This window comes from Euleptes europaea, chromosome 20 (genome assembly GCF_029931775.1).
Source record: "Euleptes europaea isolate rEulEur1 chromosome 20, rEulEur1.hap1, whole genome shotgun sequence".
In the NCBI taxonomy this organism is placed as follows: domain Eukaryota; kingdom Metazoa; phylum Chordata; class Lepidosauria; order Squamata; family Sphaerodactylidae; genus Euleptes; species Euleptes europaea.
The window spans coordinates 7,387,475-7,528,157 of record NC_079331.1 but is presented as its reverse complement, the minus strand read 5'-3'; the positions used below and the strand labels follow the sequence as shown (position 1 = coordinate 7,528,157).

The 140,683-nt window shown below is 47.5% G+C and overlaps 6 protein-coding genes across 6 annotated transcripts; 2 read left to right on the top strand and 4 right to left on the bottom strand.

The window, feature by feature from the left end:
- The first annotated feature begins 6,746 nt into the window (after window positions 1-6,746).
- Window positions 6,747-14,545, top strand: SORD (sorbitol dehydrogenase). Its single transcript, XM_056865869.1, has 7 exons — window positions 6,747-6,906; window positions 7,750-7,909; window positions 9,366-9,484; window positions 10,157-10,222; window positions 11,835-12,010; window positions 12,732-12,853; window positions 14,347-14,545. The coding sequence occupies exons 1-7, from the start codon at window positions 6,756-6,758 to the stop codon at window positions 14,510-14,512; spliced, it is 960 nt and encodes a 319-aa protein (XP_056721847.1). The 5' UTR covers window positions 6,747-6,755; the 3' UTR covers window positions 14,513-14,545.
- Window positions 14,546-25,138: 10,593 nt separating this feature from the next.
- DUOX2 (dual oxidase 2) lies at window positions 25,139-70,641 on the bottom strand. The gene is made up of 34 exons (XM_056866067.1): window positions 70,510-70,641; window positions 64,416-64,518; window positions 63,437-63,520; window positions 61,805-61,969; window positions 58,148-58,335; window positions 56,455-56,656; window positions 53,634-53,800; window positions 52,299-52,359; window positions 51,067-51,163; window positions 50,823-50,913; window positions 50,396-50,498; window positions 49,635-49,807; window positions 48,411-48,577; window positions 47,241-47,359; window positions 45,818-45,952; window positions 45,018-45,131; window positions 43,993-44,195; window positions 42,344-42,529; window positions 40,637-40,862; window positions 39,238-39,331; window positions 38,727-38,902; window positions 37,881-37,943; window positions 37,155-37,177; window positions 33,550-33,712; window positions 32,300-32,530; window positions 31,770-31,869; window positions 30,752-30,801; window positions 30,518-30,645; window positions 29,328-29,481; window positions 28,716-28,948; window positions 26,560-26,718; window positions 26,104-26,259; window positions 25,724-25,852; window positions 25,139-25,272 (listed from the first exon to the last, which is right to left on the bottom strand). The coding sequence occupies exons 1-34, from the start codon at window positions 70,639-70,641 to the stop codon at window positions 25,150-25,152; spliced, it is 4,698 nt and encodes a 1,565-aa protein (XP_056722045.1). The 3' UTR covers window positions 25,139-25,149.
- Window positions 70,642-73,755: 3,114 nt separating this feature from the next.
- DUOXA2 (dual oxidase maturation factor 2) lies at window positions 73,756-85,294 on the top strand. Its single transcript, XM_056866066.1, has 6 exons — window positions 73,756-73,902; window positions 79,245-79,302; window positions 80,612-80,746; window positions 81,593-81,806; window positions 82,486-82,700; window positions 85,092-85,294. Exons 1-6 carry the CDS (start codon window positions 73,756-73,758, stop codon window positions 85,292-85,294), a joined length of 972 nt encoding a protein of 323 aa, XP_056722044.1.
- Window positions 85,295-88,540: 3,246 nt separating this feature from the next.
- Window positions 88,541-94,923, bottom strand: NMB (neuromedin B). The gene is made up of 3 exons (XM_056866065.1): window positions 94,785-94,923; window positions 91,551-91,768; window positions 88,541-88,619 (listed from the first exon to the last, which is right to left on the bottom strand). The coding sequence occupies exons 1-3, from the start codon at window positions 94,921-94,923 to the stop codon at window positions 88,578-88,580; spliced, it is 399 nt and encodes a 132-aa protein (XP_056722043.1). The 3' UTR covers window positions 88,541-88,577.
- A 7,990-nt stretch (window positions 94,924-102,913) lies between these two features.
- SEC11A (SEC11 homolog A, signal peptidase complex subunit) lies at window positions 102,914-109,514 on the bottom strand. The gene is made up of 6 exons (XM_056865782.1): window positions 109,398-109,514; window positions 107,350-107,459; window positions 105,204-105,353; window positions 104,315-104,434; window positions 103,652-103,709; window positions 102,914-103,190 (listed from the first exon to the last, which is right to left on the bottom strand). Exons 1-6 carry the CDS (start codon window positions 109,446-109,448, stop codon window positions 103,140-103,142), a joined length of 540 nt encoding a protein of 179 aa, XP_056721760.1. The 5' UTR covers window positions 109,449-109,514; the 3' UTR covers window positions 102,914-103,139.
- A 7,115-nt stretch (window positions 109,515-116,629) lies between these two features.
- Window positions 116,630-137,463, bottom strand: ZNF592 (zinc finger protein 592). The gene is made up of 8 exons (XM_056865952.1): window positions 135,090-137,463; window positions 126,255-126,433; window positions 125,171-125,347; window positions 123,297-123,456; window positions 119,802-120,065; window positions 119,025-119,137; window positions 117,923-118,058; window positions 116,630-117,160 (listed from the first exon to the last, which is right to left on the bottom strand). The coding sequence occupies exons 1-8, from the start codon at window positions 137,460-137,462 to the stop codon at window positions 116,639-116,641; spliced, it is 3,924 nt and encodes a 1,307-aa protein (XP_056721930.1). The 5' UTR covers window position 137,463; the 3' UTR covers window positions 116,630-116,638.
- Between the last annotated feature and the right edge of the window lie 3,220 nt (window positions 137,464-140,683).

Here is a 140,683-nt window from a genome sequence, read left to right as displayed (position 1 = left end):
TTTTGAGAATTTGGATTTGGGGGGGGGGAATGTGCGCCTAGAGAGGGGCAAACCCCAAGGCAAAAAACCTCCCAGGCATAAATGGCCACGGTGTGTGTTTATATGGGGCTGTTTATGCACGGGAGGTTTTGCCTTGGGTTTGCTGCTCTCTAGATGCACATTCCCCCCCCCCCCATCCAAATTTTCAAAACTGCATGGGGGGGCTTATTGTTTGAGTTCTGAGAATTTGGATGGGGAAAGTTTGCATCTAGAAAGGGGCAGATCCAAGGCAAAACCTCCTGTACATAAATGGCCACGGTGTGTATTTATATGGGGCGGGAGGGAAGGCTCCCTTGGCTGTTTATGCACGGGAGGTTTTGCCTTGGATCTGCCCCTCTCTAAATGCACGTCCCCCCCCCCGTCCAAATTCTCAAACCTCTGCATGGGGGGCTTATTGTTTGAGCTTTGAGAATTTGGATGGGAAAAATGTGCATCTAGAGAGGGGCAAATCCAAGGCAAAACCTCCCGTGCATAAATGGCCAAGGTGTGTGTTTATATGGGGCTTGGGAGAAGGCTCGCTTCACCTTCATGCCTTGAAAGGGGGCTGCTGCTTCATAGGGTTACCAGCTACCGGGTTTGGGGGGATTCCTGGAGATTTAGCGGGGCAGAGTCTGTTGGGGGAGGGATATACAGGGCTGGGTTAACCATTAAGCAAAATAAGCTCGTGTCAAGGGGGCCTGGAGGGCACCGCAGAAACTTTCCATTGCCGGATTTACTGTGCACTATATGGTGCAAGGCTGTCAAAGAGAGGACGTTTTGGAGGACATTGATTCATAGGGTCACTATGATTCGGAAGCGACTTGACCGCACTTAACAAACAGAGACCATTTATGCAGGGTAGGTTTTGCCTTGGATTTGCCACTCTAAATACACCTTTTACCCATCTGAATTGTCTGCATGGGGGCCTTATTGTTAAGTTTTGAGAATTTGGATGGGGAAAGTTTGCATCTAGAGAGCAGCAAATCCAAGGCAAAACCTCCCATGCATAAATGGCGGGTGTGTGTTTATATGCCCCCCCTCGCGTCACCTTCATGTAGCGCTGCCAACCTCCAGGTACTAGCTGGAGATCTGCTATTACAACTGATCTCCAGGAAACGGAGATCAGTTCCCCTGGAGAAAATGGCCACTTGGGCCATTGGACTCTATGGCATTGAAGTCCCTCCCCAAACCCCGCCCTCCTCAGGCTCTGCCCCAGAAACCTCCTGCTGGTAGTGAAGAGGGACCTGGCAACCCTACCTTCATGCCTTGAAATGGGGCTGCTGCTTTATAAGGTTGCCAACTACCGGGTTGGGGGGGATTGCTGGAGATTTAGGGGGGCAGAGTCTGGTGGGGGGGAATACAGGGCTGGGTTAACCATTAAGCAAAATAAGCTCGTGTCTAGGGGGCATCGAGGGAAGGGGGGGCACCCCAGAAACTTTCCATTGCTGGATTTACTGTGGACATATGGTGCAAGGCTGTCAAAGATAAGACGTGTTGGAGGACTGATTCATAGGGTCGCCATGAATCAAAAGCGACTTGACGGCACTTAACACACAGACCATTTATGCATGGGAGGTTTTGCCTTGGATTTGCCACTCTCTAGATGCACATTTCCCCCATCCGAATTCTCAAAACTCTGCATTGTTGAGTTTTGAGAATTTGGATGGGGAAAGTTTGCATCTAGAGAGCGGCAGATCCAGGGCAAAACCTCCCATGCATAAATGGCCGGTGTGTGTTTATATGGGGGTGGGGGAGACTCGCTTCACCTTCATGCCTTCAAATGGGGCTGCTTCTTTATCGGGTTGCCAGCTACCGGGTTGGGGGGATTCCTGGAGATTTAGGGGGGTAGAGTCTGGTAGGGGGGATATACAGGGCTGGGTTAACCATTAAGCAAAATAAGCTCGTGTCTAGGGGGTATCAAGAGGGGGGCACCCCAGAAACTTTCCATTGCAGGATTTACAAATGGTCCCACTGAACCAGGGTCCACAATAATATTTCACCAGTAGGAGAAAAAGATGCTTCGGGCCTCTGAAGATCTTAGTCCGGCCATGGGGGGAGGATAGATCAGTGTTGATGTGAAGATTGCTAGATCTGGAATGGGAAATCCCTGGAGATTTGTGGGCCCTCCCTGGGAAGGGCCTTTTTGTTTCTCCTAGAGACTATGGTATACCATAGAGTCTGGGGAACTGATCTCTGTTGTCTAGAGGTCAGTTATTAATTCTGGGAGATGTCCAGGAGAATCCCACCTGGAGGTTGGCAACCCTAGAGTCCAGCCTCCAAAACATCCATTCCCCCCCCCCCAGGGAACTGATCTCTGTCGTCTGGAGATCAGTTGTGATTCCAGGGGTTCTCCAGGCCACACCTGGAGGTTGGCAACCCCAAAAAGGAGGGTGGGAAGGCAGCCTGGGTTGCTAGCCTCTCCCTTCCCCAATAATGCATTTCCTTTTGCTGTGGAAAGTTCCACCTGCTGATATAAGTTTCAGGGTGGGTAGCAGGTAGAAGAAAAATTCAGCCCAGTAGTACGTGAGAGACAAACAGTTTTCCCCCGGGGTATAATAAGCTTTAATGAGTCAAGGCTCACTCAAATCTGACAAAGTAAGCATTGACTCACGAAAGCTCGTCCCTTGGAAAAGTTGGTGATTTAAGCCGCTTTTAAAGACCTATAAAGACGCCAGGTGGGTTGGCGGTGGGGGGAGTTCTGTCAAGTTGGCAAACCTGCGGGCAGCCAGTAGTCATGTTTCATAGGAAAAAAGCATGGTCCGAACAGAGCTCATGCCCCCTTTTTTTTACATTTCATATGCAAACACTGGCTGCAATTCTAGACATGCTTCCTTGGGCCCAAGGATGGTCTTCAGAAGTTGCAGTGCTAAAGATGCTTTCCTGGGGTCCTCGTCCCTTTGAATAACATGGGGCTTGCTTGGCATAGACCTGTAGCTTCTAAAGCTTTATTTTTTTTCCGTAAAAAAAAATTAAATATTTTTAGTTTAAATGCGAAAAGATCGTGATCTTGTGGATTATGGTTCACACACACAAACAAAGACTCTGAACATGTAGCTTTCTTTTAGTAAACAAATGTTTACTATATTATAGGGAGGGTAAACTTGGGATACAAAATAACAACTGTCATGTCACTCATAACTTGAGGAAGAAGTGTTTATACATAGCAAGTCTCTCTCAACTACAAAACTAACAACAAGCTCTTACAGCCAGCAGCGTGCTTACCAAAGCTTTTGAAACATTCTCTTAACATGTAACAGGACACTTGCTTTTCAATATCTGTGCAACTGTTTTTCTCCTGCAGGATGAGGATTGCTAAACAGAGTGTGCTTTTTGTGAAGTTTTTGAATTTGGAAATTGTTTGGAGAGGATTCAGAAGTAAATTGCAATTATGACAGAGGTCAGAGTGAATCATTTGACTGAATTTGCTAACGGCATTGTTTGCTTCTGGCTTTGTCGAAATGGGATTCCCCCCCACCCTCTTACTAAAGTAGGTGCACAGTCAAAGGATCGTTCTGAGAACCCCGGGCCCCTTTCTACTCATGTTATGAACTTTACCCTGTGTCCTAATTCAGAGAGGAGACTTTCATAATTTAAGGTTTCATTCTTGTAGGCTTGTATGAATGCAGATTTAAATGGAGCTCGTGTCAGGTTGTACCCCTGGCTTCCTGGGAGCAAGAAGTGACAAATGGGATCCTTCCATTGGAAACACAAAGGCCGACAATAATCCCTACGCAAGCTGAATCAGTGTCCCTTCTCTTTCCTTACAGGAAAACCGACCGGTACCTGAGCCAGGTCCCAATGGTAGGTTTGTGTGGATTAGTTGGTATTTCCGCTTGTGGATCCTTTGAATGCATTTTATGCTTATGGTTACATGATTCATCGCTAAGATGGTTACGAAAAGTAGGCAGGTTCCCAAATCGTTCAGATTCTCTTTGTACCCAGTCTGCTTATCCAAAAACTCCATTTACTGTCCCACCAGCACAGTTGGTTCAATGAAAGGCATATGTGAATAATTTCAGCTCTTGAGTTTTCCATTCCCTCTCTGAGGCCCCGAGTTTTGAAATCTGTCATATTCTTCAAGAGAAACATCTTCTCTCTGTAAGAGACAGTGCTGGTGTGGCATTCTGAAAGGTTTTATGTTTTTCTACATCTGCATTAATGCCATGAGGTCCCATAAAATCTCACAGAGACTGCCTCCACTTATAGGGTTGCCAACCTCCAGGTTGGGCCTGGAGCTCTCCCAGAATTACAACTGATCTCCAGACTACAGAGATCTGTTTCGTTGGAGGAAATGGCAGCTTCATAGTGTGGACTCTATTGAGTTCCATCTTTGCTGACTTCCTTCCCCTCCCCAAACACCACCCTTCCCAGCTACCTTACTCCATGACCAAATAAACCATATCTTATGGTTTTTATAAGCACAGAAGGTAGTCACTGCAATCTTCCGTACCTCCCCACTTTGGACATTGCATTGTTTATACAAGTAGACCATAGAATTATAGAGTTGGAAGGGATCACCAGGATCATCTAGTCCAACCCCCTGCACAATGCAGGACATTCACAGCTACCTACCCCCCACCACCCAGGGACCCATACTCCATGCCCAGAAGATGGCCAAGGTTCCCTTCCTCTCCTGATCTGCCTAAGCTCATAAAATCAGCATCCTGACAGATGGCCATCTAGCCTCTTCTTAAAAACCTCCAGGGAAGGAGCGCTTACCACCTCCCGAGGAAGCCTGTTCCACCGTGGAACCACTCTGTTAGTAAATTCTTCCTAATGTCTAGACGGAAACTTTTTTGATTTAATTTTAACCGGTTTGGTTCTGGTCCGACCTTCTGGAGCAACAGAAAACAACTCGGCACCCTCCTCTCTATGACAGCCCTTCAAGTACTTGAAGATGGTTATTATATCCCCTCTCAGTCTTCTCTTCAGGCTAAACCACTCTCATGGTACCATTTGCATGGCATCTTCAGTGACCGAATGAGCAGTGAGCTATAAGTTATATATAAATTTGACAAACGGGGGAACAATAGCGGTTTATGACGGGGCAAGGGTGGTTCAGAATTACTTGCTTCCCTTATCGTTGATGAGGTTCAAAAGCCAGTGAATCTGCAGAGAGCAGAGGAAGAGGGAGCCTGGCGTGATAAGCATCAGAAGTCAACAGGGATGGGTTGAGGCAGAGGGCAGGAGGGGAGGCAAGGTGATCAGTGGAAGTAAAAGAGTTACAAGTTGGATTGCCACATGCGGAAGCGAGAGAGAGAAAGTTAAAGAGAGAGAAAGTACAATGTCCTCTTGTTTTAAGATGGCCAAATTCGAGTCCTGGACAATGAAGAAAGCTGACAAGAAGAAAGTAGATTCCTTTTGAAATGTGGTGTTGGAAGAGGGTGTTATGGATACTACGGACCGCCAAACAAAACAAAAAATAAGTGGGTTCTGGATCTAATCAAGGCAGAACTTCCCTAGAAGCTAAAATGACTAAACTGAGGCTGTCATACTTTGGTCACATCATGAGAAGACAAGACTCAATGGAAAAGAAAATAATGCTAGGAGAAGTTGATGGCAGCAGGAAAAGAGGAAGATCCAACATGGGATGGATTGACTATAAAGGAAGCCTCAGTTTGCAAGACCTGAGCAAGGCTGTTAACAATAGGATGTTCTGGAGGACATTTATTCATAGGGTCGCCATGAGCTGGAAGAGACTTGATGGCACTTAACACACACACTCACCGATTTAAGTCCCGTTGCACCTTAGAAACCAACAAGATTTTCAGGGTATAAGCTTTCAAGAGTCAAAACTCCCTTCGTCTTTTGACTTTGACTCTCAAAAGGTTATACCCCAAAAATCTTGTTGGTCTCTCAGGTACCACTAGACTCGAATCTAGCTGTTCCACCACAGACCAACCTGGCTGCCCTTTGAAGCTACTTATTTTAAGATTAAAGGTGACCAACAAGAATGAAGAAGCCACTTTGTTAGCCTTGCAAATGCTGTGCTCCCAGAAAGGTCTCTCTCTTGTTCATGTATTTATTTCATTTATAGTCCACCTTTCTATCTGAGACTCAATGCAGATTATGCAGTTTAAAATAATGCAGTAAGAACAGTAGAACACGTTCAACGAAAAATGCACTAAGCTGGGTTACAAAACAAGAGAACAATGCAATAAATGAGTAGGATATATACAGTGACCAAATCAAGGAACTCATGAGGTGTGCAATGTGCAGATGACCTGTGTGAGCATTAAAGGCCTATAAGTGTTGTGTTGCATAGGACAAAACGTAAGGCCTTCTAGTTCAATCCCCCTGCTCAATGCAGCCTAAAGCATCCCTGACAAGTGTCTGTCCTGCCGCAGCTTGAAGGGAGCAAGTGAGGGGGAGCCCACAACCTCCCTAGGCAGCCGATGAAAAAGAAGAGTTGGTTTTTATATGCTGACTTTCTCTACCACTTAAGGGAGACCCAAACCGCCTTCCCTTCCCCTCCCCACAACAGACCCCGTGTTGTGGGCTGAGAGAGCATGACTGGCCCACGGTCTCCCAGCTGGCTTCATGTGTAGGAGTTGGGAAACAAATCCAGTGCACCAGATTAGCATTCGCCACTCGTGTGGAGGAGTGGGGAATCAAACCTCCAGATCAGACTCCACCACTCCAAACCACCACTCTTAACCACTACACCATGCTGGCTCTTCCGCTGCTTAGGGATAATTTTCTGCTCTGTTTTCCCCCCGCCAGAGGTGCTTCTGAAGATGCATTCTGTTGGAATCTGCGGATCTGATGTCCACTACTGGCAGCGTGGGCGGATCGGGGACTTCGTGGTGAACCACCCGATGGTGTTGGGCCACGAGGCATCGGGGACTGTGGTCAAAGTGGGCTCTTCTGTCACCACGCTGAAGAAAGGTGAGTCGAGGGCAGGAGTGGACGGGGACGCTAAAGCCGCCCCGCAGCTAGCTGACCTACGTGGCCCTTGCAACAGGAGAGCCGGTGCATGCTGTCATCATAGCTGCAACCCAGGTCTGAGCTGAGTGGACCCAGATGAGCTGCCAGGATCACAGGTTGTTCCTGGGCCCCAGGGAAGCAGCTTGCTAGGAACTTTAGAAGACCAGGCAAGAGATCTGGTGGAGGCCATCCTGTGATCACAAACATTTGCAGTGGTGGAAAGGCAGGTTTCTAAGACATATTTAGTGGGCAAGTGCGCTTCAGTTAAATGACAGTCATCTCCCCCAAGAAGGCCCTGCGTCAGAAATCTGCCTGATAATCCCAATTTGACTGTTCTGGAGCTTCTTTTCCTTAAAACCAACTGGAGCTCACTTTCCCATTCCAACAGTTGTGTTAGAAGAAAAAGAAGAATTGAATTTTAAATGCCGACTTTCTCTACCACTTAAGGGAGACTCAAACCGGCTTACAATCACCTTCCCTTCCCCTCCCCACAACAGACACCCTATGAGGTAGGTGGGGCTGAGAGAGCCCTAAGAGAGCTGTGACTGGCCCAAGGTCACCCCGCTGGCCTCGTGTGGAGGAGTGGGGAAACCAACCTACTCAGAATGGAGTTAAATGGTCTTAAATGGTCATTTTTAATTGTATTCCCCTGAGATCTGTTTGCCTGGGGTGCATGTTGTCCTATGGTTGCTGGCCTCAGCTTCCTGATCCCTCACCTTCCTTAGAATTGCACACAAGTGCTTTTTACATCACAGTTTGCCTAGCCTTTGATCTTGCTGCATCCGTGATCTTTTTTTCTTCCAGGTGACCGAGTAGCCATAGAGCCCGGGGTTCCCCGAGAAACAGACGAATTCTGCAAAACTGGGCGGTACAACCTGTCTCCAACCATCTTCTTCTGCGCAACTCCCCCTGACGACGGGAACCTGTGCCGTTACTACACGCACAGTGCCAACTTTTGCTACAAGTGAGTTGCAGGAGTGTGTTGGCGAGTGCTTTTGTGCGGAGAGGAGCTAGCTGGCGTGAATTCTTCCTCGGGTTTTTTTGGGGGAGCAGTTAGGGTAGCAATTATTACTATCATGAATCTGCAGTGCAGGATCTCAGCTGCGTTGTGCAGGGGGTTGGACTAGATCAAAGCTTCTTAAACTGGGTCGCGACCCCATATGGGGTCACGTAACTGAATGTGGGGTCACGAAAAAATTGGCAACAGTAAAAGGTTTCTGAACCTTTTATCAGTAAATGTTTGATTTGTATACCTATTTTATATACCTATATACCCGGGGTCGTGTAAAATATTTCTCGGGCGAAAAGGGGTCGCGAGTGGAAAAAGTTTAAAAAGCCTTGGACTAGATGACCCTTGAGGTCCCTTCCAGCTCTGTTTCTATATATCTGAGAAGTGGTCTCTAGTCCACAAAAGCTGATACTACAATAAGTTTAACTTCAAGGTTCCCCAATATTCTTCTTTTTTTGGGGGGGGGGATTCCCTTAAAATCCTAGTTCTTTCAGTGTCGAACACAGAAAGATGTCAAAAGAGGCAGACAGATCTCCGTATGAGATTATTTGCAAGTTTCGAACCAAATTTCCTTACTGCAGCCAATTAGCTGGTGGAACTAACTGTGGCAGATGGTTCCGAAGAGTAACCGTTTAGAAAGGATTAGGCAACTGGGTATGGCGGTTATCCTCATTCACAAGGTGTCACTGAACCTCTAATTGCTGGGAATGAATGACAGGACTGTGAATCATTGCCTAGCGGTTTTCTCATCTGGTCACTGAGCAATACCCAGCATTAGTTAATGTGGAAAGGATGCTCCCTCTAAAAAGAAGGCTTAGTCGAATCCTTCAGCCAACATGTAGACTACAGTGGCTAATGGTTAACAAGGTACATAGCCATCAAGTTGCGTTGTTTTTAATTTACATTAAGAAATCTTCCCTGCTCTCTTAGACATATAGTCTTTACATTTCAATAGTTTGATGACTTCTTGGTTTTAAGATTAATCAGCCCCAGTCTGTGTTAAATGAAGTGTATATGTGGGGCCTCATTTCAGTGCAGAGGTTGCAGTTTTGACCAAATCTATATGGAAGGGAGGGTAATAAATACTTAGCTGTCTGCCTGGCCAGGGGTGTTCATTCAAAAGGCACAATTAGAACTAATTTGTTCATTCAAAAGGCACAATTAGAACTAAAAAAAATGGTCTGAGATAAATCTTCCAGGATTGCAATGGTTAAAAGGTGCTACTCAGATTTACATTTCTGTTCACTCCTTGTGATTTGAGGGGGGCGGAATTAACTATGTCAATCTGGAATTATTTGACATCTGATGGTTGAAGAAGTCATGCTGTTCTGTATTGGAGTGTACCTGTTCCTGAGGACGACCATCATGCCGATGTGTTGACTTTGCTCTGTGTTCTCGTTCCTCACTGCAGGCTTCCGGATAATGTCACCTTTGAGGAGGGCGCCCTAATTGAGCCCCTGTCCGTGGGAATCCATGCCTGCAGAAGGGCCGGTGTGACCCTTGGAAGCCAGGTCTTCATTTGTGGTGCTGGTATGAAGTGATTACTTAGTATAATTTTGCTTTCCCCCCCAAGCCAGATGTCTGCCCCTCAGCTCAAGGGCTGGTTGCAATATGTTGCCCTAGAGATGTCACAAGAAAGCTGTTTCTGGCATCAGGTGTTTCCTGTCCTGCACATTTGCTTCTCATGAGGGTCACTGCAACCATGCTCCACCCCACCACCCAGGTTCTGAGGGGCATAGAAGCGCATGGTGGCAGTAATCCTTGTGCTGTGCAATACAAAACTGTTTAGCTGGAACAGCAATCGCTCGTGATGTAAATTTGGTGGTATACCTGTTCTTAGTATAATGCTTGCAAGAGACCCCCATAGGAAATTACGTTGCCATAGGTAACTGCTTTATGGCCCATGCCTGCCTAGTGTGATGCTTGGGTTTACCTCCCCAATCGTTGTTCCCAAGTGATCTCACATTTGCCACTGCAGCAGGATCCTTCCTTGGTGGGCTAAAATTTACCTCCATTCCCCTTTTCCCTCACTTTTTGGCTTCCTGCCTCTTCATACACCACAGATGACCTTCCAGGGAAGTGGTTCTCAACCTGGGGCCATACGGCACCCCGGGGGGCTCTAGGATATTCCAAGGGGGGGGCCACAGGTGAAAATTGCTGTGTTCATTTTGTGTGGGTATCGTTTTTCTTCTTTTCTTTCAGGGCCAATTGGACTCGTGACTTTGCTTATCGCTAAAGTCATGGGAGCTTCACGAGTGGTGATCAGTGGTAAGTTGGACTTCCGGTTCTTCAGTCCCTTGGGTCTGACTACCTGCGCTTCTGTTCCACAGGTTTATATGGGGCGAAGTGCTTGTGTTCTCGGAGCATTTGAGAAGCTGCTGCAGCACATGGGGGAAGTAAACGTGCCAAACGATCGCTGTAGCGTGTTCCTTTGGAAAAGGGAGTAGAGGTTGAGGAAGAAACACCGGGGGTGCTCCAAGAATGCCCCTGTATGCGAATGACTGGAATAAGGCATATTGGCCCAGCCTGGCTGTGCATGCCAAGTTTCCTCCCAGGAGATTAATTTACAAACTATATATCAGATGATGGGTTTTCATTTCTCTCCAGGTTTGCTCTGGGTCACTAGTTTTGTGTTAGTTCTAGTATTAAGCCCTGGTCACGCTTGGTGGCAGACCAAGTACTTTAGTCTCTCGCCCTTTAAATTTGAGGGCAGGAAGCTCACCGAATCAGTCTTTGTTGAAACTTAGGAGAAGAAGAGTTGGTTTTTATATGCCAACTTTCTCTACCACTTAAGGGAGACTCAGACCGGCTTACAATCACCTTCCCTTCCCCACCCCACAACAGACACCCTGTGAGGTAGGTGGGGCTGAGAGAGCTCTTAATAGAACTGTAACTTACCCAAGGTCACCCAGCTGACTTTGTGTGTAGGAGCGGGGAAACAAATCCAGTTCACCAGATTAGCCTCTGCCGCTTATGTGGAGGAGAGGGGAATCAAACCCGGTTCTCCAGATCAGAGTCTGCCGCTCTTAACCACTACACCACGCTGGCTCTCTTAAACAACAGAGCTGTGGCCTGCTCTGTCTGGTGCATTAAGTGTGACAGCTAGGCTAGAACTTGTCTCCTTAAAAAATATAGTTTTCTATGCAGAGGATATTTTGGGTTCCGAGAGACATTCGGTCATGTGAGCCTCACCTTCAGTAAAAAGTGGTAAAATCCAGAAATGGGATTTATCACCCTCAGACATAATGTGCGTGATGAGAAAGTAGTATTTTGGATGGGGAAATTGGGGTTGTGGCATCCTTCCTTGTGGAACTCACTGCCACAAGATGTGGTTGTGGCCACTGATTAGGATGGATTTAAGACAGGATGGGTCAGATTGGAGGACAGTTCAATTGTTGGGAGGGGCTGGGGCTCAGAGCCTCTGGGAGGGGCTGGGGCTCAGAGCCTCTGCTTGGCATGCAGAAGGTCCCAGGTTCAATCCCCGGCATCTCCAGTTAAAGGGACTAGGCGAGTAGGTGATGTGAAAGACCTCTGCCTGAGACCCTGGAGAGCCATGGAGAGGGGCCCTGGCTCAGTGGTAGAGAATCTGCTTGGCATGCAGAATGTCCCAGGTTCAATCCCCGGCATCTCCAGTTAAAGGGACCAGGCAAGTAGGGTGTGTGAAAGACCTCTGCCTGAGACCCTGGAGAGCCGCTGCCAGTCTGAGTAGACAGTACTGGCTTTGATGGACCAAGGGTCTGGTTCAGTAGAAGGCAGCTTCGTGTGCACATGGGGTCACCATACATTCCTGTGAAAGATGTTAGCAGAAAGCCCTGGTGGCATTATCAGTTCTGTTCTAATCGGTTTCTACAGTGTTTGACACTTCTATCTTCTGTCACAGATTTATCTGCTTCCCGCCTGGAAAAGGCTAAGGAACTCGGGGCCGACTTCACGGTCGAGATTAAGAAGGAGAGCCCTCAAGAGCTGGCAGACAGGGTGAAAAACATGCTCGGCTGCATGCCGGAGATTACTATGGAGTGCAGCGGGGCTGAAGCCTCCATTCAGGCTGCGACATACGTGAGTCTCTCTCAACTCCTGGGTAAACCCGGGCTGATCATTAAAATCTCTTTGGCAAGATATATTGCTCTCAACAGAAACTGAGAGAAAATTGCCCTCTCAGAAAAAATGTTTTGTGCGTTTCTTTAACTTGTGTGGCACAGTAGTTAACATTACAAGCAGAAGAGAATGAAGGAGATTCTTACCTCCTGAAAGCTCAACTTTTGGAGTTTTGCGGGGGCGGGGGGGCAGCACTACCTGCAGATCCCGTGGCTCACACATTCCATAAAGACCTTCACAGACACCTCTTGCTGACATACTGGTCAGTTGAGTATTGTTGCCTCTTACTTTTCTGTCTCTTCAAAAGATTGCTTTCTTCAACAAAAGCTCTCTGGAAGGGACTGTGACTCTGGTAGAGCATCTGCTTGGCATGCAGAAGGTCCCAGGTTCAATCCCTGGCATCTCCAGGTAAAGGGACTAGGCAAGTAGGTGATGTGAAAGACCTCTGCCTGAGACCCTGGACAGCCGCTGCAGGTTTGAGTAGACAATACTGACGTTGATGGACTAAAGGTCTGATTCAGTATAAGGCAGCTTCATGTGTTCATGTGGTTTCTTTATGTTAACATTTGTCTTGGTCTGCAGGTCTAGGCGGTCTAGATACCTCTTACATTACTCCCTGTTTGTTTGTTTGTTCTTGGTAGGAGATGTGCCATTTGGTTTGTCTCTTTCATTTCCTTTTCAGGCAACCCGTTCCGGAGGGACAGTGGTGTTGATTGGGATGGGCCCCGAAATGGTCACTTTGCCCTTGGTGAGTGCAGCTGCCCGGGAGGTGGACATCAAAGGGATATTCCGATACTGCAACACGTGAGTATTGGCCGGGTGATCCAGATATGCAAACGGTGCCCTGTTGTTAAGTTGCACACCAAGAGGAAGAAAAACGGAAGGCCTGCATTAAAAAAAAAAAGCTTTCAATGCAGAGCTTCCCATAAGGAAGCCCCTTAAAATAATCTTAAAGCAGGGCTTCTTGAGAGTGTGCGCACAGTCAGTGGTACAAGTTCATCTCTAGCAATATGATAGAGAGGCTCCTCTTGTGTTATTTTTATTGATCTGTTTCAGAATTTCCTTGGGGGGGGGTCATAGACCCCACCCTCCTTGGGAATTATGGTCTCCTAAAAGGTTTCCCATGGCCGGCTTTTGTGCTAGCCAGCTTTGTGCCACAGCCTCCTTTGATTCCAAACCACGGGCAGTCAGCAGTGGGGTCTCTGCACCCTGACATGCTGTACAGATGCCCCTTTAGCTTGTAGGGTTAGATTTCACCAGTCCATCCTATTAAAGTGTATTTCTTTTGAAGAAGTTTGAATTAATTTGAAACGCTGACTCTATATGTGCTTTAACAACCATCCCCTGAGGACTCTTTAAGAACATAAGAACAGCTATGCTGGATCAGACCAAGGCCCCTAAAGTCCAGCAGTCTGTTCACACAGTGGCCAACCAGGTGCCTCTAGGAAGCCCACAAGCAAGACGACTGCGGCAGCATTGTTCTGCCTGGGTTCCACAGCACCTAATATAATAGGCATGCTCCTCTGATCCTGGAGAGAATAGGTATGCATCATGACTAGTAGCCATTTTGATAAGTAGCCATGGATAGACCACTCCTCCATAAGAACATAAGAAAAGCCCTGCTGGATCAGACCAAGGTCCATCAAGTCCAGCAGTCTGTTCACACAGTGGCCAACCAGGTGCCTCTAGGAAGCCCACAAACAAGACGACTGCGGCAGCATTGTCCTTCCTGGGTTCCACAGCACCTAATATAATAAGCATGATTCTCTGATCCTGGATGTCCCGTTCTAAGGAGCATACTGGGTATTGTCCAGTAGCACCTTAGAGACCAACAAGATTTTTGGGGTATAAACTTTTGAGAATCAGAGCTCCCTTTGTCAGATGCTAGTAGTTGTATCTGTTGAAGGGAACTTCAGCTCTTGAAAGCTTATACTCCGAAAATCTTGCTGGTCTCTAAGGTGCTACTGTACTCGAATCTAACTGTTCTACTGTAGAACAACATGGCTACCTTCTGATCCTAGGTCTTGTGCATCCCACCTCCTTTGGGATACCCCTTAATTTTAATCAAACCATTCTTAATATATCAATGCAATATTAAAAGCTATAATTAAGCAAATAAAATGGAAGCAAAAAAATGGTCAGTGCAGGAAGTGCTAGAATGGTATTTTACATTCAGATAATGATTGTACAGCCGATTTATTCCGCTGACTGTGGCAGTCCTGTCTCTCCGTGTTTATCAGAAGAAGCTATTCAGAACGCTGGACTTCTGCAAACCCTTATTTCAATTTTCTTGGCAGGTGGCCCATGGCGATCGCTATGCTTGCATCTAAGAAAGTGAATGTCCAGCCATTGGTGACTCATCGTTTTCCTTTGGAAAAGGCTCTGGAAGCTTTTGAGACAACCAGAAAGTGCATAGGGATAAAAGTCATGCTGAAGTGCGACCCCAGTGACCAGAATCCTTGAAAAATCAGAAGGCTGCGCTGCAATGCCTCTCTCTTGTTACGAGGACGGAGCGTACTGAAGCTGAAAGCTAATTGTTTAAGTGCTTTTCCCAGGCCTAAAATTGCAGAAATGTGGAAAATCAATCGTAACTTTCAGGGCAAAAATGCACGGTCGCTTTATCCTCCTTTAATCCCTGTTTCAGCCAGGATTCAGCCAGGATCGAACACATGCGTTTCACTTAATGTGCGTTCGCTCCTGGCTAAAACAGGGATTAAAGGAGGATAAAGCGACCATGCGTTTTCGCCCTCAGACTCTTTAGCCGAGAACAGATGTTGAAATTGGCTGTGTTACCATTGTAGAGCAGAAATACATACATCAAAGAATCACATGACGCAACGCTTGCTGGGTTGTACTACTTCAGGTGGTGGTGGGGGGAAGCAACCTGTGTGAGCGTTCCCCCAAATAACGAAACACCCTGGGATGTACCAGACAAATATGTTAGGTATTCATGTGGTCTGGACTGGATTAACATTAGGGAGGCAGTTTCTGGATGAGCCATGTAGTTAGTTTTGTACATACAAAGTATGTACAAGGTATTCTTGTTATTTTAACGTGGGAGTACTAAAATATGTTACCCCTACTTGCAGTTTGAAATGGTTCGCCCAATAAAAGCTGTGACTTGTGCTCAATTTTGTGGTTAGATGCACCCATATTCTGCGCTCAGATAACTCTGTACCTTCCCAGCTAATGCAGTAGATGTTTCCTGTGCAGAAAACCCTTCTGCGTAGGGACCAAGCATGAAAGCAACCTCCCCTATGAAAGGGCTGGTTTGGATCCAACGGCCAACCATGTGTTCAGTGTTATGCGAACGAGCCTTGGGCTAGTGTGGTTTTTCCATGCCCCCTCCACTGCCGTGCGCATTTCAACTCCCCTCTCTCCCATCCTGTTTCGTGGCAAACTATAACTTTGCTGCTGCATCACTGTTTGTTTTTTTAATGGGGGGGGGTACAGAAAAGAAAAAAGGGAAGGGCAAGATTAAGATAAAAACACATCATTCTCCGAGCTGCCACGTGATTTAAATTTAAAAGATAAAGAATGCTACCTAGCGTTGTATCATTCAGAACATTACTCCGTCTCAAGATTATCTAAAATAAATAAAAATATGTTTAAACCGCTTCAACTAAACTTAAAATCTTAGTTCATATCTTCTATTAAACGTCTAATACATCTTATACATGTTTATTTCTTAAAGGCCTCTGTTTATTCTCTTTTAAATCACCCTTATAAAGTAGTTTATTTGCCAATAATGTAATTGTAGAAGGGCTGCCATCTCAACTGAAATTAATCTATTGATTTCATATTGACCAGTTGCGTTAGTTTAGCCACCAGAGCAAAATCAGAAAGTTTGTCGTTCCGCTCTTTGATATCAGGAATTATGTTAGATTTCCAGTATTTAGCATATACAAATTCTAGCAGCTGAAGTTGCGTACAGATAAGGCTCTTTGTAGGTTTGATCATGATGTCCATTTCTAGTTTGGAAGGCAAGCCATGTTTTTTCCTGGCCCTGACATAATTGTAATCAGATCAGAAAACAGAACCTTTATTGGCATTTATATAATTGTAATCTTTGGTAGGACCCCAAAAGCTGGTTACTTTTAGCATAAAAGGGGGGCAGGATTGGCAGCAGAGGCGGAAGAGGATGAGCATGAAAGCCTGAGGTTCACTCATATACTGCCCAACCATGGGGTCAGGAAACAAGCCAAAGGATCATGAATGTGTATTTTACCGCATGTGCCTATATATTATCCCAGTACCTTTGAGTTTTCTTACTATTCTTGCTGTAAAAGAAATGCCTAAAATGTGAAGGGCGGTGCGTGTATGGAGGGTACTACCATGATGGACTGATAATGGTACATTACATTCTAAAAGTGCAAAAACTTTTGCTTCCGAAGGAAGGCTTTGCATGATGTATCACTATATTCATAAATAGCACCCATGTCCCTAATCCTGTGCTGGCAAACTCTTGCAATACCATCATGGATGTATTTACCTCCTGATGAATCTCAAGACCTTCAGCCACTCATTATTGCTAATGAATATTAAAATGCTAGTTTTTTATAATGCTAAGGCTATACCATGCTAGGGCTATAACACGCTGGCCCAAGCTGCTTTTATGTACCAAACCTGCCCAGGGGGGTTGTTTTGGTGGTGCTTCTCCTGTGTACAAATCCCTTTGAGTACAAAACTTGAACACTGTGCTGTGGAAACATAAGAGGAATGAACCCAAACCCTTCCCTTTATTTAAGAAGTCCTGTTGGATCAGTGCTGTGACGAGAGCCATTTCCTCATAACGTTGTAGCCCTGAAGAAGGGGCCATGGCTCAGTGGTAGAGCCTCTGCTTGGCATGCAGAAGGTCCCAGGTTCAATCCCCGGCATCTCCAGTCAAAGGGACTAGGCAAGTAGGTGACGTGAAAGACCTCTGCCTGAGACCCTGGAGAGCCATGGAGTGGGGCTGTGGCTCAGTGGTAGAGCATCTGCCTGGCTTGCAGAAGGTCCCAGGTTCAATCCCCGGCATCTCCAGTTAAAGGGAATAGGCAAGTAGGTGATGTGAAAGACCTCCGCCTGAGACTGGAGAACCATGGAATGGGGCTGTGGCTCAGTGGTGGAGCCTCTGGTTGGCATGCAGAAGGTCTCAGGTTCAATCCCCGGCATCTCCAGTTTAAGGGACTAGGCAAGTAAGTGATGTCAGAGACCCTGAAGAGCCGCTGCCAGTCTGAGTAGACAACATTGACCATGATGGACCAAGAGTCTGATTCAGTATAAGGCAGCTTCATGTGTTCAAGAAGAGGTGGGCACACTTCAACAAGTGGACAGAGTAATGGCTAGGCTGTAGTTTTAAAAGGGTTAACGAGAAAGTCCACCTAATGGTATAAGATCTCAAATTCCAGTGGGCCTAAGGCAGAAACCAATAAAGATACTTCACTCTCTAGGGTCTCTTAGGAAGAGCCAAAGGTCCCACATGGCAAATGCTCTTGCGTGTAATTTTTGTTTTAAAACTCAGGGTAACATGGAAAGAAATTAGCATCGAATAAACTTTTGCACCCGAACGGCTCTCCTGCTTTTGCTGAGTAGAAAGTAGAAGCGGGCGGGGGCTTTGTGGTAGCAGTTGCTTTCATTGAGAGCTGCACTTTCAGTTCTATGCAAGCTCTTTTCCCCGAGACGGGGGCACGTTGGGCACCAATTTTCTTCCATCCCTTTGTTGCGTGTTTTCGCTACTGTTAATTTTTTGTTCTAAAGATCTGTTCGCCGCTTTAAGGGTGACCCTAATCAGGTGGAAAGGGAGCATAATTTTTTAAAAATAATAAACATTATGCAGACATTGCCTTGTTCTGCTTGTACTGTGTTGTGCATCTTGTCTCAACTTCCTCCTTTCTTCTGACCACTTCCTCCCCTCCAAAAATCTATAATTCCTCTTTAAACAGGTACGAGTGACCGGTGGCTCGTCAGAACCGAAACATAAATTCACCTCTGGTTAGACAGTCATACGTGCCACGAAGGAGGAGAAAAACGTTCTTTGCTTCGCAAGCATCCACAGAGCGACGTGTCCCCTGCGGCCCACTCTAAAGGCAACGCTTACAGGTGTTTTTCACAATTCATTTTTTTTTAATCTCAGTTCCCATCTGCCTTGATTTGTTTTGCAGCCTTGCATTTCGTTGCAGCCTGCAATATATTTCCCCGAGGCAGCTGGAGTAAAGGAAGCTTTGGATATTAGGTTTTGCGGTTAGAGAGACGGTGTGACGGTTGGTGTCCTCTGTACACAGGTTGATATGGTGGTTGGCATTTAAAGAATATCTGCAATGCTGTTCTCAAAGGGGTTTCTTTTTAGTGAAGCGGTCACCCTATTTGGGGTGAGAAGTAAGGAGGAAAGTGGAAGATTTGCCTCCACCACCTCCCCCAGCCAGAGAACCCCTATTTCCCTGAGCTCAGAGCCCTCAGGGCCACTGTGTGAACAGACTGCTGGGCTTGATGGGCCTTGGTCTGATCCAGCAGGGTCTTTCTTATTTTCTTATGTCTCTAGCTGCAGCTGGGTGAACGCTGCTCAGGTTTCGCAGGGTCTTAGAAATCTGGAATATCCCTGTGATTGACGAGACAGGGATTTACTCCGGACCTTGACTTTCCCCTTCAGTCAAGATTTCTTTGTTTGAATTCCCTTGATTTTCCTTGTTTGAATCACCAAGAGTGATTTGCATATTCTCAAACTGCTATCACGCAACTGAAACTAATATACACAAACGTAAGATCATAAAAATGGATTTACCGCTATATAAATGTGATTTTCCTTGTTTGAATCATCAAGAGTGATTTGCATATTCTCAAACTGCTATCACGCAACTGAAACTAATATACACAAACGTAAGATCATAAAAATGGATTTACCGCTATATGAATGTAATTACCTATGAAGCACTTGTCATATTACTGACAGTCAACAAAAGACAATAAATATGCAAACTAAACCCATCCCTAAAGTCACAAATAAATTAGACTTTGGATATCGGCAACTCATTCATGCTGCTTTATATTGTTGGCAGAGTCAACAAAGTACAATAAATATACAAACCAAACTCTTCCCTAAAATCACAAATACATTGGACTTCTGATATCGACAACTCATTCGTTCTGTTTTATATTGTTGGCAGAGTCAACTAAGTACAATAAACATACAAACCGAACCGTTCCCTAAAATAACAAATAAATAAATAAATTAGACTTCCAATGTCTACAGCTCATTTGTGCTGTTTGAATTAACATAATGTACATTTAGCTGTTGTTGGCCACAGGACATCTAAGCACAGTGATCTTTTACACAGTTCAGGTTTGGAAATGGCTTTTCATATACGTAACAACACACTGGTTTATGCGGTCAAACCATGTAGAATTCAGATCGGGGCAGAAGGTTTGTTCTTAGGGGTGCCAACCTCGAGGTGGTGGTTGGAGGTCTTCTGGGATTACAGCTAATCTCCAAATGACAGAGATCAGTTCACCTGAAGAAAATGGCTGCTTGGGAAGGTGGACTCTGTGGCATTATACCCCATTGAAGTCCCTCCCCTCCCCAAACCCCACCCTCCTCAGGCTCCACTCCCACAATCTCCCAAGTATTTCCCAACCTGGAGCTGGCCGCCCTATTTGTGCTTAGTTCTGCCTGCTATAGAATTCTAAATCTAGAGCTGCATTTTATGTTTATTCTTAATTGCTGGGGTGTGTGTGTGTGTTTGTATGATACTTCTGTGCCTTTGATGACTGCGTAGCAGCTTGAAATTCAATGGGTGCAGCATCCCTGGTTTGAAGATGCAGTGACAGGAGAAGCTACACCAGCTGGATTTCTACGTATGGCACTGACATTAATGCATAGGAGCTTCGCCAGTGAAAAAGATGGCACCCCTATTCCTAACACACCTTTGGGAACCCCAGCAATATATCTAGATCGTAGCTTTACAAAGAAGAGGACACATTCAGCAATGACATAAACATTTGACATATTTATGGCTGCTGATAAATTCCAGTGAGATTGGGCTGGTGCTTAAAAAAACAAAACCAGACTTGTGCAGCTTTTTTCTGGATCTGGGGTAATTCTGCCTGTCTGCTTCGAAGCAATGGAAGGAAACAGGTGTGACTATTAAATAAATGTTAGCAAAAGAATTCTGTGTATTTCACACTTCCATCCTAAACAGTGTTACACCCTTCTAAATCAATGGGCTTAAAAAGGTGTGATTCGTCTTAGGATGGCACTGTTCGTGCCATCTGCCCTGCTCCTCCTTGACAACTCAGGGTGGGTACTAATAACATTTAGTGTGGTTTTTACTGTTGTTTTAAACACGCCCCAAAACAATTGATCAGCCCTGAGTCTTTCTGTGAGAAAGACAGGTTAAGTAAGTAAGTAGGAAAGCCAGTGATAGTAATGCTGCAAAGTTTGGTTGGTTGATCAGCTCTATCATTAAAATGTACTCCAATTTTAAACGGTCAATCAGACAGTGGATTGAAAATGTTAATTTAAAAAATGTGAACGCATCCAAATCCTTGGGAGAAAGATTCCTTTCCTCCTTAGATGTGTTAGTATATTAGTTTTGGTTTTTTGCTAAGTTGCAGCAGACATGGCAGCCCCGTAGGGTTTTTCAAGGCAAGAAGCATTCAGAAGTGGTTTGCCATTGCCTGCCTCTGCGTAGCAACCCTGGTTTTCCATACAAATACTGACCAAGCCCTACGAGGAAAGGCTCGTAGGGAATGTTTAGTCTCGAGAAGAGGAGGTTGAGGGGGGGACACAATTGCTCTCTTTAAGTATCTGAAGGGCTGTCACTTAGAGGAGGGCGGGGAGCTGTTCCCGTTGGTAGCAGAGGATAGGGCTTGCAATAATGGGTTTAAATTGCTGGTGGAAAGGTACCAGCTGGATATTAGGAAAAATTCTCAAGCACGTTAGGGAGAGAGAGTGGGTGAAAACATATTTCAAACAAAAGAATCTGAGACTTTAGGGAAAGACCAGGAATCTCTGCATGGGGGAAGATGGTTGTGGGGTGCAGAGAGTATTTATTTTCTAAAACAGTGGGTGCAGGGGCTTAAGGTTGCGGGAAAGTCCACAGCGGGAAGCCCTTTTCATTCAAATGCATGGGTGGAGGTTGTGCCTCCTGGCCAGGGACAGGCACTCTGCACATGTTCAGAAGTTTCCTCTTTTTTGCTGAATTTAGCTCCAGAAGCAAAGTATGCAACCCAAGCCATGCCTTCTGAGGCTGAGCATTGGTGAGGGGGGTTGGGGGGGCATGAAATCCGAGCTCCTCTGATGCAAGCCGATGGCAGGATGACATCAAGGGATTTCCTTGTACACAGTCCAGCCATGCAAGAATGGAGTTAGCAGCCCCGAGGGCAGATCTTTCTCTTTGCAGAGCTGAACTAGGAGCCACCCAAGGTATACAAGCTCAAAAGTTGCCCAGACCTCAAAGAGCGCTTGCAAAGCCTTCACTTCCGTGTTTACTTTCCTCACGAGTCCAGCAAGCATCGAGTTGCCAAGAGGAAGGAGGGCTGTAAAAATGCCAGTGGGGAATTCTGTTACTCGTAAGGTTGGGCAACGAGGGGCAATAATTGACGACCCCACTTCACCTTGTAAGTGGCTGCCAGGAACCCTCACTTCATCTTTTATAACTTTCCTTTCTGTCATCATTTATAAACATGGCACAGGGCCACCCTGTATAGTGAACCCGTTGAGAAAAACGTTCAGAGGTCAGGCCCCTAAATTAGAACATTTGTGGTCTCGGTGTGCGTGCAAAAAAGGGAGACGCCAATTTGCCTAGATGGGTACACGTCATCTGTAGCCTACGTACATTGTACCATAACATTTTTAAAAGTAACAGGCAGGGGGTACGGTTGCCAGGTTCCCCCTAGCCACCGACAGGTTATGGGGGGTAGGGTTGTCGAATCCAGATTGGGAAACTCCTGGAGAATTGGGGACAGAACCTGGGGAGGACAGGGACTTCAGTGGTTTGCCATGACATAAGAGTCCACCCTCCAAAGTATCCATTTTCTCCAGGGGGAACTGATCTCTGTAGTCCGGAGTTGAGCTGTAATTCAGTATCCCTAGAAAGCTACACAGCAAACTGTCAGTCTTCTTGATCATAGTCATTGACTAGCATTACAAACAATAGAGATTTCAATCCAGTTACACAAAACCTTAATTTATGAAAATAAAATGTGGCCTTTTAAAAACCATTTAAAATCTGCCGCAACTCTAATTTCCCGGGTCCTACTTATCAAAATGCAAAATCTAGTTACTTGGCGTGATGTCTGAGAGTTGAACACATGAAGCTGCCTTATACTGAACCAGACCCTTGGTCCATCAAAGTCAGTACTGTCTACTCAGACCGGCAGCAGCTCTCCAGGATCTCAGGCAGAGGTCTTTCACTTCACCTATTTGCCTAGTCCCTTTAAGTGGAGATGCCGGAGACTGAACCTGGGGCCTTCTGCATGCCAAGCAGATGCTCTGCCACTGAGCCGCAACCCCTCCCCATCTGATAACAAATGGTCCAATTTAATTTTGTCAGTTTCATCAGAAATCCTATCTAACCATGGATTATTAATTTTTAGTCAGCTCTATGATAAGGACATCTCAAGATCATATGTTCCATTGTTTCTATCTCACATAACGGGCATAAACACAACCTTTCTAGGTACGGAATCTTCCTGAATTTCCTTCAAGCACCATGGAGGGAAGTGCCGCACACCTGGCAAAGGTACACAAGAAACTGTTCATCAGCACAAGCAACATCTCACCTCTATTTTCTAAGTAGAAACGAGAGGTCTGTTGTGCAAATGAACAGTCTGCCTGTGTAGCTTTTGCTAACTGGAGCAGAACCCCTTTAAGCCTCACTCGAGAAAATATCCTACATCTGAGTGTTTCATTCTCACCCAGCCTTCTCAATCCATTTTAGTCCGAGGGATTGGAGGAGATTATGATGCTGTTTCTGGTTTCCCCCCCGGATAGCTCACTATATGTAACTGGTAAACCCCTTAGCAGCTGGGAACCAAGAGGAATGCTCCATGCTGCAACATGCCCTTCCGGCCTGTTTTTAGCCCATAATTATAGCCCTGCCAGCCTGGGGAAGAGTCCTGGATCTTACTAATGTGGCTTCAGCCTAAACTGAGATGCATTCCAATCAAATCCCCATAAGCCAGTAGCTGTCCCTGGCCAGGGCCTTCAGGAAGGGCTTGGCGTAAAGACCTGCTGGGATCTTTAGAGAGGAGGATGACAAAGACAGGAGCTCTGGTTGGGAGGGAGGGGTACAGGACACATTTTGGAGCCTATCTTCTTCGACGCATCTTTACAGTTCTTGTGCATGAAGGATGTGCTGTTCAGTGAGCCAACCTCAATCCAGGAACAATTGCAGAGGCTAAGTCTTGCATGCTGGGGGCACAAACGTGTGTGTGTAAAGTGCCGTCAAGTCACAGCTGACTTATGGCGACCCAGTAGGGTTGCTAACCTGGTGGTGGCTGGAGATCTCCTGCTATTACAACTGATCTCCTGCCGATAGAGATCAGTTCACCTGGAGAAAATGGCCGCTTTGGCAATTGGACTCTATGGCATTGAATTCCCTCCCCTCCCCAAATCCTGGTGGCGAAGAGAGACTTGGCAACCCTATTCCTCTGCAGAGTCTTCCTTGGTGGTCTCCTTTCCAAGTACCAACCCTGCTTCTCTTCCACGACCTAACAAGATTGGTTTATGCCATGCCACCTTCCCTCCTACCTGTGTGCCACCAAAGCCTCAGCTTTTTGAGGATCCTTAAGGCAGGATATAGTGTGTCTTATGCATGAAATTATTTACAAAAGCTCTCAACACCGTTAAAAGGAAAGGCCAGTTTAATGGGTTCTTTCAATCCATCTACAGTAGATGAAAACAAAAAAAAAAAAAGTTCAAAACTCAGCAGTATTGTGGAAGATCTATATTTGAAAGATATACTGACACTTAGCTTAGAACAGCAAGTTTCAGTTTTCTGACATTCTTATCGCTAGAAGCAAAACCCGTAGGTTTGTAAGGCCAACGAACTGCTGACTTTGGCTATGAAACTGGCAGGAAGAAGTCACCCATCAAATTCAACACAGACAAGAGAAGCCAGTAAATCTTTGCCCCCGCGCTGCACTTAACTGCTGTATGTGTGTGCAAATTCTGACCAGAGTTATAGCTGCTTCACTTAATTATAAAACTAGCTCTTAGGCCTATATATTCCCAAGTTTGCTAGACTTCCCCATACTGCCCAAGGCATAATTCTAGCTAGCAGACATGACCACACCACAAAGGTGAACCAGTCAAAGCCGTTCAACTATCCTAGCTACCAACTTACGAACCCTGGCAGTTGTAGGTTGTAGGAAGGGCCTTAGTGGATTGCTCTTAAGACACTGCCAATGCTTTCACAACACTGGTAATCACCAGCATTCTTTGAAACCAGTTTCAAACTGGTTTACGTTTGTAACATTGATGCTCTATGAGTCTCTTGGACATCAAATCTCTTGAAATTGCCACAGGCTAACAAGACTGTTCTAGGTTTTGTAGTGCAAGGAAACTGCATTTACCCCAGAGGAAGATGACCTAAGATCTATGACAAACCCCTTTAAAACCTATGTACAAGTTTTTTTAAACTACTATATGTAATTGTAACTTGTATGTGGATTTAAGATGGGTCCCTCTTTTTCTTGATACACGTAGGGGAGAAAAACTAGTCTCACTTTCAGGTAAATAGGGTGTTTATTTAAAACGATGTCTACCAAAGGTTTCTGGGGAAACTTCCGTATCATTGGTTAAAACAGTCAGAGCTTGGGAGCCATTTGAGTGATTTCCAAGAGTGGTTCTGGGGCTAATTTTCCCAATCGGTAAAATGTCTGGCCAAACACCACAAGCTTCTTAGGCACTGAAATTCTTGGTAGAGACAGAAGCTGCTTTGTCCTCAAGGCAGATAAAGTATGAATATCACCCCCCTACCATGAAACCCCTCTTGCTGGAAAGGGGGCAGGCTGTGTTTGTTACAAACATAACTATGGCGGTGTGTGTGTGTGTTTTTTTTACAACAAACAGTTGCATGCCAGCCACCCCACAAGGATATGGGGCAATGTCAGTCAAATGCCTAAAAATTCTCATAATGATGCACGAAATAGGTCTGGTCCCGCTTGTTGATCTTCTTGCAGGCTTTCTCCACATTCTTGGTCATGCCCGGAGGGCCACAACTGAACACCCCGATCTTCTTAACCTGCAAGCAAGGAAAAGAACTTATTTACTTATGTATTTATTGGCTTATTTAATTAATGTATTTAAGGCTTCAAACTTGGCTGAGCAGAAGGGTAGGACATATGTGTGTTATGTGCCGTTAAGTCACTTCCGATTCCTGGCAGCCCTATGAATCAGTGTCTCCAAAATATCCTATCTTTGACAACCTTGCTCAGATCTTGCAAATTGAGGGCTGTGGCTTCCTTTATGGAGCCAATCCATCTCTTGTTGGGTCTTCCTCTTTTCCTGCTGCCCTCAACTTTTCCTAGCATGACTGTCTTTTCCAGTGACTCTTGTCTTCTCACAATGTGACCAAAATACGATCCAGTTATGGTCCTTGCAAAATCCCTTACAAAGACACTTCCTCTTTGCCTGCTCTCACCCTCAGTGAACCGGCTGCTCTTGGGATGCTTCTGTCCTTGGTTGCCACTCACCTCAGGATGGACCTCTTGCAAGGAGCAGAAGAAAGGGATAAAGGGTGGCCGTCCAAAGTGGGTGATGGACCGCAAGCCTGTGAACAAGCTCCGGTTCAGAACCTTCTGAAAGTGCCTCTCACAGATGTACTAAAAAGAGAAGAGAGAACAGTCAGAGCATAAAGAACGACACCCTCTTTCTCCCTGGGATCTGCTACCACAACCATCTCTGTGAAGTTATAGGAACCAGAATGGAATTAGGCCTTGCCAGGATGAAAGCCAGCTTCCTGTGGCCTCTGCCAGAGGGCGTGAGATGCATGCCACCTTTGGCCATCCCTGGAGCAACATCCAGGGCCCCTGTGTGTTGTGGGCTCTCAAGATTTTGGCCTGCAAGGACTCACCAGCATAGTAGTGCGCATGTCGAATTTCTCCGCTAGTTGAGTGATGTAGATATGGACGGACACCAGCTCGCGCTGGTCTTTCTCTTCCAGCTCGCGGATTATGTCAGCCATCCACTCGAACTGCCGCTGCGTTCGTGTCACCCAGATGAAATAGATCTGGGAAGGAGGAGAAGACAGACACGGTGATCGCCGGAGCCCTCAAAAAAACCAATACCACAAACCTTCTGATCTGTGCCTACTGTATCCAAACGCTCAAGGAGTCTATGCTGACTCCCTCCAGTACCAGAGGTAGCATATATGTACTGATAAGCTACACCTATAAGTGTTTTGATGGGTGGTTCCCATCTACTAGTAACTGATTGTCCTTCCTTTTGGGAGGCGCATCACATTCTCTGACATCTGTCCCAGTACCTTAACATTTGTCAACAAGAGCATCTCCCGTCCTTTCAGCCTCACCTTCTTACATGGGATCTTGGAGCCGACCAACGACTTGAAGACCAGATCTTTGAGGATGGAGGCAAAGGGGGTCACCCCAATGCCCCCTCCCACCAGCACAGAGACTTCGAACTTGTTCCACTCCTGGTGCCCTTCTCCGAACGGCCCATCTAAGTAGAGCTGCAAAGAGGCAGAGGTGAAGAAGAAGCCTCGACTTGTTCCTCGTTTGGACAACACCTGGGTTCACTGGCTCAGCATTTTGTAATCTGCTTTGGCATCAGAATCAATTAACACCAGGGGCAATGCGCCACGCAAGACTGCCACTAAGGGTTGTGTGTGCATGAGTGTGTGTGTGTGGGGTTACATCTTGAATTGTGATAGGTCTTTGGGGAGTTGGGGGAACATTACAAGAGCGGTAACCCTACACTTTACTTTCTGGCTGAGTCGGTTTCTCACAGGCAGAGAGAAGCTGACACATGTGTTTCCCTTCCTTAGTGGCTGAGTGGAGATTTGAACTCCATTCTCTCAGCTCCTGCTCTAATAGTTTCACCAGCGTGGTGAAGTAGTTAATAGCAGTGTTTTGGAGGGGTGGACTCTGATCTAGAGAACCAGGTTCGATTCCCCACTCCTCCACATGAGCAGCAGAGGCTAATCTGGTGAACTGGATTTGTTTTCCCACTCCTACACATGAAGCCAGCTTGGGCTAATCACACTCTCTCCCCTACCTCACAGGGTGTCTGTTGTGGGGAGGGGAAGGGAAGCTGTTTGTAAGCCAATTTGATTCTTCCTTAAGTGGTAGAGAAAGTCGGCATATAAAAACTAACTCTTCTTCTTCTCCTATCATTATACCACACTGGCTCCTAAATAGAATTTGGGCCTTGGGATGGGGGAGAATTGGAGAGGGGAGATGCCTCTCTTGGGTCTTGCCTCAAACCCCCCCCCCAAAAAAAAAAATTAAGTAGGAGGTTTGGGGCAAGTCTTTCTCAGATTTTTAAATGGAAGAAAATAATAAACTTTTGGGATAGCTTGTCAAGGCTAAGGAGAGGCCCCCCTGACTGTACCACCAATCAAAGAAGCTTGTCTGGTGGGCACACAAGAGAGGGCCTTTTTGGTGGCAGCCCCAAAATGATGGATCAACCTACCCAGGCAGGTGTACCTCACCCCTCACTGTCAATTTTCAGGAGGCAGTTGAAGACAGTTTTATTTAGGGCTCCATTAGACTGATTTAGTTATTATTTATTGGCCGTCCTAATGGCAGTTCAAATTTTATTAATATAGTCAATAGTAAAAGGTAAAGGTCCCCTGTGCAAGCACCGGGTCATTCCTGACCCATGGTGTGAAGCCACATCCCGACTTTTAATAGGCAGACTTTGTTTATGGGGTGGTTTGCCAGTGCCTTCCCCAGTCATCTTCCCTTTACCCCCAGCAAACTGGGTCCTCATTTGACCGACCTCGGAAGGAAGGAAGGCTGAGTCAACGTTGAGCCAGCTACCTGAAACCAACGTCCGTCAGGACTGAACTCAGGTTGTGAGCAGAGCTTGGACTGCCGTACTGCAGCTTTACCACTCTGCGCCAAGGGGCTCCTTATATGGTCAATGACCAGTTAGAAAAATATAACATATAACTTAAACCTAAAAATTTATAAATTACAGTATATGAATGGAGTTTATATAAACATCACATAACTTGACATAACCCCCTTAATATTTTAAAATAGTAGAGTCTTATCCTAACAGGGTATGGAATATTTTGATAGCAGCTGCACAAAATTTGTCGGTCAGAAGTGAAAACTGTGGTATTTCATCAGTTAGGAACATCTTGGCCAAAAACATGTCAGGTTGGCCAGGTAAATTGTTAAGCAGAGGAGAAATAAACTTTGTGCAGACTTCCTGATAGAACAAACAGCAGATCAAAATTGCAAATTATAAAATTATGGGATTTTAGAATTGTTTTATTGTGTTTTTGTAGTGTTTTATTTATATTGTGAGCCCCATTGAGTTCCACAAAAGCAGTGTACTTTAAATAAATTAAACAAACAAATAAGGCAAACAGCATGTTTCTGTTTAGAACATTCAGGTACCACTTTTCTCTTCATTAAACTCTACATTCAGGTACCACTTTTCTCTTCATTAAACCCTAGGCAGAGGGAGGACAAAAAGAAAAATGCCCAGCCTTACCTTGGGATACCTGCCGATTTCCGCTACGCTTTCTGGGGAGTAGAGCTCTCGAAGCCGGGTCGTCCAGGGTCCGGCTGCTCGGATGTGCAAGCTCAGCGTGTCCTCATGGGGCGCAGAGGTCAGAGTGAAGGGGTGGTACTCGTTGGTGCCCAGAGACAGGCAGGCGATCCGCACCCACTGCCCGGACCGGTAGTCAAAGTCTTCAGGCCTCTGGAACTGGAGGTGAGTGACTCCTGCACCAGAGTAGGGAGTAGGGTTGCCAACCTCCAGGTACTACCTGGAGATCTCCTGCTATTACAGCTGATCTCCAGCAGACAGAGATCAGTTCGCCTGGAGAAAATGGCTGCTTTGGCAATTGGACTCTATGGCACTGAAGACCCTCCCCTCCCCAAACCCCGCCCTCCTCAGGCTCTGCCCTGAAAACCTCCCACCAGTAGCAAGGGATGAAGAAGTCACAGAAACAGCAAATGCAGCTTAGGGGAACAGGCACCGGGAACATGCCAATCCGTCTGGTGCGAGGAAAACCATAGGCACAAAGATCCCAGTAGCTCTCTCGCCAGGAACCCAACCCCTGTGGAAGTTCAATAGGAATAGCCAACGGTCCCACGCTACCTGAAGGGAGGAGCTCAGCCTTCACCACGCTGATTTCCACCTTCTTCCTGCTCAGGCTGATGAGCTTGTCTGCGCCGTAGATGAGAGCCGGGACGATGAAATAAATGTGGAAACGGGGCTGCTGGATTAGAGCAAAGCTGCCGTGGATGATCACCTGGGGAAAGGGACACATCAACCAACACAGCGGTCATTGAACTCATCGTGTTGTTGGAATATGCAAGCAACCCAGCTAGAGGTATTTTATATCACCTGCCACCTGAGCCTTTTTTAAGCTGGAGATGCCGGGTATTAGACCCCAATGCAAAGGAGGTCTGCCATTGAGCCATAGCCCCGCCCAATAGTTCGACTTGATATAAGGGAATTTTGTACGTTCATATAACACATGAACACATACTGAATCAGACCCTTGGTCTATCAAAGTCAGTATTGTCTACTCAGACCGGCAGCGGCTCTCCAGGGACTCAGGCAGAGGTCTTTCACATCATCTACTTGCCCAGTCTCTTTAACTGGAGATGCCGGGGACTGAACCTGGGACCTTCTGCATGCCAACCAGAGGCTCCACCACTGAGCCACAGCCCCTCCCACGGTGTACATGGTTGTACTATCCCTCCATATACCTGTGGTCCCTTCAGTGTTCCCTGAACTGCAGTCTTCCATTCTCTTTCCCAACACCTGATAAAAAGGTACCTGTCGAATTTTATAAACCATCCACCCCCAACCCACACTTTGCAACTGAGACAAGTTGAAACAGCTAGGCCAAGCAGATTCATCTGCCTAAATTATTAGAGGAGGGCAGGGAGCTGTTCCTGTTGGCAGCAGAGGATAAGACTCGCAATAATGGGTTTAAATTGCAGGCAGAAACATACCGGCTGGATATTAGGAAAACTTTTTTTACAGTAAGAGTTCGAGGGTGGGATTGGCTGCCTAGGGAAGTTGTGAGCTCCCCCTCACTGGCAGTCTTTAAGCAGAGGCTGGACAAGCACTTGTCAGGGATGCTCTAGGCTGATCCTGCATTAAGCAGGGGGTTGGACTAGATGGCCTGTATGGCCCCTTCCAACTCTATGATTGCAGTTAGAGAGCATTAGCTTTCTCTTGGCAGAATCTGCAGATGGTTAGTGGACAGCTTTTCACACGTCGTTCATACACCTGCAGTTCTAACGGGGGGCAGACGAGGCTCAGAAGAGACTTACCAAGATATAGAGAACCACGTAAAGGTGATGAGTGATCCAGAAACCCTGGAAACTGATGCGCCGGAAGTAGTGAGTGGCAAAGACGTACATGACTGCAAGAATGACCAGCAGCAGCACCCCAGTCATGCCTGAGAGAGAGAGAGTGAGATGTGAATCACAGGATGAGGTTTAATGGACTAGTGTGGTCCATCTCTGCCAGTATTGCATACCGAGCTACCTTCATCACTATCTTACCTGGGACTGTCTCAAAAAACCACCAATAGTACTTAGGGGGAATCTGGGACCTGGAAAGAAGAAGAGGAAAGACACAATGTATTTTTTGATCGGCACTAACAATGCAGAACAGAGCTGGCATCAGAACAAAGGTGCTACGGACCTTTGCCTAACAGTGCATTCCTAAGGAGAGTTACTCCAGTCTAAGCCCATTGAAATGAATGGGCTTAGACTGGAGTAACTCTCCTTAGGAATGCACTGTAAGAGCTGCAAATGGTGGTTTACACAACAAAAGCTACCATAATACAAAGAATTTTGATCCCCTGATGGGGATCCAAAGCAGATTACAGTTTCTCCTCCATCTTATCCACACAACAACCCTATGAGGTACTTTAGCTGTGTGACTGGCCCATGGTCACCTCGCAAGCTTCCAAGACAGCATTTCAGCATTCGTTTAAAAATAAGGAACAAGCATTATATCAGCACAGAAATGGATCTTCAGCCATGATTGTATTATAAAAAAGAAAAAGAACGATGCAGCGAATAATCCTGAAAATGGGAAAGGCGGATAAAAATGTAGTATGTCCAAACCCAAATACCAATGAAGATCTTCAAAACATTCCCCAGAGGCAAAATGGAGTAAGCAGCAGAAGATAAAGTGACAGACAGAGATTTACAGTCAATAAAAAAAAAAAACAACATAATCCTAAAAAGAATTACACCCTTCTAAATCCATTGAAGTCATTGGGCTCAGGAGAGTGTAACTCTGCTCACTTAGGGTTGCCAAATCTCCATATCGGCCCTGGAATTATAACTGTTCTCCAAACTACAGAGAAAATGGCAGCTTCAGAGAGTGGACATTGTACCCTGCTGAGGTCTCTCCCCTCCCCAAACCCCACCCTCTCCAAACTCCACCCCCAAATCTCCAGGAATTTCCCAGTCCAGAGCTGGCAATCCTACTGTTTAGGAGGCCATAGTCAGAATATCTCCTTGAGGAACCCAAAGACTCTTCCTTATGAAATGCCCGCTGGTTACTCACCCATCATCTGTAAAGACTTTGGAGAAGAGGCACGACAGGACACTGAGTGGGGTAACAGAGAAGATATAGACGTTGACGACGTGCCCTAATGTATGAAGAACTACAGGATGCCAAGAAACAGAGAAGAAGAGTTGGTTTTTATATGCCGATTTTCTCTACCACTTAAGGGAGACTCAAACCTGCTTACAATCACCTTCCCTTCCCCTCCCCACAACAGACACCCTGTGAGGTAGGGGGGCAGAGAGAGCTCTAACAGAGCTGTAACTTGCCCAAGGTCACCCAGCTGGCTTCGTGTGGAGGAGTGGGGAAACAAATCCAGTTCACCAGATTAGCCTCCGCCGCTCATGGGGAGCAGTGGGGAATCAAACCTGGTTCACCAGATCAGACTCCGCTGCTCCAAGCCACCGCTCTTAACCACTACGCCACCCTGGCTCTCAGTTCCCGGGCTCCTTTGGGGGAAGCAATGATTGCCTACAGAGCATGGCTCCTGGTCAACCCCCAGGGAGTGTGCCGGTCTTCCAAAGTCTTACTTGAAAAGATCAGGGCCCCTGTAGCAATCCAACGGTGGAAGTCCACGGCAGAGTCGAAGGGGATGTAGCGATTGAAAAACGTCTCCCGCAGGAAGGTGATGAGGTTCCGACACATGGTGAGCAGGATGAACGAGTACATGAACGAGATGCTGGCGCCTCCTCCCCTAGAGATGAGGATGCCCACAAACGTCGTATCGGCAATTCCGGTGGGCGGGGATGCAAATCCATAGTCTGGGGACACAGCAAAGCCAGTTAGAGGCAGAATCCAGAATGCCAAGAGGCGTGCTTTACATGCTTCCACCTAGGGTTGCCAGCTTCGGGTTGGGAATAGGGTTGCCAGCTCCCTCTTCACCATCGGCGAGAGGTTTTCGGGACGGAGACTGAGGAGGGCAGGGTTTGGAAAGGGGAGGGACTTCAATGCCATAGAGTCCAATTGCCAAAGTGTCCATTTTCTCCAGGTGAACTGACCTCTATTGGCTGGAGATCAGTTGTAATAGCAGGAGAACTCCAGCTAGTACCTGGAGGTTGGCAACCCTAGTTGGGAAATTCCTGGAGATCTGAGGATGAAGCCTGGTAAGGGTGGGGTATAATGTCATAGAGACTTCCAAAGACATTTTCTCCAGATCTCTGTAATCTGGAGATCAGTTGGGAGTTCTGGGAGATATCCAGGCCCCACCTGGAGTCTGGCAACCCTACGTTCTGCCCTCTCTCTGCATGCTCGGGCCACAAAAACGTTCCACACCTTATTTACCTTTGCTACCATCTCATTTATACACTGCGGTGCAAAACTATGGTCAAGGGTTTGAAGCAGCTATAAATGGCGAGCTGCTGGACAGGGTGGGGTTTGGGTTACAGCGGAGGCGGCGAGTCCCCTTATCCCACTTTTACCGCAACAGCATTTGGACTGAGAACTATTCTAGCCCGACGAAGCCAGTCTCTACAGCCCCCAGTCACAAAAACAGCCACTACAGAGCAGAACCGGGAAGTTTGGTCGACCAAACTTCCCTCGTTACCCGTTAATAAAGCTCTATTATTGCAGGCAGGTCTCGGTTCTACTTCGGCATTAGTCTGTGCCGCCAGCAGATACGTACGTGGCACTCTTTGGCTTAGCTGCCATAGTCTGCCTCCCGTGGAGACAGGCATCCCTCCTTCCTCACAGAATGAGGATGTGGAGTTCGAGCCCTGGCCGGCCGCTCTCGGTCTTGGGCCGAGTAGCTGGCTCTGTGCCGGTAGGTCGTCTGGCAACTCACAGTAAGCCCTCTCTGCAAAGACGCCAGCCGTGATGGCTGAGAAAATCACCACGCAAATGATATGGCGGCGGTAGTTCTCGATGAAGCGCTTGAACTGCTGGATCTTCCGGTAGACTAGGCTCTTCCGGTACTTTTCCCTCCGTGCCTCAGTGTAGAGATGCGGCTGAATTAAAGAGGATCTGGATGAGGGGAATGAACATTTTTTTTAATGAGATAAAATGAGAATAAATGGGGTGCAAAGACATGAATCTGACCTGGATGGCCCAGGCTAGCCCGATCTCGTCGGATATTAGAAGAAGAAGACTTGGTTTTTATATGCCGACTTTCTCTACCACTTAAGGGAAACTCAAACCAGCTTACAATCCCCTTCCCCTCCCACAACAGACACCCTGCGAGGTCGGTGGGGTTGAGAGAGCTCTAACAGAGCTGTGACTTGCCCAAGGTCACCCAGCTGGCTTCGTGTGTCAGAGTGGGGAAACCAACCTGGTTCACCAGATATGCCTCCGCCGCTCATTTGGAGGAGTGGGGAATCAAACCCTGTTCTCCAGATCAGACTCCACCACTCCAAACCACGGCTCTTAACCACTACACTAGTACCCACCAGGGGCCCTCTGAGGCCACCATACAGGACGAATGTCACAAAATAAACCAACATAGTGGGAGCCATTGAGATGCCACTTCCTTAAGCCTCCTCAGGGCCCCAGAAAAGCTTGAAATCTGCTGCTTCCTTGCCTACTGACAAGGGTCTGTGCACTGCTTCAGATGTCACTGTATCAGTAGGGTGGCCAGGTCCCTCTTCGCAACCGGCGGGAGGTTTTTGGGGCAGAGCCTGAGAAGGGCGGGGTTTGGGGAGGGGAGGGACTTCAATGCCATAGAGTCCAATGGCCAATGCGGCCATTTTCTCCAGGCGAACTGATCTCTATTGGCTGGAGATCAGTTGTAATAGCAGGAGATCTCCAGCTACCACCGGGAGGTTGGCAACCCTACTGGGTCACCATAAGTCAGCTGTGACTTGACGGCACTTTACACACACACGTTTGGGCCCCCAGCATGCAGGACATAACCTCTGCGATTGTTCCCAGATTGAGGTTCCTCACTGACCAGCACATCCTTCATGCACAAGAACTTTAAAGATGCGTTCTCTCTAACTACCTGGTAATTGGCAGCCCTCCTGTATCAGAGTCTTGCAAGTGGTTCAGCTAGAAAGCTTCCTCTTCCCTAACACGCTTTATTGCTATGGGGAAAGCGGAATACACAGACGCTCACTGTCGATCTGCCCTGCTGTGGCTAAGGGACTGATCCCAAGCCAAACAGTTACAGACACCAGCCGACTGTCACCGTGTTAACACTGCGAGTGAAGTCTTTGTCTGCCAGTGAGTCAGATAGAAACAGATAACAGCCCTTGGAAGACTGCCGAACCACCGGCAGTGTGAGTTAGTTCTGAAGGCAGGGCAATAGGGAAATGCTGCAAAAAGCATGCCAAGGGTAAATCAGAAAATGCAAATCAGCCCTGGGGCTATTTGCTTGTGCACAGCCCCGTGGCTTGTTTCCTTTCTGGGCTGCAGCGGACGTAAGCGGCTTCAGGCACCAGGCTGTGCATACACGGTCTCCACACGCAAGGGTGAAGGGCCCGGGTTCGATTCCTGGCATCTCCCATTACAGAATCTCCGGTATTGGCAAAGACCCGGCCCTGCCTGAGAGCCATCAGTGTATGTGAGAGATCCAAACTCCACATAAGGCAGCTCTGTACATGCTAGGGTTGCCAACCTCCAGGTACTAAGACAAAACAAGGCACTTTTGGCAAAAAAATTCCAAAGTATACTCAGAAGGTAATGAACACCAATATATTCCAAAGTATGTACAATACACAATTTCAATACAGTAACAACGGAAACAAATTCCTGTTGAACAAAGTAAAGTCCAAGGATGCCAAGAGTAAGAGTAAAATAGGTTTCCGGTAGTAAGTCCTATTTCGCTCCAGTTTATTCAATTCCAGCAATCCCGTGACGATCTACGTATATGCTTCAGAACATATGTTCTAAGACCAAGGCATGTAGCAAGTGGATGGCGATTCTGCCATCAAGAATGGGTAAGAGCCAGTCGGGTTTGTGAGAATGCTCGATGGAACATAGTGTACAGCAGCAGGGCGGTTCACAAAAGTGGGGCAGGGATTCGTGACCCGTGGCCCTGGTCATTCCCACTTCCTAGTTCCAACTCTTGTGTGTCCACACAGTACTTAAGGGGCCTTCAATTATGTCTCAGCCTCTGACAGCTGGGGTTGCCAACCTCTAGGTACTAGCTGGAGACCTCCTGCTATTACAACTGATCTTCGGCCAATAGAGATCAGCTCCCCTGGAGAAAATGGCCGCTTTGGCAGTTGGAGATCAGTTCACATGACGGCACAGTGAGATTTCAAGTATTTCCGCTGACAAAAAGAAGTTGCTTGGTCTCCTTCCTACAGGACTGTCTATATTGCATGTTGAGTTCTTTGGACTCTGGACTTTGATTGTGAGGGTTTGCTTGATATCTGTTCTGGTAGTTTTGTATGTTATCCTTGTATGCATTCTGTACTTTTTGTATGTGCTGTGTGGCTGTTTGTTGTGTTTATGTATTCATGGATCTCCATCCTGTTTTGTATAGCCTTTATTGTCACGAATATAAATAGTATTTGCATTAATTCTTTAATTCTTTGAGCCTGGTACTGTTCGTTTTTGCCCAGGTACCAGCTGGAGATCTCCCGCTATTCCAACTGATCTCCAGCCGATAGAGATCAGCTCCCCTGGAGAAAATGGCCGCTTTGGCAGTTGGACTCTACGGCATTGAAGTCCCTCCCCTCCCCAAATCCTGCCCTCCTCAGGCTCCACCCCCAAAAACCTCCTGCTGGTGGTGAAGAGGTACCTGGCAATCCTAGTACATGTTCACCGCACATGCTTCAGACAAATCCTAGGCTTAGTACAGACAGATACCTGCCAACTCTGGATCTATTGAAGAACGCTGTCAATATCTGTGAAAATAAACTTACTTCTTGCCTGGCCGCTTCCGCAGTTCTGGCCCTGGGCACTCCGTAGGTGGCACCCTTTGGCCCGGATGAGAGGAGATTTCCTGGTTTTGGTAGAAGCTGCAAATGGAGAAGGTCATTACAGTCCAAAGGAGAAAGTCCTCTATAAATGACAGCCTCTGACTCTCAGTGCTCTCTACAGAGTAAGAAGCGCTCCAGAAAAGGGTGACTCTATTGCATCAGAAAAGGGCCAAGGATTCCCCTCTGCAAGCAATGTCCCCGGTCCTCCGGGAAAGCTGCTTCTCATCTTATCCGGGCTCCCTCAGTTTCTAGCAGAGCTCCATTTCACGAGAACCCTCTCCCATGGGCTATATTTGGGGAGGCAGTGGAGAAAGTGGCTAGAGACAACTTTCCCTCTGTTTCACGTAATGCTTGGAAAAGCCGTGGGGGGAGGGGCTGTTGCTCAGTGGCAGAGCATCTGCTTGGCATGCAGAAGGGTCCTAGGTTCAATCCCTGGCATCTCCAGTTAAAGGGACCAGGCAAGCGGGTGATGTGAAAGACCCCTGCCTGAGACCCTGGAGAGCCTGTCTGAGTAGACAATACTGACTGATGGACCAAGGTTCTGATTTAGTATAAGGCAGCTTCATGTGTTCAAGCAGGGGCACGCAACGAAACTGGTGGACGGTTGACTCAAGTCAGAAAAAAGAAAGCTCTTCTTTCACACCACCCATCACTTTGCCTGTGGAACTCACTGTCACGGGATGTAGTAATGGCCACTGGCTTGGGTAGCTTTAAAAGGGGACTTGATAAATTCATGGAAAATCGATTGAGCAGATGGTAGCCAAGTAGAACCTTCACGTTCAGGCAGTGTACCTCTTAATGCCAGTTGCTGGGTGGCAACAACAGGAGGGCAGTTTTAGGTGTCTATGCTCTGTTTGTAGGCCACTCAGAAGCACCTGACTTAAGAGAACAGGATGCCTGGAAGCATCCTAAGAGTAATTGATAAAACATCTGCAGCAGCATCTGGTGCTTGCAGGCCTCTCAGGATCTGACCCAGGAAAACGGAATGTCTGGAAGCAGCCTATGGGTAATGCCTGTGTACACTAATAAAGCATTGGCAAAGTGCATTGGAGTTCACTGCACAACACCAAAGCGCGGTGAACAACCCTGTGCAAATCTTTCATTTCAGTTATAAGCTGGTGAAATGATAGTTTCATTTAATTCTACTGCAAGGGATACTCTAAGTAAGGGCCTGAAAACAACAGTAAGATGCAAGTTGAATATTTTAGGGACACCAGCAGCTCGGTGGTCGGGCAGATCACTTACTTGGTATCTTTGTCCTTGTTTATGAAAGAGACCCGGTTGCTCATGTTTTGTCTGAATCTGTCAGGAACGCCTTTGGGAGACAGAAAAAGAAGTTTAGACTATCATCAAGAATGTCTCTTGGGTTGGGAATGGAGAAGAAAAAGATTGGTTTGACTTCTTTGGCTGGTTTTTCAGAGTGCCATGTAATCTGTTGTGATAACAATTAATAGGGAACGATTCAAAACACCCCCCCAAAGGCGGAAAACATGTGTACCCCATTCCATATGCCTCTTCCCACGGCTAGTTTTAACTTACCATTATTAATTGGATCTCAGTTAGGGTTGCCAGGTCCCTCTTTGCAACTGGCGGGAGGTTTTTGGGGTGGAGCCTGAGAAGGATGGAGTTTGGAGAGGGGAGGGCCTTCAATGCCATAGAGTCCAATGGCCTAAGTGGCCATTTTCTCCAGGTGAACTGATCTCTGTCGGCTGAGGATAAGTTGAAATAGCAGGAGATCTCCAGCTAGTACCTGGAGTTTGGCGACCCTAATCTCACCCCATGGGTTTGGGGTATACTCAAGTGGCAAGTGGCTTATCTATTCTGTCACATTGGGATGTGATTTGAAGTACTGTTGCAGACTGGCAGCTATTGGCTTAGATGCCATGATGTCAGAGCAGCCTTGGGCTATGTTCGGGGTGGGGAAAACTTACAACTGGAATTCCAAGGTCCTGTCCCCCAGCAAATGTGTTTCCCCAAAACAAAGAGGCATTTGGGACCATGTCTAACTAACACCAGCTACTGCAGCACAGCATTACTGAGCGCAGACTCCCACCCCACACCCACCCAAGGCTTAGCAGGGGTTCCCTACTTTGCTGACCTTTAACACAGAGCTGGGTGAAGCGGAGCTCATTGTCATGGTCCCGCAGCATGTAGTGAAAATCCTCGCACGTCAGCTCCGTCTTATCTTGGAATCCCGACTCTCTGAACATTGACTCGATCACCTGCTCGGTCTGATCTCGCGTGAGACAGTTGTTGGAGATCTCGATGAAGGACCTAGAGCGGAGGGAGATGGCATGATATCATCTCAGAACAGGTTCAGAGGAGCGTCAGGAACCAGCGTGGTGGAATGTTAAGCAGGAGCGGCTCATGAGGTGGGGCCGTGGCTCAGTGGCAGAGCATCTGCTTGGCCTGCAGAAGGTCCCAGGTTCAATCCCCGGCATCTCCAGTTGAAAGGAACAGGCAGTAGGTGATAGAAAGACCTTGATCTGAGACCCTGGTTCAGCGGTAGCCCATCAGCATTTCCTGCAGCATCACAAACAGGGTGGGTCACCTGTGACATAGCAGCATGCGTAATTTTAATGCCTGAGGTAGTTGACAAGAGGAAGTACCTCAGCATCCGGTAGAACTCTTCTTTGGAAAGGAACCCATTTCCATCTATGTCATACATGGTGAACATCTGTTTGGACTTCTCTTGTGGAGATCCTGGGAGAGATGAAGGGAGAACAAAACCCCATCAGGATAAACACAGCTCAACGTGGAACACCAGTTACCCAGAGGAGGCCTCTGAACCCAATTCTCCTCTCTCAGTGCTCATTTCAGACGGGAAGAGAAAGCTCAGCTTTTCCTTCGTTCTCCAAAGGGTTATTCTGGGAAGGAAACTGGGCTCCATTTCCTCTTGCTCCGTCTAAACTACCTCACAGGGTTGTCGCAGGGATAAAATGGAGGTGAGGACCAGCCATGTGTTGTACCCCAAGCTCCTTGGGAAGAAGAACAGAATAAAATATGATGGAGAGATTCTCCTGAGGCTTCAGAGAAGCATTCATATACAACTTTGCTCTGGGGGATGGTGTAAGGATCTTTGAAAGGAATGGCCTCTATATTAGAATCCAACAAGTGTTGGATTAAGACCGGGGGAGACCTGGGTTCAAATCCCCACTTGCAATGTGACCTTGGGTGGATTACTCTCTTAGCTTAACCTACCTCAGAGAGTTGCTGAGAGGGTAAAATGGAGAAGAGAAGAGATCCACGCACATTGCCCTGGGCTCAGTGGAGGAACACCAGGCTAAGAATTCACTTATATTAAAACCTCTGGTTCTCTCTAACTTTAAAACCCCTCGCTGTGGTTGCCATAAATCAGTTGTGACTCCGTGGCACATACGTATGTATCTGCAGTAGTTCTCTTCTATTGCTTACTTGGCCAGTTGGTAGGTGGACAGATAGAAAAATAAATTTTGCTTCCTGCACTTTGTTGTATGTATGTATATTTAAAGACCAAATAATACAAAATTGTAAATCAGGCTCCATGTGATTCTTTCCCACAAAATGTGCTACTAGCGGAGCATCCCTAGTTTTGTTCCTGGTTTTGGAGCTATGTTCCACAGTGCTAGTTTTAATAGATCTGGTATTGCAACAATATTTCAGCGAAGCTTGCTTTTTTTGCCCTTTTGGTGTTTGGACTTTAAGTACTTCAATGAAGCATGCCTTATTGTAATTGGACTTTACCTTACTGGAAGTTGATTAATGTATACTACATGGATGTTTAACAGTTGTTTTGTATGCTTTGCAGTTCATTGGTAGTAGTCCTATGGTATAGCTAAATATACTACAGTGAGTATTCTATGTGTGATTGACAATTGGTACTTATCGTAGTTTTGGCCACATGCTGTGATTTTTCTCTCTTGGTTCTGGTAACAAGCATTTCAAATGCTTTTCTAGTAAGGGGTTCCGGATGTCCCGACTACGGGCCACTCCCACCCTGTCCTTCCAGTCGTCATTACAAAATGTCACCTTTCATGAAGACCACAAGGATGTCCAGGAACTCCCTGAAGGAGATATATCCATTGCCGTCTTTGTCCGCCAGAGAGAACATGGAGTCCACAAAGACGGATTGGGGCTTCAGCCCCAAAGCGTCTGCGAACTCTGCCCGGCTCAGCTCACACTTCAGGGCTTCTTTGACTTTCTGAGATGTTTCCAAGCTGAGTTCCCCGGCATCCAATCTGTCAATGTCTAAGACCTAAAAGGGCAAACATAATTATTAAGTTCTGGGAACCATTCCACATTCCTACAACAGAGACAAGGAAATCTACACAAAACTCTTCACTCTTCTTAGTGCCTTGCCGAGCCCTGCAAATATTGGTTGGAAAATCACTGATTCATCAAGGGCTCCTTTTATTTCACAGTGGTGGAGAACACTGACGGGATTATTCACATAGAGACAGTTCTGCAACCTCTGTTTGATATTTCAGAACATGCGTACTTCCTTAGTCTTCAACAAACAACAGCGGTAATATTGATTCCCCACAATGGGAGGTGGAAGGAATTGCTTGTCGAAGATCGGGCTCTTTTCACGCTATGTTTGAGCAACATCCATAACCCATTTGGGCTTTGTAACGTTTATGCTCGCGGCCCATTTACATTGTTTTTTTCCGGTAGCTGCAAGGCAGACCTCTGCATATGTGAGGCGGGCTATTTTTTAAAAATGACGCCAGATTTGCATATGGCCTTTTTGTGCAATCCCAGGCAAAAATGAACAAATACATTAAAATTTAAACAATTAAAGCAGAGGTGTCAAATATGGCCCATGGGCCGGATCCGGCCCCTCAAGAGCTGTTATCTGGCCCGTGAGCAAGCCGAGGCAGCCACCCCCCCCCCAAGTCCTGAGGTGTCAATTATCAGAGACGGTTAAATAAAATAAAAGAAGAGTGTTATTATTTTTAAGCTGGTTTGTATTTTGAGTAAAAAATAGAGTAAAAAATAATATTATTAATTGGCTTTGCCTGTGTCCTCTATAAAGTTTGTATCTTCGGTACCTAGCATCAAATTTTATGGTACACATGGCCCAACCAAGTGACATATCTGGTCCTCGTAAGAAATGAATTAAAGGCTAGGAAGGAAACACGAAAAATACATCTCTGGGGAATAAAGGACCTGGCACATAGCAGAAAAGAGATCTAGTGAATATTGGTGAATAGGGAAAATATGCAGAGATTTAAAAAAAACAAGACAGAAATCTTAATGAAAATGGAGGGCATGGACCGGGAAACAGTTGAAAATATTTGCCTGGGTAACAGTTGCTAACACCAAGGCCTTTTTTGGTACATGTATGAAACATCTCCTTGCTAAAGAACTTGTACAGACCTTGATCTTGAAACTGCAGAGATCAGTTCCCCTGGAGAAACTGGCTGCTTTGGAGGGTTGTGGCATTATAACCCCCCTACCCAAACCCCACCTTCCCCGGGCTCCCCCCCACACACAAATCTCCAGGAATTTCCCAAACTAGACTTGGCAACCCTATGGCTGGGGCAGACCCAGAAACAGCGCAACATGCAGTTATGTCTTTTGTAGGGTACTGATTTTTGCCCCAGAAAGAAGAGACTATTTAAAGGCTGCGCATAGCTGGTTTGCACAGAACACTCTGTAGCTGCAGCGCTAAATGCTCTTACTGTCCTTGCGTTGTTGTTTTAAAGGAGGAAAACGTCTTGCTTCTGTGCATACCTGGGAGAATAAATGCCGGAAAAAAATCTCCAGGATATTCTTCCTCTGCTCCTTGGTCACTGCCTTCTTCAGCAACTGCTGCTCCTTCATCTCGAACGCACGCAGAGTCAGCCGGCTTCTCTCCAGGTAGGCTTTGAGGTGCACGAGGAAGTCCCTGCGATCTACCTCACTGCTGAACTGCAACACCTAAGGAGACAGGGTGATTGAGTGGTTCTCAGCGCAGGTGGAGCTCCACAGCAGACTAGAAACCCACAGGAAGGCTTTTTAGATGCTTCATAAATATTATCTCCACTTAGTTTTGCAGATTGAAACTGGGATTCCTGCTTTGCTATTTGGATTTTGAAGGGGAAAAGAGAACATGTTTTTAAAAGGTACATATCCCCCCTTTAAAATTCTGATAGCAGCACGGGAACTGGTTTCAATCAGTTAGGGGAGGGAGCTGGTTTCAATTAGGGAAGGGGCTGTGGCTCAGTGGTAGAGCATCTGCTTGGCATGCCAAAGGTCCCAGGTTCAGTCCCCAGCATCTCCAGTTAAAGGGACTAGGTAAGTAGGTGATGTGAAAGACCTCTGCCTGAGACCCTGGAGAGCTGCTGCCGGCTTGAGTAGTCAATACTGACTTTCATGGAACAAGGGTCTGATTCAGTATAAGGCAGCTTCATGTGTGTTCAATCAGAGAAGCTCATTTGGTGAGTACAATAGAGAGGGCCTTTTTAGTGGCAGCCCCACAATTATGGAACAACTTTGCCAGGGAGGTGTGCCTTACCCCCTCACTTTAGGAATCTGTTGGAGACAGTTTAAGTTAGGACTGCATTTGATTAATTTACTAGCAGTCCTAAATTGTGATTTTAGTTTTATCTATTTTTTTTTTGTGTGTACTCTGTTTCATGCATTTTATTTACATTGTAAGCCACCTTGAGTTCCGTAGGGATTCCCCATAGATCTTTCCTCCTCTACTTCAAATCATCCTTCCCAGAATCATCAACTTTTTATTATTTTATTTTATTATTTTAACCTAACTTTGGTTTTTATTCAGAGCCGATATTGTATCAAAATAAAACTTGATTGATCGATTGAGTTCCGTAGGGAAGAAAAGTGGCTAATAAATGTTTTAAATAAAATAAAGTTAAATAAATTAGTATATGTTTTGTGAAACAAATAATAATAATAATAATAATAATAATAATAAATGCTAATGGTAGAGCGAGGGAGCTGGTTTCAGTTATCGAAACCGAACAGGGACCGAGAGGTTAAGAACATAAGAACATAAGGAAAGGCCATGCTGGATCAGACCAAGGCACATCAAGTCCAGCAGTCTGTTCACACAGTGGCCAACCAGGTGCCTCCAGGAAGCCCCCAAACAAGACGACTGCAGCGGCACCATCCTGCCTGTGTTCCACAGCACCTAAGATAATAGGCCTGCTCCTCAGATCCTGGAGAAAATAGGTATGCAGTTAAACCTCCTTTCTTTCCCACACAGCTCCAAGGCAAATTGAGGCAGCATGAGGCTGCCGTTTGCATTTCCTATACCTACGGAGATGCAGGATCTTTGCCAAGTCTGAGTTCTGAGCAAAGGCCTTTGCAGCTTCTGGGTGGGCCATCCTTCCATCCCACTTTGGGAACTGCTGCCCTGCATGACATAAGCTGCCTACCAGGTCGTATTCCTTGGGGATCTTCAGGAGCAAGGTCTTGCTGCCTTTGTTGTTGGACAAGATGGTTTCCACCCGCTGCTGGTTTCTCAGACTGATGCTTCTGACCACCGCCAGCTTGCCGTCCAGCACTTTGATCACCTTGTCTTCGTGCAGCTGAAGGTAGACGTGGGAGGTGGCGGTCTTCGGACCTTGCCATTCAAAAGCTGGGGGGAAGGAAGCGCGTTAAGCTCAGATCTCCTGCACAAGAGCCCTTGGGGGACCTGCGTCTCAAGTAGGGCCCTGCCCCGACCTGCATGCATTCACTGAAGGTCAGAAGAAAGACTGTGAGCCACGCGCCCAAGAGCCATTGTGGTAGCGGTTAGAGCATCAGACTAGGATCTGGGAGACCCAGGTTCGAATCCCCGCTCAGCCATGGAAGCTCAGTGAGTGACCTCTGGATAAAACAGAGGAAAAGTTAGCAATGTAAACGGCTTTGGGTCTTCACTAGGGTATAAATGAAATAAATAGTAATAAATAATGTAGGGCTCTCTCCACGCTATTGAGAACCTTGAAAAACCAGGGTTCCTGATTTCACCGTTAGAAAATCCTATCAAGTCTTCTAGAGATACACGTGCATGTAAAATGCTGCAAGTCGGCTGTGACTTGACCACAGAAGGTTTCCAAGAGACGTTCAGAGGTGGTTTGCCAATGTCTGCCTCTGCGTAGCAGTCCTGGACTTCCTTGGTGGTCTCCCATCCAAGTACTAACCAGGGCTGATCCTGCTTAGCTTCCAAGATCTGATGAGATTGGGCTAGCCTGGGCAACTGAGAGATGAAGGGACAAAATTCAAGGGATCCTGGTCACTCAGAGCCCTGAGCACGGTGCTGCTGGCATGCAGTCAGCGGCCTCTTTATTGAGGGGAAGAGGGGAGCATGTCACAATATTCTGAGGAAGGACTGTTTGGCCAGCTGGCATTGACTGGTAAGGAAGGAAAGAAGCCCTGCTCATCCCCTTTGCCTGGGCCAGGGCTTTGGGCAGTGCCTCACCTGATATCCCCCCTGGAAATGCTTCAGACCGCTCGCTGGGGCTTTGCTGCTTCTGCAGCTTTTTGAAGTCTCTCCTCCGGGCGAAGGCGACGATCCAAGCAATGATCAAACTCACTGGGGAGACAGGAATACCACAAGTGAAGCCACAAGAGCTAGGGTTGGGCACTCCTTAAGGAGGGCATGCTTCCACCTTTGTATTTAACAAGGGTATTTTTTCCTTTGTATTTAACAGATCGCCCCCAAAGAGTGCTTGTTAATGTTTCCTCATCCACTTGAAGAGGAGTGTCTAGTGGAGTGCCTCAGGGATCTGTCCTGGGCCCTGTGTTATTCAACATCTCTACAAATGATTTGGATGAAGGAACAGAGGGGATGCTTATTAAATTTGCAGACGATACTAAATTGGGAGGGATAGCAAATACGGGAGGGGTAGCAAATTTGCAGTTGATACTAAATTGGGAGGGGTAGCAAATACGGGAGGGGTAGCAAATATGGTACAGAGCCAGGATACAGGATGATCTTGACAGGCCGGAGAACTGGGCTAAAACTAATAAAAATGCATTGCAGCAGAGACAAATGTAAAGTTCTGCATTTAGGTAGGAAAAACCAAATGCGTAATTATAGGATTGGGGAGACTTGTCTTAGCAGTCGTGTGGGAGGGCGAGCTTACACAACTGCCCCTGCCCAGGTAGCACCACAACGGTGGAACTCATATAGAGAGCATTGCACCTGTTAGGGAAAGGCCACAGCTCTGGGGTAGGCACCTGCTTTGCGGGGAAGTGAAAACCTGGGCGGGAACATACCTAAAGGTAAACAGCAGAGTGCAACGATGAGAATCACAAACCCAGCCACACTCCCTTCGAAGTAATCCAGCGTGGTTAGGGGCACACAAGGCGGCAGCTGTTGCGCAGCTAACTGCTGGGACTGAGGGCACACATCTGGGAAGAAAGACGGGATGGAAGCAGTGTAAACCTCCTAATCTCGTCTCATGCCTCTCCCGAGAGATTCCCCTAAAAGGTTGGAAGGTTGCATTCAAACTAGCAGATATCTGTCCTCTTCCCCCTCTGTCCCGATATTGTAATTTGTTGGAACTGAAGGACTTTGCACTCTTAGCTTCTAGAGGACAACTATACAGCATCAGGACCTTGGATAGTAGGGCCGCCCGGCCCGAGCCATCCGCCTCGGGAGTGGAGCGCGGCTGGAAGGGAGCCGCCTCTCGCCCGTAGCCCACCACACATTCGTGGGGAACCCGGTGCTAAATCATTCGTAGACAACCTGATTCTGGGTCGGGGTTTCATGCGTAGCAAGCAGCTCCCTCGCTGCTATCTATTGAAAGTCAGCCCTCAACATTTGTTTGTTTGTTTTTTAAAAGGGAGGGGCCGTGGCTCAGTGGTAGAGCATCTGCTTGGCATGCAGAAGGTCCCAGGTTCAATCCCCAGCATCTCCAGTTAAAGGGACCAGGCAGGTAGGTGATGTGAAAGACCTCTGCCTGAGACCCTGGAGAGCCACTGTGGGTCAGAGTAGACAATATTGACTTTGATGGACCGAGAGTCTGATTCAGTATAAGGCAGGTTCATGTGTTCATGACCTGTTCATCCTTTCTATTTCTCTGATGCTGTCCCCTTGATGTGTAGATTGCTACTCTTAAGAAATCTTCCTTTCTTCCTGGGTGCTGAAAAGCCACCTGGAACCTTTGCCATCCTTTTGCCACCCCCACCCCCCTCTCTGCAGAAGGTAGATCTGCATCTCAGAGGATCTGGATTTACAGGTATGGGTAAGCAAAGGCAATGCTGTGTTGTAATTCTGGAAATTACTGCAATTACTCATGAGATTTTGGCATTTTATACCAAAAATCAATAAACCTCTCTGGCCCCAAGAAGGAATGAGCACCATAAAAAAAAGAATGGTTCCCAAAGCAAACATCTCAGGGCAGAGTGCGGGGAATAACTGGCACAGAAACGACGGCAGATTTTGCTGTCCGCGTCTTCCAACCAGACTCCGCCACAAGCCTTTTGAGAAAGGAATTACTCACTCTTCCTATTCAAAAGGCTCAGAGCAGTGAAGGTAAAAGCAGAAACCTTTCAGCCCTGAAGCATAAAAAAACTCAATAGCATCATTCAAGTTCCCAAAAGGTTCTCAGACAACTTAACCCTAACCTGGGAAACCAGTCCAAATAAAGAAATCCAATGCAAATTGTCCAACGCACTGCAAAGAATAAATACCCACCACTGTTCAAGCGGAACACATCTGTTTGGATTTTGATTGAATTCCCATAGGTGACAGCAGTGAGAATATCATGGAAAGAGGTGTTTTTAATGGCCTCAATCTCTTCAGGAGAGAATAACCTGAGGGAAGGAGCCAAGGAAAGGCACTGGTGAAATCCCAACCTGAGGTCTCCTCCTTTCCTTATTAGGTAGTCTATCAATGAACCTCTCAAATTCAGTGACTGTGTTTGCAGCTGTTGGGACTAGAACCAGGAATCTTCAGATCTGTAGGATGCAGCTCTATGTGGCAAGCCACCAAAGTAGCTGGGCTTTCAGGATGGCGAAAGGGCAAAAGCTTACAGGTCAGGCTGGAACTGTGTTTGGGCAAGAGGAATATTAACTGGATCCATTTATCTGTCTGCCATATTTTCATCCTGCCTCACCTTCAAGATCTTTCTTGCCTTCTTCACTCCCAGCTTTGGCTCAGCCACCCTTCGGGGTCCCCGATCCTTTAAAAACAACACTACTCCAGGGACTGGGATTTTAGTTCCTGGTATCATTTCAACAGTCAACGCTCCCCAATTTTGCCTGCCCACAAGAGGAAGACCCAACATGAGATGGATTGACTCAATAAAGGAAGCCACGGCCCTCAGTTTGCAAGACCTGAGCAAGGCTGTTAATTATAGGACTTCTTGGAGGTCATTCATTCATAGGGCCACCCTACGTCAGAAGCAACTTGAGGGCGCGTAACACACACAAACACCCTCCAAACAAACAAACAAACAAGAAGAAGTCCGTAGCTGTCGGTAGGGTTGCCAGGTCCCTCTTTGCCACTGGTGGGAGGTTTTTTGGGAGGAGCCTGAGGAGGGCAGGGTTTGTAGAGGGGAGGGACTTCAACGCCATAGAGTCCAATGGCCAAAGCAGCCATTTTCTCCAGTTAAACTGGTCTCTATTGGCTGGAGATCAGTTGTAATAGCAGGAGGTCTCCAGCTAGTACCTGGAGGTTGGCAACCCCAGCTGTCGGAGGCTGAGACATAATTGAAGGCCCCTTAAGTACCGTGTGGACACACAAGAGTTGGAACTGGGAAGTGGGAATGACCAGGGCCACGGGTCACGAATCCCTGCCCCACTTTTGTGAACCGCCCTGCTGCTGTACACTATGTTCCATCGAGCAAACCCGACTGGCTCTTACCCATTCTTGGTGTTTTCAAACCAGAACCGGTCTCCGTCTCTCAGGCGCACAAACTGGTCCTCCACGATAGCACGGAAAAGGGTTCGGTTCGCTTCCAGCAAAGCCCCGGGCAGCAGCTCTAGGCTGTCCGTATCATTTCCGTACAGGGCCACGAGTCCCTCAAGCAGCTAAAAACAAAACCATAAAGGGTCAGTCGGACTATCAGAGCCGGGTTACTGGGAAGGGGGTCTCACAGTATGTTTCGTGACAGACAAAAGGAAGCACATCTTCACTCGACAAGTAGTTCAGTTGTAGAATTGGCTGTCAGCGGATGCAGTGATAGCCACTGGTGTAGACAGCTTTCAAAGCAAATAAGACATATTCCTGGAGGAGTGGTCCATCAATGGCTACCAGTCAAGAGGGTCTGTGGCTCAGTTTGTAGAGCATCTGCTTGGCACACAGAAGGTCCCAGGTACAATCGGCAGCAACTCCAATTAAAAGGACAAAGCAAGTCGGGGAGGTGAAAGACCTCTGCCTGAGACCCTGGTGAACCATGGGAAAGGGCCGTGGCCCAGTGGTAGAGCATCTGCTTGGCATGCAGAAGGTGCCAGGTTCAATCCCCGGCATCTCCAGTTAAAGGGACTAAGCAAGTAGGTGAGGTGAAAGACCTCTGCCTGAGACCCTGGTGAACCATGGAAAAGGGCCGTGGCCCAGTGGTAGAGCGTCTGCTTGGCATGCAGAAGGTCCCAGGTTCAATCCCTGGCATCTCCAGTTAAAGGGACTGGGCAAGTAGGTGATGCGAAAGACCTCTGCCTGAGACCCTGGAGAGCGGCTGCTGGTCTGAGTAGACAATACTGACTTTGATGGACCAAGGGTCTGATTCAGTATAAGGCAGCTTCATGTGTTTAAGATGACTAAAGGGGACCTCCACATGCAGAGGCAGTCAGCCTCAAATACTAGTGCTAGGAGGCAACATCAAAAGAAGGTCTTGGCCTCTACACCCTGTTTGCTGGCCCTGCAAGGAGGCTGGTTGTCCAGCTAGAAGCCTCTCTAGGGATCCATAGCTTCTCGTTTTAGCCCTCCTCAGGCTCTGCCCAAAACACCTCCCACCGATGGCGAAGAAGGACCTGGCAACCCTAGAGCAGCTGTCCTTGACAAAAACCTCCATCCTCAGGTGTTGCTTTCGGGAGACTCTCTTACTGCCTGGCACCAGCCCCCTTTTCTCCCAGAGCACTAGCTCAGTACCGTCTGGTTCTTCTGAAAGATTTCGGCATTGCTCTTCTGCCAGTCAACAGCAGGGTTGGACTGGAAGAACTTCCTGGCTTTGTTATAGGAGGGTAAACCAAGGTCCCGCCCACGCTGGAACCAACTGGCCACGAAGTCGGTGCGGGAGTACTTCACAGTCCCATACCAGTAATCTGCGGAAGAAGGACAACCCTGGTGAGCATTGTTACAAGAAGACAGAAAAATTATTAAATGATTATTAATAAATGTGTTAGTTATTAAAGCAGTTTCAAGATGGCAGGGAAAGAAGAAGAAGAGGAGGAGGAGGAGTTGGTTTTTTATAAGCTGACTTTCTCTACCACTTAAGGCAGAATCAAACTAGCTTTCAATCACCTTCTCTTCCCCTCCCCACAACAGGCACCCTGTGAGATAGGTGGGGCAGAGAGAGCTCTAAGAGAACTGTGACTAGCCAAGGAGAGGGGAAACAAGTTCACCAGATTAGCCTCCGCCACTCATGTGGAGGAGTGGGAAATCAAACCCAGTTCTCCCGATCAGAGTCCACCACTCCAAATCACCGCTCTTAACCACTACACCACGCTGGCTCTTTGGGTGAATCGTTCGAAGAAACGACAGCATTCTACCCCTTTAAGATTTTGGCGACTGACTGACATTCTCACATTCTCAGCATGCAGTGAGGTAGATCTTACCCCCTGAAACTGTCAAAAAGAGACACACACACCCCACTCTGTGAAATGCTAGTTCAGAAGGAAGAAAAACTCTACCTCTGAGATCTTCAACCACAATATTGTCTTCCCGTTCAGCGATTTGGCAACTCATCCCCAGCAACAAATCACTGACATCCTCTGCTGTTTGGAGATTGGGATTCTAAGCAAAACATAAAGATGTAGCATAAAACATCATTGCATTTGCAAATGACCCCCAGTGCCAGCATCAGCATTGGAGGGAGCCTGTCCATTCAGATCTTTGTAGCATTGGCCCAATAGACCAAACCCCCTGATGATAGACATCTGCACAATCCTACTGAACAATCCTACTGGGCCTTGCTAGAATCATGTGGCCACCAACGCTGGAAGTAACTTGCTCCACGCATTTGTCTGTTTCTAAGACTGGATACTGGGATGTGAGCCTTTCGTTCAAAACATGTGCTTTCGTTGCTCTCCAATAGCCCTGCAAGAAAGAAGCACCCACCTCTCGGCTCCAGTAAGAGTTGCAAAGCCGGAGGGCTGGAAAGGATTTGCCGTCTTTGGTTGTCACATCTCGGAAGCCACAAGATGAGTTCCTAATAGGGGAAAAACAGCCGCAAAAGAGATGAGAAGGCCAAGACTGGATAAGATAATGGAAACAGACATCTTGAAGAGTTTAATAACGGTTTCTGACTAAAATATCGGCCAAGGCGCAAGATGGCCCAACAGAAGCCACGTTTTCTGCTCACCTCATGTAGACTCCGGAAGGGACCATGGTGCCCAGGAAGAGGGCAGAAGCCGCCAGGAATTCAGGAGAGACTCTGGAATCTATATGCTGCTTGTAACCTGCAACAAACAGAGACACACCTGTTGCTCACATCTGGCTCTCAAGTAGGGTTGCCAACCTCCAGGTACTAGCTGGAGATCTCCTGCTATTACAACTGATCTCCAGGCGATAAGAGATCAGTTCACCTGGAGAAAATGACTGCTTTGGCAACTGGACTCAGTGGCATTGAAGTCCCTCCCCTCCCCAAACCCCGCCCTCCTCAGGCTCTGCCCCAAAAACCTCCTGCCAATGGAGAAGAGGGACATGGTAACCCTACTCTCAAGGGGTGGCACTGCCACAGTTGGGATGGGACCAATGAGGTATAGCACTCCACTTCGAATTCAGCTTTACTCCCACCTAAGATATTTTGAAAGTTAAAAGAGAAAGTGCCAAAGCAGGACTACAGCTGAACATCCAGAAGACAAAAGTAATGACTACAGGAGAATTGCACAACTTTAAGGTTGACAATGAGAAAATTGAAATTGTTGAAGACTTTCTATTCCTTGGCTCCATCATCAACCAAAAGGGAGACTGCAGCCAAGAAATTAGAAGGAGATGGAGAGTGGGAAGGGCAGCCATGAAGGAGCTAGAAAACATTCTGAAGTGTAAGGATGTGTCCCTGGCCACCAAGATCAGGTTAATTCATGCCATCGTATTCCCTATTACTATGTATGGGTGTGAAAGCTGGACAATGAAGAAAGCTGACAGGAAGAAAGTAGACTCCTTTGAAATGTGGTGTTGGAGGAGAATGTTACAGATACCATGGACTGCCAAAAAAACAAATCAGTGGGTTATAGATCAAATCAAGCCTGAACTGACCCTAGAAGCTAAAATGACTAAACTGAGGCGATCATATTTTGGTCACATTATGAGAAGACAAGAGTCGCTGGAAAAGAGTCATGCTAGGAAACGTTGAGGGCAGCAGGAAAAGAGGAAGACCCAACAAGAGATGGATTGACTCAATAAAAGAAGCCACGGCCCTCAATTTGCAAGACCTGAACAAGACTGTCAAAAATAGGACATTTCAGCAAGACGATAAGCGCAAGGAAATTACAAAATCAGTCGTCTGCACGGTGAAATCTTGACTCTAAAGCACCAGAGGCCCCCAATGTCAAAATACGGCACTCGATACCATGGCATCGGTCCCATCCTTACCTTTATATTCTGCAATGCTGTTTCCCAGAAAGATCGGCAGCCATTCATACAGCACAATTTTCTATAAAGGCAAGAAGGAAGCCTTGGGAAGGGCACAAACACAGAATCATAGAAACATAGAGTTGGAAGGGACCAGCAGGGTCATCTAGTCCAACCCTCTGCACAATGCAGAAAATTCACAACTCCCTCCCCCACAACCCCAGTGACCCCCGGCTCCATGCCCAGAAGATGGTCAAGATGCCCTCCCTCTCATGATCTGCCCAAGGTCATAGAATCAGCATTGCTGACAGATGGCCATCTAGCCTCTGCTTAAAATCCTCCAGGGAAGGAGAGCTCACCACCTCCCGAGGAAGCCTGTTCCACTGAGGAACCACTCTAACTGTTAGAAAACTCTTCCTAATGTCTAGACGGAAACTCTTTTGATCTAATTTCAACCCGTTGGTTCTGGTCCGACCTTCTGGGGCAACAGAAAACAACTCGGCACCATTCTCCATATGACTGCCCTTCAAGTACTTGAAGATGGTTATCATATCCCCTCTCAGTCTTCTCCTAGAGGAGAGCCTAGAAGAGCCAATTCTGTGTATCCATTTTTATCCCACTCTCCTCCAAAGAGCTCAGGACAAAATCCATGATTTCTATGCCAATAATGGTTTGGAAGATGAAAATTCATGATTTTCCTAGTTTTTTTCTCACAACAGCCCTTTGAGAAAGGCTGACAGAGCGACTGACTAGCTCAAGGTCACTCGGTAAGCTTTGCAGTGGTGTGAATTTCACCACGGTCATGAAATTGGATGGCCTAAAGTAAGCCTTTCTCTCTCTCATTCTCTCTCTGCCCTCTCACCAAGTCGCAACCGACTTACAGCAACCCCAGCAAGGGGCTTACAAGGCAAGTGAGAAGCAGAGGTGGTTTGCCGTTGCCTTCCTCTGCAGAGTCTTCCTTGGTGGTACCGACCCTGCTTAGCTTCCTAGATTTGAGGAGATCGGGCTCTACCATGCCTCATTTCCTCCAACCTCACCAATTTAGGAATAATAATATTTGCTTACTTACCCAGAGTTGGTGTTGCAGAGTAGCTAAGAGAACTATTGTGTATGTGTGAAGAGAGGGGGCGGTCATTGATTCAAGTCTCAGCCAATAACTCAGTAGGTGGCTTTAAACAGGCAACCACCTCTCCGTTTCACCCTCCCATACAGGCAATTATGCTTGCCTACTTTGCAGGGTGGTTGCAGGCTTGCAACAGCGGCATTGGCACTCGGAACCCACAAGTAGGCTGTACATACGGCTAGGTATTATCAGTGTAGATGGAGGGGGGGCCCTCTCTCCTTTCCGTGCCTCACCTGGTAAGTGGCCACGACCCACTTGCGCACATGTTGGAACAGATCTTCATCGGACCAGGTGGGGTTCTGCCTGGCAAGCTCCCGCGCCTGGTAGTTGTGGTAGCGGAACCAGACGATGCTCATGGATTGCAGGAATGGGTTTTCGTTCCCTCTGGCACTTCCGAAGTCTAGAAAAAGGAACCCACGAGAGGATTTTAAAAAGTCAGGCATCTCTGCAGGAATATATCCGGGCGGAACGGATGTCTTTTGGGGCTCAGCAAGAGATCAGGGTGGCTGAGTCAGAACCCAGAGCTAGAATGATGCTCTACAAAAGCCGAATGGCAAATTCAGAAATCCCACAGAGGTACCATTTCAGCACGCACACGGAAGAATCTTAGAATTAAATACTCCTTCATGTCAGAAAGCTAGCATGTCAAGGAGAAGAGTTCTTCTGTAGACATTTCCCTAATGGGCTAGTTTTCTAAAGTCAGAAAAATGTTGTTTTCTCTTTGTGTGTGGCTGGATTCCAAAGTATGCTCCTCCAGCGTGGTGTATTGGTTAAGAGCAGTGGTTTGGAGCGGTGGGCTCTAATCTGGAGAACCGGGTTTGATTCCTCACTCCTCCACATGAGCGGTGGAGGCTAATCTGGTGAACCAGGTTGGTTTCCCTACTACACACGAAACCAGCTGGGGGTGACCTTGGGCCAGTCACAGTTCTCTTAGAGGTCTCTCAGCCCCACCTATCTCACAGGATGTCTGTTGTGGGGAGGGGAAGGTGATCGTAAACCGGTTTGATTCTCCCTTAAGTGGTAGAGAAAGTCGGCATATAAAAACCAACTGTTCTTCTTCATCATCTTCAGATGGAAGCAGCAGTGTCTTAGGGCAGTAGTGCCACATTATTATTTTTTCATCTTAAATGATCTCTCACTGAGCTTCCTATGGAGAATGACCAGGGCTAGGGGCTTGTTAAAATGGAATTAAATGGATTCATGGAGATCTATCACTGACGGCTAGCCGTGGCGACTAAAGAGGACCTCCACGTTCAGAGGCAGTAAACCTCTGAATACCAGTGCCAGGAGGCAACATCGGGAAAGGCCGCGGCCTCTCTGCTCTGTTGTTGACCCTCCACAGTAATTGGTTGGCCACTGTATGAAACAGGATGCTGGACTAGACTGACCATTGATCTGATCCAGCAAGGCTCTTATATTCTTATGAAGGCCTCGGCCTCTATGCCCTGTTTCTTTGGCCCTCCAGAGGAACCGGTTGACCACTGCGTGAGACAGGATGCTAGACTAGATGGACCACCCGTCTGATCCAGCAGGGCTCTTCTTATAGTCTTATGGTCAATATACCCGGCTGTCCTACTGAAGGCTGCTTGAGAGATTTCATTTCTCCACCCATGGTTTTTTTAAAAAACAGATAAACAGAAGTAGCCAGCAAATTGCATGTTGGCTTTTTAAACACCACGTCCCATATCAGTCACAAGATGACTTCCCAATCAAATACATAAGGCGCCATAAGAGGTGCATAAAACAATAAAATGTTCATAATAACAGAAGAGATGGCACCCTATCACATGCAAATGCTGAGCATTAAACTTTATAATTCTCGCCAGCCTGTGAAACCTACAATATGTCAAAGGTTGGAGCCTTTCATATCCTGCTCTGCTCCTGGTTTACACTGAAAAAAACAAATTATCTTACCTGTTACTTGACACACCTCTGAACTCAATCTGAGCACCCCTGACAGAACCTTCTGAACTGGTAATTGTGGTGACGCTGTCTAGATAGGTTAGCAACGCTCTCAAAATGTCATTTCCCTGTCCTGGGGTAACCTCAGTATTTAAACTACAGTTGTCCGTCGGTGGCAGGATTGCCAGGGTCTCTTTTGACCCCCCTTACCTGAATAGGAGGTTATGGTTGCCAGATCCAGGTTGAGAAACTCCTGGATTTCAGCCTGGAAACTGTGACGGAAAATGGCCACCATTGTCAGCCCATGGGGCAAGTCCTAAACTTCCTCGAAAATATTTAGAAACAATTCAAACGTGCCAGTGGAGTCCTCTCACTGGATTGTATCACCGCTGAATGCATCTGAGGAATTACCTTTTTAAAAGTTCCTTATGGAAAACTGGGCTTCCCAACCTCCAAGCAGGGCCCAGAGATCCCCCTGAATTACTGCCGATCTCCATACAACAGAGATCTGTTCCCCTGGAGAAAACAGCTGCTTTGGAGGGTGGGCTCTATGGCATTACACATTGTTGAGGCCCCTCCCCTCCCTAAACCCCACCCTCTCAAGGCTCCACCCCCAAATCTCCAGGCATTTTCCAACCTGGAATTAGCCACCCTGAGTCAGTGCTGAACTGACCGTAGAAGCAAAAATGACTAAACTGAGGCTGTCGTATTTTGGTCACATCATGAGACGACAAGAGTCACTGGAAAAGACCGTCATGCTAGGAAAAGTTGAGGGCAGCAGGAAAAGAGATGGATTGACCCAACAAGAGATGGATTGACTAAATAAAGGAAGCCACAGCCTTCAATTTGCAAGATCTGAGCAAGGCTGTCAAAGAGAGGACATTTTGGAGGACTTTTATTCATAGGGTCGCCATGAGTCGGAAGAGACTTGACGGCACTTAACACACACACACACACACACACAAGTCCGTGCTTGCTTTAAGCTTACAAAGAAGTCCCGAGGCTTATGCAATGAAGAGGTGCACCCTTGGGAATTCTCCCGGTTTCTCTCAGAGTGAAGCTGTCCCCTGAGATTAATATTGATTTAGCCGTTCCAAATAATTATACCCTGCCTTTCCACCATAACAAAGTGGGAACCTGAAATTTCCTTACCAAAAATCCCTTGTGGCCCACCGTTTCCGGTGGACGGATCCAAAGCTTTCCACATTAAGCTGGTCGCCTGCGTCTGCCGCGGCAGGTCCTGGTCAGCTCCATGAGCCAACATCCCTCCAGAGAAAGCTCTCAAAGAATCGCTCCAGGAATGCGACGGGCCGTAGATTGCGCTGCCATCCAGCCAACCCGTAACACCGTTTACCTGATAAGAGAAAACGAGAAGAAGAGTTGGTTTTTATACGCTGACTTTCTCTACCACTTAAGGAGGAATCAGAGTGGCTTACAATCACCTTCCCTTCCCCTCCCCACAACAGACACCCTGTGAGGTAGGTGGGGCTGAGAGAGTTCTGAGAGAACTGTGACTGGCCCAGGGTCACCCAGCAGCTTTATGTGTAGGAGTGGGGAAACGAATCCAGTTCACCAGATTAGCCTCCGCCGCACATGTGGAGGAGTGGGGAATCAAACCCGGTTCTCCAGATCACTGCTCCAAACCACCACTCTTAACCACTACACCACGCTGGCACTGCTCTTAACCACTATACCACGTGAGCAGATCTATAGAGAACATGGATCAACACTACTCCAAATCCCTAAATAGATATATTCCACATAGAGGCGCACATATAGAAAGCCAGCGTGGTATACATTGGGACAAGGGAAACCTGGGTTCAAATCCTTCCTCGGACAGGAAGCTGACATGAGCCAGCCGCTTTCTCTCAACCGATGTCACAGAGACAGCAAGTGGTAAAATTCAGGAGGGTGTCGCCTAGTAGGGCACAGTGTGGTGTAATGGTTAGATGTCAGAATAAGATCTGGGTTCAAATCCCCAGTCTGCCATGGAAGCTCACTGGGTGACCTGCGGCCAGTCACACAGTCCCAGCCGAACCTATTTTTTTTATTATCTCACAAGGTTGTTGAGAGGATAAAAGGGAGGAGAGGTGAATGATATTAAGCTGCTTTGGGTCCCCATCGAGGAGAAAAGGTGAGGTATAAATGAACTAAATAAACAAAAGGTTGTGAAATTCAAAAAGTACATTGTAAAAGTTCATTGTATTTATCTTGAATGACTCTCTGCTTTGCATAAAGATGTTATCAGCTGTAGGGTTAGTCCTGCAGCTTGATATGTTTTTTTTCTCCATATCCATGTACGTATCTGTCAACTGGGGATAACACTTCATGCATCTGATAAAGAGGGTGCTTCCTCCAGAACTCTCCTACTCTTTAAGGGGCCACTAGCGGTTGTTCATGAGCCCCCGTGGCGCAGAGTGGTAAGCTGTAGTACTGCAGTCAAGAGCTCTGCTCACGACCTGAGTTCGATCCCGATGGAAGTCGGTTTCGGGTAGCCGGCTCAAGGTTGACTCAGCCTTCCATCCTTCCGAGGTCGGTAAAATGAGGACCCGGCTTGCTGGAGGTAAAGTGTAGACGACTGGGGAAGGTTACGGCAAACCACCCTGTAAACATAGTCTGCCTAGGAAACATTGGGATGTGACATCACCCCATGGGGACTCCTTTTACCTTTAGACTTTGTTTGTATGTTTCTGTTGCTAAAGTTTCTGAAGACAGTAACGTTTCAGGGCAGGGCAGCGGTCTGCAGCCTATGGCTCTAGAACCAGCCAGCCTCTCCCCTGAGAAATAATTTGTGCAAATAAGTAAAAAGTCTTAAAAGTCAGTAGAAGAAGCCAGCATACTTTACCTGATCCCGGGGGCTGTTCGGGCTTTGTCCGGTTCCCGCCACCCACTGCATGCGTTGGAAAGGCAGCATGACGCTCCCTGACTTTGCTGGGTCAAATACTGGATCTGCTTTAGGGATAGGCATGTTTAAGAACTCAGCGGGACAGCCCGGCTTGTCGGCTTCCAGGATCTCAGAGAGCACGTGGAAACCTGCCAGATAGCCAAAGGGAAAGCTCCAGTTGGAAATTGATTACCATTCATATCTGATGAGCCATGGTGTCCAGGAAATTCAACGCAGCGAACTCATAGAGTCAAAACAGAAACGAGTCATTCAAAGTGGCCGATCGAGAGTGGATTGAGGCACAATGGCTAATGAAACTCAGTTCAGTTAACTCACTGGAGCTGAGGCACGTTTTAACATTCGATGACTAATTAGTTGGGACTGCTGCAAAGAACACTATGCCTGTCTTCACTCGCATGGATGAAAGATATAACATTCTTAGCATCTTCACGCATGAGGATGAAGACAGGCTTACAGCATCCCCAGCAAATCAGCCATTTATCATTAAATATTCTCAGCCTTGATGAATTAATTGAACTGAATTTAGTAGAACAAGAGTCCCCAACTTACAATCATAGAATCATAGAGTTGGAAGGGACCACCAGGGTCATCTAATCCAACCCCCTGCACAATGCAGGAATTTCACAACTACCTCCCCCATACACCCCCAGTGACCCCTACTCCATGCCCAGAAGATGCCCAAGGTGCCCTCCCTCTCATGAACTGCCTAATCAGCATTGCTGACAGGTGGACATCCAGCATCTGCTTAAAAAACCTCCAGGGAAGGAGAGCTCGCCACCTCCCGAGGAAGCCTGTTCCACTGAGGAACCGCTCTGACTGCTAGAAAGTTCTTCCATTGGAGATTTGATTGGGCAGGGCAGATTTTTTTTTTAATGTTACTTTGGCAGCAACTGCTACTGCTGCACAAGGATCTTCATTATGTGACTGATGGTAAGCCATTTTGTCACTGGCTCCACCTCCTGCGGCAGCCATTTTACAGCTGCGCCCACCAAGCTGTGTCAGAGTTCCCAGGCTCAAAACATATGGGGACACCTACACTATAAATTGTGTTTCTTCTGGTGCCTTTTTCAACATTATGTCTGTCTTCACCCACAAATTCCTGTCCTCCAGGGCCAGAAGAAGAAGAGAAGAGTTGGTTTTTTTATATGCCGACTTTCTCTACCACTTAAGGGAGAATCAAACTGGCTTTACAATCACCTTCCCTTCCCCTCCCCACAACAGGCACCCTGTGAGGTAGGTGGGGCTGAGAGAGCTCGAAGAGAGTTGTGACTAGCCCAAGTCAACCAGCTGGCTTCAAGTGGAAGAGTGGGGAATCAAACCCGGTTCTCCAGATTAAAGTCCACTGCTCCAAACCACCGCTCTTATGCCACGCTGGCCATGTTTGGCCTCTCACTGCCCCGCCCCAAAGCACCTGTGGGTACTCATCCCTTGTGGCCACCATGGAGGGAGGGAAATGTAAGAAGGGATAACATTTGACGTACGCCTTACGGTTACGTTGAATGAACTGTGCATAACCTTTGTGCATAGATCTTTTAAGACCGGAGGATTTCCACCAAACTGGTGCAGGTGGATAGGTTTTGACTCAGTGGGATGAAGGAAGGAAACAATTATCTAACCCTTTTTCCTCTGATTCATCAGGCTTATGGCTTCCGAAGGAAAGCCACAACCTGTTCGAACCTACTTTGAAGGATTAGACTCCCCAGCATGACTCAGATGAGGCAAGAACTAAATAGCTAGGAAAGCTCAAGAGTGGCAGCAGACGTCCAAGCCATAGCAGCAAATGCAATCAACCCATGGAGAAATGGACTTGAGGCCCAATTAGACAGGGGGTGGGGAGTCGTTTATTGTTCAAGTGCCTGCAGAAAGCACAGGCGATATCTTTCCTACATGCCAATGAGGAAAGGTTTTATACCAATGAGGAAAGGTTGAAGGAGCTGTGTATGTTTAGCCTGAAGAGGACAAGACTGAGAGGGGATATGATAACCATCTTCAAGTCAAGTACAAGCAGTAGAACATCTGCTTGCCATGCAGAAGCTCCCAGGTTCAGTCCCCGGGCTGTCATATAGAGGAGGGTGCCCAGTTGTTTTCTGTTGCCCCAGAAGGTTGGACCAGAACCAACGGGTTGAAATTAAATCAAAAAAGTTTCTGTCTAGACATTAAGAAGAATTTTCTAACAGTTAGAGCAGTTCCTCAGTGGAACAGGTGAGCTCTCCTTCCCTGGAGGTTTTTAAGCAGAGGCTAGATGGCCATCTGTCAGCAATGCTGATTCTATGACCTTAGGCAGTTCGTGAGAGGGAGGGTATCTTGGCCATCTTCTGGGCATGGAGTACGGGTCACTGGGGGTGTATGGGGGAGGTAGTTGTGAAATTCCTGCATTGTGCAGGGGGTTGGATTAGATGACCCTGGTGGTCCCTTCCAACTCTATGATTCTAAGTCAGAGTACTCCAGGGCTCTGTGTTGTGACTGGCAATGATTTTCTTAATAACTTGGGCAGAGATAGAGGTTTGCCTGCTCCTGTTACCTAAGATCTTTTAGACTCCTTGCCTACCTTTCTTCACTGCACTCCACAACATGAAGCCAGCCTGGTATTGGGGTTAGGTTGGGAGAATAATGCTCTGAATAGCAGGCTGCAAAGAGATGCAGCTGAGAAGAGGGGCTGTGGCTAAGCGGTAGAGCATCTGCTTGAAATGCAGAAGCTCCCAGGTTCAATCCCCGGCATCTCCAGTTAAAGGGACCAGGCAATTAGGTGATGTGAAAGACCCCTGCCTGAGACCCTGGAGAGCCGCTGCCGGTCTGAGTAGACAATGCTGACTTTGAAAGACCAAGGGTCTGATTCAGTATACAGCTTCATATCTGTTCATAAGATTGCGGAGGGGCCGTGGCTCAGTGGTGGAGCATCTGCTTGGCATACAGAAGGTCCCAAGTTCAATCCCTGGCATCTCCAGTTAAAAGAGACTAGGCAAGTAGGTGATGCGAAAGACTTCCGCCTGAGACCTGGGAGAGCTACTGCCAATCTGAGTAGACCAGTCCATGATAGACCAGAGGTCTGAAGGCAACTTTGTGTGTTCACTAAGGAGGAGACAGGATTTAGCTCTATTCACCTGTGTCTGGGGGGAAAAGTAGACCTCTACCCACCATGTGTAGCTTGGCCCTAAATACTGCAGCTGAAATCCAGAGGACCAGACAACAGCTACTATTGAGACCAAGTGAAAAGAGGCATTTTACTACAATAAATGTATTCCCACATGACTTTCAAGGGACGGACCACAGCTCGGTGGTAGGACGCTTGATTCCCATGCAGAAAATCCCCAGGTTCAATCCCTGCCATCTGCATTAAAGAAGCTCTGGAGGCGCGCAGGGAAAAGATTTCTGCTCTGCCTAGAAAGGCTCTCAACAGTCTGAATTGGAAATGAAAGCAGAAGAACAGAGTCCGGACTACAGGACGCCGTGTTCCTCAGGGTTTGGCACGAAGGCAAATCCCTGCATTACAGCAAGCAGTTCTGTTCTCTGTTAAGTATGCAGATGTTCTTCATAAGGCCCTGGTTAGAAACTGGCTAAAGCCAGGGGTCTCAGCAGGAACAGCAATTGCTAGCTTACCAAAGAAGACGCCGAGAACAGTTCGGTTGTCGTCCGAGGGCAATCCCGATTCGCCTTGTGCAATCACGTTGCTGAGCCTGCGTGCATTGGGAACACGCGGTTCCTGTGGGGCTTGGTAGACGCCGTCTGCGTAGTTAGCGGGCATGAGGCGTGAAAGCCGTGATCCTAGAGAAGAGAAGAGAAGAGGTTTTTATATGCCGCCTTTCTCTACCACTTAAGGGAGAATCAAACCGGCTCGCAATCACCTTCCCCTCCCCACAACAGACACCCTGTGAGGTCAGTGGGGCTGAGAGAATGTGACTTGCCCAAGGCCACCCAGCTGGCTTCATGTGTAGGAGTGGGGAAACAAATCCAGTTCACCAGATTAGCCTCCGCCGCTCATGTGGAGGAGTGAGGGAATCAAACCCGGTTCTCCCGATCAGACTCCACCACTCCAAACCACCGCTCTTAACCACTACACCACGCTGGCTCCCTAGAAGCAGGAGATCAAGACATTTAGAAGAAGGAATTATGGAGAAGGCCCAGGCTAGCCCAATATTATGAGATCTCGGAAGCTAAGCAGAGTCGGCCCTGGTTAGCGCTTGAATGGGAGAACTCCAGGGCCACTATACAGAGAAAGGCAGTGGCAAAACACCTCTGCTTATCTGTTGCCTTGAAAACCCTACGGAGTCGCCATAACTTGGCTGCGATTTGATGGCATTTTCCACCACCAACATGGAGAGTGCCAGGACAGACAGGGGCTTAAAAACAGAGGTATCTGAAGGACGGGAGCATTTCCTGAACTGGTAAATTCAAACCCTCGGACAAGGATTCTGCTCCTTTAAGGGATATAAAGAAAGGAGAAATTCTGGGAGTGTGATTTTTCCCATCACAATGTGGGGGGAAGCGCACCAGTGGGATTTTGCCTTTATTAGGAATAATCTGTTCAAAGGATGAGAGATCTGTTTGAGAGATCTGTTTGAGAGATGGGGTGAAAAAAAATTATGACAACAAATAATTCCACCCACGCTCAGCTGGATTCAGTTCATAAGGGGAGGGACTGTGGCTCAGTGGTAGAGCATCTGCTTGGCATGCAGAAGGTCCCAGGTTCAATCCCCGGCAACTCCAGTCAAAGAGACCGGGCAAGTAGATCATAGAATCATAGTGTTGGAAGGGACCACCAGGGTCATCAAGTCCAACCCCCTGCACAATGCAGGAAATTCACAACTACCTCCCCCCCACACCTAGTGACCAGAAGATGGCCAAGATGCCCTCCCTCTCATCATCTGCCTAAGGTCACAGAATCAGCATTGCTGACAGATGATGTGAAAGACCCCTGCCTGAGACCCTGGAGAGCAGCCGCCAGTCTGAGTAGACAAAACTGACTTTGATGGACCCAGGGTCTGATTCAGTAGAAGGCAGCTTCATGTGTTCATGTGACCATGCTTTGCAGCCGTTCCCCTCTGGGTCCCACCCCTGCATTGCCAGATTAGATTTCAAGGCCTCATCCTGTCCATTTTCCATTAAGATTTTGCTGCTCATTGGCACATTGAATGAACAAGCTGTGTGCGCGTCATATACACAACCACGGGTCCCCACGGTGGCCTTTCCAGTAGCACTGGAGGCCTCAGCGCTTTTGCCACATACTCGTACCTGTTGAACTGTGACTGTGATACATGAGGTTGTTGTACCACCCATCGTAACGCTGAATTTCCCAGTGGAGATTCTCCTGGGTGCCTGACAATAAAGCATTTGAAGAACATCATAATTATTGGGAACACAGCAAGATTGTCATAAAAGGTAAGGAAATGTTCTTATTCAGGGTGGCACATGCAGCCAAACTGCAGTGGGGTGATTAAGTTGCTTTGAGTCCCCATTGGGGAGATAGTAATATAATGTAATGTAATGTAATGGGGAGGGGCTGTGGCTCAGTGGTAGAGCATCTGCTTGGCATGCAGAAGGTCCCAGGTTCAATCCGCGGCATCTCCAGTTAAAGAGACCGGGCAGGTAGGTGATGTGAGAGACCCCTGCCTAAGACCCTGGAGAGCCGCTGCCGGTCTGAGTGGACAATACTGACTTTGAAGGACCAAGGGTCTGATTTGGTATAAGTCAGCTTCATATGTTCAATATAATATAATATGGAACTGGTACTGTGAAAGTCTTTAAGAGGGATCTGAAACCCTAGATAAACAGAGAGAGGGAGGGGAAGGCTTTATGGCACAATATCAGTTAGGCCTTATTGAGTCAAACCCTTGACTATAAAGGGACGTCATAAAGGCATTCCAGTAATCTAGTTTTTCTCACACTTTTAAAACTGTCCCCGCCCTTACCAACTTCAAGGTGAATCCAAATTTGGCAGCACCTCACTATTTCAGAGGTGGTACTGGATTGCTGGGACTGTTTCACCTTTTATCGACTACTCAGTGTCGATGCTCCAATCCACACCAAGGGTACATGTCGGAATCAGGAGCCTCTCATATAAAATGGAGATGAGAGGCAGATTCAGTGTCCGTCAGGATCCTAGGAGCACGTGTAACAACTCAGATTGCCACCGTGTGCGTCAAGTAACAGTTCCATCCTAAGGAAACAATCCCTGAATTCTTAACTGGGTGGAGAAATCAGGTTTTCTTACCAACGGAGTGCCACAAACTTGTCAGGACAAACCCAAGCAAGACGTGATGCCGCATGTTAGTTCCGCTCACTGGGAGCATCTGCGTTTCCCAGCACTGAGTTTTCTGAAAAACCAAAACAGAACAGTTGCACATTACAGCCGTGGAAATGAATTTCACCCGTTATCCATGTAGCTTGCAGCAGTTTTCACCGTGCCGAGACAAACCTTTATTTTCCTCAAAGAAATGGGCCTGAAGATTTGTTCTGATCTTCCAGGGCTCAACAATTCAGAACATACTTTCAAAACTTGTGCACTGAGGAGAAGGCAAAAGAGATACCCAGGCAGAGGAATTCATACCATCAAGCTCCTAAACAAAAAAAGCCAAGATTCCTGCCTGTTCAATTTTATATCTGCAAATAATTATACACCGAGATGATTCTATAATTAACTGTAAGTAGGGATGACAGCATTTGCTCCTCGGCATGGTCTGAGGGCCCATCTCTTCACCGTGGGCACAATTATCTGCAGTTCTGAAATTATACCAACAAAAAGGGCTCCTTCTAGACACATTGAGAGGACCTTTACTTGAGTGTGTGTGGGGGAACTTGGTCCAGCTTTCCCACCCCTCCTTTGCAAAACGGTTTCATGTGAGTGAAGATACTAAAGGGAAGAGCGCTGTGGGCCCTGATCACAGCCTTCCCAGGGTTAAAGTATTTGGGGGCTTTTTTTAGAGAGCCAGCATGGTGTAGTGGTTAAGAGCGGTGGTTTGGTGCGGTGGACTCTGATCTGGAGAACCGGGTTTGATTCCCCCTCTCCTCCACATGAGCGGCGGAGGCTAATCTGGTGAACTGGATTTGTTTCCCCGCTCCTACCATCGAAACCAGCTGGGTGACCTAGTCACAGCTCTGATAGAGCGCTCTCAGCCCCACCTACCTCACAGGGTGTCTGTTGTGGGGAGGGGAAGGGAAGGTGATTGTAAGCCGGTTTGACTCTGCCTTAAGTGATAGAGAAAGTTGGCATATAAAAACCAACTCTTCTTCTTCTTCTTCTTCTTTTTCTTCAGTTTTGGGATCAGAGGGAATGAGAGAACGGTAGGACAGAGGTCCACAAAACTAAGCACAGCATAGAGAAAAGCTGACAGGCACAAACCTGTCTTCCTCTCCCATAATACTATGAAACTGATCGTCAATTAGGGTTGCCAACCTCCAGGTACTAGTTGGAAATCTCTTGCTATTACAACTGATCTCCAGCCGATAGAGATCAGTTCACCTGGAGAAAATGGCCACTTTGGCAATTGGACTCTATGGCATTGAAGTCCCTCCCCTCCCCAAACTCCGCCCTCCTTAGTCTCTGCCCCAAAAACCTCCTGCCGGTGGCGAAGAGGGACCTGGCAACCCTATAGATCCAAGACTGCTTTACTTGCGGAAGACACAGTGATGGTCACCGGCTTAGATGGATTTAAGAGGGGTGGTAGTGGTGGACAGATTTATGGAGGATAAATCTATTGCTGGCCATTAGCCATAACAGCCAAATGGAGCCTCTGAATTCAGAGGGAGAATGCCTCCGACTGTCAGATGCCGGCTAGCAGTCAGCAGCAAAGGACTGTTGTCTTGAGGGGCCCTGGTTGTGGCCACTGCTGGAGTCAGGATGCTGGGCTATAAGGATCTGTAGTCTGATCCAGCATGGCTACTCTTATGTTCCTATACCTCTGGGGGACAGAAGTGTCGGTAAAACAGCTCTTCTTTCTTTTGTTGGAACAATGCCTGTTTCAGGAGAAGTAGCTATAAGAATGCATTAGGCAATTTGAATTGCTTGAGCCAATAAAAAAAACAAAAACATTATGCGCCATGGTAATCACCAAATGTAATTGCCTCTATGGTAGCTATATAAAAATTTATATTGAGCTATACAGGGCTATTCAGCTATTCTTTGTTTTTCAAATTTGGTCCATGCAGCTTTCACATGAACACATGAAGCTGCCTTATACTGAATCAGAAACTTGGTCCATCCAAGTCAGTATTGTCTACTCAGACCAGCAGCGGCTCTCCAGGGTCTCAGGCAGGGGTCTTTCGCATCATCTATTTGCCCGGTCCCTTTAACTAGAGATGCCAGGGATTGAACCTGGGACCTTCTGCATGCCAAGCAGATGCTCTACAAACTGAGCCACAGCCCCTCCCCACACTTTGTGTGTGACCCACACTTTGTGTGTGAGTGTTACTTTTCAGCAAATAAACTGTCTCAATGCTTCAAATTCTGGTTTCTTTCTTTGGCTGAAGAAACATCTGCACAGCCACTATTAGCAGTCCGTGGTTTTTTCCAAGTTCCCACCTCTCATCCTGTTTCACTCGAGGCCAACCTGTAGTAGCGACAACTCGCAATTCATAGAAATCAGACAGCAACCCTATAATTATTTACTAGAAGAGAAAGTGAGAGTGAAGGAGAAGGACAAGGGCAGGGAAGAGTTCCATTTTAAGAAAGGAGCAACCATTCAGAAGGAAACAATAGGAAAAGCCTCAGGAATCTTAAGGGGTCTATCAGACCAGATGAAGAACACACAACCTGCAGCCTCAATTTGCCTTGGGGCCGTGCAGAGGAGAGGGGGTTTAACTCTTCAACCTCTGCTCAGTTTCACTAATTGAAACTGGGCTCTCTGCTTCCTTATTAGCTTTTTAACGGGGAAAATGTGCTCTATAAGGCCCATGTTTTCTGCTTTAAACCCCAAACAACACCCTGAGCTCCTAGGAGAAAGAGTGGGATAAAAATGCACAAGCAAGATAGATTGTCAGCATCGTATGTGATCTGGCCCTCAGTTACGCAAGAAGGGCCAATAAAATGATGCAGACCGATTGTTAGCATCGTGTGTGATTTGGCCCTCAGTTACGCAAGAAGGGCCAATAAAATGATCAGAGGAGAGGATCCTTCTCTCCAGGATCAGAGGAGCATGCCTATTCTATTAAGTGCTGTGGGACACAGGCAGGACAATGCTGCTGCAGTCGTCTTGTTTGGGGGCTTCCTAGAGGCATCTAGTTGGCCACTGTGTGAACAAACTGCTGGACTTGATGGACCTTGGTCGGATCCAGCATGGCCTTTCTTATGTTCTTACGTTAAGAGCAGTAGTGCTGAAGGCCACCAGTCTGGAAATATTATTAGAGATCCAAAAAACAAGTCAGATGGGGAGAATATTTGAAGGGACAAAGGAAAAACCCTTGAGATACAGCAAAAGATGTTTGCTTTTTTCCCCTTCCTGGTTGTGGTAACAATGGAGGATCTTTCCTTTTTCCCTGTCTCAATTCTTCTTCATCATCCTTCTGTGACTTTTGAGGGGCAGTCTCGACGTAACCCTTTTCTCCCCCCATAAAGAACACAGCAAATGAGTGTCATTCTTCCCCATCCTGTTCTTTGCAAAACATTTTTCTAACTTGCATTTACCTCCCTGAGAGCCAGTGGTGTAGTGGTTAAGAGTGGTGGTTTGGAGCGGTGGACTCTGACCTGGAGAACAGGGTTTGATTCCCCACTCCTCCACATGAGCAGCAGAGGCTAATCTGGTGAACTGGGTTTGATTCCCCGCTCCTACACACAAAGCCAGCTGGGTGACCTTGGGCTAGTCACAGCTCTTAGAGCTCTCTCAGCCCCACCTACCTCACAGGGTATCTGTTGTGGGGAGGGGAAGGGAAGGGGATTGTAAGCCGGTTTGAGTCTCCCTTAAGTGGTAGAGAAAGTCGGCATATAAAAACCAACTCTTCTGCTTCAGTTTCGAACTGGTCTTGTGTGAGCAGAGGACACCGTGATCTGTTATGACGTCGCACAGCTGTCTTGCCAGGAGACTGCAATCGCAGCACACATCAACCCATTCACAGGACGGGGATGCCGCATTAAAATCCCCTCTCCCGGGAACTTTCCTATATATGCAATGCTCGTGTAAACCAGTCTTACAATACCTTGCTTTGTCATAACTGGATCACTGAATGGGATTCCCACGCCTCAGGTCATCTGCAAGGACAGGGCAGGGAAGGAAACGGGCCGTGATGCAACCCATCAGTGGGGCTGGAGTCGAGGGGAATGCAAAAGAAGGGGAACAGGTTTTCTTTTCCACTTTTTCTCTAGACAGGGAAGAGCTAGATGAAATGGTTGGGGCTTTCCCCTTATTTGTGGTGCAGCCGCTCTGCATGTGAGGAATGCAGGCCTGTTGCTTTCTGACGACGGGCAGGGTAGGGGGTGCTGTGGTCTATAACCCAATTTGGTGGCTGTGAGCTTCCGCAAAAGATGTAAGGGCCAGACTACCAGGAAGCAAGCACTGGTATTTCACAGAAGGTAGGAATTGCATGCAGGATGCCTCATCCTGTGGGTGATGCTAATGGTGAGATGATGCTGTGGCAGAAACGAGGAAAGTCCAAAAGAATGCAACAGACAGTCTTTCTAGGGCACGGTACCAAATCTAGTAACTTTCCAAATTAAGTCAGCGCAACTTGTTCCTAGACTGTTCACCTCTGCATAGTTACCAATCTGCAGAAGTCCCCTCCAAGCTTCTGCAGCTTGTTGTAGTATAGAGAGCCAGCGTGGTGTGGTGGTTAAGAGCAGTGGTTTGGAGCGGTGGACTCTGATCTGGAGAACCGGGTTTGATTCCCCCACTCCTCCACATGAGTGGCAGAGGCTAATCTGGTGAGCTGGATTTGTTTCTCCCGCTCCTACACACGAAGCCAGCTAGGTGACCTTGGGCTAGTCACAGCTCTCTCAGGCAAGTCACTCTCTCTGGGGAATCCTAATCCTAAAAGAAGGACTGTACCACTGAAGGTGAGAGGTTGCTGTTTCGTTTTAACCCTCTGCACATAAACCTTGTTGCAGACAGACAAACAAGGCAGCAAAGGTGAGCCAGGTTAGAATCTTTCTCCCTGCCGGGCGTGCGTTCTTTACCAGCTTTTCATAGGAGGGAGAGACAGAGTTCAATCAGAGCCTCTTTCTCCCCCCGCCCAGCAAGCCTGAAGCCACACAGCCTGTTTGACCGCCACAAGATCCTGCCAGACCAGAGCAGACTAAAGTGTGCGATCCAAAATCAAGCATTGCCAAGACATACATTGCTAACTTGGGGGGGGGGGGGGAATGCAACATTCCCTAACATGCCTGTTGAAGTCTGTCTGTCTGTCTGTCTGTCTGTCTCTATCTAGTAGTAGAAAAGGGCAACAGTCCAGTAGCACCTTAAAGACTAACACAAATATTTTCTGGTAGGGTATGAGCTTTCCTGAGCCACAGCTCACTTCTTCAGATACCTGAAGAAGTGAGCTGTGGCTCACGAAAGCTCATACCCTACCAGAAAATATTTTTGTTAGTCTTTAAGGTGCTACTGGACTCTTGCCCTTTTCTACTACTGCAGACAGACTAACACGGCTACCAACTGTGAATTCTCTCTCTCTCTCTCTCTCTCTCTCTATCTATCTATCTATCTTTGGGGGGAATGCAGCTTCTCTAAGCATGACTTTTGAAGGTCTTTCTTTCTTTCTTTCTTTCTTTCTTTCTTTCTTTCTTTCTTTCTTTCTTTCTTTCTTTCTTTCTTTCTTTCTGTGTGGGGGGGGATACAGCGTTCCCTAAGCCTGCCTTTTGAAGTCTGTCTGTCTGTCTCTCTCTGTATATATATCTATATCTATGTATCTATCTATTGGGGGAATGCAGCTTCCCTAAGCATGACTTTTGAAAGTCTTTCTTTCTTTCTTTCTTTCTTTCTTTCTTTCTTTCTTTCTTTCTTTCTTTCTTTCTTTCTTTCGGTGGGGGGGGGGATACAGCGTTCCCTAAGCCTGCCTTTTGAAGTCTGTCTGTCTCTCTATATCTATATCTATGTATCTATATATTGGGGGAATGCAGCTTCCCTAAGCATGACTTTTGAAGGTCTTTCTTTCTTTCTTTCTTTCTTTCTTTCTTTCTTTCTTTCTTTCTTTCTTTCTTTCTTTCTTTCTTTCTTTCTTTCTTTCTTTCTTTCGGGGCGGGGGGGGGGGAATACAGCGTTCCCTAAGCCTGCCTTTTGAAGATCTTCTTTCCTCCCTCCCTCCCTTCCTCCCTTCCTCCCTTCGGCCAAGGCAGTACAGAACGGCTTGCAATGCTTCCCCAACCCAGGGCGCTCACTCACCCCGCAGGGCCGCGCGTCCGTCCCGCCGCTTCCTCCTCCCGCTGCAGCGACTGAGCGCGGGGCCGGCCGTCCCGTCGCCAGCGGGGCCAGGAGGCAGGGGCGCGGGGCGGGGCCAAGGCGCCTCATTTGCATGGCACCTGCCCGCGCCCCCTATAAGAGGCCAGCGCCGCGGCCGGCTGCCCCGTCGCGTCGCGCTCCGCTCGGGTTGGACGGCGCGGCTGGAGTCCTGGGGCAGGTGAGTGCCGCGCTCCGGCCACCCGGGAGGGGGCGCCCTCGGGTCAGCTTCCCGACGGCCGCGATGCTGGAGAACCCAGGCTGGATGCCCTCTCTGCGAAGCCCCGCGGGGGAGCGTGCCTCTGAGCGCGTGCAGAGTTCCAGCCGCGGGTCCCAGTCCGGTCGTTTCAGGTGGGCGTGCAGGGAGGCCAAGCGCAGCTTTCTTGTACTGCCTTGCAGGAAGGAAAAGGAAAGGCAGCAGAACAGAATCCGAGGCCAGTGAAAAAGACTCAGTAATTTCCTCCCTGTCGTATTTTGGTCATGTCATGAGAAGACAGGAGTCACTAGAAAAGACAATCATGCTAGGAAAAGTGGAGGGCAGCAGGAAAAGAGGGAGACCCAACAAGAGATGGGTTGACTCAATAGAGGAAGCCACAGCCTTCAGTTTGCAAGATCTGAGCAAGGCTGTCAAAGAGAGGACATTTTGGAGGACTTTCATTCATAGCGTCGCCATGAGTCGGAAGCGACTTGACGGCACTTAACACACACACACAATTTCCTCCCCCCCCTCAAAAAAAGCATGCAAGCTTTCGCGAGTCACCGCTCGCTTGGTCAGATGCCCGTTTGACGTAGTGAGGTCTGACTCATGGAAGCTGGTAGACCTTGGAAATATTTTTTTTCTTTCCGGTTGCTCTCTCGAGCGCCAGCGGGTATCGGATCTAGATCTAGTGGAGGGAAGGAGATCCCTTGTCAGAAGACCAGGTAGGCACCAGAAAATTCTCTGTTCAGCTTGATGCGATGGATACCTGCTCTGGGTAGTGGTGAAAAGCGCAGTCCGGTCGCAACCGGATTGTGGCGGGGCCCCCCAAGGGGTTTTCCAGCCAAGAGACATTCAGGGGTGGTTTGCTTCTGAATTCCGTGGTGGGACCCATAGGATCAGATGGGCAGTTTGGACATTTCCGAGGGATCGCACGCGGCTCTGCTCACGTTCAGGGCATCCTTCAGAAGGGATGGGGGCCCGGAGGGTGCTTTTTTAAAACAGGGAAGCAGGCTGAAGAGTCCGTCATGCCTCCTGGGCTATCAGATTTGTGCTCTGGCTATCTGATGGCAAGCTGTTGCATCAGTACCAGCGTGGCGGATGCCAGCGCTCACCCCACTCCTCGCTCCTGAAATAGCCTGGAGGTATCTTGGGGGACAGAACTGATCTCCCTCCCACCCCCAAGACTTTTCATCTGCACCAGGGACATGTTTTAGCAGGGCGGAAACTCCCCAGCTCTCTCCCCCACCCCTTTCCTTCCAGCAGCCTTCTCTACCCTGGGGGCATTTGGAAGAGGGCGCTGCTAGAAATGCCAGCCGGGAATCTGCTGGATTGCAGAATCCATCTGTCATCAGAGTTTGAGCGCCAAGCAGACCTTTCCAGAGTCCCAAATTTTAAATCCCAGCCAAGCATAAAATACATGGTTGCTCTGGCAGCCTATCTAACTAAAATAGACCCTGACAACAGTAGAAGAGCATTTACCCTGGCAAGATGCACGGCACTTCCTTCTGCTGTGTTGGTAGGGAGATTTTAAAAGATTTTTAAAAGATCCCATACCCAGAAAGATTATGTTCATGCTCGTTGGGGGAGGTGGAAACAACCGAGCATATGATTCTGAGATACCCTCATCACAAGGAGGCCAGATTAAAATATCTTCAGCCTGGGCTAGATGGCTTTCTGGGCGAATCCAATGAAATTATATTGGAAAACTTATTGTCAAATAAAAAAAATCACTGAGTATCCAGACACGTTGCAAAATTTTGCCTCGGGATATGTAAGACTCGCGGGGGGGGGGGGGGAACGATAGTAAAGCCATTGTAAAGCTGGAGACTTTAGTCTTCCGTTGTTTTGAATCATTGTTTTAAATCTGGAACTTTTGTTAAATCTTGTTGTAATTTTTTGTTATGCTGGTCAAAGACCGCAATAAAATTTTATGATATGATATGAATCCGTCTGTATGGGAGGGCCAGTTTCCTTGTAACCAACGTCCCTCTTCTCCTGGCTTACCTGGGCAGCCACTCAGTTCTGCTGCTGTTCCCTTTTGCTACGGTTGAGTTTATTCTGTGCAGCCACTTAAACCTCTTTTTTTTTTTTTTTGCTTTCTTTCAGTGGCCCTGGAAACACTTCAGAGATCTCTGGCAATCCTCCCTCTCTCTTCTCCCTCCTCCCCCCCTTCAATTTATTGTTTCCTGCGTCTTTAGTACGTCCTCCAAGGGCACCATCTCTTATGGCTTGTCCCTGGAGGCTGTTTTTGGCACCAAGATGTAGAGTGCGTGATCTCAATACAACCCCAAAGGCAAGGAATCCTCCCATCATGCCCAGAATTTATTCAGCGTTTTCCCAAATGGGCTTACATAGAATCATAGAGTTGAAAGGGACCACCAGGGTCATTTAGTCCAACCCCCTGCTCAATGCAGGAAATTCACAACTACTTCCCTCACACACCCTCAGTGACCCCCCCTACTCCATGCCCAGAAGATGGCCAAGATGCCCTCCCTCTCATCATCTGCCTAAGGTCATAGAATCAGCATTGCTGACAGATGGCCATCTAGCCTCTGCTTAAAAACCTCCAGCGAAGGAGCACTTACCACCTCCCGAGGAAGCCTGTTCCATTGAGGAACCGCTCTGACTGTTAGAAAATTCTTCCTAGTGAGTAGACATTAAACAACATTGTCCCCTTCTCCATTTTACCCCCACAACAAACTTGTGAGGTAGGTCACTGTGCAGCTGACCCAAAGTCACCCAGCAAGCTTCCATGGCAGAGTCGGGATTTGAACCCAGATCTGGCATTTCTAACTAGGACACCACACTGGCATACCTTCTCCGTACGGCTTTGGATCTGCATCCTGTTACACTACTGTGGGAGGGAAGGCCTCTGAATTGGAATTTTGTGCCTAGCAATGCGGGGATGCAACAGCCATAAAAGCCCAGATAAGGCAAAGAGGTTCTAAGGAGTATAGCTGTGAAATTTATGTCTTGCAGGAATCGCTCCCAGAATGACGCTCTTCGATGGCATCTACCCCTTTTATCCCCAGCAGAGGAAACCCTTTGTGTTCGATGTTGATATCATCATTGTAATTATCGTCTTCCTAGTCATTGGCTTCAGCTTCCTGCTTATCCTGCCTGGAATCCGTGGCAGAGCGGTGAGTACGGCTAGGCTCTTCATGCTGTGTGCTAACGATTGTGCCACTGTCCTCCGGTTCTGTTACGTGACAACCTGTGTGACAAACACACAACCTTATGCAAAAACGAAAAGCACATTTCGGAGGCTGTGATTTTGAGTAAAGGGGCAAGGAGAGAAGAGGGGACACTTAATCCTCTCCCCTTTTTCCTGCTCAGAACAGAACAGACTTTATTTGCAGTCATAGAGCATCAAATATCCTAAAAAAATTTTAAATTAAATACATATATAAATAGTTATGGACCAATAATACAAAAGGTAAAAATGTAGTGGAGATTAAAAACTGGAATAAAGGGATAAAAACCAGAATAAAGAGATAACCTTTTTCCTGCTCAAAAATCAATCCCTTCTCTTTCCTTCTTTTGAAAAGACGTGGGTTATTTATATGTAAAACCCTATTGGTGATGGGGAGGATAAGAGCTTGTAAGCAATGTTAAGCAAAATCAGCACCCGTAGGAAAAGGATACGCTTTTCCCTTTTACCTCCCCCGTCCGTTTGCTCAAAATTGCAGCCTTCCAAAGCTGATTTTCATTTTGTGGGGGACATTTTTGTATCATTTGCAAACCCATTCTGAGGAAGCAGTTCGCATGTTATGCTGCACACCAATTGATCCTTAGGCTGATCATGAGAGGGAGGGCACCTTGGCCATCTTCTGGGCATGGAGTAGGGGTCACTGGGTCTGTGCGGGGGGGGGAAGTAGTTGTGAATTTCCTGCATTGTGCTGGAGGTTGGACTAGATGACCTTGGTGGTCCCTTCCAACTTTATGATTCTATGATCCAGGAATGTTTGTGCATGTCTGAATCTGCCCAGTAGTTTTGTCCTGCCACTCTCCCGAGTTTGCAGTGCTGGAGGAATAACAGGAACTAAATGCAGAAGACAAGAATCATCTTTTTTTTCCCTGAAATGGGCACAGCACAGCACTGCTGTTGTGGTGTGTGGATGCCGAGTGTCAAAATGTGTGCTGCCATGCCATGCACCGTCCGACAAACCTGGGCCATGTAAAAGTATCGCCAGGCTTTACTTTTCATACGGGTGCATCTGAGAAGCTTCTTTTGTTCCTCTTTCACTAGCCGTAATCATGCGCCAATCAAGAGAGCCATGATGTAGAATATGTTTTCTCCAACCGTCGGTTTCACTTTTGGTGACTGGTTTTATTCTCTGGTTAATTAGAGGCAATTTTTGTAATGGTGGATGTTATGAACATTGTGTACGCAGATTGAGGTTTGTGGCACCGCCCCGTGCAATCCCACAAATCCTCCTGGTTAACAGGCGTTTGCACGTATGCACTATCATCAAAACCAACCACAGAAAAACATATGCTTTTAGCATTGATGTAGGAATGGGATGGGGGCAGTGCTACTTAAACCGAACGGGCACAAAGCTGCCTTATATGGTCCAGATAATCCATTATTGTCTACTCAGAGTTGCTTTCCAAGCAGAGAAAGGCCTTTCCCACCTGCTGAGATCCTTTTAAATGGAGAGGGCCAAAGACTTTAATGGGGAACTCATAAGTGCAAAGTAGGTGCGCAAATACTGATTCTCTTTTCCTGCCTTACTGGAACAATATCCAAAATAGAAGGGGAAAGCCTTTTAACTTTATAGTAATTGTACCGACCTTTTGTAACCAAGATTAGGTTAATCCATGCCATCGTATTCCCTATTACTATGCATGGGTGTGAGAGCTGGACAATGAAGAAAGCTGACAGGAAGAAAGTAGGCACCTTTGAAATGTGGTGTTGGAGGAGAGTGTTACAGATACCACGGACTGCCAAAAAAACAAACCAGTGGGTTATAGATCAAATCAAGCCTGAACTGATCCTAGAAGCTTAAATGACTAAACTGAGGCTTTGGTACTTTGGTCACATTATAAGAAGACAAGAGTCCCTAGAAAAGACAGTCATGCTAGGAAAAGTGGAGGGCAGCAGGAAAAGAGGAAGACCCAACAAGAGATGGATTGGCTCAATAAAGGAAGCCACGGCCCTCAATTTGCAAGATCTGAGCAAGGCTGTCAAAGATAGGACATTTTGGAGGACATTGATTCATAGGGTCGCCATGAGTCGGAAGCAACTTGACGGCACTTAACACACAAAGAGTGGCAAATCCAAGGCAAAACCACCCGTGCATAAATGGCCATTGTCTGCTCAGAGCTGCTTTCCAAGCAGAGAGAGGCCTTTCCTACCTGCTGAGATCCTTTATAATAGAGAGGACCAAAGACTTTAATGGGGACCTCCTAAATGCAAAGTAGGTGCGCAAATACTGATTCTCTGTTCCCGCCTTACTGGAACAATATCGAAAATAGGAGGGGAAAGCCTTTTAACTTGATAGTAATCGTACTGACCTTTTTTTGCAAAAGGCAAGTCTTCCTTTATTCCCCCACCCCAATCTCTTTCTTTTTAATGGCTCCTAATATTCTCGTTGTGCTTCGGGTGACGAGAGACACGCATGTTCGTAAGTGAGGATGTCTCTTAATGGTGGAGACAAGAATAAACAGACAGTAACTAATTGGCAGGATTTCGTATCCTGGTTTGTTTGCCTAGAAAGGAAGTACCTGAGTGTATGACAACAGTGTAATGAGACATTCGGTCGTGACTGAAAACAAACCTTTCCTTGTAGCTACTGGACGGTTTCTTTTTTATTGGCTTGGATGCTCACCCGGGGATTTTTTTTCTTCTTCCATGAACGTAGGCACTATAACCTTCGTGGCAGTGGCAGTTAATTTCAGTCAATCCGTGCTGATTTACCGACATGCAGACGTGGACTCAGTTGTTCATGGCCTGGAGGGGCTGTGGCTCAGTGGTAGAGCCTCTGCTTGGCATGCAGAAGGGCCCAGGTTCAATCTCCGGCATCTCCAGTTAAAGGGACCGGGCAAGTAGGTGCTTTGCCAATTGGACTCTATGGCATTGAAGTCCCTCCCCTCCCCAAACCCCGCCCTCCTCAGGCTCCGCCCCAAAAACCTCCCGCTGGTGGCAAAGAGGGACCTGGCAACCCTATGCGGCAGCCATTTTGTGGCTGGCTGTGCCTCCTGCGGCAGTAGGGTTGCCAGGTCCCTCTTTGCCACCGGCGGGAGGTTTTTGGGGCGGAGCCTGAGGAGGACATTGTTTGGGGAGGGACTTCAATGCCATAGAGTCCAATGGCCAAAGTGGCCATTTTCTCCAGGGGAACTGATCTCAATCGGCTGGGGATCAATTGTAATAGCAGGAGAACTCCTGCCACCACCTGGAGGTTGGCAACCCCATGTGGCAGCCATTTTGTGGCTGGCTCCGCCTCCCGTGGCAGCCATTTTGTGGCTGCCCCCCGCACCCTATGTCAGGATTCCAAAGGTTCCCACAGGCTCAAAAAGGTTGGGGACTCCCCGGCCTAGAGAAACGCTCCTCTGCATCTAGAGAGAATTGAGGCCAACAGCAGATTTCAATTTATAACTTTTTTTGTGTGTAATTTTTTAAATTTTTATATTATATAAAAAAACAAATACAATAATAACAAAAAAATAAAAATACAAAAGAGTATCAGTTATAATTATACAAAGTTATAAAGTTCAACAAAGCAAAAATACCCTTTTGACCCTCCACCCACCTTAAAAAGTGACCCATCACCTGACTTCCGCAGAAGTGTCAAACAGTTTTGAAAGTTGTTAATAATAATAATAATAATAAAGTAAATAAACCTGTTTCTGTAACTCACTAACTAAAATAGTAAAATCCATTTTTGCCAGTTTATCCCAATATGTGATGGCCTTTGCCCAAGTTTTTTTAAATTCTTCCATGTCTTTTCCACGTAGGAATTCTGTTAAGTTGGCCATCCTCATATACATCCCAAGTTTCCCTCTCCAGTCACGAATTGAAGGTTTATTCACTTGCTTCCAAACTTTAGCTATTACAATTCTTGCAGCAGCAAAACTATATTGACAAATGACCCTGTCATTACTACCCATTTTTTCTTGTGGGATTCCCAATAAACAAAATGCAGGTTTTCATTTTACTCTCCTATTAATCAATTTATAACTGAATTGGGAAGGATAGAGGCAAGAAGTACACGGTATATGTTACCCTGTGGTTATTTCTCCTGTTGGCGTTTAAAAAGCAAAGAATCCAGCTGCCTGAGCTGTGACTTAAACAGAGCACAGAGAAGAGGGGATATCTGACTCCTTTCCCTGATGCCCCTTTTTTCCCTGAATTTTTTTTTGCTACCACTACCCCAACTACTTTTATGCACACTGTGTAAAATGTACTCCCCGCAAGAAGAAACGTGGGCCTTCAGAGGTTATGATTTTTGGCGGGAAAAAGCCTGGGGGTAGGTGGGTGGGCAGCAGCCTCTTTTTTCCTCACCCCTAGGCTTCCCTCTTCGAAATATCAGCACGGGCAGCTGCAATTCTCCTTTAAAAAACAAATTGTCAGGGAAAATAATCATAAAAACGACATGTTGAGGGTTTGTTCTGTCACAATGGGTTAGGAATTAGTTTGCGGTGAAGGGAGGCTCCCAGGAGGCAGTCAGGCAAGCCTGCTGAGGTAACCTTCCTCGCCTCCTTGAGGACCTGAGTAAAAATATGGCGTAGTTCAGAAAATGAGAGCATGTACTCCTTTTTAGACCGAAGCCTGGCACCATTCCTTCGCCCATTCCCTGGGCAGCTACCCACAAATAATGGCCGCTTGGCAACCACTTGAAATGGCCGCCTTTTTCCGTGTGGGGAGCCATTTGTAAGGGGGAATGCCCGGCTGCTATGCTTTTTTTTTGCGGTAACCATCTTCTTTGGTTCATCTGCTTTTTTAAAATTTGAATTTCAAAACAACACAAAAAACATCCAACATTTAATACACGACATTCAATAAACACTACACTTCACACTAAACACGCAGCAATACATTCACAACCTGCCATTTACATTTCTCTGGGTGAATCTGTATCTTTTTATACTTTCTATCTTACTCTGAATTATCATTTATCGCCTCATCTGTTTTAATGTGATTATTTATGATTGATTTTAAATGAACATTTTGTGCCTGTAGGCTGGTTTTAATGTTGTTGCCCGCCCTGAGCCTGGTTTCGGCTGGGGAGGGTGGGATAGAAATTGAAAATGATAGATAGACAGACAGACAGACAGACAGACAAAAATACTGAATTGGCCTCCACATAATGCTCTTTGCAGTGTGAGAGGAGAACAGGAATGGGTGTCAAAGGATTGTATGGTAATGGGAGCCGAAGCAGTTGTTCTTGTGAACATGGCTCCAGTTGCGCCAAGCGGCACGCCTGAGAGAAACGCCGATCCCTTCTCCAGCATTGACTTTTGGTTCTCTTTTTTTTGACAGAGACTTTTCTGGTTTCTCCGGGTCATCACAAGCCTTTTTATCGGAGGGGTGATTGTTGGTAAGCGCTTGGCTTTTGCTTCCAGGTGATCCTTCCCACTCTGCAAGCTGCGTCTGCTCATCTGCTCAAAGCCCCAACATGGCTTCTCCCAGCCTGACGCCAGTTTGTAACATGGGCCACTTTCCCCGATCCCATGCATGCAATCTCATGAGTTGTGACAGGGGGGAAAAACCCTTTTAACATCTGAAATGTCATCAATACAGCATTTTATAGCAATGGACTCTGGATCTCCAAATCCCAGTAAAGTATATTTCAGAAATTCCACCACGATTTGGATGTGTTCATATACACTCCTTTTCCTCCAAATGGCAAAGGCTTTCAGATTAATTTCTGCCCTTTTTCTTTCCTTCCCACTGCTTCTTGGGACTGTTGCAGGTTGTTTTGTTCGGTGATGACTGTACCACATCCGACCAATTTTTTTGGTGTGTGTGTGTGTCACATGATGGACTACAACAGCCCCAAGAAGCAGCAGCAGCAGAAGAGTTGGTTTTCATATGCCGGCTTTCTCTACCACTTAAGGAAGAATCAAACCGGCTTACAATCGCCTTCCCTTCCCCTCCCCACAACAGACACCTTGTGAAGTCGGTGGGGCTGAGAGAGCTGTGACTAGCCCAAGGTCACCCAGCTGGCTTCATGTGGAGGAGTCGGGAATCAAACCTGGTTCTCCAGATTAGAGTGCACCGCTCCAAACCACCGCTCTTAACCACTACACCATGCTGGCTCTCAGTGCTAGTTGCTAGTGTTTTCTTGTGAGCTGGCTGACCGCACTCCTTTATTATTCCCCAAGAAGTCTGGAAAGTGAACAGATTACTATTCAGGCCTCCCTTCTTCCGTTCCTCAGGGACGGAGGCCTGGCAGGATTAAAGTTGCCAGCTCCAGCCCGTGCCTTAGGAAAGTTCCCAGATAAACCCAATTTTTTATAGAAGAAGAAGAGTTCGTTTTTATATGCCGACTTTCTCTAACACTTAAGGGAGACTCAAACCTACTTACAATCTCCTTCTCTTCCCCTCCCCACAACAGACACCCTGTGAAATGGGTGGGGCTGAGAGAGCTGTGACTTGCCCAAGGTCACCCAGCTGGCTTCGCAAGTAGGAGCGGGGAAACCAATCCAGTTCACCAGATTAGCCTCTGCCGCTCATGTGGAGGAGTGGGGATTCTGGGGAATCAAACCCAGTTCTCCAGATCACCACTCCAACCCCACCGCTCTTACCACCGCTCTTAACCACTACGCCATGCTGGCTCATAGAATGGGCAGTGGGAAACTAATTATGAAGCTGCTTGTTGCTCACTGATTTTTCCTCTCCTGCAGCAGTTCACTTCACCTCCGACTGGGAGAGCGGACGGGTGACGGCCAACACCACCTACAAGTCTTTCAGTCCCGAAGTGGTGCATGCAGACGTTGGCGTGCACATTGGCTTGGCGGGAGTCAACGTCACACTGGTTGGTGAGTCTGCAGTGCTTAAGCGGGAGTGGAGACCCAACACAGAAATGTGCTCGCTCGGTGCTACAATATCATATTTCTAAGAAGTACTCATTTTAGTCTCTGAAAGTGTAGGCTAGAATAATAGCTTGTTAAAGTGCCACAGCCCTGACTTGGATGGCCCAGGCAAGCCTGATCTCGTCAGATCTCAGGAGCTAAGCAGGGTCAGCCCTGGTTAGTATTTGGATGGGAGACCACCAAGGAACACCAGGGTTGCTGTGTAGAGGAAGGCACTGGCAAACCACCTCTGTTAGTCTCTTGCCGTGAAAACCCCAAAAGGGGTCGCCATAAGTCGGCTGCGACTTGAAGGCACTTTACACACACAAAGTGCCACAAGATGATTTTCTGCTGCCTGGCCCAGGAGTGTGTCAATGGCCTGTCTCTCTGTCCCTCCCAGCCTTGCTTGGCTCCTTCTCTGTCCCTCCAATCTCTTCAGCATGGTGCAGTGGTTAAGACTCAGCATGGTGTAGTGGTTAAGAGTGGTGGTTTGGAGTGGTGGAGTCTGATCTGGAGAACCGGGTTTGATTCCCCCCTCCTCCACATGAGTGGCGGAGGCTAATCTGGTGAACTGGATTTGTTTCCCTTCTCCTACACATGAAGCCAGCTGGGTGACCTGGGGCTAGTCACAGCTCTCTTAGCCCCACCCACCTTACAGGGTGTCTATTGTGGGGAGGGGAAAGGAAGGTGATTGTTAATCGGTTTGATTCTTCCTTAAGTGGTAGTGAAAGTTGGCATATAAAAACCAACTCCTCCTTCTTCTTCTCCTCCTCCTCCTTCCCTACTAATCAGGTGTGTTTTTTTCCTCTGCAGGGAAACCAGTGGGGCAGCTCAATGAAACCATCAACTACAACGAGCATTTTTCCTGGTTGTTTGGGAAAGACTACGATCACGAGTTTCAGGAAGGCTTGGAGAGGGGTCTGCCCAACCCTATCCTCTACGTGGCTGAGAAGTTCAGCATGCTCAGCCCCTGTGGCAAGAATGGCCAATACAGGATCGCGGGACACTATGCGTCAGCTACCCTGTGGTTAGTAAGCCTCATTTCTCTAAACATGGAACCAAATGGATATTGGAAAGGCCCCGGGCCCTGAGGGAAATATGGTGCCATGTGAAAGAACGAGGATTATCTACATTGTCGAAGGCTTTCACGGTCAGAGTTCATTGGTTCTTGTAGGTTATCCGGGCTGTGTGACCGTGGTCTTGGTATTTTCTTTCCTGATTTTCAGGAAAGAAAATACCAAGACCACGGTCACACAGCCCGGATAACCTACAAGAACCAATGACTATCTACATGTTATGATTTCTTCCATGTTTATTTTAAATGCCTTTTGTCCCCTTTGTAAGTTGAGCTGCTTGGATTGCTTTATCTAGGAGGAGCGTAGTATGGGGAGAAAGGGAAACTGGCTCAATCTTCCCCTGCCATTTTCTCAGTGGGAAACTGACCCTGCTCTGAGCTGCTTTTACTGCATGGTCCGAGTTGGCACAGATAGGAGTAGAGTGGTGCCCTTAGTCAACCCTATCTTTGAGCATGCATACAAAAACCAACCACAGCAGTTCCAAGGCTCAGATGACTTTGGATCATCTTTTGCCTCTGATGCACTTGGAGCAGTCTTCTCTGTACCCAAAGACTAAGCTGTGTTGAGGCTTAGCTGCCACAACTGCACAGTGAGACATTCATAACCAGTGGTGTTGCCTTTCTCCCGCAGGGTTGCTTTCTGCGCATGGCTCGTCTCCAACATGTTGTTCTCCATGCCGGTCCCAGTGTATGGCGGCTACATGACCCTGGTGACAGGGGCATTTCTGATCTTTGCGCTCCTCTCCTTCTCCACCGTGAGGAGCTCTTCGCCGTGTGTGATCCACTTCGGCTCCGTCTCCTTGCAGCCTGTCTACGGGGTATCTTTCTGGCTAACACTTGCTACAGGTTAGAATCTGAAACAACTTTCATTTTTGGACAGGGGTGGGGAGAGAAGGTAGTTTTTTTGCTGAATTTCTTGATTCCTAGAAATAGTTTTACAGGTGCTATGAATGATCTCAGGTGTGATGCTATATGGGTGTTTTTCTGTATTTGTGTTCCCTGCAATACCTGCCAAATGGATATGCATATTTTAATGTTCTTGAATTGCTATGGGATGCGTTTATTTATTTAGTACATTTTTATCCCACCTTTTGTTCAAGAAACTCAGGGTTGCCTATATGGTTCCCCCCCCCCAATTATATCCTCACAACCTCCACCCTGTGAAGTAGAGTAAGCAGAGACAGAATGATTGGCCCGAAGTTACCCAAAAAGCTTCACAGTCAAGTGGAGATTTGAATCGGGGTCTCCCAGATCTTACTCCAACACTCTGAACACAGATAGCCCCTAGCTTAGATGACTCTAAAAGGGAATGAAACAAATTAATAGAGGATAGCTTATTAACCATGATGGCCAAATTGAACCTCCGTGTTCAGAGGCAGCATACCCCCAAATAACAGCTGCCATAGAAGATTCTGTTTGCCTTTTTTGCCCCTTCTTGTAAGCCTTCCGGGCATCAGACAGGCCATTGTGGAAAGCAAAATTCTGTATGAGATGAATTGTTGGTCTAATCCAACAGGGCTATTCATATGTTAGTGAAGAAAGGATTCACAGTCTGGAGCTGAGCAAGCTAGTTATGTTGGCAATATCCTCTACAAATTCAAGAGCTTGATGAAACTCCCATCGATGAAAGACAGCTCCTTGTTTTCCAAGATGCATTAGGTAAACCTGTCCAATTAAATAAAGAACTGATAAGGGAGCTTGCTGTGGATATTTGCATGTAATCCAGCAACAATGATTGTGCTCATATCCTCCCTTGCTGCACTGGGAAACATGTAGAGAGAGTTGCCAGGCGTGTGTTTTCTAGCACAAAAGGCCTAAAATTGGCACGTGCACAGTGCCAAACTGAAGGCAGTGGCTGTCACGGATAATGTGTTGCATGGCCAGTCATGTGCAGATATGTGGATGGGTACATATGCATGTCTCTCGCGTGGAGTCACCACAAAAAAATTTAATGACAGGCAGGCGCAGCCCAGTATTTGATTTTTATATGAATATTGGCTAAAGGCTGCCACCTACTGCTACGTAATGTCAGCTAACAACGATGGACTAAAGCCAACAGATTTTCACAGAACAGGGAATTCTTTGTAGGGTATCAACTATTCCGACTACTGGCTGCTGTAGTAAGAAGTATTGGCTGTCAAATATCAAGCGCTCAGACTTGTGTCCAACAGATACTGAACACTGAAATTCATCACCAAGGTTGTAGGGGTTTATGGAGACATTTTCATTTCCTCTCTAGCTGGTCTTCACTTGCCCATCGCAAACCCTCCTGTGGGCTGCATTGCTGCCTTATTTCTGGCATATCTTAGGAGTTAACACTATGGAACTGATTTGTGTTTCTGTGTGTGTGAACAAACAGTTCACACAGAAATAATTTCTGTTGACATCCTTCTGTTATCTTTTTACTCAATGTGATGGTGGCTACTTTGCTGGTTGCAAAAACACTGCACCAAGATGAACACACTAAGATGTGCAGTAGCTCTATCTCCCTTAGATTGCCACGGAGAGTCCCCACTGGATGGATCTTCTGCTTTGTGAAATTACCTCAATTATTTGTGGAGGATGGGCCTAGGTTCAATCTCCAGCATCTCCAGCCAAAAGAATCAGGCAATAGGTGATGTGAAAGACCTCTGCCTGAGACCCTGGGGAGCTGCTGCCAGTCTGAGTAGACAATACTGACTGTGATGGACCAAGGATCTGATTCAGTATAAGGCAGCTTCATGTGTCCATGTGACTACTGTGTACAGTGTTTCTTGCAAGCTTCCTGCAGAACGTTCAGTATCAGAGTAGTTGCATTGGGGAAAGCGGCAGAGAGAGACTTTCCATTGGAGATTTTCGCAGAACAGTTCTACAAACAGGAGACTAGAACTTGCTTACACCAGTTTCCTGGAAAATAAGTATCACTAGCATTATGAGCTTATTGTTTCACAAGAAAACTGCTAGACCAGAATCCGCCCCCTTTAAAAAAACATTGTCTGTTCCAGTATCTGGAATTCAGCGGTTATGTAAGGGCTCTTGTTCTTTTGTTATGAAAATTAATCATGAATGTTTCTGGGTTGAGCAGGATTGCTTAGCAGCAAAACAGCTGGATCAGTCATGTGTGAGCATGGTCTCCCGGATCCTAAATTCTTGAAAATGCACATTGTTTATGAACACGCCTTTGAAACTTTTCCCCAACCCACACTGAAGCAGATTCCTCTTTCCGAGAACCAAACAGCTGGCTTGTGTGTCTTTCAGGACTTCTCTGCTTCCTGATCGGAGCAGTGGTCATACTGCTGCACTATGTCCGCCCTGACCTCTTGAAAGCTTTCTTCGACCTGTGCGAGGATGAAGAGGAAGACGAAGAGAAGCTGGCGGAAGTGTACATCAACCCCCACGTGCCAGAAATCAAAACACTTTCTTCCCAACCCAATTTCAAACTGACCATCAAGAACAGCTAAAAGCAAAAACTTTGCACTGGAATTGTTAAACCTCCTGTTTCTACCGGGATATTGACTGCAAGGTGGCCTATCCAGGCCATTGTATAGGCCTAATGTGATCCCATGGGGTAGCCCTGAAGAGGGGATCCAGAACCTGGTTTCCTTTGTGTTTGGACAATAGCAGGAAAGCATTTTCTCCTGCACATAGCAGGTTCTAGGCAGAGGGAAGCTGGATCCAGTAAGAAGATAAAGGACAAGCCTTTGTTAGACTGGTGCTAGCAGGAGGAGGCGTAGAGAGACAGAACCATCCAAGACACTACTGGATAGGCATACCCTGACTTTTACGTTCAAGTTGGGAGCTTTTCCATGCCTCTGGGCCAAGGTCTCCCCCAGAAGAGCCTGCACATTTAGCTTTGTTTCCTTATCCAGTTGCTTCTGAAAGAAAGCACTGGGTTTTTTTTATCTCAAAGGTGTAGCACTTAGCATGCCTGATGTGCAGAATTGATAAGTATGAGGAACATTGATGGGAAATCGATTGTTTCGCTCACACAGGACCTCTCTTGCCCCTACTCAGTGGGCCAACAAAATACGCAGAGTAAGCAGACTGATGCAGATGTGCAGATATGAGGTTACCTTAGTCAACAATTAACTTATTTTAGTAATATGTATGCCTAGCTTTCATTTTAGTCTTGAGTATGTATGGAAGCCAGTTAGCTTAAAGCATATCAGCAACAAATTTTCTAGCAACAAACTAGAAATTCTTGGGGGAGGGATCTTTTCATGCTCAAAGGCTCTAGCAAAGCATGGCTGAGTTTGCACACTCAAAGCAAGCTTTGCTGTTGCTTTCTGCTCACACTTGTGGTCATGATCTACGAAGCATGATGTCAGAGCTGGCAATTAAAGCTCCAAAGGAGGTATAAGTTCTGTCTGGGATACTGTGGAACACTTCAGCGCTGGACACAATCCTCCTGGTAGTGGAACTTCTTCATGGCATTTCAGAACCAGAAATCATGGCATAGCAAATGTCCTTTTCAAAAAACTAGGTGGTGGATGCTACGTGTTGTATCTCCATGCAATGCCATAAGCTATAGGGATCTGACTTTTGTTAATAAAATTCTAAACTTGAGTTTGGTGGCTGTTGACGGGTTCTTGGTTTGCACAGTAGTGTCTAGAGCCAAAACATGGCTGGTGCTCTAACCTGGTTTTCACTCTATTCAGACCTGCAACTCACCTTTACCTAGGGTTGCCAGCTCCGGGTTGGGAAATACCTGGAGATTCTGGGGGCAGAGCCTGAGGAGGGCAGGATTTGGGGAGGGGAGGGACTTCAATGCCATAGAGTCCATTTGCCAAAGTGGCCATTTTCTCCAGGTGAACTGATCTCTATCGGCTGGAGATCAGTTGTAATAGCGGGAGATCTCAAGCCGCCACCTGGAAGTTGGCAACCCTTGACCCTCCACACACAGCAAGCACATGAAAACTCAGTCATGACGAAGCCAGAGTTGGGGATCAAGGCCAGAACTATGAGAGGCAGGGAGGCGATACCCAGGCCAAGCAGAGGGAGGCGTCCCATAGCGGGGAACAATCCATGGGTTAGAGCCATGGAGGAATCCTGTAGCACTGCGTGACTTCACCTGTCTATCCTGCTGCTCTGCTCTGCATGCATGCAGAAATCTGCAAGAGGCGGTGCTGTCTAAGAGTGTGAACTAGCAGCAAGTCCTGAGTATGCAAACTCAGGCGTGCTTTGCTAGAGCTTTTGAGCATGAAAAGATCCCCCCCCCCAAGAGAGTCAGCGTGGTGTAGTGGTTAAGAGCGGCGGTTTGGAGCTGTGGGCTCTGATCTGGAGAACGGAGTTTGTTTCCCCACTCCGTTTCCCCACTCCTTCACATGAAGCCAGCTGGGTGACCTTGGGCTGTGTCACAGCTCTTAGAGCTCTCTCAGCCCCACCTACCTCACAGGGTGTGTGTTGAGGGGAAGGGAGGGGGAGGTGATTGTAAGCCAGTTTGAGTCTTCCTTAAGTGGTGGAGAAAGTCGGCATATAAAAACCAACTCTTCTTCAAAAAGGGGGGGGGAGCTCATGATCTACCTGAGGGCCCTGACCCAGAGGCTCGAGCAGCACAATGTTGTTTTCACTCCATATAATAAACAGAAGCCTTTCTCCTTAATTGACTCACTTGAGGATCTTGGTTTATACTGAGCCACTCCCACTTGAAGCATGCCTGGTGGCAAGCAGAGCCAGCTGAAGGCTGGATTACTTCACTGCAGTGTGATCCTGTGTCTTGCTGGAGGGGTTGTGGCTCAAGTCTGCAGAGTACAAAAGCCTTCAGGTTGGCTCTTGCTTCTGTGGATTAATCTTGACAAGACTCTGGAAGCTCCATCAATGGACCTCCAGAGGTTTTTTAAAAACTAAATAGAAACTGCATAGCTCTCTCTCTCTCTCTCTCTCTCTCTCTCTCTCTCTCTCTCTCTCTCTCTCTCTCTGTGTGTGTGTGTGTGTGTATGTGTGTGCCTTCTCTCAATTTTCCGGATCTCCAGCGGCCCCCGAGAGTTGCTGTGAAGACGGTGTGGCATAGAAGCTGGAAGAAATGAGCTGCGATCTGGTTCAAATCTCATCCCTGACCACAAGCTTGCTGGGCAGTCTTAGGAAAGCCTCTCTCTCTCAGCTTTAGTCCTCTCTCTGCAATATAGGTTCACTAATACTGGCCTACCTTACAGGGCGGTTGTAACGATTGCCAGGATGCAATGTGGGTACAGGCGAAGCACAGGGAAAATGCTATGCAAATACAAGTACAATTTGCCCTGTTGGGGGAAACATACAAAATAAACGTTGGAAGGGGGGGGGGACGGCAGCCCCAGAGGGACAATTGGGGGGAAGATTACCCTGGATAGGCCCTCCTTTCATCTACATCACAGTCAAGTCTGAACAGCTTTTGACAACTTAGAGCAAATAGCTTTCCTTCAGCGGGAAACTCCCTACTTGGCCTGGATAGTTCCTCAGCGGCCACTTACTTTCTCCTCATTTATCCCACCTTACTGAACCATACATCACTGCCTGGAAAGAATCCTCTCGGTGGTGCAAACAGGAACATTTATTCACCATGCTTACTTCAGCAGCGGCCATATTACAGGAAAGAAACAAGGATTTTCTATATACCGTCAATGCTTGGCGCTTTGTAGGGGTGATCATTATGAGATTTAATTAATTTAAAATGCAAACGTGGCAGCTTTCTAGCCTTTCACGGGACAGGCCTTCAGGGGCTCTCCCTTTCCCCCAGGAGTCCATGGTGTTTTTCTTGCTTTGTCCTCTTTAAACGTATTTTGCCAGCATTTTCATCAAAGACCTTGTTTCCTGCAATGGAACACATGCAGACTAGTAAGAAATTCATAGCACGCAAGGAACGGAGCTGTGAGGAATGACCAGGTTCAATGCAGGAAAAGTAAGCAACAGCCCATACCCATTTCTATTTCTGAAAACAAAGAGACTGCAAATTAATGTTCAGGGGAACCCCACCCCTTTGCAGAAAAAACATGCCTCATATTCTGTGAAGTACCCCACCACTGACGGTGCTATAATTTTTTAAAGCTTGAAATATGAAGAAGATGCCCAGTGCCTAAGGTTGCCAACCTCCAGGTGGTGGCTGGAGATCTCCTGCTATTACAACTAATCTCCAGCCAACAGAGATCTGTCCACCTGGAGAAAATGGCCCCACTGGAAGGTGGATTCTATGGTATTGAAGTCCCTCCCCTCCTCAAACCTCGCCCTCTTCAGGCTCCGCCCCAAAAACCTCTCCCTGGTGGTGAAGCATGACCTGGCAACCCTACCAGTGCCTGCTCTTTGCAGTCGTGCCCCATTCTTTTTACATCAATGGGGAGAAAATCAGAGGGTGGCATTCAAGGGACCCATTTAACACTAAGGATCTCCAGACAGCATTTATGGCAGGGGTCCCCAATGTGGTGTCTGTGGGCGCCATAGAACCAGTGGACGCTTTCCCTGGGTCCCGCCAAGTGCATTAGAAAGTGGGCGGGGCTAGGCGGGGCTTTTTCCCAGCAGGGCTTCTGATTGGTTGTGCAGATTAAGAGGCATCCTGTTAATCAGACCTTCTGCCTGAAACGCTGAAGAGGTACCCTTAGAGTTATACATAACCTCACTCTCTAACATTTTGTGGTTGGCTCCACCTCCTGAGGCAGCCATTTTGTGCCCATGGCCCTGTGTCCGAATTCCAAAGGTGCCTGCAGGCTGAAAAAAGTTGAAGACCACTGGTATATGGGGTTCTCCCATTTTACTATCTGCTTTTAATGTGAACAAATCACTCTTTCGACTTTTACTATCTGCTTTTAATGTGAACAAATCACTCTTTCGACTTAACATTGACACAACGATGACCTTGGGTGAGCAGGGATTAGAATCGGGGCTTCCCTCAAGTAAAACATGTGCTCCAATCACTACACCAAACACAATTTCAGGGCACATTATGTGCGTAAGCATGTCACAAGAAAGAAAAGGGAGGGGGGTTCAAGCAGAGAACCTGTAGGAAGAGTGATGATTAATCCTTCTCCCCCCCCCCCCAACATACCACTTCTTAGCTCCAATTTGTCCCCCTTCGTCAGCCCTCTTCCCTACTACAGGGTTTCAAACATGTGCTTGGAGAAGCAAATTAATATTTGGGAACACTATAGAGGGAAAAGCTATACAGGGGAGGAGGAAGAAGCAATAGCTGAGGAAAGGGTTATATCACCCTTTCCCCTTATCGATTCTCCCTTCCAAATCCTCTTCCTTTTATCTGGCTTTTGTTACATACGTTTGCAAATGTACACGGGTGTAATTACACCTTAGTATCAGAGGAGGGAGCAAACTTCTCCCATAGAAATAATTTATAAATCATCCTTCCCACAGGGGTGGATGTTTGTAGCGCTGAACGTCTGCTGTGTACCCAACCTTACAGGGGAGGGATATGGTGTGTAACTAAGAGACATACACTGGGCTTGCATTGATGTATAGCACAGGCAGAGACAGGATTCCTTCGCTAATAATTCCTCATAAACCATTCGCTTTCTCTATCAGCTGCAATGTTTTGCATTGATGCCGCCAAGAAAAACTTGGGCACAACTCTGAGAGCTCTTGTTGAAGCGCTTAGTCAATGCAAACTGGCCCAAACTGCAATCCATATGCATTCTCTCTGGCTGTTTTCATACAAATGTTTTGCTCCACCTTGGCTTCCTTACAGCGGCGCTCTTTTCAGGAACGATATCATCCTCTGTTTGCCCCATTTCTCTCTCAACACAGACAGATGGGGTTCAACGAATACCATTTTGCACTTACCAACGTTGAATGAAGCTTCGTTTTTTAAGGGTTATGAGACTCTTTCAGAATCCCTTAAACTCTGATTTAGGATTATGACAGCTGCTTCAAGCAGCTTACCATAACTCTCTATTGTAGGGAAATATCTGTCAGTAGACTTGACTTTCCCGTTTGGGTTTGGGTTAGCGAGTGAGTGCATTAGACAGAATGAGAGAGAGAGGAAACCATGCATAAGAGCATTTTATGGCTCTACCCATTGGACAGGTCTGTAGGGAAAGTCAACTACTGCTGTTAGAACTGTTACTAAGCCTGTCCTACCGATTCCCCTCTTATCTCTAGAGTTGTGATAGAGTTACAGAGCAATTGGCTTCTTCCCAAGCCACAACTATATTTCAGTTTTAGTGTAATAATCTTGTAAGTCCCCTCCCAAATGCGTTAATGCCCTCAATCATCAGTAATAACATCCAGCAAGCAGTACACTCGGGTCATTTTTGCATGGTCAATTTTGATGCTCGCTCAAAGCTCTTTTTTAAAATGAGACTTTAAAAATGCCTTTTCACGGACCCAACGCAAAAGGAGAAGTTCTACTCCCCCCACTCGCCTGCTCCATTGTTCCTGTTTGCATAGCCATTAGCATACGCATAGCTAACTCGCCTCTGTTGTTTTGCATTGTTCTTTGAGGGAGATTCTTCCCGGCAAACTCCAAAGGTCGGGTTAAATGGGCTCTTTTGTAATGCGAAGCAGGTCTGCGCCTGCGCTGCTAATTACCATGCAAAAATGACCTTGGAGAGCTACATTTCACCTTGAAACCCTCAGTGAGAGGGGGAAGATATGACTTGTGTGCTTGGATGCCCAAGTAACAGACGTTTAATGTTGAAGGGAGACATACAGATTATGTATGACAATCACTCAGCTAACCACATGGAAGGTTTCAGTGCATCATGTACTTGTACACTTCAGAATGTTCAGGGGCAATCTCACCTGTTCCTTGAGATCCTGTTTTCCTTGGTTCTCCTCCAATATCCTCTCTTGCAGGAGGATTTTAAGGAGCTCCCTGGTCAGCAGGTCCTTCATATCCTCCAAGACATCTGTGAGCATCGGACTGAAAACCTCGGGGGTGTTATTCGGCTCAGCTCTTTCCGGGGGCGAAGATGGTAAGTGAGAAGAACCTGGCATACTTTTCTTTCCCATAAAATGCCCTGCAATGACATTACTTATAGTTATCATCGTTGTTATCAATTATTTATTCTGATTTTGGCTCCTAAAGCAGCTCACAAGATTTAGAAACTCTGAGTACAAATGACAATTGCTTATGAAATGTCAATTGCTTATGAAAGAAATGTCAGAGAAATGTGCTGCGTTGAAGAGATTTTGGGGGTCTGGTTCACAGGATACATGTTTCAAGACCAGACCAGACAGGGTTATCGATCACTTGAAGCATCAGTCCAAGTGGAGAGCTGGACTTCATGGCCCCGTGATATCCCCTTCCAGCTGTTTTGAATATCACTATCAATAGAATAATAGCTACAGAATATTTTAAACAAAAATAAAATAAAACACCCAGTTTTGTTTGCCTAGTGCATTTTCTCCATTTTTCCTCCAAGGAGCTCACATGATTATTCTCTCCATTTTGTCCTCCCAACAACCCTGTGAGGTAAGGCGGATATAGAGAAATGTGACGGGTTTAAGATCACCCACCAAGGTTTGTGGAAGAGCAGGGATTTCAACCTGAGTGTCAAATCCTAGTCTGATACTCTAAACACTACACTACACCGTCCCCCATCGATTGCATATTATGGGCAAAGACTGAATTCTTTATCCCCTTTCAGAATTTTATTTGGAGCTGTCCACCTTCCTAGTGCTGAATTCAGGAACAGCCTGTACCTGGCCATTAAAAAACATGCCTAGCGTTTAAAGGCAAGATTCAAAACATTAAACTGAATTTGTTTGTCATTTAGTTCAGGGATGCAGTCCACCTCAGTCTGTGTTAAAACAAATGACTAATAAATACCATGGGCGTTAAGCAGTCAGCTATCCGCAACTGTCTCGAGGCTCCTTAAAGAATAAGATATTTTATTGGGGTGTTGTAAGATCGGGTATAGAATGGTAAGGCTAAAAGGGACTTGTTCATCTAGCCTATTCAAATCCACATTCACCCACAGTCACAGCTATGACTTGGGGGGCGGGTGGAACCAGCAAAGCACCCTCTACTAGCAGAAAACTGCACCCTGTGAGAACATAAGAAAGGCCCTGCTGGATCAGACCAAGGTCCATCCAGTCCAGGAGTCTGTTCACACAGTGGCCAACCAGGGGTCTCTAGGAAGCCCCCAAACAAGACGACCGCAGCAGCACCATCCTGCCTGTGTTCCACAGCACCTAATATAATAGATGTGTTCCTGTGATCCTGGAGAGAATAGATATGCGTCGTGACTAGTATCCATTTTTTCTAGTAGACATGAATACCCCTCTCCTCCATGAACATGTCCACTCCCTTCTTAAAGCCTTCCAAGTTGGCAGCCATCACCACATCCTGGGGCAGGGAGTTCCACAATTTAACTATGAGGAATGGTGTAAATAATATATTAATGACTATAATTTTTGCAGGCAAGTCACAGCCTATCAACAGAAACAAACAAAAATCTGACACCCCAGATGGAGGGGAAAAGGTTTTCTAGCAATGAGCACAGTAAATGACATAACTTGTAGGGAAGAAGTTGCCCCCCACCCACCCCGAGGCATACTGTGATTAGTTATAGGCGGCTCAGGCAAATTTCCTCCCGAGAGCAGAGGAACCACCTACCCCCTCCAAAATCCCAGGGTAACTGGCCACTGTGCCTTCGGGATTATGTGGTGTAGTGGTTAGAGAGTTGAGCTAGGATTTGGAAGCCTAACCTACCTCACAGGATTGTTGTGAGGAGAAAGCAGGAGAATCACGAGAGTTGCCCCAACCTCCTTGGAGAAAGGGTGAGATGGGAATGGGACAGGATTCTTATCTCAGCCCTCTTCACTCAACTCATCTGCCCCCACTAATTATTTGTCCATTTATTGTCAATTAAAAAATTTTAAATTCACACCATAATATTGTCGAAGGCTTTCACAGTCAGAGTTCATTGGTTCTTGTAGGTTATCCGGGCTGTGTAACCGTGGTCTTGGTATTTTTTTTCTGACGTTTCGCCTGCAGCTGTGGCAGGCATCTTCAGAGGAGTAACACTAGAGAGTCACTGTCCTTCAGTGTGACTCCTCTGAAGATGCCTGCCACAGCTGCGGGTGAAACGTCAGGAAAGAAAATACCAAGACCACGGTCACACAGCCTGGATAACCTACAAGAACCAATCACACCATAATGTTCCTTTGGCACTGCACCTCGGAGAGGCAGAAGCTCAGAGTGGTAATGTCTGTTGCCCTCCCCTCTTGGGAGCACAAGGAGGGTGCAGTTACAGTGCTGGGCTACAGATGGGAAGACCCGGGTTCGAAACCTCACTCAGCTAGGAAGCCTATAGGCCCTTGCCCAGAATCTCTCTCAGCCTCACCCTCCTCGCAGGTTGGGAAGGAGAAAAAGGAGGAGGGGGACAATCATGTACGTTTCTGGGAGCCCTAAGTGGGGCATTCCCCATCGGCTATCCCCACCCACTCCCCATGTCTAGAGTCTGGAGAACCGGGTTTTATTCCCCCTCTCCTCCACATGAGCGGCGGATGCGAATCTAGTGAGCCGGGTTGTTTCCCCCACTCCTACACATGAAGCCAGCTGGGTGACCTTGGGCTAGTCACAACTCACTTAGAGCTCTCTCAGCCCCACCTACCTGTTGTGGAGAGGGGAAGGGAAGGCGATTGTAAGCCGGTTTGATTCTTCCTTAAGCGCTAGAGAAAGCCGGCATATAAAAACCAACTCTTCTCCTCCTAACCCCTTTGCTGGGAAGCCCCAAGCAGTGGCGGAAAACCCAGGGGGGAACCAGTGGTGGGAAATCCCACGTGGCTGATCTCCTGGCGCAGGTCCCCGCCCCGAGCTCCAAGCAATCGCGAAGCGCTTCCGAGCAAAGTCAGGCTCTTTCCTGCAACGCCCCGGGCCCCCCCCTTCGCCCCCTCCCCTTTATTTCCTTCTTTGCGCCCGCTGCGCTTCGCCACCGCTCTTGGGCAGCGCCCCCACCGGTCCAGCATCTCGGTCCATCGCCCCCCTGCCCAAGGGGCAGGCAGGCACGGACAGGGGCCAACACCCACCTGTGGCCCAGAGATGCTCCCTCATCCGGACAGGTCCTTTCCTCTTGTCGCCCAGCGAGGGCGAGAAGGAGAGGGAGGAGAAGAGCAGCAGGTAAGCCAGCCCCCCCAGCCATAGCCTCCGGCTGCTCCCTCCGGCCATGGCTCCCGAGGATCCTCGACGGCTGAGCAGAGAGAGACGGACGCCCGGCTTGGCTTGGCGGTGGCCTCAGCCCCTTCTCTGGTCGCCCCCCTCTCTCCCTTCCCGTCCAGCCTCCCGCGGTTGAAATAGCCCAGTTCCGACGGGGCGGAGACTGCTGACACGGGTATCGTCGGAAGCCCCTCCTGGCGCAGTAGGCAGACTCCTGTGCATGCAGGGTCACGCTGGACCTCGCGGGTCGGCTGCCTCGGAGGTGTGCAAGGTCTGTTGGAGCCACCTCCGGCCGCTGCCTCTGGACGTTTTCGCAGGCAGCACAAAGGACGAACAACCTGATTCCAGATTACAAGTGGCAGCTCCTGCTATCACCGCTAGTACAGTGCCAAAACTGTTCACCTGACTACCCCACAGCTGCCTATTCCAGGGATTCCAGCATGGTGTCTTTTGTCTCCCGAGGATGCACCCCCACAATTGTTAGAGGTGTGCCCTTTTTCTCCCCTTGCTGTATTTCATTTTCATTTCGAAGACTTTGTTCTCCCCCTCCTTCTCTTTTTGCAACGAGAGCCTCTCCTGCTTCGCCGTGGGGGAGTTTGAGCCAAGTAGAAAAAGAGTTGGTTCTTACATGCCGACTTTCTCTGCCACTTAAGGAAGAATCAAATCGGCTTACATTTGCCTTCCCTTCCCCTCCTCACAACACACACCCTGTGAGGTAGGCGGGGCTGAGAGAGCTCTAAGAGAGCTGTGACTAGCCCAAGGCCCCCCAGCTGGCTTCAGGTGGAGAAGTGGGGAAACAAATCCAGTTCACCAGATTAGCCTCCGCCGCTCATGGGGAGGAGTGGGGAATCAAACACAGGCCATTTATGCATGGGAGGTTTTGCCTTGGATTTGCCACTCTATAAATGCACATTTTCCCCATCTGAATTCTCAGAACTCTGCATGGCAGTTTATTGTTGAGTTTTGAGAATATGGATGGGGGAAAAGTGCATCTAAAGAGTGTCAAATCCAAGGCAAAATCTTCCATGAATAAATGGCCCCAGTCTCCAGATCAGACTCCACCGCTCTGAACCACTGCCCTTAACCACTACACCACGGTGGTTTGGGGCGGGGGGACTCCAAGGAGCCCAAGAAGTTGGGGGGGGGGGACTCCAAGGAGCCCAGAGACCAGCAGGAGAACACAGAATGAGGGAGCGGCAGGAAGCAATTTGAGAGCTGCTGAATTCAAGAATGCACAGCTCTTATGTCTTGTTCTGAGAGCTGTGGATTGTTGAAGTTTGGGGATTAAGGAGATCTGGGGGGAAGGGGTGGAGTCCGGGATGGAGCTAAGCACCTGCTTCTACTTCCTGGCTCTGGTGATGTTGTTTTGGCCAGAGATCCTAAGCAGGAAGGGCTGCTGTAGGATGAATACAGGGCAAATATGCAGAGAGACTGGGATTAAGTGGTACCAATTACCAGGGTGTCTGAAGGAAGCTGCAGCTAGACAGTCCCAGGGGCAATTACTGGAAGCATCCAAGTGTGCCTGATGAGATGCGGGATGCCTCTGTGAGATTACCTGGCTGAGGACAAAACCAGAGACCCCATCACACTGCTATGAGAAGCAGGGAATTGGTACAGGCGAGACGCAGCGGTGACTGAGAGTGGATTTGATCAAATGCTTCTTTAAGCAGACCCCAGGGACAGAAACCAGAATAAGGCTCAGAGGGGGAAGAGAAAGGACTTCCTGACCACACTTACAGAAAAAGCAGTACGTAAGAAGAAGAAGAGTTGGTTTTCTCTACCACTTAAGGGAGACTCAAACCGGCTTACAATCACCTTCCCTCCCCCCCCTCCTGTGAGGTAGGTGAGGCTGAGAGAGCTCTAACAGAGATGTAACTTGCCCAAGGTCACCCAACTGGCTTTGTGTGTATGAGTGGGGAAACAAATCCAGTTCACCAGATTAGCCTCTGCTGCTCATGTGGAGGAGTGGGGAATCAAACCCGGTTCTCCAGATCAGACTCCACTGCTCCAAACCACCTCTCTTAACCACTACACTACACCACATACTTGAACAGGGAGACAAGATGAATAGAAAGTATGGTACCTGGAAAAATACTCTCTTGAATACCTGGAGATATGCAGAACTCAAAACTCAGCATTACAGTTCAGAAGCATGCACTATACAAGTGTAATAGGGGTACCCTGTGGTGAGACCTTTTACACACAAGGTTTGCATTCAGACCTCACAATAAACTCTGGCTTATTTGAATCTGGGATTTGTGCCAGATTCTATTTGTGCGTCAAGTCCAACTTGTCTAATTTTTGCTACACATTTCCCCTTTACTGTCGTTTTTGCAGTCCAGGAGTGGTACAGCTCAGCAAACTGTGGTTTGTGAATATTCACTCTTCCTGAAAACTGCAGCTAGTCCCATTTGGGATTAACAAGCCAGTTTACAAACCCTACTTTTAAATCCTGGTTTGTATGCCAAGTAACAAACCTGATGGGCCATCTGCGTTTGGATATCCGTAATTAACCAGGGTTTGGTCTAACCATGGTTTCTGAACCTAAGTTTATCGTAATGCCTGAATGTGGGCAAAAAATCTCTCATAGATTAGCACTGTCCCCAGCAGAAAATGAGAGGCTAATATCTGTTGTGCTACGAACAGGAGAAGGAAGGAACAGTAAGTACCAATGCCAGACACCAACATGGTACAAGAAGAGAATTAAGTAGGTCTACGACATAAATACCAAATGATATAAGGCAAGAGAGAGGAAAGAGGGCTGCGGCTCAGTGGCAGAGCATCTGCTTGGCATGCAGAAGGTCCCAGGTTCAATCCCTGGCATCCCTAGTTAAAAGGAACAGGTAGAAGGTGATATTAAAGATCTTAGCCCAAGACCCCAGACAGCCACTGCCAAGTCAAAGTACAGACGGTGATAAACGAATGTGCTTCGGTCTCTTTAGTGGGGCTGATTAAAGAATCACATCCCTTTTTCCAGCCTCTTCCACGCGAATGCAAAAATCCCAATACATCCGTGACATGCGCATGGGATGTTGTGCTATAATTTCTGCCACAGGATGACCGTTCGTTGGCTAAAGTGCAATCCAACCAAGATTTGAAGGGCCATGCTTGGGAAAACACTGAGACAGAACTCAACTCCAACGCAGGCTGGCAAAGAGATCAATTAGACATTCACCCTTTATGTCCCCAAATCTTGCTTTGTGCCTACAGAGTTAGCTCTGGGTTTCTCACAACAATATTATCTTGAAGAAAAGGATTGCAGCTTTTTAATTTTTAAAAAAAGGTGTGTCATTGCTAAGTGATCTCTCTGGCTAACACCCCTCTTTACAGCACTCGCTTGCGTATAAACTATCACCATTTGCTTACAGTGTAAAACTAGGTGTTGATTAGTGACATTTGCGTTGGGAGACCAAAATATGTTGCCAACGTTGAGAGGGCTTAAAAAGCGATTGCAGTCGAACTGGGAAGAGCTGAAAACGAAACGCAGGGTGCTCATAGCAAAGGCCTGTCCCAAGATGCTGCAGTAAAGCAGGAAACCTCTGAGTATGGCATCAGCAAACAGTCCCAAAGGTTTGGCATGGCTTATTATTGGTTTTTGTTATTTTCATTTATAGTCCACCTTTCTACCTGGGATGCAAGGCAGGTTACGTATGGTAAAAACTGTCAATCAGTAAGCGATTGACAAAATTGAATAAAATGAGGCAATCAGTGAGTGGATCACAAGATACGTGTGAGTGTTATGTGCCGTCAAATCACAGGAACTCATGAAGCCGCCCTATACTGAATCAGACCCTTGGTCCATCAAAGTCAGTATTGTCTACTCAGACTGGCAGCGGCTCTCCAGGGTCTCAGGCAGGGGTCTTTCACATCACTTCCCTGCCTAGTCCCTTTAAATGGCGATGCCGGGGATTGAACCTGGGACCTTCTGCATGCCAAACAGGAGTCAGCGGGCACCTTAAAGGCTAACAACATGTTAACCCAGCAGAAACGTCTGTGAACCACAGCCCACTTCTTCAGAGGCAATGAATGGATCTTCACCATGCAGTCCTTTTTTTGTACGAGAATTTAAAAAACCAAACAAAAAGAAGGATCAAGGGGGGCATAAAATGCGAGAAATGCAGGGTAAAAAGGAATTATGTAAAATTTACATCACGTCTGGGGGGTGGGGAATGCAGACACCATTCACTATTTTAGCTAAGTTAATTAACACCTATGCTGGGTGACAAATCCCAATTTTTTTGCTTTGTTTCAGCCAGGGTGGGAGATAATATAAAACGTCTTAATAAATACCGATTCAGCCATTTCATGCCGGAGGGCTCATTCCAAAGTTCTTTTGTTGAAGAAGTGTGACTGTGAGGTCAGAAACAGAGCATCCTGGGAGATAAGAATGTTTGAATATTACGGTTTTATTTAAGTGCCATCTTAAGCAGAATTTAACATCCTGCAGACTCTCCCCACAAACTCCGTCGTCAATTTCTCCATACATTGCCTGGAGTTTAATTCTTGCTTGCTTGCTTTCAAACAGAAGCCCTATTGAGCTAGCGTGGTGTTGTGGTTAACAGCGGTGGTTTGGAGCAGGGGACTCTGATCTGGAGAACTGGGTTTGATTCCCCACTCCTCCACATGAGCGGCGGAGGTCCCAGGGTGTCTGTTGTGGGGAGGGGAAAGCGATTGTGAGCCGGTTTGAGTCTCCCTTAAGCGGTAGAGAAAGTTGGCATATAAAAAACCAACTCTTCTCTTCTTCTACTGCTTGCTCCTGCTTATAATTTTTTCCGCCACCCTCTTTGCCTGTAAACCCTGTTCCTTTAGATATTTACATGGTTAAGGATGGATTTATTGCCGCATGCAATTAGGGATGTATCTGTGTGTCCTCCTTTGGGCATCTTGTTAAATTACCTTCTCTGAAACCTGTACCAGCTGGCATTAAGTCTTTGTTCGCCAGACGCCCAAGATAATACATTATCACGTCTGCGGACTTGAGGCTCATGTGTGGATCCGACCCTGATTTTTCCTTGTAAGGCCCCGAAGCTGGTCTTGTGTGGTTCTGGCCATGCAGCATCCACACGCCAACGGAGCAGGATCTTTACCGCAATGTTAAGCTTTTGGGAGAAGCACAGCGAATGCAATTGACAGATGGGGGGGAAGATGACGCGCGTCGGCCTGTGACGCGCAACAGTTGTGTTAGAAACTGCAGAAGGAACTGGCGAGCTCTTGCTAGGAGGCAGCGATTGTGCTAACCGTGCAAGGGCAGGTGTCAGGCCGCTCTGGCGGGAGTCAGGTTACGAACGAGTAGGCATCTCTGGCTCCTTTCTGAGGTGTTGCAAAAGTGAGTCAGCTAGTAAAGAGAATCATATCCCCATCCCCAGGAGCTTAGTCTGGAACAACAAGCTCCAACAGGATAATTTATCTACAGGCTGATGATGATAAATATGTTACTGATAAAAAGTTTAATATCCATCAACTGCGGGGGGCGGGGAGGGACCTAGAACTGAGAATCTCCCTCTAGAAGCCTTATTCATTTATTTATTCTTTAATTTCTACCCCACCCTCCATACCTGGTCGAAGCCCGACTCAGGTAATACAAAAAGATGCTCTGCTAACATTTTTCCTCACTTAAAAGCGTCCTCTAAAGTCTCTCCACTGGTCCATCTAGCTAGTCGTTGCTCTGGCAGTGGCTCTTTAGAGCCGCAGGCAGGGAACTGTTTCAGTACTTGCCACCTGTGATCTTAGTAACTAGAGATGGAAGGGATTGAATTTTGGGGAGGACTCAGGGCTCAGTGGTAGAGCATCTGCTTGGCACACAGAAGGCTCCGGGTTCAATCCCCAGCATCTCCAGTTAAGGATCTGGTAGTAGTAGTAGTAGTAGAAGAGTTGGTTTTTATATGCCAACTTTCTCTACCACTTAAGGGAGACTCAAACCGGCTTACAATCGCCTTCCCTCCCCCTCTCCACAAGAGACACCCTGTGAGGTAGGTGGGGCTGTGACTAGCCCAAGGTCACCCAGCTGGCTTCAGGTGTAGGAGCGGGGGAAACAAATCCAGTTCACCAGATTAGCCTCCACCGCTCATGTGGAGGAGTGAGGAATCAAACCTGGTTCTCCAGATCAGAGTCCACCGCTCTTAACCACTACACCACGCTGGAAGGGATTGAACTTCTGGGGAAGGCTCAGTGGTAGGGCATTGGCTTGGCACACAGAAGGCCCCAGGTTCAATCCCCAGCATCTCCAGTTAAGAATCTGGCAGTAGGTTAGGTGAAGGACCTCAGCCTGAGACTCTGGAGAGCAGCTGCCACTCTGAGTAGACTGTAAGGACCTTGATGGACCAAGGGTCTGAATCCGCTTCATGTGTTCATGTGACCTTCTGAATGCACAAAACACACACATGCATGCTTTATCACTGAACCACAGCACCTCCCAAAGATACATCAGCATCAATCTGCAAGAGCACCTACCATCTTAACTATACTAACAGCGTCATTTGGAGAATGGAATTTTAATGAAAGCCCTTCTTACAGCTGTAAAGGTGAGTTGACTATCCCTATACCGCTTAGTTCAATTTAATCAAGATACCATGATGGGAAAAACCAGGCACTCTGGATGATTCTCATATCCTCTGTAGCATTTCTCAAGTTAAACCAATCATCAATTAGTTTCTCAGCAGCCTCAGATTGAACGGCAACCAAGGTCTCCGAGGAAAGTTCAGACAGGGAAGATAAAGTTTCACCTCCTTTAACTCTGCCGTGTTTGCCAATTACGTCTAGCAAAACGTCTTTGGAGAGCCGTTACTTGGAGTCTGTTGGAATGCAACCCAATCAATGGTGCACCTTGCCCCTCAGTCTTACTCTGAGGAACTCAGGATGGCGGACATAGTCTTCTTCCTGCCCTCTGCATCCCCACAACCCCCCTCCCTGTGAGGTAGGTCAGCCTGAGAGACAACGACCGGTCCAACTCACATAGTTTTGTGACTGAGTGGGCTTCATAATTTCTGGAAATTTTACATCTCTATATGCAACACAAGGCTGTGTTGAAAACCCCCCTTTTTGGCCAAGAATGTCCTTTTGTCCCGGGAGAGGCTATTGTACTTCCACCACGTAAAATAAGTAGGAAGCTTTTTTCAAACATCTACTCCCACACTGGTTCTTGTAGGTTATCCGGGCTGTGTGACCGTGGTCTTGGTATTTTATTTCCTGACGTTTCGCCAGCAGCTGTGGCAGGCATCTTCAGAGGAGTAACACTGAAGGACAGTCTCAGTGTCCCACACTGGTTCTTGGTGGCTCTCACGTGAGAGCTCAGAAGCAACCTCTCTGCTCCTCTTGTGGAAACCAGAATTCCTGGCAGGGATTGTCAGCGTCCCCAACAAAATATTTTGGGGATGTGGAATGGTACGGTATAGCCGAATCTCGCCAGATATTATAAGCTAAGTAGGGTCGGTACTTGGATGGGGGACCACCAAGGGAAATTCTGCAGAGGAAAGCAAAGGCAAACCAGCGTGGTGTAATGGTTAAGAGCAGTGGTTTGGAGCAGTGGACTCTGATCTGGAGAACCGGGTTTGATTCCCCACTCCTCTACATGAGCGGCGGAGGCTAGTCTGGTGAACTGGATTTGTTTCCTACACACGAAGCCAACTGGGTGACCTTGGGCCAGTCACGCTCTCTCAGCCCTGCCTACCTCACAGAGCATCTGTTGTGGGGAGGGGAAGTGAAGGTGATTGCAAGCCGGTTTGAGTCTCCCTTAATTGGTAGAGAAAGTCGGCATATAAAAACCAACTCTTCTTCTTCTCTGCTTCTCACTTGTTTTGGAAGCCCCTTGCTGGGATTGCCATAAGTCGGTCGTGAATTGATGGCACTTATGTACATAACACAATATTCTATTCATACATTAAAAAGACTGCTTCTCCTGTAATCTGGCCATCTCTGGCACAGTAAGAATCATGTTCCTGCAGATATTTCTGCGGTCAGTGGGGGAATGAGAACCTTTGAGCTTAGAAAGAGACACAAGACGGACTGCTTTGACTTCAAACTTTTAATATAAAAATTCACTTGATGTACAAAAAGGCTAAAGTATGACAAACTGGTTCAAAATACTGGGGGGGGATCAACCTTCTCGTTACACAGCAGTAGAAAAACAAAACCAGAAGCCAAACCCAATTCAGTTAATAAGCAGCGAAACGTACACACGTCACACCCCACTGGCTACTCGGCATCTTGACATGGCCTCTGTGACACCCGAACTACTCCCGATGGACCAGCACAAACAAGCCCAATAGAAAGAGGACGGTGTACTGTGGAAAAAAAAAGAGAGGCCCCAAGAAAACATGAGAACAGATGGGGAATATTTCAACGGTCCACAAAGCATGTACAGAGGCTACAGACGCAACTGTGGAACAATCACAGAATGTGGGTTATTACAGAATTTGGTGCCAGTTACAAACCAGTTTTTGAAGGATAAAGAAAGCTGAGCAGCATTTCGAAGGACTGACTTTTTACTGGTGAAGAAATGCCAGTCAACATGCCTCGCTCAGGTCAGCAAACTATACATTGTGTTCGGATCACCTTGCTCAGATGCAAGAGGCTGGCCTTGCTTAATATAGCTTTTAATGACATCATTTGGGATACTTTGTTGAAGAACGGTAGCAATACACCTCCCAAAGCAACAATCTGCATGAAAGTATTATCCCAAGGACAGCACTGATTTTCCAAGAGAAAGGTGTGTGTGTGTGGGGGGGGGGAAGAGTGACAATACCTTGAATTTGGGGTAATCGTTCATTAAGATGGTCACTATTCCAATATATGGCACAAATCTGCAAAGACAGAAAACAACATCACCTGTTTGGATACCATTGTAACAGTGGTTCTATTTGCCCCAGCACATAAATCCGCAAGTCCGATGCAAGACTTATTTTGTTGCAAAAGGAAGCTGGAATCAGCTGTTTAGGAAGCCGTCCCGAGTTATATGACGGCGCTAAGAACTTGTTGAGTGGTTCCAATCCAGGGGAACTTTACTCTGTTCTGCAATCATGCTGCATAAGTGCAAAAACTGGTTTTGGGCACAGAATCTAGCATTTCAGAGGAAAACTTTCACCCACCAGTGTCCAGTCCACAAGGTCTCAGACACAAGAACTGTGTCATTGAGGCTAGGGGGCAAAGCCAGTGTTTGGAGGCAGCTTCAGTATCCAGAACAGCTCTCTCTGCCCCACGCCTAGCAGAAGTTACGCAAAACAAGCCAATAAAAGTACATCTGCCAATTCATGCTGGCCGCAGAATCCATATCTCTGCAGCATAAAAACTGGCACTAACAGAAGGGAACACACCCAAGCAAGAGATTTTAAAGATGCAGCTAGTGTCACAGGGAGAAACAGAGCCAACATCCACCAAGAAGCTTCCCTGCTATGGACTTTTCTCTTACCCTCTCGCTCTCCCCACCACATCTTTCTTCTCCAGCCAGTGCTGGCCCTGCTTGTACAGTCCTCTGTCGTCCACGGCATTGTTGTCCCCCTTCGTCAAAAACTTGATGTCTCCGTTTTGCCTGACAGAGGGGAAAACCAGAGGTCAGCCGCTAACGGACACACGGAAATTGCTTAAACGCCAGTTTCTCCCTTTTAAAACTCTGGGAAGATGCCAGCGCTTTCTCAGGGGAGGTGTCACACCACACTGGCTAAGGATCTGCACACGGGCCAGAGCTATGAGAAGTGAGCCTCAGAGAGAAAGGCAAGCAAGGGAAAGTGCTGTGATCAGCTTTTGTGCATCTTCTCCCCGAGGTGGCCAAGACGTGCCATTTAACTCAGCGGGCTATGGATTTAAAAAGGAAGTATAAAGAGTTATTCAAGTCACAGAGGGAAACATATCCTTTGAAATGGGGCCCATCGACAAGGCAGGCAAGTACAGGGCTTTTTCATACCTGTCCTGGAACTTAAGAGTAACTAGGAAGTTGCAACTTATGTGCGGAGAGGTGCCCCTAAAATGAAGAGTTCTGCCACAGAGTCACCAGGGCCCCCAGGCAAAAATGTCCTCTCCACCAGCTGGACACAACTAAAACATCATACACAAACAAATCACAGAGGGTTGGATCCCGCGGACCTAGCGGAGGAACTTTCTTTCGGCAGAAGGAGCCTTCCCTTGATGCAAGACATTCTTCTGCCAGAGGAAAACTCCTGCACTAACCGATGGGATCTGCTAGATCCACCCCGTGACTTGCCTGGTTCCGTGGGCTGACCAGGGTGACCTGGGCTGGCCATGAAAGCGGTACGGCAACAGACAGTGGCGACAATGCCTCCCCACAAACCACCAAGACGTACTTTTCGTGGATTTTCAGCACACGGTGCACAATTGGGATCTCCCGTCCTTCTATCCTAAAGACCACGATTTCGCCCACTCTGATTGGCTCTTCGATGCGATTGGTTAAGAAGAGGAGGTCCCCCCTGTGAAAGGCAGGCTCCATGCTGCCGCTGAAAGGCAAAGTCCACTGTTAGTAAAAAAAAAAAAAGATACGGAGAAGAGCCCTGCTGGATCAGACCAGTGGTCCACCTAGTCCAGCATCCTGTCTCACACAGCAGCCAACCAGTTCCTGGTGAACTGGATTTCCCTGCCCCCACTCCTCCACATGAAGCCAGCTCCTCCACATGGGTGACCTTGGGCTAGTCACAGCTCTCAGAGCTCTCTCCGCCCAACCTACCTCACCGGGTGGCTGTTGTGGGGGAGGAAGGGAAGGTGAGTGTAAGCTGGTTTGAGTCTCCAGACTGCACGCACTTTTACAAGTATAAATGGCAGCCGGAATCTTCCGCTTCTCACATGCTGTAGTACCGATGGTTACTGCGATTAACTCCAGTGCTGGGCTAGCCCCATCACCCTACGCTTGTGAAGCTGGCAAAGCCGTCCAGAAGCTTTAACCTTTGAAATTTCAATTAAACCCAGTGCGAGGAGAGACAGTGAACTTTAAGTGCAGCGCCAGTGCGTTGAGCTTGCCGTTCCCAGGCCGGCCTGACATTCAAATGAGGGAAATTAAAAGGCAGAGAGATAGCCTTCTGGCCTCCTGTTCAAAGTGCTGGCATACAAGACAAGAGCTACTCAATAACAAAGCCTGATAGGGAAGGTGGCCGGCAGACAGGACTCAAAACGCGATCTGCCTCTCGGCTTCAGCCGCGCAAAACTTCTCGAGTTGACAACAGTGCCTTTTTCAAGACGTGAGGTAGTCGTTTCAAGGAGTGAGAAAGAAAAATTCTTTCCGGTGGGGATGCAGGCACCATTTCCATATGTGAACAGTGCTGTGGGAGACAGCCAGCATGGTATAGTGCTTAAGAGCAGTAGTTAGGAGCGGTGGACTCTAATCTGGAGAACCGGGTTTGATTCCTCACTCCTCCACATGAGCGGTGGACTCTAATCTGGTGAACCGGATTGGGTTCCCCACTCCTCCACATGAAGCCAGCTAGGTGACCTTGGGGAGGGGCTGTGAGGAAGCATCTGCTTGGCATGCAGAAGGTCCCAGGTTCAATACCCAGCATCTTAAGTTAAACAGAGTAGGCAAAGTAGGTGATGTGAAAGACCTCTGCCTGAGACCCTGGAAAACTGCTGCCAGTCTGAGTAGACAATATTGACTTTGATGGATTGAGTGTCCGATTCAGTATAAGTCAGGTTCATGTGTGTTCATATGGCTAGTCACAGCTTTCTTAGAGCTCTCTCAGCCCCACCTACCTCACAAGGTGTCTGTTGTGGGGAGGGGAAGGGAAGGTGATTGTAAGCCTTGATTTTTCCTTAAGTGGTAGAGAAAGTCGGCATATAAAAACCAACTCTTCTTCTTTGTGGGTCCTTTCTATGATGCGGACGTAACATTGAAGGGGGTGCAACCACACGGACAGGGGTGAATGTGTGGGACCGGATGCTGAACTAGATGGCCCACAGGTCTGACCCAGCAGGGCTCTTATTATCTTCTTAAGCACGGTGTCATCATCTGCAAGGCCTACCATGGAAGAAGAGTTGGTTTTTATATGTCGGCTTTCTCTACCACTTAAGGGAGACTCAAACAGGCTGACAATCACCTTCCCTTCCCCCTCCCCACAACAGACACCCTGTGAGGTAGGTGGGGCCTAGAGAGAGTGACTAGCCCAAGGTCACCCAGCTAGCTTTGTGTGCAGGAGTGGGGAAAACAAATCCAGTTCACCAGATTAGCCTCCGCCGCTCATGTGGAGGAGTGGGGAATCAAACCTGGTTCTCCAGATCAGACTCCGCTGCTCCAAACCACCGCTCTTAACCACTACACCACGCTAACTCTGGACCCTCATGCCAAAAGAGGCGATTTGAGGTTTGGGCTCTTTATAGCCCCATTAGCCCCAGCATTTGTGCAGCTGTCGGGGTGGACACAGAAGACGCTCCAAAGTCACAATATCTCAGCCGCTAATCCCCCCCCCCCGAGGTCCCACATCTGGTTTAGTCTCCAGCATGGTTTACCTAAGCACGACCACGATGGGACTCTCGCTGCCCGTCACCACCATCAGCCCCTTCCAGATCATCAGGGCGGACGAAACGATCATCCCAAAATTCAGCACCTGGTAATACAGCTGGGAGAGGGGAGTGGACAAAGAGGAGGGGTTTGCTCAGAAAACACAACAGATTCCCTCTTCCACAATGGGCACGGACACACACACACACAGCCTTCCCTCAGACACAAACGCCACCCCCCTCTGTAGCCTCAGCAAGCAGACTTCCACAACTCTTTGACTTGGAGGTAATCTGCTTGGGAATTGGGACACTGCCTGCGACGCACCTGTGGCCTGATCCAGCAGGGCTTTTCTGATATACTACACAAGTCCCACTACATTAATCCCTACTGCTTATAGAATCATAGAGTTGGCAGGTACCACTAGGGTCATCTAGCCCAACCCCCTGCACAATGCAGGACATTCATAACTACCTCCCCCCCCCACCCCCAGTGACCCCTACTCCATGCCCAGAAGATGGCCAAGATGCCCTCCCTCTCATGATCTGCCTAAGGTCACAGAATCAGCACTGCTGACAGATGGCCATCTAGCCTCTGCTTAAAAACCTCCAGGGAAGGAGCACTTACCACCTCCCGAGGAAGCCTGATCCACTGAGGAACCGCTCTGTTAGAAAATTCTTCCTAAGGTCTAGACCGAAACTCTTTTGATTTAATTTCAACCCGTTGGCTCTGGTCCAACCTTTCGGGGCAACAGAAAACAACTCGGCACCATCCTCTATATGGCAGCCCTTCAAGTCCTTGAAGATGGTTATCGTATCCCCTCTCAGTCTTCTCCTCTCCAGGCTAACCATACCCAGCTCCTTCAACCTTTCCTCATAGGACTTCGGTCTCCAGACCCCTCACCATCTTTGTTGCCCTCCTCTGGACACGTTCCAGCTTGTCTACATCCTTCTTAAACTGCGGCGCCCAAAACTGAACCCAATACTCAATATTGGGAGTAGGCAAATCCCCGTGTTACATCCAGTTCCTGAAAGCAGTGAGCAAGCAAACTGCAGCAGAGCACGGTTCTGAGTCAGCAGTTCAAGAAGGTAGCTTCGAATTATATATATACACACACACACACACACACACACACACACACACACACACATATAAAAACAGAAGAGCCAGAGCGTCCATCTAATACTGGACCCAGATTTGGGAGTCCCAACACTGGCACTAAACTGGATGGTGGCGGCCTATCTCAGCTCACTTCCTGCCATTCCACAGTAACAATCCTTTCTTTCTGGTCAACCTGAAAATGGCTTGGATCTCACAGATCTGTTTTGCTAGCCGTGGTCCTTTCCCTGGCACAAACAACCTTCCCTTGACGCAAGGGGTTCTTCTGCCAGAGTAAGTTGCCTGCTGTCAGCTGAATGGATACACAGGATACAGTCTGTGGCTGGAAAACTGTGGTACGCTAAGCACCCCAGGAGGAGACAAAAGGATGCTGGATGCCGGCAATCCATGCTGGCTGCATCCCCGCCCCGAACTCTGACATCTCGATTGATTACTTTGGTCATCAGAAGTTAATTGTAGGGGTGGGACCTTACCGCCTGCCCTAGACTACTCTGGAGGTAGCCAATGCATGGAAAAGTTGACCTTGCCAGCAGGATACTGGTTTCAAAATTGGGACGCTGGAAAGATTGGCAGCAAGTGACTTTGAGGACACCGTTCCAAGCAAAGAAAAATCCTGGAAGATGCCCTGGAAAACTCAGCAAGCAGGGCCTGCACGCACCGTCCTCTGCCACTCCGAGGTATACTGCCTTTGGGCATGGAGGCTCCATTTAGCTCTCTCGGGCAACTGATTTTGAGCTTGGAAGAGCTATTAGCCGCAGCCATCCCAGCTGCGAGAGGAGGGTCGGTGGTGGCCACGTTCTCCCCATAGCAAAAGAAGAGGGGCTGCTGCAGAGACCCCCCCCCTTCCAGTGGGCTGGGGGCTGCAAGCAACAACCCCGCGGAAGCCCCCCCCCTGAACCCCCGCCCCCCCAAGAACCTACAGCCGGGTCACCGCCCGCACCTGCCGCTTATTCATCCGCCGAACATCGTCCAAGAAGTCCAGAGACAACATCACGGGGCAAAGTTGCAGGCACCGGCCGGACGGGAGCGCAGCACTTCCGCTTCCGGCCGCCCGGAGCTATTTCCGGACAATCTGGAACTGCAATAGAGGCTGTTCCTTGCTGGAAGGACCCGCCCTCCTCCCAGGCCAAAGAGATATTTTTTCTTCTACACGTCCGCTTCTGAGAAGTTAGGTTAAAGCCAGGAGACTTGCGCACCTTTAATATTTGCAGGGGGTTCACTCTGTTGCAGCAAGACAAAACTTGGAGAGTTAAAATACATATATATATTTATTATATATGTTTAGGTTAAAGCCAGGAGACTTGCGCACCTTTAATATTTGCAGGGGGTTCACTCTGTTGCAGCAAGACAAAACTTGGAGAGTTAAAATACATATATATATTTATTATATATGTTTAGGTTAAAGCCAGGAGACTTGCGCACCTTTAATATTTGCAGGGGGTTCACTCTGTTGCAGCAAGACAAAACTTGGAGAGTTAAAATACATATATATATTTATTATATATGTTTAGGTTAAAGCCAGGAGACTTGCGCACCTTTAATATTTGCAGGGGGTTCACTCTGTTGCAGCAAGACAAAACTTGGAGAGTTAAAATACATATATATATTTATTATATATGTTTAGGTTAAAGCCAGGAGACTTGCGCACCTTTAATATTTGCAGGGGGTTCACTCTGTTGCAGCAAGACAAAACTTGGAGAGTTAAAATACATACATATATTTATTATATATATTTAGGTTAAAGCTAGGAGACTTGCGCACCTTTAATATTTGCAGGGGGTTCACTCTGTTGCAGCAAGACAAAACTTGGAGAGTTAAAATACATATATATATTTATTATATATGTTTAGGTTAAAGCCAGGAGACTTGCGCACCTTTAATATTTGCAGGGGGTTCACTCTGTTGCAGCAAGACAAAACTTGGAGAGTTAAAATACATATATATATTTATTATATATGTTTAGGTTAAAGCCAGGAGACTTGCGCACCTTTAATATTTGCAGGGGGTTCACTCTGTTGCAGCAAGACAAAACTTGGAGAGTTAAAATACATATATATATTTATTATATATGTTTAGGTTAAAGCCAGGAGACTTGCGCACCTTTAATATTTGCAGGGGGTTCACTCTGTTGCAGCAAGACAAAACTTGGAGAGTTAAAATACATATATATATTTATTATATATGTTTAGGTTAAAGCCAGGAGACTTGCGCACCTTTAATATTTGCAGGGGGTTCACTCTGTTGCAGCAAGACAAAACTTGGAGAGTTAAAATACATACATATATTTATTATATATATTTAGGTTAAAGCTAGGAGACTTGCGCACCTTTAATATTTGCAGGGGGTTCACTCTGTTGCAGCAAGACAAAACTTGGAGAGTTAAAATACATATATATATTTATTATATATGTTTAGGTTAAAGCCAGGAGACTTGCGCACCTTTAATATTTGCAGGGGGTTCACTCTGTTGCAGCAAGACAAAACTTGGAGAGTTAAAATACATATATATATTTATTATATATGTTTAGGTTAAAGCCAGGAGACTTGCGCACCTTTAATATTTGCAGGGGGTTCACTCTGTTGCAGCAAGACAAAACTTGGAGAGTTAAAATACATATATATATTTATTATATATGTTTAGGTTAAAGCTAGGAGACTTGCGCACCTTTAATATTTGCAAGGGGTTCAGTCTGTTGCAGCAAGACAAAACTTGGAGAGTTAAAATACATATATATATTTATTATATATATTTAGGTTAAAGCTAGGAGACTTGCGCACCTTTAATATTTGCAGGGGGTTCACTCTGTTGCAGCAACACAAAACTTGGAGAGTTAAAATACATATATATATTTATTATATATATTTAGGTTAAAGCTAGGAGACTTGCGCACCTTTAATATTTGCAAGGGGTTCAGTCTGTTGCAGCAAGACAAAACTTGGAGAGTTAAAATACTTATATATATATATTTATTATATATAGTGGCTTCCTTTATTGAGTCCATCCATCTCTTGTTTGGTCTTCCTCTTTTCCTGCTGCCCTCAACTTTTTCCTAGGATGAATGGATAGCGTACGTACACTCTTAATAATTTTGAGAATATAAAGGAGTCGCTGCTGCTTATATATACCCCATTGCATCTGATGAAGTGAGCTCTGACTCATGAGAGCTTAGCTGTCTTGTCTATAAAATGCCACTTGGCTCCTGTTTTGTCACAGGAGCCGCCGCTACCCATTCCCCTCTTTCAAAACGTGTAGAAGTAGGGTTGCCAGCTCTGGGTTGGGAAATACCTGGAGATTTTTGGGGCGGGGTTCAGGGTGGGACTTCAGTACCATAGAGTCCAATTGCCAAAGCCACCGTTCTTTTTCTCCAGGTGAACTGATTTCTATCAGCTGGAGATCAGTTGTAATAGCAGGAGACCTCCAGCTAGTATCTGGAGGTTGGCAACCCTATGTAGAAGACGGGCTTCTTTCACATCGGTGCAACAAAAGGAAACTTGCACGTCGTGCTGCAGTGCGTTTTAATTTAGGCAACAGGCAGAAGTTCAATAGGAGAAACCTCCACTCTCTATTTGCAGAAATGTATGCCGCTGAATAGGCGTTTAATAATATAGAAGCCCAGCTTCTTTTTGGGGATAGAGTTCTGCTATTCCAAAGCCGTGGCTCAGTGGTAGAGCCTCTGCTTGGCATGCAGAAGGTCCCAGGTTCAATCCCTGGCATCTCCAGTTAAAGGGACCAGGCAGGTTGGTGATGTGAAAGACCTCCGCCTGAGACTCCTGGAGAGCCGCTGCCGGTCTGAGTAGACAATACTGACTTTGTCGGATCCAGGGTCTGATTCAGTAGAAGGCAGCTTCCTGTGTTCATCCTGCCAAATTCATTTGCATTTTATAAAAATCCCTGTGCAGTTTCATCATTCTTTCCCCGCAAATAGAGGAATTTCCAAACTGCACGCGATAATCGGAAGTTTATGTTGGACAACCAGCAAGACTTTTTACCCCTTGGACCTCACCTAAATAGCCTTCCCGCGTGAGTCGCGGAGGGCCCCCCCCCTCGCTGGTTGGCAAGCGCTGGCCAGCGCTGCGCATGCGTCCCTTTGGGCTGTCTAGCCTGTGACTGGGACCGCCCCCTGCTGCATTTCTCCGAAATGACGGGAAAGCCGTGGAGGAAAAGCGGGAAGCGCTGGAAGAATTGGCCGGCCTCCCTTTCCTCTAACAATAGGCCAAGTCAATTTCAGTTTTAAGGAAAGACTGCCTCTTCCTTCGTGCTGCAGCAGAGAGGCAGCTTTGCATTTGTAATCACACTGCGATTCATTAAGTTCACTTTTCGATTCATTGATTCAGTTGCATTCAGTCCGGCTCTTTTTATTGTATAATACAATTGCATCCAAATTAATTAATTGCAATGCGATGCATTTAATCGCCCTGATCTGGAAGGGCTGGGCTAGCCTGATCTCGGCAGATCCGGTAAGCTAAGCAGGGTCAGCCCTGGTTAGTATGACGGTGAAAGATAGGGTTGCCAACCTCCAGGTACTAGCTGGAGATCGCCTGCTATTACAACTGATCTCCAGCCGATAGAGATCAGTTCACCTGGAGAAAAATGGCCGCTTTGGCCATTGTACTCTATGGCATTGAAGTCCCTCCCTTCCCCTAACCCCGCCCTCGGGCTCTGCCCTGAAAACCTCCCACCTGTGGTAACCCTAGAGAGATACCCACCAAGGAAGTCTGGGGTCCCTATGCAGAGGCAGGCAATAGCAAACCAATGGCAATTGGATTCTATGGCATTGAAGTCCCTCCCCTAACCCCGCCCTCCTCAGGTTCCATCCCGAAAACCTCCCACTGGTGGCAACCCTAGAGAGATACCCACCAAGGAAGTCCAGGGTTGCTATGCAGAGGCAGGCAATGGCAAACCATCTCTGAAATGTCTCTTGTCCTGAATACCCTACGGGGCCGCCACAAGATGGCTGTGTCTTGATGGGACTTTCCACCACCAATGCACTGAATTGGAACACAGTGCGGAGAGCTCGGAGCAGTTAAACTCATTCTGATCCAGGGGCATGGTCTGAAAGCCTTTTATCCTCCCAACAACCTGGCGAGGGGCTGGGGCTCAATGGCAGATAGTTGCCAAACTCCAGGTACAGCCTGGAGCTCTCCTGGGATTACAACTTATCTCCACACCGCAAAGATCTATTCCACCGGAGAAAGGGGCATCTTCAGAAGGTAGACTCCCATGGTATCACACCCCTACCGAGCTCCACTCCTTCCCCAGGCTTCACCCTCAAATCTCCAGGAACTTCTCAACCAAGAGCTGGCAACCCAGCGATCAATCTAGTCTAGACATCAGGAAGAATTTTCTAACAGTTGGAGTGGTTCCTCGGTGGAACAGGCTTCCTCGGGAGGTGGTGAGCTCTCCTTCCCTGGAGGTTTTTAAGAAGAGGCTAGACGGCCATCTGTCAGCAATGCTGATTCTATGACCTTAGGCAGATGATGAGATTGACGGCATCTTGGCCATCTTTTTGTCACTGTGTGTGTGCGCGCGTGGGAGGTAGTTGTGAATTTCCTGCATTGTGCAGGGGGTTGGACTAGATGGCCCTGGTGGTCCCTTCCAACTCTATGATTCTAATCTTGAATAGACAGTGTGCTGGGTTCAAGTTCCAAGTTTTTTAGAAAAGACCCAAGTATTAGATAGGGCTGCCAGCTTCCAGGAGGGGGTTTGAGCTCTTCTCCAATGACACATGAAGATGCCTTGTACTGAATCAGACCCTCGGTCCATGAAAGTCAGTACTGTCTACTCTGACCAGCAGCGGCTGTCCAGGGTCTCAGGCAGAGGTCTTTCCCATCACCTACTCGCCTAGTCCCTTTAACTGGAGAAGCCGGGGATTGAACCTGGGACCTTCTGCAACTGGAGGAAATGACAGCTTTGGACGGTGGTCCTTCTGGCATCACGTACCTGCTGACCTCCCACACACACCTTCACCAAACTCTGCCCTCCCCAGGCTCCATCCTCAAATCTCCAGGAATTTCCAAAGCCGGAGTTGGCAACCGTACTTTGTGCCTCACCCTTTGGGAGAACCAAAAAAATCTTGCCGGACGGACCCCAACACAGCTAGGCATTGTTAGATGGGTTTTTATTTGAAATACTTTGAAGTAAACATTATAGCAAGGCACCGATGCCTCGGCAAATTAAATAGATAATGCGATGGCTTGGGAGTGATTTCCCCCACCCCTGCTATTGTTACTTTAGCTAGGCTACTCTGTAAAACATTCCCTAGACTAAATTGTACACAGTATCAAAAAATACAAAGGGTTTTTATCAAAAACACGTTCCGACAAGAAAAGTGAGCAATTCAAATGTAATAAGATAAATAGTTTTTCTTCCTTAAATTATTTATAGTAAACAATGAGCAGGAGTCTGACTCAACATAAAAAAAAACTATATATATATAATATATATATATATAAAAAGAGAAAGTAGTAGTTATTACATAGACCATGGGGGGGGGGGGAAGCACACATGAGAAGATAGCAGGGACAGGAAAAATGAATCGACTGTAGGGAAACAAACTCCCAAGGGTCACCAGGGCAATTGACTAAAGATGGATGATGGGCGATTCCCCCCACCCCAAAAAAAAGTTGGAGCAAACATTTGTGGTAATGACACAGTGACTTGCTGTCGGTCCTGAATGCTCTATGCAAAAGTAGGAAGCCGACAGGGCCAAACTGGGTTGCTTCAGGGGTCAATATGATGACATCCTGGAGTAAGCTTTTGCAGGTAGAGTATCCCTGACTGAGGGGTCACGAAGGGGGCTCTCGTCCGCAACAACTTAACGCTGGAATAAAAAGCGGTATATAAGGAGCCCTAAGACTCTTGTCATCTATTTAGTAGTAATGGGGCAGGCCTCCCGTGAGGACCCCCCCCAAAAAAAAGCCTACAGAGGAGGAGCGCCTAGGGTAATCCTCACGTGTGTGTGTGAGTGTGTGGGGGAATATAAACAGGGCCTGTATATGTATGGAATTAAAAATACCCCACAAGCTCGCTCGCAAAGTCTGTGCAGAGGCTTCAATTTTTTTAAAAAAATGGTGGAAATATAAAACAATTGAACAAAGTAGAGATTGGCCAAGGCAACAGGGACTGGCCAAAATTTGGATAGTGGTATAAAGCAGCAATTCGGTGCATTTGGGTAGTGGGAAGACCAGACGGTTACGTAGAGTAAGAGGGTAGAAAGCAGGGGACCAATGGGCGGTGGGGACTGTTTTCCCCCACCCCTGGGAGTCCTTGTGGGCCCCGCCCAGTTTACATATAATTGACACTACCATGGTAGTTACGGGCCCGACCAGTCACGCAGAATTAACCGCTGCTTTCCTGTGCTGTGATCTCATGTTGCCCCCTGTTCTGGAAGCAGGAGAGTTCCCCGGGGTGGGTGGGAGAATAAGAGGGCGTTCTGCCGCCTGGTGCCCTTGCTACCCTGTAGCAATTTCGGGGGGGGGGGAGGGGGCAACACTGGAACTGACTAGGTACAGGCCGTAATGGAAAATGCTACGCTTGCTGGTAGCATTTCTCCTCCACAATCTCGCCTCCACAAATGGCCATTTTTAAAAAAATGGATTGCTTTTCACGGAGGGGCTGAAAGGCGAAGCGAGCACAAGTCTAGGGCAGCGATGCCCTTAGTGGATCGACGGGTCGAGAGGAATGGGGGAATTTAAGCCAACACTTCTGAGGTCCTGGCTGCACCGAACTAGATGAGGAACTGGGACAAAAATACCAGAAGACCTGATGAAAAGAGGGAAGGGTGGGGGAGAAAGTGAAGCCAAGCTGTCGGATGAGGCGGTGAGGGGCACATGATTGAAGGAAAAGAGCTCATTTTGTTCTGATTTGGAGGAGGGGAGAAGAGGACCAAAACAAACAAACAAACAAACAAAAACCCCAGCAGAAAAGTGCTCCTTACTCTGAAGGTTCAGACATAGTTGAGCTGGGGATCCGGGCCACCCGCTCCCCTCTCCTCTCCCGTCTTGTCACATATTCAGTGCTACAGAGGCAGTGGCAGCGACTTTTGGATTCCCTTCCTAATCAAACATGAACATAACGCAGAGCCCCGTTCCAAGAAACGAATAGCGTATTTAAGAAGTGTGAACCCTCGCCCTCCCTCCCACCCCACAATTGAAACCTCGGGGGGACACAAGAATCTACCCTTAAACATTTGGGGTCTTTGAATGTTTGTTCTGAGAGGGGGGCTTCTCCGTGTCCTGAGAGACCGAATCGTCCTCCGAGTCTTTCTCCTTCAAACTGCCCGCTTCCTCCTCCCCGACATTCGCTTCCCTATCAGGCCCCGCAAGTCCGTTCCCGTTCGTCTCCATGTCCTGTCCCTCTTTTCCATCCCTTGGATCTTCTTGCTCCTCCTGTTCCTCTTCCTCCTCTTCTTCCTCCTCCTCCTCCTCTTCCGGATCTTTGACTTTGTGAACAATGAAGAGATGCCTATTCAGAGAGATGTGGGACGTGTAACACAGACTGCAGAGCAGGCACTGGAACGTGGAGCTGTCCGTCTTGTGCCGAGGTATGTGTCCCTGAAACTCCGTCTCAGAGGCTGTCGAAAACTCACACTTCGCACACTTCCAGTGTGCTTTCAGTTTTTTCGCTGGCGGATCTTCAGATCCCGACGCTGCCGCTTCCATCTGCTGTGAACCGCCTGCAGATACCCTCTTTGGAGATTTTGTCTGCCAAACAAACAAGAAAGCATAGCTTTACTGTATCAGTCTCCAAAGTCTCGATCCAGTTCCCTGTGAGCACCAGGGATGTAAATCACGTTTAATATAGCAAACACTTAAACAAATGAGAATTAAATATATGTATTCTTATCTATTATTAGCTCTGCTGCTGGTTTTTGCTAAGAAAAGTTAACACGGTCCCAAGGCTGGTGCCAGTAATTTTTGCGCCCTAGGCAAGGCTAACTACTTGTGCCCCCCACTGCTAACCAATTTTTAAAAACAGATGTCTTGTAGAAAAAATAAAAGCACCCTCAGCTTACGCTCCAAACTGCCAAGTTCTGCACCGTTGCTATTAAAATACGCAGAGCTTTATTAGAAAATGGTTGTTAGAATATTTTACAATTTTAAGATGATAATTTTAACCAGGGGTTGCTTTTATTGATCTTACACCTCTATATGCACGGGCAGTCTGTGATTCTGCGGTGCAAACCTATTGCGTCTGGAAATTTTGATGTATTGGCATGTGATTGGTCGGTCAACAGTATTAATAAATTTGAAGGTGAGATCAGGCTAGCCTGGACTATCCAGGTCAGGACAAACAACACGAAAACGGTCAAAGCAATTGCTGAAATTGCACACGGCAGAACTCGGAGGATTCCACAGGCCACAGCACAAGGGGAAAGCCAGCAGCCGGGACAGGCAGCCACGAAGAACCCCCCCCCTCATTAACTGCCCCTCAAACCAATACAGACGTAAAGCACGGCAGATTACTTTTGTCAGGACTTCCGCTGGGGCTTTGGCTTTGGATATCTGGGAAAGGTCGGGGTTTTTGACGCCGTGCATGAGGCTGATGTGGTTCTCCAGCGCGGACAGCTGAGTGAACGTCTGGACTTCATCCGTGCAGTACCTTCGAAATAAAGCAAGACGAGGTCAAGACGAGATTGTGTCCGCACTTCGCTCACCCCCTTTGCTTCTCCCCCCTCCCAGTGGAAACGTTTTGGTCTAAGACAGCTGGGCTAAGGAGGACCGCTTTTTTTGCTTATGCAACTGTGAAACTGCTACGTACATTGACTGTAAATTCTACCCCAAAACGCTGGAATCCCGCCCCCCCCCCCCCCACGGAAGATTCGTCTGTCTCCCTCTACTGGTGTCTTTCACCAGCAGGTGAAGGTTTTATCCGGCATACCCCCAATAAAGGCCCTGGCCGACCTTCTAGTGCTGAGTGTTCTATACACATCCCCCCCTCCGTTATCATTAACCAGCAAACAGGTATTTGGAAATACATTTGCCGGTGTAATGTGCAAATCTGTTCTAATTATGTATGTAATTTGAGGGTTATGTTCTAACGCTACTCCTTGGAGAAATCCCCAGGTATGACAAATGGTCGCGGATGAGCTTGTGAGCAGAGCAGGCTGGCTTTCCCGGTCCAACCTGGTTCATGGGAAGGTCTTCAGGCAACTGAAGGGCCGTGGCTCAGTGGTAGAGCATCTGCTTGGCATGCAGAAGGTCCCAGGTTCAATCCCCGGCATCTCCAGTTAAAGGGACTAGGCAAGTAGGTGATGTGAAAGACCTCTGCCAGAGACCCCAGACAGCCATGCCTTCAAGCGTTCATGTGTGTTCAAACCAGAAACTCTGACCACAACACCAAATGCCTGACAAGGTCTGACCAGTTCCTCAGAATACAGGCTGCTCCTTGCATTATCAATAGGACGTGTCACGTCTAATGGGGGAAACCCGAAGAACTAACTTGGCCAGCACATTGCTCCAGGCTCTAAATGACACTTTGAAGCAGGCAGCGGCAGATATGTCCACTGCAATGCCCTCTGAGCCCAGAAGACGAGTTCACTGTGGAAAAGAACCCCCACGTACTCACCAGCAGGTGAAAACTTTCTTTGCTGTGTCATGATCATTGCGCGTGTGTCTCCGCAGACTATTGGAGGCATGGAATGACCGCTCGCACTGCCGACAGGGATATCTCTTCACGTTCTAACAAAGGAACAGAAGCTATTAGTGAAACGGCAAGAGCAAACTAGGAACGTACGTTTTTGGTCGGGGCAGAAGAAGTGGACTTGTATCTGCAAACGCGGGGTCATCTGCTGAAGCTGGAGGGTGAGAGATCCAAAACAGATAAAAGGAAGTATTTCTTCATACAACGCATAATTCAATGGTGGAACTCTCTGCCTCAGGACGTGGTGATGGCTGCCCTATTCTTTCTAGTATCAGAGGAGCAGGCCTATTATATTAGGTGCTGTGAAACACAGGCAGGATGCTGCCGCAGTCGTCTTGTTTGTGGGCTTCCTAGAGGCACCTGGTTGTCCACTGTGTGAACAGACTGCTGGACTAGCTGGGCCTTGGTCTGATCCAGCATGGCCTTTCTTATGTTCTTAAGCCATTCTTCTAGAAAAACAAAATTAGTCAAATGCAGTCCTAAATAAAATGGTCTTCAACTGCTTCCTGAAGGTCGAAAATGAGGGGGGCCAGGCGCGCCTCCCTGGGGAGGTTGCTCCACATCTGTGGGGCTGCCACTGAAAAGGAGGAACCAGCCTTCCAGACTCTTGCATTTTTATGGGTGTCGTAAAGCTACGAGGGTTGTTGCTGTTATGGGAAGAAGAACCAAGGCATGGCACCAAGGTTTCCGCAGGACCCTTACCTTTCCGTGGCTTTTCTTCATATGAGACACGTAGGTTTCTCGGTCGGGGATCCACTGTGAACACTCCCGACAGGTCCAGCTGCAGGGTTTTGGCTTGGGCTTTGATTCTGGGCTCGTGTCTTTCACGGGCAAAGGCGTCTGGGAAGTACCGTTGACGACCGACAGCTCTTTTGATGTCGGGAGGGTGTTACTGCTCCCTGCTGTCTCCGACTTCTGGCGGGAGCTGGTTAGATCCTCGGGGTTTTCGGGGACCCCATGGACGCTCTACCAAACAAAAAAAAAAGTTACACGGTGAACAGAATGAGGAGACGATTAAAATTTGTCCGCATACTCGACCCCCAATAAATGAATGAATGAATGAATATGGCTTTCTCAAACAGCTCAGCCAACTTGTGAAGCAGCAAGGCGTGCTTTTCTGTGGGTGAAGACCACAGTGCGCCCTGAATCATTGCTAACGTGGAGAAAAAGAATGTGGTACATTCCTCTTTGGACCATACCACTTGAGATTGCAAGGGGAGGGGACGACGACAATGCATGTTCCTTTGTTAAGAAATAATCCCTGAAAATGAAAGGTTAGTGGACTAGGATCCTGGGAGACCTGGCTTTTAATCCCCATTTCTACCATGGAAGCTCTCTGGCTGACCTTGGGCCGGTCACAAACTCTCAGCCTGGCCTACCTCACAGGGTTGTGGGAAGAAAATGGAGGAGTGTTCTAAGCCACTGTGAGTCCTAACTGGGAGGGTGGGGGAAGAGGGATAGAAATAAATAAATGCCAAAAAAACCTTCACACTTGTTGGTTCCTAGTCATTTCTCCTTGACATATTCCCTTTCCAAATACAGTCAGCCCTTGGCTATGGGGGGAAAAATACCGTCCACCCTCCGTTCACCTAAAATGGTACAAATTCTCATCAAATTGTACCCCCCTGTGAATATTTGAACTGTTTTATATAGGGGACAGTGTTGGTGCATGTGGGGGAAAGACAATAGTCCCAAACAAACAACGGCAAGTCAGGTCAGGCATGGGTTTGGAAAAGTAGACAATACAAGCTCAACTGCCCAGTTGCTCTCTAGTTGCATTCCTTATAATAAGGAGGATCAACGCTTAATGTAATCCAAAAATATATACCATAGTTTGGCTATCGTGACTGTTACCTGGGGCCTGTCTTCTGGAAATATTAAGAGACATAGTTCTCTGGGAGATTTAGGGATACACGAACACAAATACACGCACACACAGAATCTAATATGATGTGATTACATACTGGCTGGAACCTGCATGTGGCATTCATCAGTGTCTCGCAAACTGCCTTTTCCATAATTTCATGCAATTTGTATTGACCTGTTTCTTGCAGGCTTGTTTATGAGATTTTCCTTGCACAGTTTAATCTTCATAGTGGGCCTTAGCAGGCCATATCAGCCCTGTTTCAGATTATGAGAAACAAGCACAGGGTGTTTGTGCTTCTTGGATGTGGCGCCTGCTTACAATTTAAGGTGGAATGGCCTGTGGCTAAAAAACAAAAGGGAGACTGCAGCCAAGAAATCAGAAGGAGACTGAGCCTGGGAAGGGCAGCCATGAAGGAGCTAGAAAAGATTCTGAAGTGTAAGGATGTGTCACTGGCCACCATTAAGTTAATTCAAGCGATCGTATTCCCTATTACTATGTATGGGTGTGAAAGCTGGACAGTGAAGAAAGCTGATAGGAAGCAAGTAGATTCCTTTGAAATGTGGTGTTGGAGGAGAGTGTTATGGATACCACGGACTGCCAAAAAAAACAAATTAATGGGTTATAGATCAAATCAAGCCTGAACTGACCCTAGAAGCTAAAATGACTAAACTGAGGCGGTCATATTTTGGTCACATCATGAGACGACAAGAGTCACTGGAAAAGACAGTCATGCTAGGAAAAGTTGAGGGCAGCAGGAAAAGAGAAAGACCCAACAAGAGATAGATGGACTCAATAAAAGAAGACACAACCCTCAATTTGCAAGATCTGAGCAAGGCTGTCAAAGATAGGACATTTTGGAGGACATTGATTCATAGGGTCGCCATGAGTCAGAAACAACTTGATGGCACTTAGCACACACAAAAGAAACAAAAATATGACCTGACTGATTGAAACAGAAGAAAGAAAGACAAATCAAACAAAGCATAGCATAAGAAGTTGGAAAACAGCTGCCCTTGCAGACGGCATGGTAAGAAAATTGTATATTTAAACAGCAGCATTTCCGGAACAAGATAATCCACTACTGGATGGATACTGCATGGATCCTATGGAACAACTGCCCAACCAGTAGCATGCTCCTCGGGTGCAAGGCACCTTCTCCTGATGCCAGAGCCAAGCTTCAGATTGCAAACCCGTTAGGAAGAAGTGAAGTATCCATTATTTTGAATATTATCACATTAGAATAATAGAATCATAGAGTTGGAAGGGACCACCAGGATCATCTGATCCAACCCCCTGCACAATGCAGAAATTCCAAACTACCCCCCCCCCCACATCCCCATGCCCAGAAGATGGCCATGGTGCCCTCCCTCTGCCTAAGGTCACAGAATCAGCATTGCTGACAGACGGCCATCTAACCTCTTCTTAAAAACCTCCAGGGAGGTTAAAAACCACCACCTCCCGAGGAAGCCTGTTCCACCGAGGAACCGGTCTAACTGTTAGAAAATCCTTCCTGATGTCTAGACGGAAACTCTTTTGATTTAATTTCAACCCATTGGTTCTGGTCCATCCCTCTGGGGCAACAGAAAAAAACTGGGCACCATCCTCTCTATGACAGCCCTTCACGTACCTGAAGATGGTTATCATATCCCCTCTCAGACTTCTCCTCTTCAGGCTAAACATACCCAGCTAAACATTATTATTTTACCTCCACAGGGGGCACAGTTTGGCTTTTCTGCCCTAAACTCTGATGTGTCTCCGAAAGGGGGGAAAAAATCCCAACAATGCATCAGACAACAGTGTGCCAGATGCCATTCAAGACTGTTTGTGAAAATGTACATCGCGAGTAGGTGCAAGAAAGCTGGTAACATGTTTCATGAAGGCAGGGATACCAAAAGCTGCCGCCGGCCCTCTCCTACTATTGAGACCCTACCCAAGCATCTCTGAAGATGAATCGCATGCCTTGCCCAGCTCTGTGGGCCACCAGAGGGATCTCGAATATGTGTCACACATGAAACTGTCTTATACTGAATCAGACCCTTGGTCTGTCAAAGTCAGTATTGTCCACTCAGACCGGCAGGGGCTCTCCAGGGTCTCAGGCAGAGGTCTTTCACATCACCTACTTGCCTAGTTCCTTTAACTGGAGATGCCGGGGATTGAACCTGGGGCCTTCTGCATGCCAAGCAGATGCTCTACCACTGAGCCACAGTGTCCCCCCCCCCCCCGTTCTCCCCCCTCCTTGCCAGCCCTGCAGGTCCGACATACACAAAGCTAAAGGGCAAAGGCGAATAATGGTGTTCTGTGCAGGCACTGAATCTTCTTTGGCCACTAACCTTGACGTGCTGCATCAGCTGCGGTTTCTGCATATACACCAGCTGACAATGCGGACACTTGAAGACTCCCACCATCAGCCGGTTGGCGTTTTGCTGGAAATGCTCCTGCAGAAGCCTCTTCTTGTTGAAGACTGTCTCGCAAGAACATTTGTAGATCACCCTGGAACACATGAACACACATGAAGCTGCCTTCTACTGAATCAGACCCTTGGTCCGTCAAGGTCAGTGTTGTCTACTCAGACCGGCAGCGGCTCTCCAGGGTCTCAGGTGGAGGTCTATTCACATCACCTACTTGCCTGGTCCCGTTAACTGGAGAGGCTGGGGACTGAACCTGGGACCTTCTGCATGCCAAGCAGATGCTCTACCACTGGGCCAAAGACCTTTCCCATGGTTCTCAGGCAGAGGTCTTTCACCTCATCTACTTGCCTAGTCCCTTTAACTGGAGATGCCGGGGACTGAACCTGGGACCTTCTGCATGCCAAGCATATGCTCTACCACTGAGCCACAGCCCCCTGCCAAAAAAACAAAAACCCCGAACAATCAGTCACCAGAGGCAGAAGAAAGGAAAGAGAACAACACCCATTCTCAACAGATTTTCTGGGAATAGAAATATATATTGTCGAAGGCTTTCACGGTCAGAGTTCATTGGTTCTTGTAGGTTATAGGGGCTGTGTAACCGTGGTCTTGGAATTTTCTTTCCTGACGTTTCGCCAGCAACTGTGGCAGGCATCTTCAGAGGATTAACACTGAAGGACAGTGTCTCTCAGTGTCAAGTGTGTAGGAAGAGTAATATATAGTCAGAAAGGGGTTGGGTTTGAGCTGAGTACTGTCCTGCAAAAGTAATGTGCTAATCATTGTCCTGTAAGTATCAGCACAACTTTAACAGAAAAGAGGAGAGTTTAAGAATGAATAAGGCTTGGCTTCTTGTCCTGAAAACCTCCAGACTAACAAAGGCAACAGTCAACAATAGCCATGCAGATTAGCCTTGGATTACACACATTAACAGATCACTTCAGGATACAATGGTTCCATATTAACATACCCTACCCTCATTAGCACATTATCTTGATACTTAGAGGACAATGATTAGCACATTACTTTTGCAGGACAGTACTCAGCTCAAACCCAACCCCTTTCTGACTATATATTACTCTTCCTACACACTTGACACTGAGAGACACTGTCCTTCAGTGTTAATCCTCTGAAGATGCCTGCCACAGTTGCTGGCGAAACGTCAGGAAAGAAAATTCCAAGACCACGGTTACACAGCCCGGATAACCTACAAGAAATATATATTTTTTCACCACCACAAGAACCTGTTGTCTGACAGCTCAAGAGCAGCCATGCTGGATCAGACCTACCGTCCATCGAGTCTAGCATCTAAACAGTGACCACTTCGATGTCAAAGGGCAGCCCACGAGCAGGGCCCCGCTGGTAACAGCCTTTCCTTGCTGACTGCTCCCCAGGATATGACGAGAGGCCCCATTCAGCTACCACAGCTAACAGCCATCGACAAGACCTCTTATCACTCTGTCCAACTCCCTCTTAAAACCATCCCAGCCAGTAGGCATTGCCACATCTTGTGGAAGTGTTCCACAAGTCAACTACCCACTGCATGACGCAGTATTTCCTTTTATCAAGTACATTTTTTTCTCCAAGACAGTTTTTATCCCACTCTTTTCCCAAGGAGCTCAGGGCCCTCTTTGCCCTAACCCCCTTTGGCCCTTGAGGACAGCTGAAAGAGGGGAAATCAAAACGGAACAGGCTTGGTGCTCAAAGGAAGAGAACGGCAGCCCGTGGACAGACGCCAGGAGCCGTGCTGTGCCAAGGGAGGGCAGGTCCAGAACTACCGGGGGGGGGGGGGACCCACTTACTGAGATGTCTTGTGAGGTTCTGCAGGGTGCTGGCTTGCGATGTGGGCGGTGGTGCTGTCGGCCGACTTGAAGGCCATCGGGCAGAACGAACACTTGTGGAAGACTTCGCAGTGCTTCTCGTGGATGTGCACCTTCAGCATCGCTTGCGACATGAAGACAACCCCGCAATGAGAGCACCTGGAAAGAGAGCGGGGACGACGACGCTGTGAGCAATGTTTCCTGACTTTGATTGGGGTATTACGGATTTCTGCACGTCACCTTTGGCAAGTTTTCTGGCCAAATACATGGAGTCATAAGGGCCTGAAATATATAAATACTAAGAACTGCTTCCAAAGACTGTAGTGAAGCCTCCTCCCCCAGTCGCCTCTCAGTGTGCCTCCAACTCCCTTAAAACATTTTTTGTCCCTGCCCTCTTTTAGTAGACTAAAAGTTAGTAGACTCCTTGGTACATATCTTTTTGCACTGCGCTTACGTATACCAACTTAGACTAAAATGGATTATACCGTTTTAACAAATGGTCTGCGTTTTCTCAAGCAACTTTGGAACTGAAGGTTCCGTTCCTCTTCGAGGACTCTGACCTTCAGCGTACTTATTTTGTTGCTCATTTTTTGGAGGCTGCAGAGAAGAGACGAAGGGAGGTGTTTTTAGAGATGGGTCTTATTTAAGTTTTATTGGTTTTATTGTTCAAGACCTCAGTCTAAGAACAGAAGGAAGGAAGGAAGGAAGGAAGGAAGGAAGGAAGGAAGGAAGGAAGGAAGGAAGGAAGGAAGGAAGGAAGGAAGGAAGGAAGGAAGGAAGGAAGGAAGGAAGAAACCTTCAAAAGGAAGGCTTAGGGAATGCTGCATTCGGAAGGAAGGAAGGAAGGAAGGAAGGAAGGAAGGAAGGAAGGAAGGAAGGAAGGAAGGAAGGAAGGAAGGAAGGAAGGAAGGAAGGAACCTTCAAAAGGAAGGCTTAGGGAATGCTGCATTCGGAAGGAAGGAAGGGAGGGAGGGAGGGAGGGAGGGAGGGAGGGAGGGAGGGAGGGAGGGAGGGAGGAAGGAAGGAAGGACATTTTGGGGGGGAGGTTTTTTTTTAAAGAACAAACCTGTAGCCAACTTTGCGCGAGTAATGCAGGCAGTTCTCTTTGACGTGGGTCTGGAAGTACGCCGACCGGCAAATGGCGCCGCACTCAGGGCAGCAGTACGGGGATTTGTGAGCGTGGATCCTCTGATGAGCACAGTAACTGCACTTGTTGGGTAACAGCATCAGGCACACTTGACAGATCTACGGGAAGAAAAACGGAGAAGTTGCGGTTAGCCATAGTTAAATGGTGGAACTCCCTGCCCCAGGATGTGGTGACAGCTGCCAACTTGGAAGGCTTGAAGAGGGGAGTGGACATGTTCATGGAGGAGAGGGCTATTCATGGCTACTAGTCAAAACGGATACTAGTCCATGATGCATGCCTATTATCTCCAGGATCAGAGGAGCATGGCTATTGTATTAGGTGCTGTGGAACTAAGGAGGTCAATGCTGCTGCAGGTGTCTTGTTTGTGGGCTTCCTAGAGGCACCCGGTTGGCCACTGTGTGGACAGGATGCTGGACTTGATGGGATCCTCGGTCTGGTCCAGCAGGGCCTTTCTTATGTTCTTATGGAGGATGGGGCTATTCACAGCTACTAGTCAAAATAAATACTGATCCATGATGCAGACCTATTCTCTCCAGGAACACAGGAGCATGCCTATTATATTAGGTGTTGTGGAGCACAGGCAGGAGAATGCTGCTGTAGTCGTCTTGTTTGTGGTCTTCCTAGAGGCACCTGGTCGGCCACTGTGTGAACAGACTACCGGACTTGATGGGCCTGGGTCTGATCCAGCAGGGCCTTTCATATGTTATTCTCAGGCACTTTCTCCCTACCCTCACCCGCCACAGCCTCCAGCTTCTCTGTACTTTCTTCTAGGTTAAGCCCTCCTGTTAAGGTTAAGCCACTGCTCCCTCTCCAATATCCCTCCTTCGGCAGAGGGTTTACACTGAAAAATGTAAAGCATTACAGCTCCGAACTCTCCACTCCCAACCATCCTACGGTTTATCTCTTTATTTGCTGCTTGGAAATGAAGCGGCACTGCAGCAGCGGTGGTGGAAAAGTGATGCCAAGTCGCAGGTGACTGATGGCGACCCCGTAGTGTTTTCAAGGCAAGAGATGTTCAGAGGTGGTTTGCCATCACCTGCCTCTGTGGAGCAGCCCTGGAATTCATAGAATCCTAGAGTTGGAAGGGACCACCAGGGTCATCTAGTCCAACCCCCTGCACAAGGCAGGAAATTCACAACTACCTCCCCCCCCACACACACACCCAGTGACCCCTACTGCACATCCAGAAGAATCAAAGAGTTGGAAGGTACCACCAGGGGTCATCTAGTCCAACCCCCAGCACAAGGCAGGACATTCACAACTACCTCCCCAACACCCCCAGTGACCCCTACTCCATGCCCAGAAGATGGCCAAGGTGGCCTCCCTCTCATGATCTGCCTAAGGTCATAGAATCAGCATTGCTGACAGATGGCCATCTAGCCTCTGCTTAAAAACCTCCAGGGAAGGAGAGTCCACCACCTCCTGAGGAAGCCCATTCCACTGAGGAACTGCTCTGTTAGAAAACTCTTCCTAATGTCTAGACGGATTCCTTGGTAGTCTCCCATCCAAGTACTAACCAGGGCTGACCCTGCTTAGGTTCTGAGATCTGGCACGATCGGGCTAGCCTAGGCCATCCAGGTCAGGGCACACTGCAGCAGCAGCAGCATGCAATAAACCCGGTGTCCTTAGTGTACGAGTGAGGCATGTTAACTATGTGTAAACAAGTTGGCTACGGCCACTCGTGGTGATCCTCCAGGGCTAAATACAACGCCCGTCATCTCTGCAAGGTCAAAAATGGAAGCCCTCCCAAGCCAAGTTTTCCAGCCCCCGAGAGCCCCTGGAGCAATCCCACCCAAAGCTGTTGAGGCGGCACGTGAGCCTCTAAATTAGGGAGGCCAGGCAAAGGACGATGGAAGTTTACCGCTGGGGCCTGCAGGAATGGACGGTGGGGCGTCTGGTTCTGAGGCCAGCATTCTAGGCGAAGGCCTGTTACAGAGGAGAGTGGGTCACTGTCTAAAGGCCGCTGCAAACCATCACCAGCCAAGTCCTGAATGGTGTCAACTGCCCGCTGTTAACTCTCACTGGGCTTCGGCCTCTAAGATAGTCTGTCCTGAATCTATACCGGGCGAGCAGAAAGCAAACGGCGATTGGCCAGGGAACCATTCTGCAGCATACGAGCAGATGCTGGCGGCTGGAATTTGTGCAAAGACTGCTGGACCAGGTGGATCTTCACCTGGTCTAGTAAGGTGCTAGTCACGTTCCGTGCTGTACAGATTTAAAACATTTCAGTGGCCCAGGGTCATCTAGTCCAACCCCCTGTGCAATGCAGGAAATTCACAACTACCTCCCCCCCTACACCCCCAGTAACCCCCTACTCCGTGCCCAAAAGATGGCCAAGATGCCCTCCCTCTCATAGGAGTTGGGACCACCAGGGTTTTTGTAGTTTTAAAGTTTTAAATTGGGATTTTATTGTTTTAAATTTAGATTTTGTGGTTAATTTTATTATTGATGTATTAATGCTTTTGTATGATATTACCCTCCCTGAGCAGGCTTCGGCCGGGCGGGCTATAAATCACAAAATAAATAAATAAAACAAATGAACAAAAAAACCCACGTAAGATTTAACCCACCAATGGCATGTTGAATGTCTTTTATATAAAAGGTCCAGATGAACGTATACACACTCTTCTGCTCTACCCTAGCCTCACAGATCCACATCTTTCTGAATTCCTCCTCCTGTCTCACAACATTGTTGCTTCTTTTCTTATATGTACATTCATCCAAATGGCAAAATTCCAGGAACACGTGGCCGATTCGCAGTGCATGGAATTATCCGCGTTAGCGCTATTTACTGAACTTACAGTTTTTAATTTGCGCGGTCGTAAATCAGTATCTGAACTGAGTGCTCCAAGCAATCTCATTGAGATTTCATTGTATGATATATAATCCATGCTGAGCCTGATGTGAATAAGCAAAGCTGTTTTTGAAACAGAAAATATCCGTGCCTTCAAGGCCTGATGCAGGAAAAGTGTTACGGCCAGAAAGATTTTGCGCCGTTAATAGGGTCTGCAGCAAAGGGCACAAAACACTCCCTTTTGTTCCAGAAAGTTTTTTAGCATTAGAGAAGGGGGAAAAAACCCTCTCCCCCAAAGGAAATTGACCATTTCTGCTAAACCTCTCAGTTCCTGGTGCTTTGGGTCACTGACGGCATTACTAACACCCCACACTGCGGGGAATCCGCCAATCTGCATTAGACAGGAATTTGAGAGATTAGCTCAGTGTCTGCACTAACTTTACTCCCTCGGCAAGATTGAAGGTGAAGCCAGGGAGAGCCGCCAAACTCAACAGCTTGGTGGGGCTATTTGAGCAGCATAAAAAGCGTCAAGATGGGACGGGCCTCCCTTCCTGGACTCAAGCATTCCCCCCAAAAAAAGTTTGCTGGTGGAACAATAATTGAAGATACGCTCCCTCCTCGATCGGAAAGGATACAAAAGCTGAGAAAGCAAAATTTGGCCGGCCCTAACACTGCTTACTGAAACGTCACGTGTTTCCCCCCTACGCCAGGTAACACTCGGCAGCCGATTTCATCGTACGGTATGAGTCACCCAGCCTCCCGGCTCGCCTCCTGCAGGCCGGACAACTTTTGCAACTGGATAACACCACCGTAGCTGCAAGAATGACATTCTTGTGCACTCGAGAGGTCTTTTTTTGTGTGTGTGTGAAAAAGTCACTACTGACTCTTCTAAATGAATATAAACAAATCATCTGCTGGCCTGACATATTCTGGAACTCCCTTTTAGGCCTCTTTGGCCCTAGAAACATCTTTAAAAGCCCACAAATAGGAAAGAAAAACAAAACTGAACGGGGAAAATGATCAATAATATTATGATTACTTTAATTTGGAGGACTGTCTCCTACCACAACGGCTCTGTACGCCAACGGTCCTCAGGTAGCTGTCTCTTGGCTATCCCACCACTTAAGGTGGTCCATCTGGCATCAGAGCCAGGGCCTTCTCCATCGTGGCCCCAGCTCTGTAGAATGGTCTCCCTGAAGAAGTGAGGTGGGGCCCTCCTTGGAGATCTTCAGCAGGCAGTGCAAAGCCTGCCTGTTTACCAGGACTTAAGAGGGGATTTGAACGGCAGTCATCTTTTAAGGGAGAGATTTTGGGTTTATTATTTTATTTTTGGTTTGAGCTGAAAACGTGTTGAATTGTTACCGTAAGCAGCCTTGAACCACACGGAAAGGCAGGAAATAAATGTTTTAATCAATCAATCAATCAATAACCTTTACTATCAGACTAGAACAGAAGAACCTGATTTGGACTTTTTTTGCTGGAATTGAACGACACCCCCCCCCCCGACGAAAGTTACAAATTCAGAAATAATAATAAATTCATAACTGCAGAAGATCATTTGCACTTAGTATTAATTTTGACCCTTGTGTATGTTTGTTCTTTTCCTTAGGGTACTTAATGCACCAGCCTCATACTCCATTTCCCTTCCTCCGAATAAGCAGCAGTGCGCACACAGCATGGTGGATCCAACCTCCCTCCAAGTAGCCTTCCTCTAGAGCAGTGGTTCCTAACCTTTTTTTGACCAGGAACCACTAGGACTTTTTTGTTCGGTGCAGGGACCCCAAGGTTCAAAATAAAAATTCAGAGAATTTGAAAATAAGCTTTAATCATAACTGTTAGTTAAACATTAAACTTAGAATAATATTTGAATGTATATTTTTATAATAGAGAACTTTTAATTGAAAATATTAATTTATTATGGGTTTATAACTTTGTTTCGCGGACCTTAATTTAGTTCTCGCGGACCCCTGGGATCCACAGACCCCCGGTTGGGAACCAGTGCTCTAGAGTAAGGAGCAGCCAGCTACCAGAACTGAGGTTTCCTGGTCCCTTCACAAGATCACGGACTGTGCAGTTTAGGATGGCACCGTTTGTTTTTCTTTCTTTCTTTTTTTACTTTGAAAACTTCTATCCTACCTAATATGCAAAGACTCTAGAAGCTTGAAAACAAACAAGAACCTCAGTTTAAGACCTCCTACATGAACCTTCCAGGCTGTTGCTTCTTAGCTAGATTTAACAAACATTTAAAAACTACCGTCGGAAGAAATGCAGCAAGTTGGCAGAAAGAACTTGCTGCCGAAAAGGTTCTATGCGAGTGACCAATCAGAAGCAATGGCTGTGAATGATCCCTTTGTTAAGACAAAGGTTCCTTTGTGGATTTCAACAACTACAAGATCAACTGAAGATAGCCAAGGCAAGCAAAACAGAGCAGAAGAGAACGGAGAGTTTAAGGGAGGAGGGCTGGGAAAGAACCTGAAAATCTTCCCCACTGTTGGGGCAGGGTTGCGGCTAGTTTAAATGTACGCTTGCAAAAGTCTGCATAAAAGTTAACGCGGCCTCCACTCTGACCGTTTCTACTGGGAGGCGAGCCACACGGATTTCAGCGGAACTTCTTTTTCAAGTAAGCACGAGGAGGAATGGCAGTCTTAGTGTTTAGGGCTCTTGTGCTAAAAACTGAGTTGTCCGAACGGTAGTTGTTAACTCTATTGGGGCTTCGATGCTCGGCTGAGTAATCAGGTTAGACCAACTGCTGGGAAAGTGGCCACTGACTAAAAGCGGCCACTGATTAACCCGGCAATAGATTCTTCTTATAGCGGTTCATCGTTTGAAATAAAAGCCTTCACAAAAAAATGTGGGTGATGGATGTCTTCTTAGAAGAGGCGCTCCCCCCTTCTCTAACACACAGGAGGGGAAGCCTCTTCTGAGTGTACCTGCCGTGATCAGAAGAAGTCTGATTTTATTCAGATGAGAATCTGTATAGATTTTACTTGATTAATCAACCAAACCTCATAAGAGTAAGATTTCTTTGATCCAATGACTGCCCTAATTTTATATAATCTTATAGCGGGGGTAGAAGTATTATCTAGTAACTAAAGGCGAGGAGGAGGAGAGTTGGTTTTTATATGCTGACTTTCTCTACCACTTAAGAATCAAACTGGCTTACAATCACCTTCCCTTCTCCTCCCCACAACAGACACCCTGTGAGGTAGGTGGGGCTGAGAGAGCTCTAAGAGAGCTGTGACTAGCCCAAGGTCACCCAGCTGGCTTCATGTGGAAGAGTGGGGAAACGAATCCAGTTCACCAGATTAGTGACCGCCGCTCATGTGGAGGAGTGGGGAATCAAACCCGGTTCTCCAGATCACCGCTCTAAACCACCACTCTTAACCACTACACCAGGAAAGGCAATGCACAGAAAACAAGCCAAAATTGAAGACCTTTTTTATATTTTGGCTGCGGTTGTCCTAACAGTGGTTAAATAAAAAGGGGTGTGAACCCAACTTGTGCGCCTGACTCCTTCTCACACAGAGAGCGATAACATGAAAGTGTCTTAAGACTAACTCCAGTTACCTGTGACGTACGAATACAGGTGCACAGGTAAACTGAACGTGATTTTTCCTCCTGCTAACCAGGACCGAAAGCCAAGATTTAATTCTGCATAAACCACATCAAGGGACATTTTTATTTAACCGTGGTTAAGCTGGATGTCTGGACGCAGACTTCACCAGCGACAGAGCAAATACCTCCAGGGGAAAATACTGAGCCCGTGTCTGGCACTCACTCGCTCCTTTGCACACCCGTTATTGTAGACTGAGGTCTTACTTCCTGTAACACAAGCGGCAGTCTATACATGTGATTGAGCGGACAAGCCCAAGTCTGGTCAATATTGTTGACTAAACCCCGGCTAGAAGAGGGGCAAGGTGCTAAGTGAAAAATAAAATAAAGATCTGATGGCAAACAAACAGGCCTATCATAAGAAAGGATACCTTAATCGCTCATCTTCAGCCCCAGTGATTGGAAGTCACTAAAGTCACTGCAGTCTGACCATATATTTCTGGGCCCAGTCACTCAGAACAACAGTTATATTCCATATTAAACCCTCTCCATGCTCTTTTTCATATGCTGCCTTAAATTTAACACAAAGGGAGTACAAACAGATACAAAATTTACAATAACAATCCAATAAGTATGACTTATCAAGAGGATGCCAAGGATCCTGATTCAACAGGTAAGTTCAAGTAATCAACCAATTAAGGTATCATTTGATATTAGAATTTTTTGAATCATTCAAATTCTTTTTAGGTTGCAGTTATTGGAACAAAGCCACAGGAAAAAGATGTCAGACGTGTTGTCTAGATCGGGACCACGTTTCGCATATGGCTTCTTCGGTGACCTGTATCAATAATAGATATAAGTATAAGTGCCTTAGTAGGTGTTGTCTCATAGGGACCGCAAAGATTTGTATCCAGGTCTCCAAAAGGAGACCTGTCCTTTTGGAGACCTGGATACAAATCTTTGCGGTCCCTATGAGACAACACCTACTAAGGCACTTATACTTATATCTATTATTGATACAGGTCACCGAAGAAGCCATATGCGAAACGTGGTCCCGATCTAGACAACACGTCTGACATCTTTTTCCTGTGGCTTTGTTCCAATAACTGCAACCTAAAAAGAATTTGAATGATTCAAAAAATTCTAATATCAAATGATACCTTAATTGGTTGATTACTTGAACTTACCTGTTGAATCAGGATCCTTGGCATCCTCTTGATAAGTCATACTTATTGGATTGTTATTGTAAATTTTGTATCTGTTTGTACTCCCTTTGTATATGCTGTATATATTTATTCACTTTGCACTTTATAAAATTCACTTATTTGCTTTATAGTGTTATAGTGCTGTTTTGGGTTGCTCCAATTATCCTTACAGCACTGAGCCTTCTTTTCTTGTGGTTTAAATTTAACACAGCCTACAGATCCTAAGAGTGCCCCGTGGCGCAGAGTGGTAAGCCGCAGTACTGCAGCAAAAGCTCTGCTCACGACCTGAGTTAGATCCCATTGGAAGTTGGTTTCAGGTAGCCGGCTCAAGGTTGACTCAGCCCTTCCATCCTTCCGAGGTTGGTAAAATGAGTACCCAGCTTGCTGGGGGTAAAGGGAAGACGAATGGGGAAGGCAATGGCAAACCACCCCGTAAACACAGTCTGAACACAAGAAGCTGCCTTATACTGAATCAGACCCTTGGTCCATCAAAATCAGTATTGTCTACTCAGACCGGCAGCGGCTCTCCAGGGTCTCAGGCAGAGGTCCTTCACATCACCTACCTGCCTAGTCCCTTTAACTGGAGATGCTGGGGACTGAACCTGGGACCTTCTGCATGCCAAGTAGATGCTCTACCACTGGGCCACGACCCCTGCCTAGTAAACGTCGGGATGTGATGTCACCCCATGGATCAGTAATGACCCGATGTTTGCACAGGGGACTACTACCTACTACCGCCTACTATAGATCCTAAAGGCATGGAATAATTCAGCAATTCATGTCTTGTGGTCAGCTTATCGTATGTTGGCGGTTCTTTACTTTTAACACAAAGCCAACAGGAGACAGCTCAGACCTTAGGGAATGTTGTATGGTTCTTTGTACCATGAGCCCAGATCTAAATTTCTCGTCTCATTTTTATCCAAGATTAGCTGTTTTAGTGACCAGGAGAAGCTTTCTTTTCTCCTGTCTGATACTAACCCTGCTGTTACTTACAATCTGTCTCTTTTTGCCCTGGCGGCCAGGAAAATTCGAGCCAGCATTGCACTTAAACCGGACAACGTTTGTATTCGATTTAAATCTATTTCTGTACTCTATTTTAACTGTTTTCGTGTTGAATCTGATTTGACTGTGCGTACTTGATCGTAATGTCCTTTGGCTATATACAATAAATCTGTACCTGCACCACCTTAGGGAGTGACTTACCAGCCCCTCGCTCTCCTCTGAGGTCCTCTGATAATGTGCGGCCAGGGCGACGTAATCCAGCGCCTGCTTATTACATTCAAAACACTTTAATCCGTGGCGAATCAGTCTCAACGGGTCCCTGTACAGAGGCAGAGCTGGCTGAGGCTGAGCGTTCGGCGAGGTTCCAGTCCCGCTTCCCGAGGCGGCACAGGGTTTTTGCGGGAGGGAGGGCAGCCGCGACGTCTGCGGCGCCAGAGACGCCGAGGAGCCCGCCGGGGAAGGCAAAAACATTTGGTCTGCGGAAATGGGTTTCATGAAGAGCTGCGAACACTGCATGATGAGGCCTTTGTTCTTGTGATCCCTCGCGTGCTTGAGCAAGCTGCACTTGTTGAAGAAGAGAAGCGTCGCCGAGCACTGGGTGCACATGACCTCGATGTGGACACTCCTCCGGCCGTAATGCTGCGAGAGACTTTTTTCTAAGGCAAACGAGTCTCCGCACTCCAGGCAACAATACCCAGAGACGGGCAACTGAATACTGCTGTCCAGGGGAGGGTTGAGGTTGGGAGCGTAGATGGGCACAGGGTTGGCACCGTGCAACACTTTGTTGAACGCCTCGACGACGAGAGGGGCGGCCTTCTTCACCTGGTGCACCAGCGGCACCGTCATCTGCGTCAGCTGGGACGGGCCGCGCCGCTGCACAGAAGATTTCGCAGCAACGGATGCGGCGACGCTGTGGGGGACCAGGTTGAGGTTGGCGAGGTGCACGGCCTTCGGGAGAAGGCTGGCGGGGTTACAGGGCTGCGCCGCCAAGCCCTGCAATGGCTTCTTGCTCGGCGGCTGACCCATAATACCTACTTTTATCGCGCTGCTGTTTGCCAGCAGAGAGACGCTGGAGGTGCTGTTGACGGGAATGTCTGCAATTATACTGTCTGCTTGGGGGATCGAGAGGGCTGCCTCTGGAGGAGCGGTTTTCGCAAAACCCTTGCACGGCTCCGTTTCCATGGACGCGCTGGTTTCTGGGGAAGGGGGGGATTTGACAAACTCCTCCGTTGCCGAGCTCTCCGCGGGCGATTCTAGAGGGTATTTGCCCAGCTCGTCCACCTCTGGCAAGATCCTAGTGACCGTCCGTTTGATTTCCCCGGAAGAGGTCTTAATCGTCTTGATCCGGACTTTGGGGATAGCGGGGGGAGAGCCAGTGGCCACGGAAGGGGAGCCTTTTCCACTGCTGTCGCTACACACGCTCCGAGGGGACTCGGGCTGCTTGACGGCCTTCCTCACCATTTCGAGGGGGCTTTTCGGGCTCTTTGGCGACTTGGGCATTTTGGGGCTTCCTTTAATGCCGTCCTTGAAGGGGCCCGGCGGCTCTTTAGGCAGAGTCGCCTGGTCGTCTTTCGCGATGCCTGCAACCTTCTTGGCCTGAAGGGCAACGAGCGCGGCGACGCAGGAAGACAGCTTGGAATGAACAGGCTTGATTCGCTGGCGAGGAGGGACCGAGGAAGAGAAGTTTATTTCCGGTGTGGGCCCTTTGCTCTCTCCCAGATTATTGCTATGGAAGTTGCTAAGGGGCAACCCTTCGCCGAGGAAGCTGTTTGTGTCCCCAGGGTCTTTGCCGGGTGCGTCGTGTTTCTCCGGGCTCTTGTCACATTCCCGCCGGCTAGCGTCCACCCTACATTCCTGCAGCCCATGCATTTCCATCTTTGGATCTCTTTTACAGTATTGATCGAACATACTCAGCTCCGGTTCCGGCAGCTTCTTGCTAAGCAGATCTAGCAGCGACGGCCCAGTTGAAATAAACCGACTGAACTCTGGTTCTGGTAGGGTCCTGCTAAGGAGATCCAACACGGACGACCCAGTAGGAATATACATCGGATGGGGTTGGAAATAGGGAGTCTGGGAGAGTTTCGGTTTATCTACAATACTGTTCTCTTTGAGCGCATCTTCAGGCTCGGGGCTGGAGATAGGGCTGAACTGACTGAACGTCGGCAGAGGCTCCGACTTGGCCTGTTCCGGCTTTTCAGGATAGCTTCTCAAGCCGTCCCCGTTGATGAAAGCGGAATCAAACTTGCTGTAACTGTGGGTTTCCAGGGGCAGGTCGGACCCCCGGAATCCATTGTGCAGCAGACCCGACCCTAGATGGTTACCTTCCTTTTCCGCCTCAAAAGACTCCTGGCGGCACGTGTTCTTAACGATGACGCTCACGACCGGCACGTCAGAAGCCGGCGCCGCTTGAGACAAGGACGCGTTCTCATCAATGCAGATCCCGGACTGCTTGAGGTGGTTTTCGTTCTCCTCGCCTGCCGTCTGGATCGCTTCCTTGGCGTCGAGGCTCGTTGGGTCGGGGATGTCGAAAGCAGCCAGCAGGTCATCGAAGTCTGGAGTTTTCATGTCCCCCATGATGAAAGCTGAAATGAAAGCAAAATACGCTGTCAGGAGCTGCGTCCGAGAACGTCAATTGCCACCTTTTCTACTGTTAACGACAGCAGTGGATGCTAATAACTTGAGAGAGTCTAGGGAGGCAAATGCACGCTTAGCTCATTAATGGTTCCTGCACCCTAGGGCTTCAGCGGATGGTCAGACACCCATGCTTTCTAGCAGAACAACACGGATTTTTGCAACACAGGTAATAGTCCATGACCATCCTTTCCAAAGGATCCTCTGGCCTTTCTCGCAACTGTAACAGAGAAGAAACCACCTGCCAAACTTCTGCTGAGGATTTTAGCTTTCGATGAGGTTCAGAACTGGAGAAGAAGAGTTGGTCTTTATATGCCGACTTTCTCTACCGCTTAAGGGAGAATCAAACCGGCTTATAATCGCCTTCCCTTCCCCTCCCCACAACAGATACCCCGTGAGGCAGTGGGGCGGAGAGAGCTGTGACTAGAAAAGGTCGCCCAGCTGGCTTCATGTGTAAGAGTGGGGAAACCAATCCAGTTCACCAGATTAGCCTCCGCTGCTCATGTGGAGGAGCAGGGAATCAAACCCGGTTCTCCAGATCAGACTCCACCGCTCCAAACCATACACGAAGCTGCCTTATACTTAATAAGACCCTCGGTCCCTCAAAGTCAGTATTGTTGACTCAGACCGACAGCGGCTCTCCAGGGCCTCAGACAGGGGTCTTTCACATCACCTACCTGGGGAGGGGGTGTGGCTCAGTGGTAGAGCATCTGCTTGGCATGCCGAAGGTCCCAGGTTCTATCCCCAGCATCTCCAGTTAAAGGGACTAGGCAGGTAGGTGATGTGAAAGACCCTGAGACCCTGGAGAGACCCTGGTAGGTGATGTGAAAGACCCTGCCTGAGACCTTGGAGAGACACTGCCGGTCTGAGTAGACAATACTGACTTTGATGGACTAAGGGTCTGGTTCAGTATAAGGCAGTTTCATGTGTTCAAACCACCGTTCTTAAGCACTACACCATGCTGGCCTCTGGCCTCCCCCTCCGACTAGGCTCTGAACAATGCAGAACAAGAGTGAAAAAGTGAAAATGCAAGAAGCAGAAAAACATTTGCCATTGCTTCAATGAACATTTTTCTTTTTTACAATTCTTGTGCCCTTTTACCCTTTCTCTTGCGATCGCTGTGTGCGTGTTTGCTTTGCTACGCCTCCTGCCACTGGGCGACCCAAGCCAAGGAGAGGTGGAGCTAACGCAGGGAGTACGCTGGCCGTTCCCAGTCGACAGGCAGCCGCTGGAGAAACCGCTGCCAAGATACACATTAAAGCAATCCCCAGCTGGCTGACAGAAAGGTGATGGCTCTTCTCCGCCTCGCACTCTTTGGAGCTGCAGCCGGCTCACGTGCGGGAAAAGAGTTCTGCTGCGCCGGGTTGCACAAGGAGCACGAAGCCAGCCAAGTCCGGTCTCCGCTCCGTCCTCTGTGGAACTGCCAAGAGTGACAGGGCAGAAAAAAAGGAGCAGGGCAAACTCTTCTTTTCGCCATCTGCAACGCGGCGAACAACTGGCGCAGCAGAACTAGCAACTGATTTATTTATTTGGATGTTTATACCCTGCTCCTGCTCTCACAGCCCTCAGTTTGCAAGATCTGAGCAAGGCTGTCAAAGATAGGACATTTTGGAGGACTTTGATTCATAGGATCGGAAGCAACTTGACGGTACTTAACCCCCCCCCCCACACACACACACACCCCAGTAGGAAACCGAACACAGTTCTCACCTCCTCCATTTTATCCTCGCAACAACCACCCTGCGAGGTAGGTTAGGATGAGAGAGAGAGAGAGCGCATGACTGGCCCCACAGTCACCCAGTGAGCTTCCGTGGCAGAGTGCAGATTCGAACCTGGGTCTCCCAGATCCCACTTTAACCACTACACTATGCTGGTTTTTAAGGAATTCTGCCTACTCATAACCAGGAGTTACTGGAGACATTGAGGAGGCAGACTCCCTTTTCTCCTTCCCCTCAACAGCACCACCAATTTCAATGCTCTAATGCCGTGGTTCCCAAAGTACCACCCCCTGGAGGGCGGTGGGATTACCTGGGGGGACACTAAGAGGCAAGGAGGCAGCAGCGGGGGCACTAGAGATGGGCCCTTTCAACTGTGTTGTCCATTAATTTACAATAGGTCAAGCTATGGCACCATGCTGGCAAATTTGGTGGATACGATCAGAATTCCCCCCCCCCCCAGACTTTGAAGAGCTGGTACCGCTGGATCAAGTTCTTCAGTTTTGTTGAATAAATTTCAACTAAAAAGTTTTAATTTGATTTTGAATAGATGGGCAATTAATGGTTATTTTTTTGAAATTTTATTGTTATTATCTTCTCTAGTGAGTAGTGCAAGCCCCTATTTTGCTTTTAAATGCTTTTAAATAGGACAGGGCAGGGGGGCGCTGGGGTTGAGTTTGTGGAACCGAGGGGGCTGTGGCCCCGAAAAGTTTGGGAACCACTGCTCTAATGGGAACCTCACAATGGGATAAGCATCATTTCCAAATGGTATGCAGGAGCAGCACACCACTTTGATCACCCAGGTAAAAGGCAGTTGAGGCTGAAAGTCCCAATTTTGCCATCCTTAATTGTATAAGGACATTAGGAAATGCTGCCTACCAGAGACAACCCACACACAATTGCTGGTTTTAAGAAGAGGAAGAAGAAGAGGAGGAGGAGGAGGAGAGAAGTTGGTTTTTATATGCCGACTTTCTCTACCACTTAAGGAAGACTCAAACCGCTTACAATCACCTTTCCATCCCCCCAACAGACACCCTGTGAGGTGGGTGGGGCTGAGAGAGCTGTGATTAGCCCAAGGGTCACCCAGCTGGGTTCGTGTGGAGGAGTGGGGGAAACCAATCCAGTTCACCAGATTAGCTTCTGCCGCTCATGCGGAGGAGTGGGGGAATCAAACCCAGTTCTCCAGATCAGAGTCCGCCGCTCCAAACCACCGCTCTTAACCACTACACCACACTGGCTGACAATTTCCAGGTACTGGGTGACCAGTATTTCGGAGCCCTGTGACCAGCGAAAACGCCCCCTTGTGTTGGTTGCACACGTATGAAGCTGCCAGGCTGGAGACGGTCTCAGACCAAGAAAGGTCTGCTTCCCCGAGATCCCTTCACTAAAAATCTCAGGGGCTGAACATTTGTGCTAAACATGAGCACAAAGGTCTGCATTGCATTTCTG

What these genes read in the sequence shown, in the direction of transcription:
- SORD (XM_056865869.1), top strand. Translation starts at nt 6,756, where the DNA reads ATGCATTCTGTTGGAATCTGCGGATCTGATGTCCACTACTGGCAGCGT. An exon ending in TGTCACCACGCTGAAGAAAG is followed by an intron (nt 6,907 to 7,749) that starts GTGAGTCGAGGG and finishes TTTTTCTTCCAG; the next exon opens with GTGACCGAGTAGCCATAGAG. An exon ending in CCATTCAGGCTGCGACATAC is followed by an intron (nt 12,011 to 12,731) that starts GTGAGTCTCTCT and finishes TTTCCTTTTCAG; the next exon opens with GCAACCCGTTCCGGAGGGAC.
- NMB (XM_056866065.1), bottom strand. Translation starts at nt 94,923, where the DNA reads ATGGCCGGAGGGAGCAGCCGGAGGCTATGGCTGGGGGGGCTGGCTTAC. An exon ending in GGAGCATCTCTGGGCCACAG is followed by an intron (nt 91,769 to 94,784) that starts GTGGGTGTTGGC and finishes ATGTCATTGCAG; the next exon opens with GGCATTTTATGGGAAAGAAA. An exon ending in AACAGGATCTCAAGGAACAG is followed by an intron (nt 88,620 to 91,550) that starts GTGAGATTGCCC and finishes GTTCCATTGCAG; the next exon opens with GAAACAAGGTCTTTGATGAA.
- SEC11A (XM_056865782.1), bottom strand. Translation starts at nt 109,448, where the DNA reads ATGTTGTCTCTGGACTTCTTGGACGATGTTCGGCGGATGAATAAGCGG. An exon ending in GGCGGATGAATAAGCGGCAG is followed by an intron (nt 107,460 to 109,397) that starts GTGCGGGCGGTG and finishes CCCCTCTCCCAG; the next exon opens with CTGTATTACCAGGTGCTGAA. An exon ending in ACGATTACCCCAAATTCAAG is followed by an intron (nt 103,191 to 103,651) that starts GTATTGTCACTC and finishes TTTTTTCCACAG; the next exon opens with TACACCGTCCTCTTTCTATT.
- ZNF592 (XM_056865952.1), bottom strand. Translation starts at nt 137,462, where the DNA reads ATGGGGGACATGAAAACTCCAGACTTCGATGACCTGCTGGCTGCTTTC. An exon ending in TCGCGCAAAGTTGGCTACAG is followed by an intron (nt 125,348 to 126,254) that starts GTTTGTTCTTTA and finishes CTCTCTTTCCAG; the next exon opens with GTGCTCTCATTGCGGGGTTG. An exon ending in GAACCTCACAAGACATCTCA is followed by an intron (nt 123,457 to 125,170) that starts GTAAGTGGGTCC and finishes CATGTGTTCCAG; the next exon opens with GGTGATCTACAAATGTTCTT.
- DUOXA2 (XM_056866066.1), top strand. Translation starts at nt 73,756, where the DNA reads ATGACGCTCTTCGATGGCATCTACCCCTTTTATCCCCAGCAGAGGAAA. An exon ending in TATCGGAGGGGTGATTGTTG is followed by an intron (nt 79,303 to 80,611) that starts GTAAGCGCTTGG and finishes CCTCTCCTGCAG; the next exon opens with CAGTTCACTTCACCTCCGAC. An exon ending in CTGGCTAACACTTGCTACAG is followed by an intron (nt 82,701 to 85,091) that starts GTTAGAATCTGA and finishes TGTGTCTTTCAG; the next exon opens with GACTTCTCTGCTTCCTGATC.
- DUOX2 (XM_056866067.1), bottom strand. Translation starts at nt 70,641, where the DNA reads ATGCAAATGAGGCGCCTTGGCCCCGCCCCGCGCCCCTGCCTCCTGGCC. An exon ending in TTTCATAAACAAGGACAAAG is followed by an intron (nt 37,178 to 37,880) that starts ATACCAAGTAAG and finishes GCTGCCTTATAC; the next exon opens with TAAATCAGAACCTTGGTCCA. An exon ending in AAATCGGCAGGTATCCCAAG is followed by an intron (nt 26,719 to 28,715) that starts GTAAGGCTGGGC and finishes GCCTCTTTGCAG; the next exon opens with CTCTACTTAGATGGGCCGTT.